The 143,209-nt window shown below is 51.9% G+C and overlaps 3 protein-coding genes across 5 annotated transcripts in view; 2 read left to right on the top strand and 1 right to left on the bottom strand.

The window, feature by feature from the left end:
- Window positions 1-474: 474 nt before the first annotated feature.
- LOC144137779 (neprilysin-2-like) lies at window positions 475-72,156 on the top strand. The gene is made up of 8 exons (XM_077669755.1): window positions 475-1,948; window positions 3,418-3,733; window positions 4,720-4,913; window positions 5,189-5,393; window positions 56,572-56,805; window positions 64,974-65,104; window positions 66,614-66,978; window positions 69,866-72,156. Exons 2-8 carry the CDS (start codon window positions 3,427-3,429, stop codon window positions 71,679-71,681), a joined length of 3,252 nt encoding a protein of 1,083 aa, XP_077525881.1. The 5' UTR covers window positions 475-1,948; window positions 3,418-3,426; the 3' UTR covers window positions 71,682-72,156.
- A 15,187-nt stretch (window positions 72,157-87,343) lies between these two features.
- Window positions 87,344-89,890, top strand: LOC144137780 (uncharacterized). The gene is made up of 5 exons (XM_077669756.1): window positions 87,344-87,559; window positions 87,660-87,791; window positions 88,555-88,578; window positions 88,639-88,771; window positions 88,832-89,890. The coding sequence occupies exons 1-5, from the start codon at window positions 87,552-87,554 to the stop codon at window positions 88,943-88,945; spliced, it is 411 nt and encodes a 136-aa protein (XP_077525882.1). The 5' UTR covers window positions 87,344-87,551; the 3' UTR covers window positions 88,946-89,890.
- A 1,670-nt stretch (window positions 89,891-91,560) lies between these two features.
- The window catches only part of Gga (ADP-ribosylation factor-binding protein Gga), a 62,712-nt gene continuing 11,063 nt past the window's right edge, over window positions 91,561-143,209 (bottom strand). The window contains exons 5-17 of one of the 3 annotated variants that reach the window (XM_077669758.1): window positions 142,274-142,354; window positions 140,842-140,979; window positions 134,484-134,565; window positions 129,280-129,405; window positions 128,740-128,916; window positions 127,242-127,595; window positions 126,053-126,173; window positions 125,642-125,913; window positions 120,552-120,715; window positions 119,250-119,360; window positions 93,634-93,752; window positions 93,276-93,429; window positions 91,561-91,769 (exon numbers count right to left, since the gene is read on the bottom strand). In XM_077669758.1, coding sequence (XP_077525884.1) covers window positions 93,276-93,429; window positions 93,634-93,752; window positions 119,250-119,360; window positions 120,552-120,715; window positions 125,642-125,913; window positions 126,053-126,173; window positions 127,242-127,595; window positions 128,740-128,916; window positions 129,280-129,405; window positions 134,484-134,565; window positions 140,842-140,979; window positions 142,274-142,354 — 1,899 coding nt within the window. In that variant the 3' untranslated portion in view covers window positions 91,561-91,769. Of the gene's footprint in view, window positions 91,770-93,275; window positions 93,430-93,633; window positions 93,753-115,862; window positions 116,105-119,249; window positions 119,361-120,551; window positions 120,716-125,641; window positions 125,914-126,052; window positions 126,174-127,241; window positions 127,596-128,739; window positions 128,920-129,279; window positions 129,406-134,483; window positions 134,566-140,841; window positions 140,980-142,273; window positions 142,355-143,209 lie in introns of those variants that run through there. The other 2 variants (XM_077669757.1, XM_077669759.1) reach the window with 2 other exon arrangements.

Here is a 143,209-nt window from a genome sequence, read left to right on the forward strand (position 1 = left end):
GAGGGCTCCACGGTCCACCCAGGACCTTTCGAAACAATAAAAATTGTACTCCTCCTCCCTCTCCTCCTCCTCCTCCTCACAGCTTCGTTTTCCAAGCACCTTCACAGGGTGGATTGGCGCGCATTTTTAATACATCTTTTAAGAAAAGAAAGGGAGAAAGGTATGTACGTTTCTGCAAGCATTTTTCTGCCTTTTGCTAGAACAGTTAATGAAATCTTCAACAACGGTCCTCCTTAGAATCTCAGTCTCCACGCTCAGCAGCGACAAATCGCTGAGGCGGCTGTAAGTCATCGTTGACCGAATTAAGCCGTTCTTGATCAGTTCCAGCTTGCTGAATGATCTTTCGCCAGTGCAATTTGGGACCATCAAGCACAAGAGAAAACCTAACAGCAACACGAGCATCTCTGAATGAACGCTTTTCTCTGAATGAAAGCTTTTCACGAATTCGATGTTTCAGCATGTCTGCCACAGAAGAACAGCCTTCGTTGCTCGCAAATGAAATAAACGGTTCAAGCTCATTGGGAAATGTGCCAGCCAGATCAGAAGAAAACTTTTCACGAGGTCCACTGCCTGCAGACGCCTCTGCGCTTAGAAAAGCTCTTCCAATCTTTAATAACAGTAAACTCCGGGCAGACTTCGGGTGTCAGCGCACAAGCGAGCTGTGAGAACGTGCAGGAGATTGTCAGCCATGACGAAGAATTTTTCACAGCGGAACTTTGCTGAAGAGACTCGTGGCTCTGGCGTGTTCTTTCCTTCAGTGCTGTCCTATCGTGTCGACTATTTTCGCTTTCTCTGGGTGCTGGCATTGTACGAAGCATTGTACGAAGCATTGTTCGACGCTTCCTTCACAAGCTTTTCAATTTCATCGGACTTCTCTCTTAAGCCGGATACATAATCGCACAACGATTTCATCAAGCTTACGGCAGCACTGAATGACAGTGTTGCGCTCTGAAGTTCCTTGCTGGTGGCGTTGAAGCACTGTAAAACTATATTCCAAAACTCGGCCATCAGCGCGGTTTCCAACATCAGCAAAGAATTTGCCTCGTGTTTCGTTTGTGCTAGTTCGTCATGGTCTTCGGATCGTATCATCAAGGCGGCTTTGATTTCTTTAGAACCTGCCGCGGCAGCCCTCGCTGTATCCGCTCGCGCTAACCACCGCGTGTCCGAGACTTGGGATTCGAGCTGTGCTGTTCTGTTTCAAGTGAGCCTAGAGTACATCCCAGCGATGAGAAGACGCAGCTAAGAAGACGCATTTATGCTGTAGAAGCCTGAAAAAGGAACGGCTTGCCCGCAAGAATCTACAGCATGCTCAGACTCAAGAACTGTGCGCTGACTTCAGGATTATGCACGTTACGCAATGAACAGCCTCTTCGAAGCATTCGTTATTGAAATGGATATTCTATGTTTCAATCAGGGGAAATCGGCAAGAGGCTTAAGCTCTTTCGAATCAAACCACGAAGTCTGGCGTTTTTTTCCGGCCCTTGGGAAGCCCCTAAGCCCGGAGGGTCCGGTTCATTTGAATCCTTTGAACCATGGATAATCCGCCCCTGTAGAAAGGCTGCGTTTGCGCTTGCGCGATAAGACAAGCATCTGCCCGGGGTAACAAGTACGAAGTCTCCCTCTGTAGGTATGAGCCACTCCGGTAAAGAAAAAGAAGTTATAGGAAGGTAGTGAGGAAATCCGAAGAGGAAAAAGAAGCAGAAACGATTGGTCTACCAGTGACCAGCATCACCCAATAAGCCGTTTTCGTTCCAGCTTGTTCGACAAAAGCAGACAGAGCAGCACCAGGTCGTCCGCCAACAAGGACCGGGTCTTCTTTAGCCTCGCCGACGTGCTGTGTCTTCATCCGACAGGATACCAGGACGCTGAGCTCCCGACACTGGCGACAACATCCGAACGTCGCATCGACGGGGCAAAGGCTTCACAAGCACGGCCCTGAAACACCGTGGTGCGTACCATGCCCTTTTTTGCCGGAGCACTGCTTGCATTCGCACAACAGCTGTATTTGATCGTTAGAAGGGAAAGCTGCAGTGGAACCCTGACAATGTCGCAAAAGATTACACTGCACGATGCTTGCTTGTTAAGATTCTCATGATTAGGCACATGGGCGGTATGGAAATGAGATGATCCGGAGACAGCCTAGTACAGACAAGGATACCAGCGAAGCGAAATGAAATCGGCGCTTGTGTAGCGGTTGCGCAGAAGCGAGGACTACGTATAGCGTTATACGTAAAGACAAAATGAAGGTTTGGTTCATTCTAAAGATTGCTTCGTTAGAATAACACGGACACCAATTTCAACGCAAACTTCACTCAAATAAGCTATATAATTAGGAAAGTAGAGAATGGACATGCGACCCACATAGCCCATTTTCCTGCACTAGAAACTATGACGTATATATGGGCAGCTGTGCGATTGGCTGCGGCCGGCATTGCATATCCAGTGCAATTTAAACAGGGGTTATAAGATTGCAGAACGAGCTATTTGCGCTTAAATTTAATGCATATTATGTTTATCACGGTACGAATGGTGAGATAAACAATTTAACTTGCAAACGCACACTTAGCATATAAGCACCATTGCGTACTGCGCGCACAGTCGTCCGGCGCGTTGAGCTTTGGCCAACTGGCATGAGCGACATTGCCTTCTGTGACTCTGTTTTTGAGCATACCCAATGTTTTACGAAATGAGTACTATCAACCGTCACAAACATTATCCAGGCACAAATCCGGTCAAAAACAAAGCGAGGGTGGGCAGCGGTCCTGAGCGGAGGACTGACAGCAAACAAGGCCTTCGGCCGTTCGTTTCACTACTGTCCCTCGATACGTCATCGCTGACGTAACGAAAAGCATGATTTAGCGGGGTAATTATAATTCTGCCTCAAATTGTTACATTTCTCAATGAATAAAGCATCGTTTGCTGGCGGACAAGCGTGGGGGGGGGGGGGTGCTGTAAAACACCAACTCTTTAGAATGAAACAAACTTGTATGTATGACCTCTAAGCACGTTGAGGGAGTCGGGTCGTTCCCCCAACGTGCTTAGAGAGGTCATATTGTAGGTTAAATGGCTGCCATGTCGCAAGCGGACAGACGACGTCACCGAGGGGGAGAAGCACTGTGGAGACGCCGACTAAACGCACCGCCCGCTTGGAAGGTGTTCGTGTAGCGGTCTCTGCAAAACAGCAAGGGCGTAGACGGCGCTCTCCGTTGTGTTAACAATAATTTTATGAGGGTCTTGTATCAGCATGACGCCAAGCCAAAAGCTACAAGCGCGAGAATGAGCTGCGTCGCGAGAGCAGACAAGCAGTTTTGTATGACTTCGGGCCCTCTCGATCACTGTGGGTGAAGCTACACAACATGCTTTCCTCCTGCTGCCTTTTTCAGCCAACCCAACTTTTCTGTGTTCCCCTCTGAGTAGGGTGACGCCATGGACGAACAACCAAGCAAGCCAAGCGACAGCGCAGTACGTCCGGAGGACCCGCCGTCCTTCTCGAGTGACGCCGCGCTGTCGCAGGAGGCCTCCTCACCAGAGCAGTGGGCCAGCGCAACCGGCACCGCTAAGCGCTCCCGCCGCAAGAGAAAGATTCCCCGCAAGGTTCCCTCCCCAGCCAGGGATGTCGGCAAGCACCAAGTTGCCGAGACCGCACAGCCCACCTCCTCTGCCGACGGCACACTGCTCGGCGTGGACAAGTCCGGACACGAAGAGCTTCCATTGAATACAAACCCAGGCTCTGGTAACTGGCCAGAAATTCAGCCAATTACTGTTTATGACATATCTGTTGACTTTTCAAAAATACTTAGCGCGAGATGTCTACAAAGTGTTTCCTCTGCATGCTTGTATTACTTTAAGAAAACCCGAGAAAGCGCGTTTAAATTTAGTTCGTGACCTCAGCTAGGAATCGCGCACAGAAGTTTACGCAAGAAAGCAAACATTTGCCTCTGCTGTCTCAATTTGGCGTGTAACTTTTTACCGCTTTTGAACTTGCGAACTGGTCCTTTGGGGATCTTATGGCTACGGCTTACCTATTTATTGTGCGTTTGCACTTCTCGGTGGCCATTTTTCTCTAAGCGCTTAGTGAGTGAAGGGAAGCTATCCGCAGAGTTTTCGGGACGGGGCCGAGCACCCCTGGTCTGCACGAGACGGGGTCAACGAAGCTGGGCAGGCTGTCGCTTGCCTCGATCAGGACGGCAACGTACACGGATCAGATGCTTAATGTGAACTCTAAGATTTTAGTGGAATATTTGATTTCAGTCCTCCATTTTATTAAGGTACGCGTGGGAATGGGACCATGACCTTTGCAACACGGCAACACCTAAAGCATACGAGCGGTCTGAGTTTCCCGCCCTCCACTCGCCTCAAGGATTCGCCACTCTCTGTCATACTATGCAAAGTGAAGTACCGAGACGGATTTATATATACGGACAACTAGAGTCGCCCGAACAGTGCTCGACAGTGTGAGTAGAGAACTTATCAGCCACGTCGCTGAGATCCGCTCTTAAGGACAATCGTTGACGAACACATTTTCACGCGAGAACGGTCGCCCGTGCAAGTTCTAATTAATCTACAACCCTCGCGATTTAGGCACACCTTACCGCAGAAGGGAACAGCTAATCAAAGACAATACAAATCTGAGTGGGCAAGCCAGACCTGTCATCTCTAATACGTATTCATAGGAGACGACCGAGACGTAGATGACGCCCTCCCATGACGTTGACGCAGCACCCCAGCAGCCGAGATCAGAAGTGTCTGGGAGCTCTTTGGGTGAGACGCCACCTCCGTCCCCGGGTCCTCTGCCGGCCATTCCTCCCGTGCTGGAGGTCTCCAAGGGCTCGCAGACCCGAGACCCGCTTTCGCCCGACCACGGCGGCTCGGAGTCACCTACGGACGCAGAATGTAGCCCAGCCGAGAAACGGGTAAGCGACGCCGCGACACGTGAGAAATATTTTTGTATGTTTCAAGAAACACTCCTATTTTACAGCTGCACTGTCCTTGTTTATACATAAGAGCCCAGAAGTTTCGGGGAGGGAAATGTATACGTCTCTACAAACACCTACCTGATTGATGAGTTTTTCTTCACAACCCAGCAGTGTGTATTGTGGAAATATACATCGTGGTTTCGCCGCCGTGCCTTTTTATCGAATTCTCTCGAACGCACGTCCCGCATTATAATTCACATTTCCGACGGCAGCTGGCGCAGACTGTGCTGAAGGGTCTCCAGTTGCCGCTGAGCCCTGGCGAGCTTCCGCTGAGCCCCCTAATCGAGAGGGAGCCGCCCATCAAGGGAAGGCGCGTGTCGCTCCACCTGGTGCCAACCATCGACATCATCTCGCTGGGCACCGGCCCTTCTACTCCCGATAGCCAGGACACCCCAGCGAGCGACCAGCAACCAGCGGGTGAGGAAACGACAAGCAGTTATATGGGAAGCCATGAGAACTCCTGGATACTCCTGTAGGAAGAGAGAGACAGATCTTCTTTATTAAGCCAGCTGTGGGCGGGGTAGTTCCTCATTTCAGGTAACGATGTGGGATCGCGGCTCGACCGGCCCTTTCGGCCAGCAGAAGTTCGTCTTGTGGTAGGGAGCTGGATAGCAGTATGTCCCCCTGCTCAGGTGTAAGGGAAGGGTAAAGGAGTTGCAGGTCTGCATTTGTGTCGCACTCCCATATTGTGTGCCGCGGAGTGACTCGTTGCTTACGATATTTACATTGTGCGTCGAAGGTGTGGGGAATATAACAATCCTGCATCCTGAGTGGATGGGGAAATGTGTTAGTCTGGCTGGTTTTTTGGTTTTTTGTGAGCGTTGCGTGTGGAACCGGGAAGGAGCTTCTACTTAGCCTGCAGTGTTGTGTAACTTCTTGGAAGGTTGTAGTGATTCTGGAAGTCATGCGTTCGGCGAAGAGTTCTAACAACGTACCTCGCGCAGAAATGAGCACCAACAAGAACGAGTGCAAACGTGAGCGGAATAACAGGAGTGCCTTTTGCTGGTCTCGCTGGTTATTTTGAACTGACCCTATTTACTAGATTTTACAAAATGCGTTAAAGAATTCGTGGGCGCTATTTTTGTTTTTACGGTCCAGCTTTTGCGGACTTTTTTCGACGTTAGGCATGTTTCCCGCGGTACGACACAGTAAAACAGCGTGGGAGGTAGACCTACACTGTAGTCCGAGAGAACACTGATGAATGTTCATCTGACAAAGGAAAAGGCTGACCTGTGGTTTGCAGGATTCTACATTTCACACACTAGTTATTTCCCACCCCACAGCCATCGCGCTCAGCACACATGCCTTGAGAGCGCCGGCTGCGGACGGGTACGTTGTTTGCGGAGACAAAGGCAGGGGCGACAAGAGCATAACACCAATGGCAGCATTTATTGCAAAGTGCAAATCAAATACACTGCATACAGACTAATCGTAGGCCATAACGATAACATTGGGAGCGAGGCATTAAACAACGCTAGAGATCGAGATGGTTCGACTCACCGATTGAATACCGGAGCAGCGGGGCGCCGTGCGTGCGAGCGTGGGTGCAGTCTCCGAGCTCGCCCGGAAGCGTCCGTTTGTGGCGTGTTCCCCAGGTGCGGAACAGCGCGCCGAAACGTCCGCGCGCTACCGCATCCCCAAGAGAAGAGACCGTCCTCTCGTCACGCGGCGACCCACCAGACCTCGCCATTTGGTGGCCCTAGTGCTGAGGAAGAACTGGTTCTCGGGTAAAGCAGAGGGGAAAAGGGTCAATGCCTCCACCCTGGCGACAACGAACCCTCCGGTCGCTGGCGCCCTCCCGTATATGGCTCCCGTTGCGCGAGCGAGGCGCATTGTGCAACGCCGGCCGCGATGAAAAGGTAGCCAGAAAGGGGTTCGCGTGAAAGTCGCGATCCCCACAGGTTTTATCAATATCAGTGGTCGACCATCGCCGGCATATTCGATAATTTCTTCGTGGCCTACGTTGTTGTGCCCTTTGCACAAACACAGACGCGAGAGAAAAAATGCGCAGCTTCCTTCCTCTCATCTTCAGCGAGCTCAACTTCGAAGCATACCATGTTGTCTCCTCGCGGCTTAATCATACCGTAGTATCGACGAAACTTGAGAAGCCTTTTTCGAAATAAATCAAATCCACGTAACAGAATTTGAGAAAAAAGCGAAACTTTGTTACGGGACCTAATGCAATGCTGTCAAAGCAATAGACCCTATGCGAAATTGCTTGGTGATCTAGCAACACTGATGTAAACGAGACCGTCGGCCATATTGGTACGGGCGCCGATCGGGAAGTCTCGTTACTGTGGAAGAGCAGGTGATGGTAACGCGGTATGGCTCAAACTGGACGGCGTTTTCCGGCTCCAGACCGCGGATTGTGGACGAAGGACTTGTCTGCGCTGCCGACTGTGTCCGAAGACTCATACTACTCGGGGTGCCGCGCCAAAGACCCATCCGAGCGGCAGCGGAGCAGGGCATGCCGCCTAGCCACCGAGGCGCATTGCTCGCCTTCATCGGTGCGGACAAACACGTGCGACTCGCAGTAAGTAAATCCTTCTTTGTTTTTTACTTGACGCGAGTTAACCGGTATGAGCATTTGTATGGCACTTTGTTCACCGTTGTTTACCATGCAAATGCGCAGCGGCGTCCCTGTTGCAGTAACTCTGAAAGAGGAAAGCGACAATCGCCAGACCATACCGCTAGTGGGTGGATTAGGTATTTTCAAATGCTGTACATCGAATTTACGGGATGATTTTTGACGAAGATGTTTACGGAAAGGTTGCGGCCGTTTTCCGTGACGGTCGTCCGCCGTCGCGTTTGCCGCAAAGCAATTGTGCTTTGCGGCGAAGTCAACTACAAAAGCGCACATACGCCTTGAATTTTCTTTTTTTGTGTGTTTTCATTATTTATTGCGCATGTTCTACGCAAAAATCTGTTTGTGTGTCTTTCTTCTCCTTTTTTGGCGGTGGGGTGGTTGTGTTTGTTTCTAAAGCGCATGTTTTTGGTGTACACGAATAGATAATACAGTAAAACTCGTTAGCTCGAACTCACTGAACTAGAAGATTTTTTTTAATTCGATGGGTCATCGGTATAGCCCGAATGTTTACCTGTTTATCTCGAAAGATTCTGGAAGTGAGTTCCAGATAATCATATTATTGCTTGCTTAAGTTATGACGAACACGATTAAGCGGGCACTGGTATCATTACCCACGCTGAGGTTTTTAAATGTTAAACTTCCTTCTCTTGAAAAATGCATTAACAAAGCATGCAGAGATACTTGCACGCTCGAACTTGACAAACAATTTTGACATCATTGCTGTTTGAGGGGTAGATTATTGCCCTTGCAACAGTGTTAAGGAAGGCACAAAATCTGGTCATTTTGAGTCTGTTCCTTGCGGCCACTTCTTTCTGCTCTGTCCCTTTACCATAAACTGTAGCGGACTAGTCCTGTTCTTCACTGAGTGTTATTTACTTATACTCTCTCTGTTCTTGCAGGTTGGGCGTCATCCATGTGCTCAGCAGCTGCTTTCGCTCCCAGAAGAAAAGTGGCCGGCCCTAAGTTGTGTGCCTCACCTTTGAGACGGACAGTGGGGCGATTGTGGAGGCAGCGTGCGAGTGCCCGGTGGGTTGCAGTGGAGCATGGAGTAACATCCTGGCTGCTGTGCACCTACTCGCCCTCTTGCAAGCCGAAGGTTTTAAGAGGCGCCACCAAAGCTTGCGTGCACTGAGCTGCCACAACAGTGGGGACGTCCGAGACAGCAGGGCATCAAGCCAGCGAGTGTCCAAAACATTGACTGGAGAAGCCCGCGATAAAATGGCCCCTCCCTTCCCTCGCCAATGCGTCTGTTCGATGCACGTCGAGTACAGGAGCAATTCGAGCAGCAACAAAGTGCCGTGCAGGCGCTTGGGAGAAAACTTGGTAGCCTTGGGAATGAGTGTTTTGCCCCAGTTGTGCTGGCCTCCCGCTCCTCCCCCCCCCCCCCCCCCCCCCCCCGCCAGTGGCAGAAACAAGGACTGGCATGGCACCTGAAGGGTCACCTGAGCTACCAGCAAGCATTCAGGAGCACGCAGAGCACTCAGAGGCTGGGCAACGTCGTGTTTACTAGACTGCGACATGCAGGGGTGCGCGAATGCTTCTTTTTGTTCCATTTATATCCACAGTTTGCTATACTGCACGCGCTATAAATCAGCGAAGTAGTTTAATTTACTGGGATTTTCACTGTGGATACAAAAAACGCAAAAGCTCTCAAGCTGATGCGCGGCAGCCTGATGCAACTGCGGCCGTTTTCTTTTTGAATAAAACTTTAAAATTGTCTCAGCTGCCTACATCAATGGCCACTATCATTACGTCGGAGGCATGCGTGCAGCGTGTGACAAACTAGAGGAGTGAGTGTGTATTTTAGTCGCAAAATATTCGACAGTAAATACATCGTTGCTGGAATGACAATGGGCACCAAGTTAACTTGACGTAACAACAAACCTTTCAGCCCGGAAAATCGGGAACCAAGTGCAAAAGCTCGAATTTTCCACCGTTAGATCATCATAAAACAGCGTTCGCCACTTCTGCAACGACACGCGGCTAAATGCAACGTAAAGAAACCAACAACACACTCCCATACCGTGCGCGCCCGCCACAGAGGAAATTTTCGACGGCGTAGTGCGGCAAGAAAAGTTTGTTTACAGCCCTAGGTAAGATAAAGGCTCGTGTAGGGGCTAAGCGGTACTATTTAACAATGAAATGAAGCGGGCGCAGAGCCACAGGGACGAGTAAAGAAACAGCCTAATTTTGGCAACGTGTGGTACTGTTTTCCCGGTCGAGCGCCGCTGTCAGTCGCGTGAATAGGCGGCGCACGCTCAGGCTTCATTTAGAATACAAAGGCTGGACAAGAAAACTCCAACGCAGCTGTATTTTTCATACGGACAGCGACTACGGAACCCCGCGTTTAGCGAACCAACGACAAATATTCGCTCCAAGCGCACCGCGCCCAGCGTGTCACAAAGGTTCTCGCGCCGGCACAGTTCGAGTCACAAAGTTCGTTCAACAGCGTGGAACTTCATGTACCTTTTCTCCATTTGAACCGGTAATTCTGCATTGCGTGCTCTGCGGCACGAAGCAATGCTCCGGCATTGTAGTCCATCACCAAGAGCGGTCAATGCCCGCCTTCTACGTTTTGCTAATTGGTTTCGGTTTCAAACGACCGTACCAAAATGGCGGACCTAGTTACCGGAGTCGACGTGAGATGGCGGGGCGCATTTTGCATAGGGTCTATTATGTGTTATGTTTACATGTCAGTTATGGGAAGTCTTCCGCCACAAGTAATTAAGAATTAAAGTAATCAATCAGTTACTTATTATTGTTTATTTAATTGTTTATTGTTTGTCCCGTCTGACCGTCCGAGCTGTGAGGTGGTAATTGACAAGGTGGCTTCAATGTTGGTTACATGACGTCACACCAAAAGCACACTCCCATTGGAAAAATGGATTTGACTCGTTTTGATCGGCGCCACAACATGATCTGGCTCGTTTCAGATACGAAATACGGTCTGCGTACACGTTCGTCGGGCTTTATCTGGCCTATTTCGTCCCAACCTCCTATGTAGGGGACAGTTGCCGAGTTTTTTTTTTTTTAACGATAGTTTTGTCTGATTTAGTTCCGGTTTCTGGATGTGACTCATTTCGAAAAAAAACTTCTCACATAATAGTCGTACAGCTTCCCTGAGAACGTGCTTCGAGCACTGCGTGCGAATGCCAAAAAGCTAAACTGTAGCCTCGTTCCGCAAAGTCTGTGGGTGTGACTATATATTGGTATAACTGGCTTCTATCATCCTCTGTCAAAGTTAACCGGGAGTTTTCCACCACAACGCGCCTCATTGAGTATTTGAGTATTTGATTTTTATTTCTTGGCAAAACCAAGGGAGGCTGAGACTAAAGGCGAACGCGGCCTGACAGAGGCCTCAGCCACCCGATTTCCAGCGTACATAATAACACGTCTGTTCACGAATTTAAGCATAATAGCACAATCGTAATAGAGAATTAGCACAAAGCAAAGTCATTACTACATTTCCTATGTATTATACAAATCATAGGTCTGAAATTCACAGAAGGATCACAGTGTATTCATAAACGCAGCAATTCGTACGCATGAACTTTCATCGGTTACACTACTCTGTCACAATTACGTATTAATGTATTTTGTTTGCAATTGTTTTTAATTTCTAACTTTAGGGAAACATGTAGACATATACTTCAAACTCTTAATTATATATCAGTATTGCAAGCGTTTTGCTTAAGTAACACTTCTTTGACCTGTTTTTTAAACGTAAGTTCACTGGCGTCGAAGTTTAATTTTTCTCCCAATTTATTTGATATTTCAGTTGACTGGTACAGGAAAGATTGCTCACCATAGTTCGTTCTTACTTTTGCAGTGGGCCGTATTGTATGCCTGAGAGGGTAGCCAGAAGATTTATTAACTTGATTGTGGGTCTTTTGCTTATAAATGGTGTGCAGAACCTTCATGTAATAGATTTGGTCAGCTCTAACCATTGAATATTCAGTAAATAAAGGACTTGTCCTTAAATCTGCGTAACAGCCATGACTGCCTGTGTAGCATCGGCGCGTTATACCCCCAATCAATCAATCAATCAATCAATCAATCAATCAATCAATCAATCAATCAGTCAATTAGTCAGTCAACCAATCAATCCGTCCGTCCGTCGGTCCGTCCGTGACGAAAAGCAGCGCTTAAACGAGAACCAAGGAAGGAATACACACACTGAATGTTTTTACACCTTTTTGGACAAAAAGGGTATTGGGAGACTACTACACCCTTTTTCTTGAATCTCAACACCCTTTTCCTAGCTCTACACCCTTTTTGTGTGAAAAAATGGTGTTGATAAACTTCAACACTCTTGGTTTTTCTTGTAGGGTGTTGAAAGGGTGTGGAAAAGGTGTTCAGCTGTTCATTGAATAAGGGCATGCATGTATGTATAATTGCACTGTAAACAACAAGACATCCCCTCATACCCTCCTCAACTCATAAATGTTCATAAGCAAAAAAAAATTGTTCGTCTGCAATGATGGCACGTTTCCATATACGGTGCGCCTCATGCCCCAAGTTTGGCTTTAGCACGTGAAGCATTAATTTGAACCTTTAAAATTGAAAACATTATAGCTGTGTGGCGAAAAGGGTGTCGACCGACTTCAATACGCTTGGCTTTCTGTGGGGTGTTGAAGCGGTGTGAAATGGGTGTTCAGTTGCAAAAAAAAAAAAAATTCCCGCGCCTTCCCGCGAGGGAACACGAGTAAATGCAGAGCATTGGGGGTCGTTAACGCCGCGTAAAGTCGCGTTAGGGTGGGTAGTTGGGTCGTAGTTGCGTTGGTGTTGGTTTGGGTAGAGAGAGGAGAGTAAAGTCGCGTTAGGGTGGAGCGAGCGTCAACCAAGGAAGGAAGGAGCAACGAAGTGACTGAAGCACGAGCGACCGCTAGCGGCTTTATATTTGCAGCGCGCGCAGTAGAGGGAGAGCAGTACGGGAGGGAGAGCGCGCATGCGCAAGCAGCGCGCTCCCTTCCACGCCCCACCGCGCTGCTATCACGCACCTGTTACGCCGAGACACGGCCGGACTGGAGGAGCGGCGAACGAGCGCGCCCGCCGCTCCTCCAGCCCGGCCGTGCAGGCCGTGGCCGAGACCGCGACGGAGCGAACGGGCTGACTACGACGCATGCGCGCGCCAGCTGCTGTTGAGAGACAGGAGGGAAGGAGGAGAGGCGCACCTGCTGCGGACGCGGAGCTGTGGACGCCGTCCGACGCAGGAAGAGGCGAGGCTAAGAAATGCTCTGCATTTAAAAATAACAGCGGAGCCCGGGGGTCGACCTAGTTTTTCCGGTGCTGCGAAGTTTTACTACGTTTGCTAGGCTTTGAGATATTCTTGCTAAGTTCGGATAAGCGCTCGGGGGTGAGGCCAAGTTTAACCGAATTTTACAAGGCTGTTCCAGTGTGCCCCCCCCCCCCACCCACTGCCAGGGGATCCAAGGGGGAAACAAGCTAGGTCGACCCCCAGCTGGGCTGGTTCTCTAGCCTTGCACCCCCATTGCAAGCTGCGCCATTTTTTTGCGTTTTTAGAATCCCAAAAACACTAGTACCTTTGAAATGGTACAGTAAGAAGTGCGCATATGCTTGCGCCTTCTGTGATCGCACTCGAACAGGCTCCTAAGCCGGCTTAACTGTTATAATACCCTATCTGCGGTGGTGCACCCTTTACAGGAGGCACAGTTCTATTTCTGTCCTTTTTGCCAACGCCCCCGAACCTAGTTGAAGCCTAAACATCTTCACTTGTAATAAATTATGCCAATTTATATTGTCTGACACATCGTGAAGTACCAAACATACCCCGCTTGTAGAAAATGTTCTGTCCACCCGAGTAAACGGGTGTAAAATACCTCCAAATTTGGAGGTATCTTACACCCTTTTTCTCAGTTAACGGTCTTTTTCTTTCTCTTAGACCCTTTTCCTTAACCCTTTTTCAAAGTTTCCAACACCCTAATTTGTAGCTTTGCACCCTTTTGGGAAAAAGGGTGTTGAAATAATGTGGAATAGGTCTTTGGTATTTAATTGAATTCTATGACTTATTGAACATAACTTCCTCGCGATTAAAACGCTTTTGCAAATACACATGCTGATTAGTATACGTTCCCCTTAAAATGTATAATTCTAAAATTAGCGGTAAAATATCTTATTTTTCGGCAAGCCCACCGACTCTATCGGAGGACTTTCCTTTGTTGGCTGTAAAAGCAAGAAGAACAGTTAATGTGTCTGTATGTCATGCTTCGCTCTCGGCCCATCCACGCCGTGCACGCGTAGCTCCGGTGCTCACACCCTTATTTTAGGGTGTTAAGCAGCCTTACACCGATTTTTAGGGTGTTAACACGAACACCCTTTTTCGTTTCATCTTACACCCTTTTAAATGCGAATGCATTTATTAGTCGGGGTTGTCTTGCGTCCATCGAGCGGCGTGCGCCTGCATTCCTCCAGCGCGAGCGCACGTGAGCGCGCGCCTCGTAGTTCTGCCTTCGTCGTCGTCGTCGTCGTAAATGCGAATGCATTTCTTAGTCGGGGGTTGTCGTGCTCCGTCGGCGTGCGCCCGCAGGTGTTATCTCTCCGCGCTCAATGCCGAACGCATGCGCTTGAAGCGAGCTGTACTAGTTTGCTCGAAGCGGCAAAGACGGCGAGTACTGCGGTGTTAGTCTCGTGTCTAACGTGTATACGGGAACTTGATATCGCACGCCGTTGCCACGTCTCCCGTTCGAGACATGTCTCCGTACAAGGACTTGTACAACCTTGCCTACACCGGAGACGGAGTCTTTGTGGTGACCGTGTACCTCGCGCCCAACCTCGCTCGAGACGCCGTTGCCGCGCAGCTAGACGCGGCTATGGAAAGTGTGCGCGTGCGCTCCAAACCCTCTGACCCGGGCCCATTGTCTTGGTTGGCGACTTCAACGTTGACGTGCGCAAGCAGAGTGGCGAGTGGCTGGTCGAGTACATGCAGACCAGGCACTCTATGCATTGTCTGTCTGCCGGCTTCGACACGTGCCCCACTACCATTCACGGGAGTTGCATTGATCTGGTCTTTACGCGAAAGTGTGACGCGCGTATGCTTTTCAAAGACCCTTTGACCGTGCACTTTAGCGATCACAAGGCAGTGATTGTGGCCGTCACACTCTAAGAAATCGAGGAGTGCTGGGCACTCTGTCTAGGAGTAAAAACTTTTGTCCCATATTTCACTCCCTTTGGAAGCATTGGGCGACTCTTCCGAGGAGTAGCGCGTGGCGGTTGAACGAGAGGCGAAACACTCCCCGTGGGATTTACTTGCTGCTTTCGAAGCGGAGTACTTGAACCCTGTGTGGGAATTGCAATGCCATCTCCAAGGCAGCGTTCCGTCACTCCCTTTAGGCGTAAATAAGCTCTATTGGCGGCGTTCCCGGATACTGCAGACGGGTACTACTACTCTCTCTTGGAAAGCATCTCGTTACGCCTCAAGAGCGTTCTGCTATTCCCCGCGAGGCAGCGTGCTTTCGCTCCGCCTGCTAGTAGACCCCCCCCCCCCCCCCCCACCCTCTTCCACGATGGTACTATAGGCAGTTACAAGCAAACAAAACAGGACAAGCTATTTTGAAACATGGAAAAGAAGAAAAAACAAGCTCAGACTTTATTTTTCAAAATACCACAACAACCGGTTCATTCTGCAATTTAACACAAAATGCAATTTATTGGGAATTAAAATATCACGGCATAAAAACGGTTCCTACTCCACATGGACACAGGAGACGTAGCGCCTATTTAGGATACATCCAAGAAAAATTCACAAATAAAAATGCAGCAAAGCAATTGAAAACACTGAAATACAAACATTAAATTATGACGATAAAAATGACATTAACATCCACAAATAAAAAGGTACTGGCATTAGCACGAAAAGCGTCAGTAGAAATACAGCAGTGGGAGAATAGTTAACAGTATTAACATAAAACAAAATGGCCTTAGTACATCAGTGAGTGCTTCACATGGACTGGAAAAGCCAGCTCTTGTTTAGCACGCACAAAAAATATTTACAAATAAATTTTGCGAAAGAAAAATCTGGGACTAAAACAATTCAGCGTGGATTACTATTAACGCATTACAAGGTGCAATCAACACAAAGATACAAAGCCATTGACACGGCAACTTTGCAACAGATATATTTTGGTGGTACAATAGGAAACCGCAGGAAACATTCCCACTGGGTTTTTTAGGCGGGTGGTTCTCAAATGAGGATGCGCTAGTAAGATTTAAAAAGGCATAACTTGGTATTAAAAACAAACACGTTCGAGCTGACTGCTTCATAATGTTGGTGGCGGCCTCCAGAACAGTACCGACCAGGGCACCGTGCTTGAGCCAAAGTAACGTCTACAGAAGCAAGAAGGTGCGCTTCGCCTTTGAAGCGTATTACACAATGAACGGCCAAAACACAGACAGCAGCAATGGGAACCCATCCACGATGTCCAAGGGTGTGAGGAGAAGTGTCTTGAATGCGATGGCCACTGCTGCTGACGCCTCGGGGATCTCTCCCTCTCTCTCAAAAAAAAAAATCTTCGGGCAAGTAGCGTCTTCCCGTGGTTCCTACATAGACAGAAAGAGGGGGACAGCAAAGATAAGTTCTACAACGAAAAAAATATTAACGAGTTTGACAACGTTAAATGAAGTTTATTGGGTGATAGATTAGTTTTTGCGCCGAGAGCACGCACTTAACCCGTATTGGAATGCCATACTGCTTGGCGCAGTAACCAGTCTAGATGCGGATGTGGTGACCTTGGATGCCACCACGCTCATTGTACCACTTGGCCAATGTCATGTCAGACAGCGCGCCCTACAGCTGTCTACCTACGCACTGCGCCCCAAACCCATTAGTGCTTACGTGTCCGTAGCTTCAACTGTTTACCCCGCTATCGTTCCCGGTATAAAAACATTGCACAAAATTTAAGGAAACATAACTCTTTTTGTAAGGTTATAATCGCTGAATAATTTGCATTGGATTTTGTCCTCAGCCGACTGCAACGTAGGGCCCATTATACGTTCACAAGACTAGCGTGGAAAAGTTGCTAATGGGTCATATAGCCTCCATTCTCGAGTACGCTTCGTTGCATGCACGCTGCAGATCGCAACATTTGATGAGAACCAATAGGCTCGTTATTGAACGATCAGAATGCTCGAACGCTCGAGCGACGGCGACAACCGACGCGAAAAAAGTAATGTAATGGGTACAACAAACAGTGTGGGCGACAGCGACAAACGAAAAAAAGTAATGCATTGCTGCCAATGCCCTTAGTCGTCGTTGCTGCCCCTCGCTTGTGGGCTGCTTCTGTCCGGGAATAAACCCGCGACGGCGACGGCCCGTCGCATGCCGCTGTCGGCGCCGTCAGCGGCCTGTGTAAAAAATTTTCGCTTGTCTGTGTCGCACACAATACCTGTTTGCCGTACACACTGAGTGAAGTTTCTCGCGTCGCTCATCGCCTTAGACGCATGTAATTAACCCTTAACAGTGCGGTGAGTACGCCCCGAAAAGTCCCATTTCCGTCCATCCTGCTCTCAAGCAAAACGTAAAAAAACTTGTCTGAACAGCATTTCAGTCTGCTGCTGTACGCGCGGCGGTCACTAAAATTATTGTAATTTAGTGACTACCACGCGCTAGACGCGCTCCTATCACTCAGCCTATTGTACGCAATTCTTTGGAGCCGCGCAGGTAGCCACAGCTACTGCACGGCCGCCACTCTAACCCTAGCCGCCGAGCCAAGAGTACAGCGTAGCGCTGCGACTACTCGCGCGACCATGCTTCCTACCTGCGAAAACATTCTGCAAGGATACCAACACTTCACGAAGCAAAGGGATTGAAACGGTGCAAGAATCGACGCTGTTTGCACACGGGTACAAAAGCCGCCCTTCAAAACCAAGCAACGGTCAAAATCAGTCACGAAAACGTTAGGACTAACCGCTTCCGCGGACCGAAGTACCGAGAGTAACTCTGCTTCGCTAAATACACAAGACAAGAATACGAGTAACTAATGGCTTACCTCTACTTCCCGCCAGCGGTTCTTCGTCCGGTAGATAAATCCAAGGTCCTAATAGCTGCGACAGATCCCAAGCTCAAGGCGCGAAGCCTGCGACGGCCGCGGATACAGTCCGGCCATAGCGCGCGCATCGCTACACAGTGCGCATAGTTCCGAAATCGGCCTCAGCGCTGTCGCCGCTGTGATGTTCGTCCGAAAGAAAAACTAGTACCACGCACGCACGCACGCACGAATGAACGAATATACGATATACGACTTGCTCGCGTGTGCATGATGTCGCGCTGACGCACAAGCGGCCAGCAGTAAGCCAACACGCGTCGTATACTGTGTCGAAGCAAGTATGACGATAAGGGCAGGTCCAACTTCCCATGTTGCACGAAGCGTCTGCTTGAAAGCCCACTTCGTTCGTAGCACATTGACATCACGGTCTGGCACGGCCTGTAAGTCGCCCGTCCGGCCTTGGCGGGTTCACCGCCTGTGTAGGTTTTTGCAGAACACGCGCACTTCGTGGCTCGCTGAAGGTGCCTTTCAAAACACGCTTGCTCGGGCGGTTCGCGTTACCTGATCCCCCGGATGTACGACGCGTTACGTATCGTGATCCACGCCTGCGCCGCCGCGGGCGGGCGAGGGGGGGGGGGTCATCATTTCTCTTTGCTTAACAAAGGCGCTTGAGTTCCAGCAACCGATCGGTGTGTACGCTTTTATCGTCGCTCGTCAGCCGACGAGATAGTTTTCACCGTAGAGGGTGTTTTTGAGATGCCCTCGCAGTGGTATCGCCTGTTCCTCACACTCCGATCTTGCAGATAGGCCCCATATTGCTGTTAATACCAGTTATGTATACGGATTTTCTTTATTTAACCTAATAAAAGCTGTCGTATGTACTACATGCCTATCTCGGCGACACTAGCCACGGTTGTTGGGTCGGGTTCGTGTTGCGCTTGCAGCTTGAGCTATCAGACGAGCGCGGACTTCACTTCTTGCAACATCATTTTTCTCAATCGATCTCAGATTTACAATCCGTTTTTTTTAGCTCGACTAGGCGCGGGACAAGCGTACGTCTATCAAACTCTTTCAAAGCGACCGTCTGCAGCGGTCCGTAGATTAGTTCCTTCGGTTTGCCGCCTGCCGCCACTGAACGCTGCGAGCAATCGTTACACGAATTCATATTCTTGCACGTTTAGAATGCGCGGCAGAAGTAATCGGGCGCTTTTTACACAACCGCTTTATATAATATATTCGTATGCAAATAAAACATCGCTGATGAGTTGGTGTGCGCAGATGGCAGGAGTGCATCTCCATGCTTACTCCCGCACTGGACAAGAATGAAATTGCAATTCTACTCTTCGTACTGGAGATGGGAGACGATGCGCAGGTTTACTCTTCACTGGTGCGGGAGCAGAACTGGGGCTGCACTCCGCCGCGCACGAGAAGAGTACGCGGTCAGTTTTGCTCTCCTCCTCATGGGGAGCGAGCATTGCATCCAACTCCCCGCAGCTTTCGAGGGGAGTCCACCAACGCTTGCAAGAGTACAATGACGGTTGGACTCTTCAACTGCTCCCCCGATTTCTTAGAGTGCAGGTACAACGATAACACAAACAGGTGCTGATGAATAAATTATTACGTTCACACTCTCGTCATTAATTACGCCATTACTCGCAACACACTCATCGGTGCACCCAATGCATTCGCATTTCTGCACGATTCCCTTCGGGGAGGTGCGGGGGAATTTTTTTTAGCCAAAACACCTTTTAAAGTTGTTCGCGTTGGGAGAAGATTTTTACACTCTTTTCGGCAAAAAGGGTTGTGAGAAAGTTTAGTGTGCACCAGCACGAACGCTGACTAAAAATAAGCCCGTCTTTATTGCACCAGGCAATATAGTTCAAACGAGAGCTCTATTCCATTTTCTTGTGCTGCTGAGCACATGGACGCGGGTTAGATTTCCGACCGCAGCGGCCGCTTTTTTTAATGGAGACAAAAAGCAAAAACGCCCGTGTGTACGAGATTTCGGCGCACGTTAAAGATCCCCAGGTGGTCAGAATTACTCCGGAGCCCTACACTATACGGCGCGCCTCATCGCCTGCGTTTCGTCGGCGCGTTAAGGTTGGCCACTAGGGGCTGAGGCGATCGGTTGCTCTCTGAATGGGCTGTGCAATTGACTCTTTCTGGTGGCTGAATTTCTCAACGCCCGGATCAGCGAGCTACACCGTTGGTTCCACGAAGTCTTCGCGGACGTGTGGACACCTCTCTCAAGAAAATCGGACCATTTGTCGAGTTTCTACGGCCTTCTTCCACTTCGAAGCCACGCCGGTCCAGCTAGGCCTAACGTGGACATCGGCCTCCCCGACCGCGGGCGGCAAACTCGGAGCGAAGCGGCAACGCCTCAATGGTGAAGCAGTGACAAGTAAATGAAGTAACGGCCGCAATCTAACATGGAGGTCGCCGTAGAAGGTGAGGATATTTCACCAGAAGAATTCTGCGCACAACCGGGGTGGCTCGACAGCCACAGGCAGAAGAACCAGAAAGCACTGAAAGCGCTAAGCCTAACAGCAGAGAGAAGCCGAAAAGAGGATGGCGCCCGGGCCGGTGTCGGCCTACGTGAGAAGCTAAGGCAACGAAAGCCAGCAAGAAAGCCACGACAACCCGATTTGCCGAAGGAAGACATAAAGATAATATTACGACCAAGGCATGGGTTAGATGTAGCCAGAACAAGCCAAGTTCTCCTGAGAGACTGCATAATGGCCGCTGCAAACATCGACCCAACAGAAGCCGAAGAAGACACGGTGCGCACCAATAATGACAAGAATATAATAGTTATAAGTTCACCGAGCATCGAACGGGCAAAAGCCTACAACATCACCACTCTGAAGATAAAGGAGCACGAACACCAGATTGTGGCATATGCAACTCCTCCAGAGGAGTGCACAAAAGGAGTCATCCACAACATACCAAGCGAAGAAAGCGAAGAAATGATCTCTCGCAGCTTAGTTAACAAGCGGAACCCCACCATTCTGCAAGCACGGCGAATGGGAAAGACAAACTCCGTGGTAATCGTCTTCGAGGGAGAAAAAGTTCCTTACTTTGTGTACTATAGAGGTACCGAGTACAGGTGCTACATCCACAGGAAAAGACACGAAATTTGCAATACATGCGGAAGACGGGGACACAGGGCCGACGTCTGCCCGGCCCCAGAAAACAAGATATGCACTGGCTGCGGAACGAAGAATCCCCCATCGGATCACACTTGCCGGCCGAAATGCGCACTCTGCGGCGGTGATCACCAAACAGGGGACAAGAAATGCAGCAGACGCTACCAGACACCCTTCGTACTCAAGAAGAGAAGCTGGGAGAAGAAGAAAAGAGTCCTAGAAAGGCAAGATCCCGACAAGGACCAAAGAACGCCTGGAGAAGGTGCCGGCGGAATCCTGAAACCCGGAAAGACACAGACGCCCCTCTTACCTGCACTCCCGCCGGCGGGCAGTGGCGGAAATCAGCACCAGAAGAGGGGTAGGACGAGCAGAGACTCCACTCCCTCCCACATGAGGAACTCCAGGTCGGCTTCGAGAAAAAGGGGCGACTCCAAGGCGAGGTCCAGGTCCAGGTCCAGGTCCAGGTCCAGGTCCAGGTCCAGGTCCAAGTCCCAATCAAGGAGCGGGACCAACGCGGCGTCGAGGGACGGCCGACTGGAGACGCACTCGACCAACACGGTGAGCTGGGCAACCGCCGTCTCCCAGGGGGGCACACAGGTACAGAAACTACACCCCACACACGGAAAACAAGCGCTAAAAAGCACGGGACGAGGAGTAGACGGGACAAGCGCTACTTTCAAACGTTCGCCTGCAAGAACACAAGAACAAGGTCAGGAGCGTAGCCACCGACGGCCAGCTGGCTGCCCACTGTAAAAAATGTTTCTCGGGTAACCAGTGTCATCCCCTGTACGACCAGACTACCATCTTGTATTTTCACCGCTCGGCCCTCACAAGGGAAATTGTGGAAGCGGCCGAGATAGCGAGGTCGGGGGATCAATGCGTAAGCAGGCCGTCTGTGGCTTTATCGAAACACGAATTGGATTTCTTATCGTAGGCGGCACGTCACTGTTCTTCTTTTTTAGCCTCCGTTTTTGATGTTTCCCTTTCTTTTTCCCCTCTCTTCGTGCTCCTAGACTTGTTTATAAGCGCTGGAGCGGCAATTAACTTTTTGTTGAAAGTAGCGCTTGTCCCGTCTACTCCTCGTCCCGTGTTTTTTAGCGCTTGTTTTCCGTGTGACGATGAACCAACACGCCCAAACCTTTTCCATTCTGAAGTACACCCCACAGCCGAAGAAAATAGCCAGTCAGAGATAGCCACAATCCGAAACATGCTACAAATTGTATAGTTGAAGAAAACAGACAACTTAAAGAAGAAATTGCCAAACTGAAGGCAAAAGACTCGCGTAGTAACGAAGAAACGAAAATGGATGTATCCCAAAATGACAAGAAACAGCAACCCCAAGTGGCACTGATAATAAATCTCCCCCAGCAAAAAGAAGGGCCGTACCGCACGAAGACGAGATGAAAAATAGTCAGCCACAGTCACTGCACGACACCGAAATATACTTGGCCGAGAAGTTCAAACAATGCAGCCAAGAACTAGATAGCAAAATAGAAGCGCAATGTGCACAGCTCTACGATAGACTCGACGCGTCAATAGCTAAACACGTTAACAATCCCCACGTACGTCTAAGTGCACTAGAAAACGCTAGAACCCAAGAAGGTATGGGAGGTCTAATAGGGCCCGTAAAGACTACGAAACCGTACGCTAGACTGTCAATTATAGAATCGATGAGAAACCAGAAAGAGAACTAACGCCATGGTTGGTAAAAACAAGTACATCATCTGGCAATGGAACTGCAGGGGGTACAAAAAAAATTCACAGCATATCCACGGGGTGAATGATGATGAGTGGGCGAAGCTCCTGAGGGGAAATCATCGGTAAAACCGTGACTCTTCAGTGAAAGTTCGCCCACTACATCTGTGTCCGAACGTAACGTCTAGAAAGTCTCGCTTAAACCGCGCGTCGGCACCTTGGGGCTGAGCTCGCCTGATGCGTTTTGCAGACGCCTCACGAGCTCTCACTGCATCGGGGTCTGCCTGCCGATACGCGCGCTTTCTCGCCGCTTCCCGTTCTCTGACGTTTTGGAGATCCTCTTCGCGCCGCAGCCGTGCCGCTTCGCGTACGGCAGGGTCCTCGCGCCGTTGCCGTGACGCTTGGGCCTCTCGTTCTCGAACGCTGGGATCTTGGCGGCGTCGTCGCGCAGCCAGACGACACGCTTCGGCCTCCCGCTCTCGTACGGCAGGATCTTGGCGGCGGCGTCGCGCAGCTTCACGGAGCGCTTCTGCCTCGCGGGCTCGCACATCTGCAGCCTTATCCATCGGGCGACTCCGAGCGCGCGCCAACAGCGAACGGATTTTATTACAACGCTCCCCGCCATCTAGTAAACAATCCAAGAACTAAACTAGAGGTAGCCACGCCATCTAGTAAACAATCCAAGCGCATCTTTTCATCATATACAAGTACCGCCATCTAGTAAACAATCCAAGAACTGAACTAGAGGTAGCCACGCCATCTAGTAAACAATCCAAGAACTAAACTAGAGGTGGCTACATACATACGTCGAGGATGGACAGACCCACGCCCTAAGGAGCTTCGCCCCTAAAACAAGAGAGGCAACGTGGAGCTCTTCCTAAACAACAAAGAAGTGGAAAATAGACCAGAAATAATATGCCTACAGGAAACCGGAGGGATAGCCCCTAAAACAAGAGAGGCAACGTGGAGCTCTTCCTAAACAACAAAGAAGTGGAAAATAGACCAGAAATAATATGCCTACAGGAAACCGGAGGGATAGCGAAGATGACCTTTTACAAAGCTTTTGAGCCACTGAACGGGATCAAGAAGCACGGGAAGGAAACGGTCACGACGCTGGTTAGAAGAAATATCCCAACCCTCCAACACGACACCGGAATAGAAACTATATATAGAGCATGCATTCATCGAAGTTATACCTGGAAGAAAGGGAAAACAAAGCAGCCTCTTCGTTCTGAACCTCTACAGTAGTCCGAAAGAAAAGAATGGGTTCACTAACCTACTGAAGAGGGTCACAAAGATTGCGGACAAATATCCTTTGGTAATAGTAGGCGATTTCAATGCTCACCACGCGGAATGGGGATACGACAGAGAGACCAAAAGAGGCCGTACCTTATGGATGGACGCCCAAAACCTCGGCCTCACTCTCCAAACCGACTCGAGTTTTCCGACAAGAACGGGCAACAGCGTCAGCAAAGACACGACACCCGACCTAACGTTCACCAAAAACTTGAGAGACAAATTCGTCTGGGCTCACCTACACGAAAATCTCGGAAGCGACCACTACAAAGTACAAAGTACATTGGAAACAGGACCTCCTCAAAAGCGTAAGGGCAAAGAAACCCGCATAACGGAATGGGATAAGTTCAGAGAGATTAGATATGCAAGAAAAGAGGCAGAAGGAGAACACTGCGCTGAAATAAAGGATATTCATGAATGGATCAAGCAACTACAAGAGGATGCTGGGACAGCCACGAAAACAATACCACAAGAAGCCGACCTGCAGCAAGCAGACTCCCGACTCTTACATATGTGGGAGGCTGGGCTCTGGGACACAAAAGACTGGGCTCTCAAAAACACAACAGAACCCTCAGAAAGAAAATAGCAACGATAAACAAGCAAATAGAAGAACATGCAAACAAACTGTCGAGACAAAACTGGCATGACATGTGCAACAGAATGGACTCGCAGATAAGCTTAGCGAAAACCTGGAACATCTTCAGGCACCTAATTAATCCAGAAGGCAGCAAAACGGCCCAAGTAGTAAACCAAAAGAAGATTATTCACCTGTACGAAGGCACAGAAGAGGACCTAATCAAAGACATCCGAGAGAAATATTTTGGAGGAACGCATCAACTCAAGAGCCACAACGGAAAATACCAAGGTGCGCCGAACCCCACACTCGACGGACCGATTTCGGAGAGTGAGGTCAGGGCGGCTAGCCAGGAACTCAAGCCGAAGTCGGCGCCGGGCCCAGACGGCATCACAAATAAGATCATAAGAAACATGGATGACGCCTCCATAGAAGCACTCACCAAATTATTCAATCAAGTTTGGAACAAGGGCCAACTCCCTGAAACATGGAAGACAGCCAACATAGTAATGATTCCCAAACCTGGAAAAAAGTTGCATCTTAACAATCTCAGGCCAGTCTCCCTGGCATCATGTCTGGGAAAGCTCCTCGAGCATATAATCCTAAACAGACTCAACAAACACATGGAGTCAAACGGCCTCTACCCAGACACCATGATTGGCTTTAGAGCAAACCTATCGACGCAGGACATACTCCTACAATTAAAACGAGCAATCATAGACGGAGAAGGAGCATCTATCTTGGACACGAGAGCCCTTTTAGGACTAAATATCACCAAAGCATTCGACAGGGTCAGCCACGATGCGATACTAAATTCCATCGACAAACTCGGACTCGGAGAAAAGGCCTTCAACTACGTAGAAAATTTTCTCAAGAACAGAACTGCCAAGATAAAGATTGGAGAAATCGAATCGAAGGAATTTGACATGATTAATGGAGGAACACCGCAAGGCTCGGTGTTATCACCTTTTCTTTTCAACATGGCGATGATAGGCCTCCCTTAGGAACTTAATAACATTGAGAACCTCAACCACACCATATATGCAGATGACCTCACATTATGGGTGGCAGGAGGCAGCGATGGCAACATACAGAGCACATTACAAGAAGCTATAAACAAGGTTGTGGAGTTCTTATCTTCGAGAGGCCTGGAATGCTCCCCCGAGAAATCGGAACTACTGGTTAAGAAGTACCGAAAATCGACCAAAGAAACGCCAAGGGAACATGAGATGATCACGCTCACCCTACAAAACAGACCCATTCCGACGGTGAACGCTATCAAAATATTAGGCCTCAGAATACAAGAAAACGGCTCAAACACCGAAGCGGTCAACGTCCTGGAGAAAAACGTAAACCAGACCATCAGGCTCATATCCAGGGTAACCAAGCGACACCACGACCTCAAAGAAAGCAATATAAAAAGACTCATACAAGCATACCCAATATCAAGAATTGCGTACACGACTCCCTTCCTGAAATTGAAAACAGAAGAAAAGACCAAGCTAAACAGCCTGATTAAAAGAGTGTACAAAAAGGCCATAGGAATACCGATCAGCACCTCAAATGAGAAGCTGGAGGCCCTTGGACTACACAACACGCTGGATGAGATAATCGAAGCCCAACAACTAGCACAGCACGAGAGACTCTAAAGGAGCAAAACAGGCAGATACATCCTAGACAAACTAAACATCAGAACCAGAACACAGCAGGAGGGACCCAAACAAGAAATGGACGCAAGAATCAGAGAAACGTTCATCATAGCCAGCATCCCAAGGAACATGCACCCAAATTACAACCAAGAAAGAAGACAGGAGAGAGCGAAGGCTCTCCACAAGAAATATGGTGAACTAGAAGGTACCCTATACACAGATACGGCCTTACAAGGACCTAAAAGAAAATCTATGCTATGGGTAGTCGTGGACAATACGGGATCTATTGTGACAGCCTGCACGGTTATGACCAAATACCCGCAGATCGGACAGGAGGTGGCAATAGCCCTGGCTATGGCTACCGGAAAGGCAAAAAGAATAATTAGCGATTCGAAGACAGCAATCCTAAACTTCTCACGAGGCTACATCTCGACAACAGCATACAGTATTATTATAGACATAAAACGAGACCCCGAAGCCAAAACCGCACTAATATGGACTCCAGCGCAATCCGGAATGCCTGGCAATGAAGTCGCACATGAGCTGTTCGAGATCTAGTCTACCGAGCCCCCCAACCCCTTGCGGACACACTGCCAGATGAAACAGCGGATGACAGAGATCCACTCACAACATATAGAGAAATCTTGTACCACTATAGATGCAGCAGGAAAAAGTACCCAGAGGTACACGGCAATCTGAATAGATCCGAGGCCATCGCTTGGCGACAAATACAGACAGGAACTTTCCCTAACCCACTTCTGTATAGCTACTACTACCCCGGGACAGTCAGCGACCATTGCAAAGCATGCGGCCAAAGGGCAGACCTCAAACACATAATATGGGCATGCAGAGAAAATCAAAAACACACACAAAGAATAAACATCTTTAATGAGGAGCAATGGGAGACGGCGCTGCTCAGCTCCGAAGAACTACAGCAACTACTGATCCAAGAAGCTGAAGAAGCCGCCAGGGGTCAAGGACTCCCGGCCGACGACTGAAAAGAAGGGCATGGAAATCCCACTCCTCCCCCTTCTGGCTTTCTGAAAAAAAAAATAGTTGTTTCTCTCTCTCTCTCGGCGCGTTAAACCCTGAAATCAATGAATGAATGAATGAATGAATGAATGAATGAATGAATGAATGAATGAATGAATGAATTTATTGAGAAAGGAAAGGAAAGAAATGTCCACCACCTAGGGGCGGACACCTAGGGGTAAACACCGGAAGACCTAGTGGTGGACACCGAACTCCTGCTGGTGTGGGAGTTGGGGCGAGGATGACAGATTCATAGAGAGGAGAGACAGAGGATATATGTGATATATTTACAGAAGACGGGGGAGAGAGGGGCATATTGACAACTTACCACACGCACACACACGCAAAGTCTTGTCCAGGGAAAAAAAAAGAAGTCCACACAGTTACTGGGCCAGGACGTGTAGTGCCAGGCGGAGCCCTGAGGCATCCAGCTAGCCGCCCAGCGCCTCGTGGACGCTGTCCCGCTCCCTGGTGTTGTCCGGCGGTCATAGCAGCTCATCGAGCGGCCGAGCCCTTCCTCCCAGGGCGGCCAGCAGTTCCGGCCTCCCTGCCGCATACTCGGGGCACTCGAAGAACAGGTGCGGCAGGGACTGGACAGGTGCGCGGCAGTACTGGCAGGCAGGGCTGGCGGCCAGCCCCAGGCGGTGCTTCCGTTCAGCCGTCCACACAGCCCCCACGCGTAGGCGCAGGATTGCCGAACGCTGCTGTCGGGGCAGCCGTGTGGCTAGCACAGGTGGTGGGGCCTCTCCAGCGGCCAGCCGTGCACGTCCGGGTGCTGTGCCCGCACGTGCCGCTGTATAAGCTGGCGGGCGTCGTCCGCCGCTGCCTGGGCATGCGTGGCCGAGGGGGTCAGCTCGTGTACCTCGACGGCTAGCTAGCTCGTCCGCCCGCTCGTTGCCCTGGAGCCCGATGTGGCCAGGCACCCACTGCAGCCGCAGCCGGATGCCCCTGTATGCCAGCAGCTCCGCCTTCTCGCGCACGCCCCGAACCAGAAGGAAGTGCGGGTTGCCCTCCCGGATGCGCAGCAGATGCACCCGGGAGTCGCACAGCAGGGCGCAGCGCTCGGGTGCGGGCTCCAACTCCAGCAGCAGGTCCAGGCCCAGCTCTACCCCCACAAGCTCTGCCATGGCCGAGGATGCGGCGTAGTGCAGCCAGGCCTGCCGGGTGGCCTTCCCCAGCACGGCGGCCGCTGCAGCCGAGCCCTGCCGCTGCCGCACACAGCCATCTGAGTAGGCCAGGGTGTGGTCCTCCAGGTCTTTCCAGACGACGGCCCGGGCCAGCTGGAGCAGCCCGGAGTGGGGCGTGTGCCGCTTGCTGCGCAGGCCTGGAATCTCCAGGTGCAGCTCGGCCGCCAGGTCCGGAGGGTGGCTGGAGGGCCCCATGTCTATGGTGCCCACCCCCTGCCCGTACAGGGCCAGCATGCGCCCCATGCGCGAGTGCCGGTGGTTGCGTAGCCACTGCAGCAGGGGGCCTCCACCCGCGGCTCGGCGCAGCCAGTCGATGTGGCCCAAGGCCCGCTGCTCGGCTGTCATCTCGAACGTCCACACCCCTGCCTCAGCCAGCGTCCTGTCGCACTGCAAGTTTCGGGGCAGGCCCAGGCAGGCGCGGACGCCCTTTCGATGGTCGCCCTCCAGCTGCGCCAGTTGGGTCTCCGCAGGGTGACCAGCGGCAGCGCGTACATCAGTAGCCCCACGGCCGAGGCGCTGTACAGCCGCAGGGCTGTCTGCTGGGAGCAGCCTTTGTCTCGGGCGACCATATTCCGCCCGGCCGAGGTGGCCAGCTGTGCCCTGGCACGGAGCTCCTCGGCGGCCTGGCGGAAGTCCTCCCTGTGGTCCAGGGTGAGCCCCAGGTAGCGCACCCTGGTCTTCCACTCGAACTCCTCGCCATCTATGTGGAGTCTCCTCGTCCATCCGCGGGCGGCTGCGCTCGGGTGCACCAGCATGGCCTCTGTCTCATGCAGCCGACAGCTGCAGGCCGACACTTTCGAGCTTGTACCGCACCGCGTCCATGGCTGCCTGCAGCTGCTGCACGACCGCCCAGCCGTCTCCTTTCGGTCCCAGCACCCACAGGGCAATGCTGTCAGGCTGCCTGCCCTCCCTCCGGGCAGGCAGCCTGGCAGGGTTGCCATCACCGGGTTGAAGAGGAGGGGGCTGATGATAGAACCCTGTGGGGTGCCGACATCCACCGGCCGAGGTGCAGACAAGACGTTCCCCACCTGCACCTCGCCGTTCGGCCCGTCAGGAACGCCTCGAGGAAGCCCCGCAGCTTCCCCGCAATGCCAGCCTCCTCCATGGCAAAGGAGATGGCGGGGCGCTGCAGGTTGTCGAAAGCACCCTTCACGTCGAGCAGCACCAGGGCAACCACCTGCCTGGTGGAACGGGCGTGCTCCAGGGCCGCCACCACGTCAGTGATGGAGTCGGTCGCTGCTCGGGGCTTCCGAAACCCCGTGAGCTGCTCCGGGATCGCCTCCTCCTCCACCACGATGCCATCCATCCTGCGCAGCGCCACCCGCTCCAGCAGCTTGCACCCGCAGGAGGGGAGAGCCACGGGACGATATGCCGTGACCGCCCCGAGGGCCCTCCCCGGTTTGAGGATGGCCTCAGGATGGCGAGCAGCCACTCGGGCGGCAGCTTCCCCGTCTCCAGATGCGGTTGTAGGTCACCAGGAGCTTGCCGAACCCCACCTCGTCCAGGTTGCATATCATCTGGTAGGTGAGGCCGTCTTCCCCAGGCGCCGACTTGCGCTTTCAGCTGCGGAGGGCACCGCGGTGTTGTCCCTCCGTAATGGGGGCGTCTTTGAGCGGGTGCTGTCCCTCGGGCTCCTCCAGCGCAGCCGCGGGCCTTGGTTCCACCTGGTGCTGTGGCAGGAAGTGCTCCGCAAAGAGTTCGGCCAGCTCCCCAAAGCTGGCCTGCTTGCCAGCTTTGGGGAGCTGGCCAGGGCGGCCAGGGGGTTGCAATTTATCCGGGGCTTCAAGATGGAGCAGAAGATACCCCAGAGGCGACGGCAGCGCAGGTCTTCCTCCGAGCTGACGCACAACCCGGCCCACCGTTGCCGGTTGAGGCGGTGGGCATGTCTACGCGACGGTACTCCGTCCAGTCTGCCCTGAGGCAGCATCTACGCGACGGTACTCCGTCCAGTCTGCCCTGTCCCCCGAGCGCTGTGCCCTCAGCTACGCCCGGTTCCGTACCGCCCGCAGCTGTAGCAGCTTCAGGTCCGGTGTGGTGGTGGTCCCGTCGGCGACGGTGCAGCTCCGCGTGGCTCGCCTGGCGCAGCGAACCAAGCCCCGGAACATCTCTGCTTCCTCCCCCAGCTCCTCCTCAGCAAGGCAGGGCCGGAACTGGTCCCAGTGGGTGACGTGTTGCAGTGCGGGTCGTCTGGCCGACTTCCCCGGAGGTGCAATGTGCAGCGGGTAGTGGTCGGAGCCCCACGTGCTGGGCTCCCGCCTCCAGGTGACCTCAACCGCGGCTGACACCAGGCTGAAATCGATGGTAGGGTGCAGTGCGACTGCCACGCCTAAGGTGCACTCACCGGTGTTCAGCGCAGTGAGGTTGAGGCGCAGCATGGTGTCCCACATCTGCTCTGCACGCGTGTCGATCCAGCCATCTCCCCAAGTACTAGTGTGGTGGGCGTTGAAATCACCACAGAGGAGATGACGGTCTGCGCATAGAGACACGAGATGATCCAGGAGGCCCGAGTCCCAGCTCTGGCACGGACGCACATAGACACTGCACACAATCATGTCACCACCCGTGCCTAGCCGTAATGTCACTGCCACGCGTTCTTGTTGTCACCCCACTGGTGTCCAGCACCGCGTGCTGCACGCAGTCGCGCACGAACACGGACGCGCGCGAGGGTATTGGGGGATGGGCGGGCTCGCTGCACGCCATCAACGAGCACTGTGCGTTGTCGCAAGCCGTGGGACTGCGGTAGCCCGTATATCCAGGTAGCCTGAGCCCCGAGCCTTCTCCCGCACGCATGTAGCTCTCCTGTAGTGCTACCACGTCAGGCCCGTGCTGCAGCAGATATGCGCTCAGTTCTGCGTGACGAGGGCGAAGCGCGTTCACGTTCCACTGCAGCACAGTGGGCACTTGAGGCTGCATGCGGCGGCTCCTAGCCATGGCAGTGCTCGGGGTGTTGCTGTCCCTGCGCAGCCTGGGCGCACAGGGGACGTAGGTGTGAGTCAGCAGGCAGCAGCTCCCCCACGGTGCAAAGCACGAGCGTCAGGCCCTCCTGCTGCGGCCGTCGACTCCACCGCCCTCGTTTCGGCCGCGCAGATGCTATTTGGAGCTGCCTGGACGTTGCTCTTCTGCTGGGCCACCACGTCGGCTGGGAGTCCACGTCGGCTGTTGCCGTCGCTGCTGTCCGGGTGTTGCTGCGTCGTAGCCGTTGTGGTAGGGGCCGGCCCGGGGTGTGCCGCCGCTCGCAGTGCTGCCCGATCTGCGACGCGACAGGCAGGCGCCTGCGCCCGCGCTAGCGCTGCACACACGCGGCGCTCTTCCTGCCAATGCGGGCACGAATGGTCAAGCACCGCGTGAGGACCCTCGCAGTTTGTGCTGGAGGACTTCTCGGCCCTGCAGGCTGCCCTCACATGGAGGCCCCCACATCGCCGGCACCTCCTCTCGCGATTGCAGCTCGCGGTGGCGTGATCGAGCAACACCAAGTAATTTAGGTGGTGTTGGATCGAGCCGCCCACATTTGCCGCACGGCAGCGGCCTTGGTTTGCATGGCCTCGCCGGTCGTCGCCGCTTGTACAGCGCGACATCCGCAGGGGGTATCGGCGCCGCGAAGCGCAGATACACCGCAGTCCCCCTGCGAACAGCCGACTGCACAGCCACACGCGTCTCGAGGCAGGCGACGATGTCCTCAGTCGTGATCGTCTCGTCGTCGACAACTATGACGCCCGTACTGTTCGACGCTGGCTCTCGGGGGCTCACCTCCATGCCGCAGATGTTGGGGGTGGACAGGAGAGCCTCCAGAGCGTCCGATGTGGCCGCGTCCCCTGCTACGACGTTGCGGAGAGCGTTTACGCGAACTTCGATGACCCCAGGCAAGTGCGTGAGCTGCTTGGCGATGGCGTCGCTCTTCTGCTCCCCGAACGCCGTAGAGGAGACCTTCGTGTGAAAGAGGACCGTGCCGAGGGCTGTGGGACGGGCTGGGAGCTTGGGCCTGTCGTTGCTCATCTTGCGGGCGGCCTTCCTGCGCTGCGAGCGCGACAAACACAGCTTCCAGGACCCTTCTGCGGTTTGTTTGGTTTCGAGGCTTCCGCCACTGGCCGCCAGATGTGGAATCAATCAATATATTCCATTCTCACTGCTTATTTGGGCACTGTGTCGATATTCGTATCCCTATTCTGTATCTTGCACAGTCAAGTGACACACTGCGCCATTAGGGGCTTGAAGAGTAAAACTGCGGCTGCTAAACACTGCTTATCCCAGACGCTACATCAGTACCTATTATCATTCATTATCAACTAACTACCTGTGGCACTTGGAGCGTCTGCATTGTGCCAATAGGGATCATGACCACAATAAATCGAGGACACCATTTAGGATAATTGTCATGAAAGAGGGCCATGGCAGTAAGAAATGAGCCGGTGTCTCCAAAAACACCTGAACTCTCAGCACATTGATGACCCTTTTGCTACTAGAAACAGTGTTGATGTCTTGCAAGTGTTGAAAGATAACCGTTCAGTTGGGTTTGGCTTTTTTGTTGACGTGACAGATCTGTACTACTCCATTCCGCACGAACATTTGCTCGCCTCTGCACAGTCCTGCATTGATGAGACTGGAGTGGTGCAGTTCCAGAATTCCACTGGAATGTCGGTTGCCAATTTCATGGTACTGCTCGAGTTTTATCTGAATTCCACTTTTATTTCTTTTAACGGAAATCATTACCTACAACGTCATGGCATTTGTATCGGGTCAGCGCCGGTTCTGTGTAACATCTTTCTAGCAGTCTAGACCAAACCATTAATGATGCTCTTGACTCTAATCTTGTTCTTACCGTTTTTAGATATGTTGATGATATTTTAGTGATTTTAAAGAAACTAACCCCGGAAACGCACCTTGGCACGGTAGGGAAGATTTTAGAGCTTTTTAATCGACACGGGAAAGGCCTAGCTTTTACCCACGAAGTACCTGTTGACAATGAATTACAGTTTTTAGACATTACCATGAGGTTTTCTGAAGACCATGTTTGTTGGTGGTACAATCCACGCGCTCAGAAAGAACTGCTGCCCTATGAATCGGCACATTCAAAAACAGTGAAAAGGACAATCGCTTCACTGACTCTGGAATCTGCATTACAAAAATCGTGTGCTCACCACCCACCACCCCCAGACCCTCCTACCCTCCAGCCTTTACCCCCACCTACGCCGATATACTCTCCCACTACCGTCAGTCCCGCCGCTACTACCCTCCACCTCACCCCTCGGACGCTCGGATCTGGCGGCGCCTACAGACCAACACTTTCTATAACCACCAACATCTACACCACATATCCCCAACCACCTACTCCCTAAACTGCACACACTGCAACTCACCATTGACAACACTCCACTTGGTGTGGCAGTGCCCTACTATCCCTTCACCCCCCACCCACCCAACCTACGAGCACTGGGAGTGCGTGCTACGCAGCGGCCAGCTCAAGGACCAGGCTGCACTGGTCGAACGGGCTAGGTCAGCGGCCGTGGCACGTGGCCTACCGGACTAGGATGGCCGCCCTTGCCCGTCTTCTTTTAACACCCTTTTTACCCTCACCCAATTTTCCGAAATAAATGTTTATTCACTCACTCACACAAGCTGCAGGACAGTTTTCTCAATCAGGTTGGCAGGCTTCACTCGGCCGGTTTCCCTGGCACTGTCGTTGTCGCTGTGGCAAAAACGTTGCTCAAAAAAGTGAAAGGAGTGAAGAAGGCCGAAGATACCTCCCGTCCGCAGAAAACGGAGGTCATGCCGTACATACGCAGAGTGTCCCACAACATGAAGAAGGTCGCCGAAAGATACGGGATCAACCTTGCGTTCTCTGCCCCGTGTAAACTTGCGCGCCTGTGCTCGCCCATATCGGGTGAACGCAGGAAGAAGAAATGTGGGAAAAAACACGGAAATCGCTATGTCGACTGTGAAGTCGGTGTTGTATCTTGCGGAAGGTCTTACGTTGGCCAAACTGGCCGGTGCGTCAATGAGAGAACCAGGGAACATGAATTGTCCCTTGGAAAAGATAATGGAGCACATTTGCCCACCGATTTTCGTGCCTGCGGTTGTGAGCCGCGGTTTGAAGATATAAGAATACTGAACAAAAGCAAGAACAGGGCTGCGAGGGAATTAGCCGAAGCGTTTTATATCAGGGAGAGGGTGAATGACTGTAAAGTGATACCTCTATTGCTCTGTATAGTAGCGAAATGGTTTTTCTGGAAAAAGTGCTGTAGACATATCTGGTTTTGTTATCATCTGTGTATGTGCACGCTCCTTCTTTCTCGTGGTCTTTTTTCCTAGGGATATAAGCACATGCGTAGCCGAATAAAAGTAGTTGGAAGTTAGCGCCTGTCTCGTCTACACTGTTCGTCCGTGTGTTTTTGTTGCGCTTCAAATCATGGCTCCCTTTCTTGCTTCGTTGTTTATGCGTGGGCACATTTGATAAGCCTCGTTGGGGGCACTGCACACAACAGACACAACTTGCCTGCAATTCTCTGGAGGGCGTGTGCGAAGCCATGTACATAAGGAACTACCACCGTATTCCCTCTAGTGCGTTGCCCGTCTTATCCTCTCTTGTTCCTTCCTTTCACTCGCTGTAGGAGGCTTTCGCTCACTGCTTTTCGCGTAGCCGGCGTTACGCAGCCTAGTTATCTGCCGGTTGAAGCTCGTTTTCATCTAATGCGCGCAGGACATCTCAATGGCGCAGCGCAAAACCATAGTTCCAATCGCTCTTTTGACGTTCTTGGAGTCTACTGAGTCGTGGGGTTGGAAGCCCTTACTGCTCCGTGTCTCGTACCGCCAGCAGATATGCCCCTTGTCGAACCGCAGGCTGAGGTCCAAAACCTCTCAGGTGGCCATTCTCCGGTAGCTCGTGTGTGAAGGATAGGCCCTGGGCGCTGTCTACAAAACACCTTATAATTTTACCTTTCAGGCGTTGGTCACTATCCAGGTCATTCGCGCGCAGAACCATCCACGTAGCGAAAAATGGCCACAATCGGCTTTCCTTCCAGGCTCCCCTGAATGCGCCAGTCCACTTCCGCCAGTTATAGGTTGGACAGGTAGGGGGCGACGCAAGATCCTATGCGTATCCCGGCTCGTTGCACATAGTTACGGCCTCCGTGTGAAATGACGGTAGATCGCAAGTACGTGTTGAGAAGCTCTACAAAGGCGTTATAGGACATTCCAACTACATTTTGAAAGAAATGAGGCCTTGTTCCTCAATAGTTGCTCGGAGTGCAGCAAAGCGACCTGAGGGGCTAGCTAGTGGGTGTATTGACATGTAATAAAAATGCGCAGTAAGGACGGGACAAGCGAAGGGAGACAACACACAGCGCAGGCATCAGTTTGGCGTGGGGTATAGAGTAATATAGATCCTGGACGTCCACCGAAAATCCTGAAGCAGCCCGCCCCTGGTCTCCTTCTAGGTACGACAACACGCCTCTCGAGTTGGCAATCATGTAGGGATCTCTCACCTCAATTCGTGCAAGTTGCTTGGCCAGGAAATTCGAAACTTGGGCCTGCCAGGTGCCAGACTCCGATATTAACCATGGCGCGGAACGGAATTCCGGGCTTGTGGTCTTTGGCCGCAAAGAAGACTTGAAGGCATCCGTTTTTCGTTCCTTTTACCTTGCCGAAGAGGCCGTCGAGGTTTTCCTTTGCCAGCAACGATGCCTGTCTGGCTTTCTTGAGCTTGACGGGGTGAATGGGTACGAAGTTCTTTCCAATAGCCTCTTCGGCCCTTTCGCCGTAGGACTCTGCATCCAGTGCAAGAAATCCTCCCTGCTTGTCCGAAACGCATAGTTTGAGGTTCTTCTCTTTTAGCTTCCGCACGCTAGCACCGAAGCCCCGCTTCCTTGTCGTCTCGTCTCTGGCGCGCGCCTTCTGGTCTTCCTGGGTTATCAGCGACGAGTCGGACCAGGGCGACCTTGTCAGCATTGTCGAGCGTCGGTTCCACAGCAAACTTTTGTCCTCTTTCCAAAAGTCGGGTTGTCTTGTCGGACACTTGCACGTCCCCGACTACTCGAACTGGAACCCTGTTTACTACAGACGTGTCTTCATGGGCCCACTTCTGTTTCATCAATAGAATATACCAATTTGTCCAGATAACTTCCGTGGAGTGCTGGCCCATGGCGGCCAAGTGCCTTTGAAAGGCGGGGTGGCTAGTTGAGTTCACCCGGAGAAAATCAGTCAGGAGTCTCACTTGCCGCCTAATTCAGAACGAACAATGCCTGTCACCCTTTTCCCGTGGCCATGTGACGGTCTCAACGTCCCGTAGAGGAGTTTCACGTCGGCTGACCATTCTTTTTTTTTATGCTGCGTGACAGAAGCTGATACGGTCCAGCAAGGCCAAAAGGCGTGCCTCGTAAGCTAAGGGTGGACTACCTTACCCGACACAGAGACGAGACGACAAGGAAGCGGGGCTTCGGTGCTAGCGTGCTGGAGCTAAAAGAGAAGAACCTCAAACTATATATGCATTTCAAACAAGCAGGAAGGATTTCTTGCACTGGATGCAGTGTCCTACGGCGAAAGGGCCGAAGAGGCTATTGGAAAAAACTTCGTACCCATTCACCCCGTCAAGCTCAAGGAGGACAGACAGGCATCGTTGCTGGCAAAGGAAAACCCCGACGGCCTCTTCGGCAAGGTAAAAGGAACGAAAAACGGATGCCTTCAAGTCTTCTTTGCGGCCAAAGACCACAAGCCCGGAATTCCGTTCCGCGCCATGGTTAATATCGGAGTCTGGCACCTGGCAGGCCCAAGTTTCGAATTTTCTGGCCAAGCAACTTGCACGAATTGAGGTGAGAGATCCCTACATGATTGCCAACTCGAGAGGCGTGTTGTCGTACCTAGAAGGAGACCAGGGGCGGGCTGCTTCAGGATTTTCGGTGGACGTCCAGGATCTTCATTGCTTTGCCATGAATATCCAAAACGCTTCACAAGAGGGTTCTTCATATTTTATTCTTCACCTTGATGAAGTGGTTCGTGCTTTCACAGCGGGGGGAGCGGGGGCGGGGGGGGGCAGCCAGGGCTTGTAACCGGCGGCTATTTAGTTAACTACTGATATGGTAAATATGGGAGTAAAAAAATAAATGTAACCTGAGGTATTTCGTAGGAACGGGGGAGACGAAATGAAATCACTGTTTGGCATATCTGTTTCATTTCGTTCCTTTCGTCCGTTCAGTTCGTCGTTGACATCTGGGGACAGACCTTGCACCGATCTCCTTATTGCCGTCTGAATTCATAATAAGCCAGCTCTGAAAGGCAAAAAAAAGAAACTTTCGAAAACGTCCACGGAACAGTGTGGACACTGAAGCCAAAAGCAAACTCTCATTGGGCAAAGGCATTTGGCTCATTTCGATCCGTCAAACGGCAGGATCTGGCTCATTTTCGATACTAACTACGATCTGCGTACACGCTTTCAGGCCGTTATCTCAACTATTTTCTAGCCGCCCCTTTTTTTAGCGGAAAGTTGCCGAGTTTTTCTTGTCACTGCTGCTTTATCCGACTCAGTTTGAGTTTCTGGATCTGGCTCATTTCGAAAAAAAACGCCTCATATATTCCCTTTTTTGTTATTAAACTCAGTTGATAGTCAACATTGTGTCCGTGTTTCCTTCCTACGTCCTGTGTTTCTTCGTTCAAGCTGAATTTTCAAGTCGATATGAACCAACTCGCCCGAACCCAAGCAATTCTCCTGTTTGGGAGGAACACCTGTAGACGATGCGTGTCAGGCAGAAATTTGGAGTGCAACCCATGCACCTACGGCAATGATCAGCCATGGGTGGCCAGGCCCCATATGCGCATTCACAGCCGCATGGTGCTCTCTAAGCCTGACATTAAGGCACCTGCCTGTTTGGCCAACGTAGCAACTTTTAGATGCGACTGCATCTCATTCACTCGCCTTGTCCCTCCATACGGCGTTGTTGTTGTCCGTCCGCACCCCTCCCCCATTCTCCTCGCCGCGCGAGCTGCGCTCTCCGCCGCTCACCCCCTCTCTTCTCCGATAGCGAACACTCTCTCGCAAGGGTCATTGGATTGGATTCGATTGGATTGGCTTGGCTTGGATTGGATTTGAATTGGATTAAAGTGGATTGTGTTGGATTGTGTTGCGTCATAGCCGCGTCACGTTGCGTCATAGCCGCGGCAGGGGGTTCACGGCACGTTTCACGCGATGGGAGAATCAACCTAACGGAAACAACAACGGAACCCCCTATGCGTCGCATCTACACAGGGGTTCCCGCGAGGGGAAGTGGGAGACATTTTTTTCACGACAGGCGGATCCCGTAGACCAGCCCCGCCGCATAATCCACAAACCTACTTGAGTGCTTTACGACACAGCTGGGCTTGGTGCAAGGGTTATTCACCCTACGCACCACCTTTAAGACCTTTGAGATCCTCTCAGGTGCCGAGAACAGCACCTGCACACCACACTTCCCACCAACCTTTTTCAGGCGGTGGGACACTTGGTGCGCGTAAGGCACAGCCACCACAAGAAGGGCACGTGGTCTGTTTTGAGATCCTTCACAAGGCTCTCCGCCACAGAGGCCACCATTTTAGGCGGAAAACCTGCCGCTTTCAGTCTTTCCGCCTGCTCAAGCAAACTAGCATGCATTTTATGCTGGCAATACCTGGAAAGCCTTATAATGTTCTTCTCTATGACTCGCTTCACAAGCTTTAAATGGACTGAATGTATTGTGACGTGGCAGCGAAGGTGTTGTGACTTCCTCTTCATCACCATTGTAGCAGACGAGCTGCGCACGCAAGATGGCGGCGCCCTGGTTGGAATGGTCTATACCTGGCTTAAGTCTGAGTCTGACGGAGTCTAGCGAGTCCTATAGGACTCACCAGACCAACTAGATGCGAAATTCACTGCTCTAAAATTTCGCGAGACATGGGGGGAGGGAGGGGACGCTAAGCTATTGTTGTGTAGGAATGCGGAGCGAAATCAAGGAATTAACGTTTTAGTAATCACAGACACAAGCCGCACGTTCACTTCCCTTCTGTTTTTCGTCTTCAATGAACAGCTGGTCACTCGGCGGATGCATTTTTTGAAGTTACAGGGTAGGCAGTTCACAAGCGTTAAAAGGTGTCGTTGGAAGAGCGTATCTGATAAGGCCCTCTGATTTCAGTTTGTGCTATATTCTGTAGACTCCCTCTGTCATATTGAAATGTTTCGAAGAAGCGTTTAGTCGAGGCACATTTCCGCGCTGCACACGGAGGATATATGTAACAGATAAATTCACCTCATGAGAAGACGATCCAGCATTAACTTTTTTTTTTTGTCGTGTGCAGATCCCCGAGTGTAACTTTGCATTATCCATCGTACTTCGGTGGAATGTTCGTGAAATTTATGCCACACTGGCTTGTCAAGGGTAGGGATCAGTATCTGAGGTAATCGGCAAGCGTGACTGGCGTGCTGCCCTGAATAAGTCCTCCTATAGATTATGTAAGAGTACAAAACCGATTGTCATCGTAGTATATAGATCATTTATTTATTTAAAATTCCTTACAGGCCCCTTTCCAGGGCCTTGAGTAAGGGAGGTAAATGGTGAAGTGTTACAGATCATACAAAATTAATTCACGCGTTACAAAGCAAAGCTATTGCATGACTATCTGAGGAAACGCTGCTTACGGAGACACTGTTAGCAAATTTCAGGGCAGTGGAACTGCCATCAGCTCCATGCATATGCCGGTTTTGCGACGCCGGCCTGTGACACACACCTGGCGCTAATACAGACCATATGTACCACTCTAAGATCGCGTCAGAAACATTTATACTTTCGTTAACACACCACATTTGCGAACAGGGTGACACCAGCGCCCATCTGGACGTCCAGCAACTCCTGGCATCCGGAGAGAAGGCTTTCTGCTCACATCATGTATTGCCGGATTAGGAGAACTAGGGAACCACTCCCGCTTCAACAGGTCAAATTAACGTTTCTCACTCTCTGCCCCGCATAAATATGTATTACCAATGCCAACAAACGATAAAACTCGGTCGTGAACGTGCCGCAAAAGCAGCGGCGACAGTGGGGAGCGGGCCGGAATATCGCGCGGCTGCTTTCAAAACGGGCCGCTAGGGGGATTTCAGTGGCGCCCCTACAGGCAACACTCGAGGCGTATTGGCGGTGAGCGCGACCACAGGCGGCGCTGCGAAGCTCGTCTCCGTGACGTCGGCTCCGGGATTCTCGCATTTGTCGTCTTTTGGTTGGTAAAAACTTCTTTGAATGCCTGAAGCGCTTTCGCTGACCGGGCCTAAGTCACCCGCTTGGGGGCGTCACCACTGGTCCTCTTCGCCCGTTTGGGGGCGTCGAAGTCCTGCAGCTTCACCGCCTCACAGGCCTGCTGGACGGCCCAGAGTTGGTCGTCGAGGCTGGAGCTTGTTGCGACCGAGTGGGAGCACCCGATCCGAGCTCCGTGGCCTCCTACATACGAGTGGTAGCGTGTATGATGCGAGCGGCCAGTCGCTGTTGCAGCCGTGAAGAAGTCCAGAAGCCGTAGGCTAACGTAACTGTTTACTTCATAGCGAGAGGTGAGCCGAAGCCAAAGAACAATGCCCCGACGGGCGAGGTTACAATACAGGACTCGAGCAGAGTGGCAGCATGGATTCGCTGCTCAAACAGGAATGAATTACAGCGCTTGCGGGGGTCTATTTATACGCAAAAGCGGTAACGGTCAAAACGCCAACAAGCTGGAACTGCTGGAACACGCCACGAACGTCACCGACACACACAACGCTTTTTCCAGAGTTCGTAGCCTCGGCGCACGTTGAGTCCGAGAGAGGAGAGAGAGGAGGACTCCGCTCAGTTCGCGGGGCCTCCGTGTCCTTGAAGAGCGTTGAGACGAGCCTCGCCGGCAGCCGCCGAAGTTTTGAAATGCGCCGAAAGCGAAGCGTCTGACTCGGCTTGTCGAAACTTGTCACCGATATGGTGGCGCCTGATGGCAGAAGGGCGCACGAAGTGGCTTCGCCGCACAGCCGAGGAGTGATGCGGGAAAGTACGGCGGCGCTGGCCGATTCGTAACAGGCTGCACAAGGCAGCGGACAGCCGCGGCGGGAGGGTTCCGGAGTTAGCACCGTGCGGATCTTTGGTACAATACCAGAGCATGTCGTTACCTCTTTGCGGCAGACTTTACATGTGTTGGTCGTGTAGATTTCCGGATACATTCGGTGATAGTGTGCCGGGCTGGGGTACGTGCGCGTCTGCAGTTGCCTGAGTGCGACCGCCTGTGATCTGTCCAGCTTATCGCTGGGCGGAGGGAAAGTCTGTCGGGCCAAGCGAAAGGCCTTGGAGATTTCGTTGTAGCTGGTCATTCGATATTTGGTGCTGTACCACGGACGGTCGTCGCCGGCGCGGTTTGTTAGGGCGCGCGCCCTGACGTGTGCTGTCTCGTTGCCATTACGATGGTTCTCGGAGACTTCCCCCATGTGTGCGGAGAACCACAGGAGTCGGGTTTGTGGTTCTAGCACTCGGTGGACTTGGCGTCGGCTTAGGATTCGGGCCGCTCTATGTGATATCCGTCCTTTGGCGAAGTTCCTGATCGCTTGTTTGGAGTCGCACAGGACCGTTTTGCACGCCGAGTCCGTGAGGGCGAGGGCCACTGCTATTTCCTCCGCTTCTGCGTGTTCGCATGCCACGCTTGCTGTTATCTTTGTCACCCCGTCACAATCGACGACCGTCACGGCAAATCGGGAACCTCTCTCGTACTCGGCGGCGTCCACAAATCGCGTACCGAGATCGTTGCCGTGGGCGTTCAGGAGAGCCTTGGCTCGGGCCTCTCTTCTGCCTTGGTTGTACTCCGGATGAACGTTTCTAGGGATCGGATCGACTCTAAGTGTCTGCCGGATGGTGTCTGGGACGGTGGCTTTGTGTCCCTGCTGTGTGTGGTATCCGATGCCAAGGTTCTCGAGGATGTGGCGGCCAGCGTTCGTGCCGGACAACCTCTCCAGTTGCGAGGTATGCTGTTCCTCTGCGATTTCCTTCAGTGTGTTGTGGATGCCCAGCTAGAGTAGGCAGTCCGTGCAGGTGGATTCCGGCAGGCCCAAGGCGATCTTGTAGACCCTGCGTATGAGGACGTTGATCTTGTCTTCTTCTTGCCTGTACCAGTTATGAAAGGCCGTGACATAAGCGATGTGGCAGACGACGAACGAGTGGATGATCCGCGTGAGATTTTCCTCCCTCATTCCGCTCCTTCTGTTGGTGATTCTCTTGAGTCTCGTGGCGTTGGAGGTCTTATGCATTAGTCTGGTGATGGCTTTTCCGTTGTGGCCCGTGGCTTCGATTATCATGCCGAGGACTCTGATTTTCGGGACTGTAGGAATGACCGTGCCGTCGCTCGTGCGTAGACTGATATCCTCATATTTTCTTTGGGCTTTAAGTTTGCCGCGTTGTGTCGGGCGGTAGAGCAGGAGTTCTGATTTCTTGGGAGAGCACCGCAGGCCTGTGCCTTGTAGATGGGTTTCTATTGCGTCAATTGCAGACTGCAGTGTCGACTCGATGTGACCGTCGCTGCCTCTGCACACCCAGAGAGTAATGTCGTCGGCGTCTATAGTGTACCAGACGTCTTCGATGTCTTGCAGCTTCTCTGCCTCCCCGATCATGACCAGGTTGAAGAGTGTGGGCGAGATGACCGAGCTTTGCGGGGTTCCGGCGCTACCCAACGTTTGCTCTTCCAGTTGGAGATCTCCTGCCACTAGACCGGCGCGTCTGTCCGTCAGGAAGTCTTTCACGTAGTTGTAAGTGCGCCGGCCGAGGTTCCGTTGCGAAATTTGTCGCAGGATCACCGAGTGCGCGGCCTTGTTGAAGGCGCTTTCTAGGTCGAGTCCGAGGGTTGGCCTGGTTCCCTTGGTTTTGTTGTCAAGCACTTGGTGCTTCAATTGAATCATGGCGTCTTGTGTGCCGAGGTGTTGGCGGAAGCCAATGAGGAATGCTGGGTAGATCCCTTTCTGCTCCAGGTACACTTGCCATCGATTGAGCAGCGCGTGCTGCATGAATTTGCCGACGCACGACGTCAGCGATATGGGGTGGAGGTTGTCGAGGCTCAGCGGTTTGCCGGGTTTCGGGATTAAGATCGTCTTCGCGGTCTTCCACTGGTGCGGTACGCTGCATCGCCGCCAGCAGGCGTTGATGTAGTCGGTCAGTTGTTCCACCGAGCGGTCGTCGTGATTCTTCAGGGCGCGGTTCGACACCCGGTCGGGGACCGGTGCCGACCTGCTGTTGAGTTCGTGCAGCGCTGTTCTGATCTCTTCCACACTGAAGTCTCTGTCTAATTCTTCGTTGGGCTCGCCCGTGTACGGGCCGTGATGCACGGTTGGAATCTGCGGCAGGTATTTCGCGCGCTGGCGGGTGGCCACCGCATCTTTACCCTGTTCCCAGAGCTCCTTCTGTAGCAGGCGTGCGAGGCGGTCCCTCTGGTGAGACTTGGTGTTTGTTTCATCCAGCAGACACTTTAGGAGGCTCCACGCTTTGCCGTTGTTCAGTTGGCCGTCCACCGCATTGCACAGCTTATCCCATTGCTGGTGGTTGAGCGTGCGGCAGTGCTCCTCGAATTCATGCTGAATTTTTGCGCAGCTGACAAGGACAGATACAACAAGGGACACGAAGACCAGCGCAGGTCTTCGTGTCCCTTGTTGTATCTGTCCTTGTCGTACGCTGCGCAAAAATTCAGCATGCATTCTGAGCACCAACTAGCCCGCCTAACGGTGTTATTACAGTTTAGTTCTCCTCGATGCTGCGGTTTAGCTCCGCAGCCTTTTTTTTCTGAGCCTCCGGTTGAGTCTGTGTTTTCCATCTGGCCAGGCAGGATCGAATTCTTCGCCTCTATGAGGTGCGCCAGGCGGCTGTCCATCTTGTCGGTGTCGACATCGGTTTCGATCGTCTTGGTCGACGCTTTGGCGTCCTCTACCAAGGCGCGGGACCACGCTTCGATATCCGTGATTTCTTCTGCTTCGCGAGGTTGTCGATCGCGCTGCTTTCTAAAATCATCCCAATCCGAGTTTCGCCGGGTCTGTGATGAGCGCGAGGTGTAGCTCCTGCGCATCTTGTGCGAGGTTCCTCCCATTGGCCGTGCTGTAACCATAACCCCATGCTGCCTCTGGCGCATTAAAGTTGCCCCCCACGATCAGCGTCTGTTACCCGGCGGTCTTGACTGCCTTCTGGAGCAGCGCCCGGAACCTCTGGCGGCGTTTGGATGGGCTCCTGTACAACTTTAGTACGAATGTGCCCTGCTTCGTGTGTTTGGTCGGTATGAGTTCCACGAACGAGTGATCTACTTGAACGCCGCCGAGTTTGTGGTCGACGAATGCAAGGCCCTTCCTGACGAGCGTGCATAGTCCCCTGCCCTCTATCGTGCAGACTTGTTCCCTGTAGCCCGGTAGGGTGGGAGCGGCCATGAGTGTTTCTTGGAGTAAGATCACGTCCGGTTTGCGTGCTGCGTGCCTGATGTGTTGGTGCAGGACTGCCTTCTTGTTGGCGAATCCGCGGCAGTTCCACTGCCATATGATTATCACTGAATTACCGCTGGCCATGTTGATTCAGGTGAGAAGTCCGGATGCCCTTGGAGGCCGCTCGATCCCTAGTTGTTCAGAGGTGCTTGGGCGTTTTGCGCGAAGACAGGGTGGCTCATGATCATCTGCACGTTTCTCTCTAGTAGGCTGTCCTGCTTGCCAGCTCGGTGACCGTTGCATGTGCGGTTTCGAAGGAGCTCTGCATGTTGCATAGCATGCTCTTGATGTCCCTAATATCCGCTGGTACCTGGCCTTCCGGGCCTCCCTCCTGTTGTGGCTCTATGGCCCGCTTCTTCGAGGCTGCTGCGTCCACGATCGGGACGTTGGCCGGCACCGGGGGCTGTTCATTGTGCTTGGGTTGTTCCGCCGTGGTGCGCTCGCGTCGGAGCTCGCGCACAACCGCATTCTCTTTCCTCAGCGCCTCTACCACGCCGTTCTGGTACTTTAGGTGCCCTTCTGGATCCCGCGCGCCGCCACAGACGGTGGCCGCCCAGCTCACCTTGTCTGCGGGAGACGGTGTCTTGGGACCCTACCGCGAGGCAGTGCTGCTGTGCCTCCTCCTCCCGCTTTTGGAATGGAACCGGTCGCGTGAGGGTGACCGGGACTTGGAGGGGCGGGAAGTCTTGCGGCGACATCTGGGTGTTGGCCTTCTGGCGTTCCCACTGCCTCTTGCGCACCACGTACGGGGTCTTGTATCTCGCTCGGCAGGCCTTGTCGGCGCTCAGGTGAGCTCCGCCACACATGCTACACTTGGGTGTATACACGGGTGGTCCAGGTCCGGGTTGGTGAGGCCGCAGCCCCGGCAGATGCGGTTGGTGGGGTTAGGACAGACGTCTTTTCGGTGTCCGACGCGACCGCACTGGTAGCTAACGTCGATTTGCTTGCGATACAGCGAGCAGGGTACAAGCGTTGCGCCGTACCTAACGCACCTTGAGTCCGTCGAACGTTACGATCACCGTGGTCGTGTTGCCGATGCGCTTGGCCGCCACAGCTAGTGGATTTCTTGAATTGACGATATTCTCGTCCAGCTCTCGGGGTCCCTCCTCGACGGGGATGCTGCGGATCACTCCCTTGTCGTGTTGTGAGGTGCCGTCTCGCAAGTGTTGACTTTGTGCAGCTTCCCTTGGATGTGTATTTGCTTTATCTTAGTGTACCGGTCCGCGTTCGCTCGCTTCGATGTACTGATGACAGCGATGTTTTGCGGGGGATTCGGGCAAATCGAGTCTTCCATACTGTCTTGGCTTGTTATTCCGGCGGCCGCGAGTATGGCTGCGGTGACCGTCGGGGCGCTGGCTCTGGTGAGGACGAGCTAGGCCGCCCTGTGGCCGCACCACGATCTTGGTTTCCTCTTTCGGTAACATGGGCATGCGTCCCGCCTTGATGACTTGGCCCTTCACATTCTTGTGTTTCGTGGCTTGCCGGTCGTGGCCGGGCTTGTTCGATCTTGCGTCGACTACGGGTGCTGAGTCTGTCCCGCGGTGGCGGGGTCTCGACCGGCGTTCTCCGGCGATCTTCCATCCGGATTCCGCTGTTTTTTCTTCGGGGGAAATATCTTCCCCCATCTCTTGCACATTCATTCGTGGATCTAAATCGTCGGCCCGTGCCTCGTCGTTGGAGAGTCTGCATGCGTGGCGCCTGCCCGTCGGCGGAATGCAGCTGCTGCGCCGACGAGGCCTGGCGATCGACGAACACACCTAGGCTTAGCTCGTTGGTGGCGTGGTCGGAGCACAAATGTTCAAGAAAATCGCAAGAAAACGTGGCCCACCTCGAAAACAGGTATCCGTTGATTCCTCTCGTAATCAGCGATCCATTGGTGATAACAGTTCGGTGACACAAGGTAGAAACCGCCGCGAAATCATTCGAAGAAGACGGAGCCGATGTAAACGCGTTCGCTCCCTTCGGAAGTTGGTGAAAAGAGCCATTTGTTGTCTGCTTCACTCGGGCTCACTATCGCTGCTGTTTCTTTGCTCTCGATTTTAAATGCAGAGCATTTCTTTAACTCACGATGTCACCCGGCGTTGTCGGCGTGCCTCGGCGTCCGCAGCAGCCGTTCCAGGTGCGCCCTCTCCCCCACTCCTCCTCTCCCGCATCAGGCTACCATCCTCGCTCTCAACAACAGGTCCGCACCCCTCCCCCTACACTATATAAAAAAATAATACTTAACCGGCGCCTGGTTTCGATCCCACGACCCTGCGGGCGGAACGCAAGGTACATGGTGCTATACCCACTGCACCACAAAACCGACACAGAATGAAAGGCTACGAACGCGCCTGATATCTTTGACTCATTCAAACTACGTCAAGAAGCTGCTGATACAACGCATTCACTACCACCAACTCCCCAAACACTAAACGTTAACGCAATACACCCATCCCCTATGCGACGCATTTACTCGAGTCCCCCTCGCGGGGAGATGGGCCCTTTTTGATGCTTGTCCGTGCAAGATTTTGTTTGCGTGTGCGTTTTCATCATAACAAAAAACTTAAAATCGCATAGACTGGCTCAGGGCGGGTGTCACCATTTGGACCGCAATCATGAACGTGGGAGGGTCGAGGTACCCTCCAGCCGAGTGACGACCTACAGCGTGCTGGTGGTGACGGTGACTGACCGCGAGCTGCTGTCGCTGCTGTGCTCGGCGGTGTTTATTCGCCAGCCACACACAATGTTGCCCACCGAGCCTGGTGGGGCCACTGAACTTAGCGGCCAACAAAGATTGGGGTCGGGGGCGCCACACACTCGTCAAACCCTTCATCCCCAAGTTTGTTTGTCCCACACAAACACAAAACAACGCCCGTCACCCCGGCGAGTAACGGTTCGGCGGTCTCCGCAGTCTTTCACTCCGCCTGAGCACAGGTGTCGATGCAGGTGTGGCAGCATCGGTTGCCGCCAATGTCATTCTCACACCGGCCGTCGGCCTTGCAAGTGGCACCGGACTTCCGAGTGGTGCCGCAGTGGCACAAGTAGCACCAGCCCCTGGTGCTGTGGTGGCAGTGGCCGGTGGAGCTGTTTGCTCCCCTGCGGGTTGGCTTCCTGAAGGGGTGGCTGAGGTTGCCAGGCGAGGCCTCACATGGTCCGCGTGCCGGTGCTACATGGTCCCGTCCGACATGTGGACAAGCAGTGACGACGCACTGGCAGGAGGGACCACATGCCCGGCAGTCCAGCGTGGACCAGGCCGGAAGTTCCTGGCGAAGACCGGAGCCCCAGTCTCCAGCAAAGGCCCAAAACAGCAACCTCGGTCAGCCACCAGCTTCTGCTTCAGCTGCTTCAGGAGCGCTGTGGACCGGAGGTCTGGATGCAACACGTCCGATGGTGTCTTCCCCATCCGGCCCAACAGGAGCTCGCAGGGGGCACGACCTCTGACGTCGTGGGGTGTGGTCCGGTACTGAAGCAGGACTCGGGCAACCTGCGTCCGGAAATCCCCAGCCTTGCTCTTCTTGAGTTTGTCTTTCACAGTTTGCACCACCCGCTCGGCAGCATCATTTGACGCAGGGTAGTGTGGCGGAACCACCATCCGACGGATTCCGTTCTTCGTCAGCCAGGCCAGGTACTCCTCGCTGGCGATAGCGGGTCCATTGTCGGACACGATGACTTCCGGCAACCCCTGGGCTGCGAAGACTTCCCGCAGCACCGCAATGGTTGCTCCTGCCGAGGGAGTGGTGACTGGCAGTACCTCCACCCACTTGGAGAAGGCGTCCACCACCCCCAGGAAGTAGTGGCCCTTGAAGGGGCCCCCGAAATCCACCTGCAGGCGGTATCAGAATCTCTCCGGGAACGGCCAGGGGGTGATCTCCACATCACGCGACGCTCGCTGGTTCTCCTGGCATATTTGGCAGCTCTGCACCATGCGAGCAATGCTGGTCCAGGCCAAGCCACCAAACGTGGGACCGGGCCACCATCTTGGTCTTCTCTACGCCTGGATGACCCGCGTGAAGCAACTACAGGACCCTGGACCGAAGGCTTTGTGGAATCACCACCCTCGAACCCCACAGCAGCCAGCCCTGCTGCAGGCTCAGCTCGGTGGCCTTGTGGCTGCACGTCCGCTGAGCCAACTCCTCCTCTCTTGACGCCGCCTTGACTACCTGTGACAGGACTGGGTCCCGGCTGGTCGCCTGCGACACTGCCGATCTGGATAGCACCTCCGGGTAAGCGTGCTCCAGCATAAACACTTCGGTAGTTTCAGGAACAGCAGCAGGCACCTCCGGCAGGGGCAGTCGGCTCAGGGCGTCAGCAGGTGCCGGGTACTTTCCAGGACGGTAGACCAGCCGGTAGCTGTAGGCCGCGAGTGTCAAGGCCCAGCGCACCACTCGCGGTGATGCCTGCACTGGAACCGCCTTGTCCGGCCCCAGCAGTCCCAGCAGCGGCTTGTGGTTCGTGACCGCCTCGAACTTCCGGCCCCCAGGTACTGATGGAAGCGCTCGACCCCGAACATAAGGGCCAGGCCTTCCTTGTCCAGCTGGCTGTACCGCTGTTCTGCAGCATGAAGCCTGTTCTGCAGCGCAAACGACACAGCCGGCGTTCCTGGCCATTCTTCTCCCGGTGGGCCAGGACGGCTCCCACGCCGTACTGCGACGCAGCTACGGTCAGGATGACAGGCTTGGCCGGATCGAAGTGCACCATCCCCAGAGCCTTGGTGATGAGCTCCTTGCTGCGCTGGAAGGCCAAGTCCTGTTCCTTCTTCCAGGCCCACTGCTGTCCATCTCGAAGCAGAAGATGGAGTGGCCATAGATGCGACGACAGGTTCTGCAGGAAGCTCCTGTAGAAGTTGATGAGGCCGAGGTAGCTCTGCAGCTCCTTCTTGTTGTGGGGCTTGGGCGCCTTGAGTACAGCCTCAACTTTGCGGGGTGCCGGGGCCATGCCTGCCTGGTAAATGTGCCGTGTGCTTGCGGTGAACACGTGCTTGCCCCCGGCTGCTGCTTCCGTCCGTCCGCCGTCGTCCCCCCTCGGCGCGCCCGAGCAATTGTGCCCAGTTCTTACGCACGCAAAGCACTCCCCTTGCGCGAACTGGCACTGTGAGGGGGGGGGTCACCACCGCAACAACTGCACCTTCCATGCCGTGTCGCCACCTTGTTTGCTGCAGCCTCCGTCGACGGTGAGCCGGCCGCACGCGCTATCTCGCCCGCGTTCTTAGCCGCAGCATCCATCGCCAGCGCTGCCTTCACGGCGTCGTCCAGCAAGGGGTCGGAAAGCTCCAGGAGTCGCGTCTGCATGGCGGGGTCGTTGATTCCGCAGACGAAACGGTCCCGGAGCAGCGAGTCGAGCTGCTCCCCGAAGGCGCAGCAGCTCGCTAACCCCCGCAGCGCTGGGACGAACTGCCCGAGAGTCTCCTTCTCGGCGGCTCCGGTTGTTAAAGCAGAAGCGCTCCATTAACGCGGACGGGGCCGGGCTGAAATGCGAGCGTAGCGTCGCGAGCAGCTCACCCAGCGACTTGTCATGCGGCGTGGTCGGCTTGAGGAGGTCGAGCAGGAGAGCGAAGACGCGGGTCCCGCAGCTGGCCAGGAAAATGTCGCGCTGTTTTGCCTCGCGGGCGTCGTTCGCCCGGAAAAACACGCCGACTTGTTCCTCGTAGACCGGCCAGGCGGACCCTTCACCCTCGAACGGCTCGAGCCTCCCGTACCAACGTTTATTCCCGTACAGCGGCATGGCGTAATGGAGGCCGGCGTGTGGGCGTGGTTTCTCGCCGCTCTCGGTGGCTTCGTCGCCAGTGTCATGATTTGGCCCGCAATCGTGAATGTGGGAGGGTCGAGGTACCCTCCAGCCGAGTGACGACCTACAGCGTGCTGGTGGTGACGGTGACTGACCGCGAGCTGCTGTGCCCGGTGGTGTTTGTGTTGCCCACCGAGCCTGCGGTGGGGCCACTGAACTTAGCGGCCAACAAATTCTGATTCTGATTGTGGGGTTTAACGCGCCGACGCAACGCAGGCGATGAGGTGCGCCGTAGTGCATGGAGGGCTACGGATTAATTTTGAACACCTGGGAATCTTTAACGTGCGCCGAAATCTCGTACACACGGGCGTTTTTGCTTTTCGCCTCCATCAGAAAGCGGCCTCCGCTGGCAGCGGCCAACAAATATTCGGGTCGGGGGCGCCACACACTTGTCACCGCGGGATCTAGAGTATGTTTTAAATACCGCTCCGGTAGAAACATTTCCGGCGTCGCCCATTCCCATGGCGAGGCCGGTCCTGTGCGGAGCGCGAAGAGTCGGAGCTCAGCTCCTGTATCCAGCAATCTTTGGAACAAATGGAACAGCGAGCTGCCAATAACCGACAACTGCGAAAATGCAGTACCAAAACAAATTCCCAAGCCTTCGGGACTGTCGGCTTCGGCAGAAGCCATTACAATTCTCGATAATCGTATGTAAGGTAAAAGAGTTTTTGCAACTTTGCCGAATGTTCAAAAGTATTGCATCACATCACTTTTCGTTGCCATTGCACGAAAGTGAGCCGACATGCACTATAAGCAGCAAAAAATGTAGGCTGAGTTCCAAATAACCTACTGTGTATATTGGCGTGTGCTGGTTTTATATCAGGGTTTTAACCAGTACGGAGCCTTACTGACCAAAACGAGTCACGTGTACGGTAAAAATACAGTACACTATGCTCATTCAGACCTGGAGGCATATTTCGGTACATTTCCCACAGCAGTGTCTTCACAATATTCAGATATCGTTACAGTAAACTGCACATAAGCGGGGGAGTAGGATAAAACTTTATTTATCTGTGAAACCCAGCTGGTTAGTGGGCGGGGTCCTCAGTCCAGGACAAGAGAGTACGAGTTCTTGTCTTCAACTTATAGAACGCCATCCCGAGTAGGCCAGGATTTGTTCTTTATGCTCGAAAGGCTTTGAATACAATAAAGACTGCTTGCGCATATATTCATCAGTTTCGATTCTTGTTGTACTGGAAACCTGCACGTATACTATTCATCCCATTCGTTAGCGAGAATTGATTGGTTGTGGGGTTTAACGCGCCGACGCAATGCAGGCGATGAGGTGCCCCGTAGTGGAGGGCTCCAGATTAATTTTAACTTGACCACCTGGACCAGCTGGAGATCTTTAACGTGCGCCGAAATCTCGTACACACGGGCGTTTTTGCTTTTTGCCTCCATCAGAAAAGCGGCCGCCGCGGCCGGGAATCGAACCCGCGACCTCGTGCTCAGCAGCGCAACGCCTTAGCCACTGGCCACCGCGGCGGGTCGTTAGCGAGAATATCATGCCTTCAGCACCGTAATATATCATGTCCTAACTGTGCGGGTTAAGAGTCAGTTCGTTACGATAATGATGGTTTCGATAGAAATTCGGGGCACAAAAGCCGCCTTCGAGCACTCTGGGCAATGTTGTCTTCGCCGTTTCGCAGTGGCGTAGCAAAAGCCTTTTCATTGCATTCTACATGTGAATAAACAACTCACGCTGCGTATATGTACCTTCTTCCACGCAGCCATTACGAAAGCCACTTTGTGGAGGAGACACTGTATGCCTTACAGCCTTAAGAAAATGTCCACACCAACGTTGTGAGCCTACCAAACACCCCTAACCTTCCTTATACGACGTTTGTGACGGTGCAGAAAACTTAGTGCGTTGGGCGCAGAAAAAGCAATCATCTGATACAGGTCAACAAGAAGAAAACAAAGAGAAGACAACCGTTTTATTTCCCGCTGTGTCATGCGCGTGTAGGGGCCCGCTGCTTGGTGCGTAGCATTAGACTGTTTAATCTTTATAAGAGCATCTCAAAAATACTTTATGGAAGCCTACTACGCATTTGGATACTTATCCAGGAGCTCTGAGCACTGAACCTCGCAAATAAGCTAGAAAGGACGATTTACACGTGATCATTTGACCGATGCTCTGAAGAAAATTGTTCTCTTTCTCCTCGTGTGTTGCATGCTTGTGCGGGATACATGTAGCTTGAAATTATTCAGAGGTGTCAGATGCTGGCAAAGTGACTTCATTACTGGAAATACGCTTTTTAATGCGTCACAGCATCAAAGCGGGCTATTTCTATCGCAGGCACTGTGGCCCCTCACAAGCGTAGTGTAGCAGACGACAGCGGTGCGAGTCCCTAAGCCGACGTCAGAGCCAGGGGGCGCCACTCAAACATCTCACCGCCAATAGCTAACGCGTTGTATAATCGGTGGCGTCAGCAATCCACAAAGTTTCCCGACTGGGACAAGGAGAAAGGCCCGAGAAGGTACAATCCTACATGGAAGAATTGTTCCGGGGGGACGTCGATTGGCTGAAGGGTGCCTACGGGAAGCAAACGAGGCGTTTTTCGGTTTTGGCAAAGGTCACAAGCCGTGACGTATCGGCGCACGGGCCGGTAAAGTCCCGGCCAGTTTTTAAAAAGCGCAGTAAAAGCGCCGACGCACGCAGTCGTAACTCCGAGCCACGCGGAGGTGACCAGTAGGTGCGTCGTGAAGCTCGCGAAGGACGCATCGCGAGATGCTGAAGCACAGCGAGAGGCTCATAAGGTCAGTCTTCGCGAAAGTTTCGGCGGAACAGAACACCATCACGGAGCATAAATGCACGCATAGAGGGGTCGGCTGGCTCGGAGACGGTCGATGACGGTCGATGATTTGGCAAAGCGACGGACCATGTGCACGGCGGTGATAAGCAATGTTGAGCAAGTCCGACACAGCGAATACGCAAGGGTCGTAGTCATTGCCTGTAGGGTCAGGTGGGTCCACAGGATGACGAGACAGACAGTCCGCGTCACTGTGCATTCAACCAGACCTGTAGACGACCGAATAGTCATATTCCTGGAGTCGTAATGCCCAACGACAGTCGTCCGGTGGGGTCCTTTAGAGAGAAAAGCCAGCATAGGGCATGGTGATCCGTAACTACAGCAAATGATTTGCCGTACAGGTGAGGGCGGAACTTGCTTATAGCGCAACAAGTGCGAGGCATTCGCGCTCAGTGATTGAGTAATTGCGTTCGGCAGGGCTCAAAAGGCGCTGTCACTCCATATAGTGCGACCGGCCTATTGCTGGACCATATACCGCTCCTATATACCATGGCCACTTGCGTCAGTGCGAACTTCGGGGGGAGCTCCCGAATCATCGAATTGGGCCAATATAGGACAGTGGGTCGGGCTGTCAATGAGAGTGGCAAAGGCGGTGTCTTACGCTGGGCCACACGAGAACGAGGTATCGGTCTTCGGAAGATCCGTGACCGGTCGGGCTATCGCCGCAAAATTCTCGATGAAACGGCGGAAGTACGAACATAGGCCGACAGAGCTGCGAACGTCCTTCGCAGATCGCAGGACACTCAGCTAATCTTGGCTCCGTCGTTGAGTTCCATTCCGTGACAAGGGCCCGTGACAGTATAGGGACCGGGCAGCTGGACGGGTGGCGCCACCACTCGGCGCTCCCCTCGTCAGTGGAATGAGCCGGTGCATTGGACTACACAGCCTCCCGTTGTTTTTGTCGTGTTTGCTTCGGTGCTTTGTATGTTTTGGTGGCGTTGTGAGCAGACACGTGAGATAAAACGAAGTCTAAACAGATGTGTTGGGTTCTTAGATGCAGTAATGACTACGTAAGCTTGTCAGACGCATCTAAAGTTGGGTATCGGCTGCAATGGCATGAGCACTTTTTGCAGCGATCTGCGCTTGGCTACACGTACCCGTTCTGAGTACGAATAAAACTACTATTAGTAGTATTATTTTCTTCTTAAATGCACTAACGGCTACGCAAACTTATTGGATGCTTGTAAGGTTCGGAATGGGCTACATTAACACGAGCGCTTTTTGCAGCGCTCTGCGCCTGGCTCCGCGCGATCTGTGTAGGAATAAAGCTTTTAGCAATATTATTATTCATTTCTGCCACTTTAAATTATCTTCACTGGTTTCAATGACTACGGTTTCAGCGCCAGCCTTAGCGCTGGGATACCTCGATACGTGTGCTTTAAATAGAAAGGCACCTTCATACGAGATTGATTACCTTGTAGCCGTAGAAATGTTGCGGTAGTTTACACTTTCTGTAACCGTGAGCTTTGTGCCTTCGGTTTTGGTGGGCGACACTGTGACAGCATGGGAGCCTGAAAGCCGAAGTGGAAATCCCACGTTTGTGGTGGTCATTTTATCAAGAGCCAAAGTTGTTCACCAACTCAACAGCCCAAGCTACAAACCACCCCTCCTCCCCTTCCCGTTTTACCCCCTGCGTAGAATAAAGGCTGGCACCGATAGTTAAAAAATGTGGCAGTGTTAACGTCAGCCGGTGTTTTTTCATGCTGAAGTATTCTTTACAGAGTACCTAAAAAAATCGTGTAATGCCTGGTGAAGACACCAAAAACGCGCGATTAGTTGCCTCAAATATGGGTGCATGAGCCCGAGTCCTCCACCCCAGACACATTTCCGACACGCTAGAAAAAGTTTAGATTTGGAGAGGGGGCATGGAAGTTCAAAATTAAACAGAAAAATCACCTAGCCCTCCGTCTAATGATTATGATGGTTGAACACAAAGCTTTCTTCGTGCGAAATCGAATGGGAAATGGTCAGTCAAAGACGCTGCGATCAAAAGACCAAACTGCGTGCTGGTCAAATTCGACGCTTAACTAGTCAAAGTTTAAATCCAGAAGGCAACCAAGGAAACCCATACGATAGAGCTTTGCGATAAACCATCATCGTCGTTAGACGGAGGTGTGCATGATTTTTCAAGCGTAGGCGGCAGCTTGTAAACCGACCGCAGCATTCAGTTGTGAAGCTGAGTACAGGTTTCGGGCACCCTCCTGACTTGCGTCCTTCAGTCACGCAGGAATTGGTTTTTGGAAGAACCATTTACCAACTAGCCAGCAACCATTGCAATTCTTGTAAAGCAATGCTTCTCTACGACAAGCAATAACATTCTACTATCATGCGGTATTTATTCTATCAACGATTCCCGATGACTGCAAGAGCACTTCTGTGAAATTAAACACGTTTCAGCCGTAGGTAATGAAGATACGGAAGCGTCGTCCGTCACAATTTCTGTTTTGAGGTAAATCTTCGAAGACACCCTCCAACTTTGTCTTTCGCTTGTGCACGACGTCGGCGCCGTTTCGTCATCAACTGCCAAAGGCCAGCGCCGTAGCATTCCTAGATCGGTTGCACACACCGGCTTTGAGGGAGCATTCAGCGGCAATATACTCCTCGATTCGCGAAACTGCATGCAGGCATGAAAAAATTGCATGAAGCAACGAACTTTCACTTCCAGCTTGACTTCCAGCTTGGCGCATTGAGCGTCGTCTGCTATTTGTAAATACTGAGTATGGGCGTAAGTAACACACATGGCATGCCTCGTAAACGTCACATCCACACTCAAGATTTACCGATCTGAAAAATGCACGTGGGGTTACGTTCGCTTTGCAAGCCGCACCGCAGAAAAACGACAGAAAGCCATGCACAACTACGCTGCGCTGTCCGCCACCGGCATTCCACTGACGAGCGGTTCGCCACGGGCGGCGCTGTTCGCTGAAACGACGGTGGTGCCATACAACGGCCGCCCGGTCCCTATAGGGCAGGATGCTCTTTATACAACGAGGAACATACTGCATACTGGAGCATGGCGGCCTCTGCGGCGGAGAGTCTTGTGAAGCATCTCAAAACGGGCCACGTGCCCTGTTCGGAATGGCGAAGCCAGAAAGTTTAATTTTAAGGAAACCATTTTAAAGGAAACTCGGCGGGCTTGTGAAGCCGAATTCAAATCCCATTAGCTCCTGTTTACGCGCATTCCCAGCGAAGCACGTTGGCACGTTCCTCGTGCAGCGACACTCGCAACCTCATGGCGCAGCAGTTCCGTCTCAGCTTGTTGCTGCTGGCAGTGCTGGCTTCCCAGACACGCGGGTTAGGCTTAGTTCCACGGCTTCCGACGCCGCCTTTTTGGCTCAACGAACCATTCAGTGCTTCTGCAAGTTTCACGCCGCCGCCGCCGCTGCTGCTCTCTCGCTGCACGCGCAGCCCCGCCGACGAGCGAAGCTGGCGAGTCTCCACCGGCAGCGGCCGACCTGCAGCCCGGAAGCGGAAGCAGATCGGGCCGCACTTCCGCGGACGCTGTGAGGCACGCGGTCGTGTACCCGCCCGTCCTGAAGGTCCGCAGCTCGGGCTCCCCAGAGCTGCAGCTCGCCATGATGGAGCACTTGGCTGCCGTCCACGGTGGGGACAGCTGCAGCCCCCAGAGCGACGACGAGACCGGTGAGATATATACACGGGCGCTATCGTGACGGTGACGGTGACGGTGACGGTGACGGTGGTGAGGATGGTGACGGTGAGGGAGATGGCGAGCGGGGAACTAAAGTTCCGTATCTGTGCTTCACGGGCAGGGTGTCGGAAAAAAACAAGAAGCGGAACCGAAAAACTAAAAAAAAAAAAAGATATTTTTGGCCGTAACGAAAACGTATGGTTTTAAGAGCGAATGCTCTTTATAAGCGACCCCAAACCATCCACCGCCGGCGGCGGCGTCCGCAGTGCTCCTCTATAAAGAAACAGCATCCGGCGGCAGGTTTCGATCCGCGGACTTTGCGGCCGCAGCGCGACGCTCTACCGATCAAGCCACGGACGCGACGGTGATATCAGTGTTGACGCGCCTTATATCTTTAACGCATTCAAACTACGTCGCCAGCGGCGTGCGTTGGCGACTCAGCGGCGTTATAGCGGCTTGATAACTGCGTGGTGTACACGTGATACTACAAACCCGATGGAAGAGATGGAAGAGAAGGCGGCGAGGCGGTGGGCTGCGGGGGCCGAGCGCAAGCGCCGCAAGCGGGCCGACAACCGTGCATTCGCACTTTCACATTCTCCCCCTCGGGGAAATGCGGGGGAATTTTTTTTTATTATTTTTTGTTCAGGCCTAGCGAAACTGAAAAAAAAATTGTTTCGGTTTTCGCTTTGAGTGGTAAGTTCAGGTATCCCAGGATTCACTGTACGTTCTATGAAGCGAGGGGATATTGCTGGCATAAAATTGTCTTTCGCCTCGCCTTCACATTCTCTCCTTCGGTTTCCATAGCCTCCGTCTGCGTCGATAGGTGTAGTGCTGAGCTCCCCGCGCGGTCTTCGCGCATCTGGCTGCAATGCACACGTAGCGGCCTTAAATAAATGGTACAGGTATTTATTTATTTATTTATTTATTTATTTATTTATTTATTTATTTATTTATTTATTTAACCATATTAGCCCTACGCCATGGTTTTAGAGGGGGGTTATACGTGAACAAATACGAATATTTTGAAACACGACATAATAATAAAGAAGAAAAAACACAATGTTTGTCATGAACAGCAGCATCCGCAATTAGCAGCGAATACAGCAGACTGCAGTGGTGCACACAATGAAAACGGCTACGGGTCATGTTGCACTTATACGCAAGTGGTGCCAGAGCGCAGCGGAAAACATTTCATAAGAGGCGAAAAGAACAGTGTCGGGCAAGGAATTCATATCTATAATAGTTTTTTTTTTTTGAAAAAGGTGCTTCGAAAGTGGTGTTCGCCATGAATACTCACAAATTTTTTGCTGTTACTGGATGTATACATGGGGTGCTGGAGGTATACGTTAACCCGTTGCTATCTTCTCTCTACAATTTGTTTCATGCACAGCCGGATTTTGAATTGCCTCAAATTTATTCATAAGAATTTCAGTGTTCAGGCCCCTGACCAAGGCTGCATTATGACGAATGAACCGCGTATGCGCGCAGCACGCTGGTTTTCTGCAGCTCGGAGTGTTCAAATAGCGCTCCAGGATTTTTCGTCTACAACGTGGTCTCAAATTCAAACCTGGGGGTCGGGTTGAGGACTGAAGGCATGTAGTTTCCGGGGACCAAGGTCAAAACGTGGAGCGTCATTCACAGCTGCGGCATCAAAAGGTCCTAGAATTTTTAATGCGTAGCATTCTTTGCCGAGCACCCCCACAGCCAAGACCGTGTAACGCCCTGCATTTCCACAAAAATGCAGATATCGCGACAGTTCCACCTGTAATCACTATAAAGGCGCAAATGGAGATAACTGGTCGCGCGAAATTTTGAATAACTAAAAAATAAGAAAATATAAAAAATGGCGGAAAATGGCAAAACGTACAACGCATGGCATTTCCACAATAATGCATATTTCGCGATAGTTCCACCTGTAATCGTTATAATAGCGTAAATGGAGATAATTTGTCGAACGAAATTTCGAAAACAAAAAAAATAAGAGAAATATTTCAAAATGACGAAAACTGGCGAACCGTACGTGTAACGCCCTGCATTTTCACAATAAGGCAGATTTCTGAAAAGTTCCACGCGTAGTTTTTATAATAGCGTAAATGGAGATAATTGGTCTAACAAAATTTGGAAAAAGTAATAAATAACAGAAATATAAAAAAAATATTGAAAATGGCAAATCGTATAACGACCCGCATTTCCACAATAATGCAGATTTCGCGGAAGTTCCACATAAAATCGTTACATTAGCGTAAATAAGAAAATTGATAGAAAGAAATTTTCATACTCCAAAAAACAAGAGAAATATAAAAAAAATATTGGAAATGGCGAACAATGTAACGCCCTGCATTTCTACAATAATGCAGATTTCACGAAAGTTCCACTTCTAATCGTTATAATAGCGTAAATGGAAATAATTGGTAGGACAGAATTTAGACAAACCATAACACTTGGCTGAAAAAAAAACACACTCAAGACAAGTGGCATAAGAATTCTACGCATTATTGGACGATGCTCTGAATTTCTGCGGAATTTTTTGTGTGTGTGCAGTTGAGCTATTTAACGAACATTTGTGCAAAAAAGAATACGCACCACTTAATCCTTCTTAACATCATTTCATATTCTAAATGTTTTTTTACCATAATTTCATTAATCTCAATTTTTTTATTGCGCGCTAACACGGACCGTCTATGAACCGTTACGGACCATTGTTTTTTTTTTGTTTTTTTTTGTTCCGGAGCTGAACCTGAACGAAAAACATTTTGTTCCGACAACTTGTTCACGGGGCTCGTTCGCCATAGCTGGTTTGCCATAGAATGAAATGGTTGTGCATTAACTGTCATCCCGTGCTTGAACGATGACGCAGACTTCGTTGAGCCGGCATAAACGCCCGAAATTATTTAACCTAAGTTACACTTCGCGTACAACATTGAGACAAAACTGCCATGAATTACTCCTAAAGTGTCACTGTAGTCCTACACGTCCTCGAGCGTTTCTGTCTGCACTGAAACAAGCATGAAGTGCCTTGCAGATTAAAAATCTTACAGATCTATTTTGCGTCGATACTGTTAGCGGCTTTAGAGGTAGGTAGGTAGGCACGTAGGTTTAGAGGCCAATTGATTGATTGATTGATTGATGGATTGATTGATTGATTGATTGATTGATTGATTGATTGATTGATTGATTGATTGATTGATTGATTGATTGATTGATTGATTGATTGATTGATTGATTGATTGTGACACCCCGTTTGTGTAAGGGTATACGTCTCATCTTACCAAATAAGATAATGTATTTTTGCAACGCTACCCTGGTTTTTAGTGCGGATTTTAGCGCCGCGCTCATATTAAATTGAGTCATAGCAGATGGTAGCTGTTCTATGCCGTACCCCTCCTCCCTCTGTGCCTTTTTTCAGCCGGCAGTGGACTCTTCTTTCAGTCGCCTCTCGATCGTTGCAGTGCACTTTCTCTGCGCTGCTTTTAGCCTTCGGAAAGGTGAATTTTTTCGTCACATGGATTTTGGATGAATAAAGTCGAATTTCAACACGGCATGCCAAGTCCGGAGACCACGCGTGCCCCGTCACTTTGGGTGTTTTTTTTTCCCACAAACCCCTTCGTCCTCATGCAAGCTGCCCTATACAGCCTCAGAAAACAAAACAGTGTGCCCTTCCACTTATCGTAGAGATTTTGATTTCTGATATCAATTTCTTTGCTCTGCACGTACACTTCAAACAATGTTTGGGATTCCATTTTTCTCGATTTATTCAACTGTGCCTCCTTCACCTTTTTATTATCTTGATTGTGCTTGCGGCTTGACTGTTCTTCACATGTTTCATCATCAGCCACTGCGTGTCTACGCCTTTGATGTAGAGATAATTAAACACTTCAGCTGTCGACATGCGTAGATCCACAGTTCTTAACCTCCCCTCAAAACAAATTTTCCTCGGGGCTTCTCGAAATTCAAACAGCACCAATATCCTGCATACCCTTTCACTGCTTCCTTTGTTGTTTCATTGTACATATATATGCGCACGCTTAAAGCAAATTAAATGACTTACCATTTTTCGGTTTACTTCTAGTCCTGAGAGTGCGTCGTATATTCAGCAAGTACTTCGTTCGGAAATGTGGGGCCCGGAAATATTACACTTTCCAAGTTCCTTGCACCATTTCGCATTCGTTATTCCCCTTCAGTGCTCCATATTCCAATATATCCACGTTTCGCGAATTAGTTAAGTGGCTTCTACATAGTACAGGCACGCCGCCTACGCAGAGCAACGATGTACGGAGGGTCAGTGTCGCCTGAAGCGGCTGGGCAAGATACGAACCGCAGCAGCAAAAGACTGCAATGCGAGCGAGTCGAAGTACTGGGAGGAACCTCGATTCCTAGGGATGCCTTCGGGATAAGGTGCACAGCCGCAGTGCCGTGGTATAATTCGCATCAGAAATCCCACCCCGCAATCATGTGCGCTACTTGCGGGCGCTGGGCGCGACGTCTCTTGTTCACGGAGACATACAAAGAAACCGGGTGACGACAGGGGTAAACATCACGAGAAGCGTTCATTGCAACGTGCGAACACTATGCTGCGCACAAAATACTTGTAGGCCATGACAATGACGTAAGAGCGAGGCCTTACAAAAAAAAACGTCACAAACTACTCGTCTGACGACGACGATGGATGAAACGCGAAGCTTTAATTCTTGCGTGCGAAAATGACATGGCGAAGTGGCAATGTCGAAGCCCCTACAATCAAAGCCGAAGTGCCAACGATCAAAGTGCAAACCGCCTTATAGAGTCTAAGTCCAACTGTCAACGATCAAAGTGCAAACTGCCTGCGAGTCAGTTTAACTCGAACGGTAGCAAACGAAACCCTCACGAAAAAACTGAACGTCCCGCCCCAACCCATAGTCGTCGTTAGACCATCGCCGTCGTCCAAAATCCAAACTGCCAAAGTCCACTTCAACTCACCTAAAGTCCAAAGCCAAAGAAAACACTGCGCTTTGAGTGGCGCCCCCTGGCTCTGACGTCGGCTTAGGGACTCGCGCCGCTGCACTTTTTTTTATATATACACTCGCGCCGCTGTCGTCCGCTTGTGAGGGGCCGCAGTGCCTGTGCTAGAACCCGCCCACTTTTATGCTTTGGTGCATTAAAACGTGTATTTCCAGTAATTCAGGTATTTTGCCAGCTTCTGGCACCTCTAAATAATTTGAAGCTCTATCCCGCAGAAGCTTGCAACGCACGAGGAGCGAGAGACCAAATTTCTTCAGAGCATCGGTCAGATGTTCGTGTGTAACTCGTCCTTTCTAGCTTGTTTGCAAGGTTCGCTGCTCAGAGCTCCTCGATAAGTGTTCGAAAGGCGGAGGCTTCCCTACAGTATTTTTGAGGTGCTCTTATGAAGACTCAACTGTTTACTGCTACGCACCAAGCAGCGGGCCCCATCACGGGCATCCCACAGCAGGAAATAAAACGGCTGTCTTCTGTTTCTTTCAGTGTAGTTGACTTGTTTCGGATGAATGTTTCTTGTGCGCCCAACGCATTAATTCTTCTTCAGCGTCACGACCGCCTTATTAGGAGGTTTGGGGATGTTTGGGACGCTCACAAAGTTTGTGTGGATATTTTCTTCACGCTGTAAGACATACACTACTGTCTTCACAAATTGGCTTTCGTTATGGCTGCGTGCTAAAGCGTGCATATCCCCAGTGTGTGTTGTTTATTCGAATGCAAATGCAATGGGGAGATTTGTGCTACACCCCGCGAAACGACAATGTTGTTCACAGTACTCGAGGGCGGCTTAATTTTGTGACCCAAAATTCTACCGTATAACCACCGTACGGTGTTGAAGGCTTGATATACTCGCTAACGAACGTAATAAATATACGTGCCGGTTTTCAGTATAACAAGAATGGAAACAGATTTCCCCTTCAGGCGTAAAGAACAAATCCTGGCCTACTAGGGATGACGTTCGATGAATTGAAGAAAATTATTCTTACTCTCTTGTCCTGGACTGAGGAGCCCGCCCACTAACCAGCTCGATTTTACTGTAAAATAAAGTTTTTTGCTCCTCCCGACCTCCTCCTCGTCAGTGCAGTTTTACAATAACGCATATCTGAATATGGGGAAAATATCGGTTTAAGACATGCACAGAAATATCCCTCCAAGTCTCAGCAAACATAGTGCTACTGTATTTTTACCGTACATATTACTCGTTTTGCTCAATAAGCCCCCATACTGGTTAATACCAGCACGCGCTAGTAGGTTATTCGGAACTCAACCTACATATTTGCGCCGCATGTCGGCATACTTGCATGCGATGACAATGTGAAGTGATGCGATACAATACTTTCGAGCGTTCGGCAAGGTTGCAATAACATTTATACGGTTACTGGGAATCGTAATGCCTACAGCGAAAGCCGACAGCCCATAACGCATGGAATTTCTTTTGGTCTTGCACTTTCGCTGTTGTCGGTTATTAGACTGTTTCCTTTGTTCGAAAGATTGCTGAATACATAAGCCGACGCCTAGCTCCGACTCTTCGCGCTCCGCACAGGACCGGCTTCGCCATGGGAACGGGCGACGCCGGCAATGTTTCTTCCTTAGCGGTATCCAAAACTATATATACTTTAAATCCTTCCCTGAGCTACTGTATGCGAATTTAAGTCTTTTATTGCGATAAAAAGTTGTGCATACGCAAATCTGGTGCGGACAAGCATCAAAGGTCAAACGAGCGCAAAGAAACAGCTAAGAGAGCAAGCCCGATAGAAGCAGACGACAAATGCTAGAATCCCTAAGCCGACTTCACGAAGGCGCGCTTCGCAGCGCCGCCCGTGGTCGCGCTCACCGCCAATAGAAGAGGTCTTCGTAACGTGAGGGACCCGGGTTTGATTACGACCACGGGAAACGTTTTTTTTTTTTTTTTCTTGTTTCATCATCATCGTCAATAGCATTATGTTCCCTCCCATTGTGTAATGTTAAATTTGCTGCAGTGCGTTTAGATTGCGACACCGCAACAGTGAGACCAACTTATGGCACTGCAAGGATCAAGATGGTTCCACGCACCACTGGGATACCTGGCAGCGGTATTGCAGCTCGACCACCGACAGGAAGCGTGTAGACAAGACGGCTAAACGTTGCGCGAGAAGAACGCGATGCAAGTGAGGAACAAGTCTGAACAAAGATCGCAAACCTCCTTGGACTGCAGTTCCTTCATAACTCGGTGCTGGCGTTTCTTTTTAAGTGCAGAGCACTTTAGGCGCTCGTCTTGTCGTCCTGGCTCGCTCGCTGGAACCAAGCATATCGCCACGGCGTTACGGTGTAGCATGTCACGGTCCCTTCGCCGCGGCGTAACCGAGGGGCTTCGGGAGCCAAGCGGCTATGCCAGGATATACGTAGCGTGACCTAAGGTTTAGCTGGTTATTCTTAGCTTTCCTGGTTGTCTATGATTAGCTGATTATCGTGCTTACTGCTGCTTATCATCCAATCCAAATCCAATTCAATCCAAAACCAACCCAATTCAATCCAAGCCATGCCAATCCAATTCAATGCAATCCATAACTCCCGCTGGCGCAGTTTCAGGCAGGGGGCGCCCGAGCACTGCGAAGGCGGGAAATTTGAACTGCATGGGGTGGTAGCTGTAAGCGGACAATGGTGTTGCAGCCCATTATGGCGAATCACTGCTCTGCATTTCCGACAGCTTTCACATTGAGTTGAACGGCTTTAATTTGTTCGCCATTAGTGACAAAATAGTCGCAACGAGCCAGCGGCCCTACTAACTGACGAAATTCGCCGGGAACCTGTCTTTCAGTTCACTTCGACATACAGTGCTTCGCAGAGGTAGGGAGGTAAAGAGTCACGTCGGTCTGCAATTATGGTTCGCATGCCGCTCCATGGAGGTCTGAGTGGATCGTTTCGCCTACAGTCGTGGTTGTCGATCCCTTCGAATTAAGGAACAGGCACGTCCTTCAAACACACAGGTCATTTAGTTCCCGCTTCCTCTGGAAGAGTCCACAAAATTATCATTCGGTTGCAGTCTGCACCAGGTTTACAAAACGAGCCCGGAGGCGCCTCAGACGTTTTAAACATGGGTCTTCAATCGTGTCCATGCTGCCTCTCCTCTTGCCTCCCTTCAGGAGCGGCTAAAATAAAGGAGCGCGCCTGCTTTTTTTTCCACACCCAGAAAAGGAAAGCAGTGCAGTCAACATACAGAGGGCGTCCAGCAGGAGGAGTTCCCCCGACCTATGGCCTCCCTCCAGCGGCAGCAACAGTGTGGCCCGCACTCGTCGGAGATCCCGCGAACGCCTGAGCGACGTAAGTCAGACACTTTCTAAACTTTACGCTCAGCCCCATAGGAATCCATATGTTGATATGCTGAACTAATCAGCTCTAGTCTCTGATATCATCACTACACTGCTAGCCCTTTATCGTTGTTCTTTGTTGTCTACACCACAACCAAATTCGAAAAGTGGCGTGAATAACACCACAATTTTGGCGACCGCATAAAGTGTTCCAACGCAGGGTTTACGCAGGTAAACTAGAAGCAACTTGGCGACACCAAACGCACATGTGGAATGATCACTGGCGAGCAAAGGACATCGGTGCCAGGAGCAGCCTTTCGTACTTTTATCAAACGATAGGTCAGTGCAATCAGCTTAGGTCACAAGGCAACACAATTTGCCATTCAGAATTCCTCGTTGATCAAACACATTAGCGTGTATTCTCCGCTTAAGGTGAATCAACGTGAAACTGACAGACCATACTGAACTTCTCCAAAAAACAAACTGGAGTGGAGGCCTTCCCGTAGCACGCGCAGCGCATTCCGTGGAGCGCTCCAAGGAAGGCAAGCGCTCTGTACCATGCCAGGGTTTCATCCACAGGAGTACAAATTAAACCAGCTTGATCATTATCTGTGCAATACCGAGAACTACACAATGCGTTGGTCAGTGTTAACCAATGAGGGCAGCTGTGCCCATGCGTCCACCTGCGGCAAGGTGGCGCTTTCATCCACCTCCTGAAGGTTTATGTGGCCTCTAGCATTTTTCGGCTCATTGAACTCCATGGACGCACATAGATGAGCGCAGTAGTCTTGCCCAAAGGATGAAAACTTAAGCAGTTCTAGCAAGCTAGCCAGCTAAGAAAAAATGTGTACACTGCAGGTCAAGGAAACGTGTCAAAGCACACGTCACTATTCGTTTAGGATACTGTATCAAAAGATATCCAACGATGCTTCTACTAGCGACACAATCCATGGTTTGTGATCGTAATTGTGATCATAATTGTGATCGTACCGTTACAATCGTCGATATAGACAAAAGCTTGCTGAACTGCCGGAATATTGGCTCAGTACCCGGCTTAAAACATTTTCCCGCACGGGCAGATTTTGAAATGACATCAGCCTGCGTCCCTCGTGCCTCATTTAACGGCGCCTCGTCCTTTTCTCGAGAGCCGTCATCGCATGCCTTTTCCTAGTGTAATCTAGTCATGGCGTGCGGTGCCATGCATTCTACGTTTCATAGTGTGCGTTACAGACACATGCGCCGATAAGTATTGTAGCATCTCCACGGGCCGCCCAGAGGCTCCCCGAAGAACAGTTACTACGCCGTTCGCTAGGAGAGCAGAAAGTCCACTTGTCTTCAAAACCAGGATCACTTTTCTGTCATGCCTAACAACGTAAGACCGGGGAGGTCATGGCGGAGAGGAACTGCAATCGCTGCTGCCACGACGTAGCGAATGATGCCCGCGCAACGCAGTGACGACTAACAGAATGTGCTTAACCATGTGCCCCTAACTCCACCGTGTCTTTATCTCTGTCGGCGGCAGAACCGGAACCTGCGGAAGACCTTCGGTGCAAGTGACCCGCCAAACGCGGGAGCCGACGAGCACGTCATTTCACGAAGGATGCTGGGATCCGCGGTGTTCGCGTCCGTGCTCCTGGTGGCCTCGCTCTTCCTGTGGGCGGTGGTGCATCTGCAGGGGACGCGGCACGCCGAACAGCGGCTGGTGTGCTCCACCGACGACTGCCTGGAGCACGCGCGCAATATCCTCCGCTGGCTCAACTCGTCGTCAGACCCCTGCTACAACTTCCACGACTACGTCTGTGGAGGAGTCGGTGCCCAGGCGACGACATCTGCGAGCGGTCGGGAAAGCCTCTTGCGAAGTGTGTGGCGGGAGGCTCGTGCGAACAGGTAGACAACGAGTATTCACAGTTCAAGTCGTGGAATTGTTTCTGGATAGGATAGGATAGGATAGGATAGGATAGGAATAACTTTATTAAATATGCCGGCAACTGACGGTTTAAAGCGTCGTAACGTTGGCCAAGCGTCGACCCGGGGTTATGCCCTTCTTTGCAATGCCCCAGTTCGGCCCGTTTGTGGCGGGTCGTGAGGCTCGTGCTTTTCGAGCGCACCCCGGGCCCGGCCTGCTGGACGGCCCATATAGTTGAGTGTCCTTGTCTGTACACTACGCTGTATACTTTGAAGTTCGAGCGGGTATGTCCTGGAGATAGCTTTGTTCGGGAACCTGGCACAGTCCCACATGATGTGCCATTGGTCCAGCGGACCCACTGCGCAAACACTGCACACACCACTCGATAGTGTTTTGGGCGTAGCACGTGCAGAAGTGCCGGGGCGGGGAGTGACCCTGTCTGTAGCTGCCTTAGGATGACGGCCTTCTCCCGACTTCCGTCGAGCTAGGCGATAACACTTAGTCACTTCACCATAACTGGCCATTCGGTCCTTGGTTTAGGATCACCACACGGAACGTTCACTATCAGGGAAGCGGAGGGAAAGCGCTCGCGCCGCCGAATGGGCCATCTCGTTGTGATTCGGTGAGGATGCAAACTCGCCCGCGTGAGCCGGGAACCACTTGATATGGATGGTGCTGCCGCGGTCTTGGAGCTTGAGCTTGCCGATGATGGCGGCCGCCGGCGCGCACACTCGCCCCTTTGCAGTTTCGGATGGCGTTCCTCGAGTCGCTGAGCACGGTGCGACACTCGGTCTCTCGGAGATCGCCAGACTGATGGCAGCCTCCTGGGCGTCTGTGGCGTCTGTGCACCGCACGCTCGCTGCCGTTGTCTTGGTACCGGTAGTCGCCGCAACGGCGCAAAGCCTTCTCGCTGGTATTCCGATGCGTCTACGTACCAGGCGTGCGGGTCTTACGCGTGTTGCTCGGTGATGGCCTTGGCCCACGCCTGCCACCGTTCTTGGTTGTACTCATGGTGCACGTTCTTCGGGATGGGGTCCACGCGGATGTGGGCGCTCGCGGATGGGGCCCACGCGGACCTTGCACGGTTGCCGGCTGGGAGCTCGCGGGGTTGTTAACCTAGGGACACCAGGATACTGCGGCTCGTCTTTGCGGTGTAGAGGGGCTCCATTTGCGCGGTGAGCTGCGCCTCGGCTATTTCCTCAAGGGTGTTATGAACACTGAGCTGCAGGAACCGAGTCGTACTCGTGGTCTCCGTTAAGCCCAGCGCCGTCTTGTAAGCCCGTCTGATCAGCGTGTTGATCTTCATCCTGTCGGTTACGTGCCAAAGTAAGATGGCAAGTTGGGCTAGTTGGTGCAGATTAAGATTCATGGTAAAAAATAGCGCAAGGAACACAGGGCCAAAAGGAAGAGTGGACGACGCATGCGTCGTCCACTCTTTCTTTTTGCCCCTGTGTTCCTTGCGCTGTTTTTCACCATGAATCTTGGTTACGTGCCAGTTGAGGTAGGCCGCAACGTATGCGATTTGACTGATCACGAAGGACTGGACGAGGCTCACGAGGCTGTCTTCACGCATGCCCGCCTGTCGCGACGAGACTCGGTGTATGAGCCGGATGGCGTCCATTGCCTTGGTGGTAAGCTTGTTGATGGTCTCGTCGTTGCGGCCGCTCTTGTTTAGCAGGAGGCCCAGGACCCTGATCTTGGAAACTTCGGGAATGCGTTGCCCCGATGCAGTCACGATCTTGATGTGATCGCACTCTCGAAGGGGAGCGCGTTTCCGTACCGGTCGTAGCGGTGTGAGGACGAACAGCTCGGATGTGGCGAGCGAGCACACTAGGCCGGTGCCTTCAAGGTGATGCTCGAGGGCAGTAACCGCCGCTTGCAGCTGCTGCTCGATGCTGGCGTCGGTGCCGCCGGCCGCCCACAGGGTAATGTCGGCGTGGATCGTGTGCCGTACGCCGGTCCCCGCCACTGCCCTCGCTACCCTGATCATGACGAGGTTGAAGAGCAACGGCGAGATGACCGAACCCTGTGGTGTACACATGCTGCCGAGCCTGCGTTCGGGGAGCTTGAGGTCTCCGGAGTGTGGTTAACATGCAGTTGGTGGTCAGGAAGTCTTGAATGCAATTGTAGCTCTTTATCCCCATGCATGTGGAGTCTTGATACTTGAGCTAATATGGCTGAGGGTTTGATTTTGTCGAATGCGCTTGTTCAAAAGCAGTTGTCGCCAAAGTGGTATCCATGCGGCCTTGTGAGAGCGTAGATGTGGGCTGTTTGCTTATGGTACGGAACAGGAGGTAACGAGAGAACAGGATCTTGCGCTTGTCGTATGCTTTTCTTCCGTCCTGTTCTCTCGTGCGCTAACTAATAGCATTTCAAGTGTCATCGGCCGCTGTCGCTGGTCGCTCTCCGACATGGCAGCCGTGGTAAAGAAAAGTTTTCATGCTGAAGAGATGGAACTCATGCAAAGAGAAATGCAGAGGAGAGGCCTCCAGTAATTCCAAGCACTCGTCATGCAATAAATACTCGCTTTATTTGGAACGAGGCATTGTTCACTCTACTATCGGCAAATACCCTTTCCGCGATTCAGCCATTACACGTTCCCGATCCATTGGGAGGTTTTGTACGCTACCATACACAAGCGTGGCTGGTGGCGTGCAAATCCATACATTAACGAACGTCAAATTCATTAGGTTTAGAATCAAATGCGCACAGTTTACAAAGCTGTTCACTTGTAAGAACGTTCCGATATCGGTTGGTTATGCTTTCATGACGGGATTTGCCAAGCGAACAACTTCAGACATGCGTGCTTTTAGTGTACGCCGCAGTAGCAGTTTTTTGCTAACGAATGCCTTCTTACTTCACGCGCAGACTGGCCCGCGATTACACCCGCCACATCAGGGCCATGGGCATCGCGCAAGATATGCTCTCCGCGAACATGACTTCGAAAGCAGCCAGGAAGGCTTCCGAGGCCCTCGGGATTTGCCTGGGAAGGAGCAATGAGAACGACTCCCGCCAGCTCGTGGAATTCATGAAGGAGCGAAAGCTCAAATGGCCCACTTTGGCGGACCCATCGAGCGGCGTCAACATTAGTGGCGTACTGGACATCCTCCTCGACCTGAGCATCAACTGGAAGGTGTCGCTCTGGTTCGACGCCTCTGTCTGGCACGTCGACAGCCGTGGAGGAGGGAGCGAGAGGCGCGTGGTTGTCCTCGGTGAACCAGGTCACGTTCCTTTGCTGCGAATGGAGCAAGTGTCGCGGCTGCAAGATTCTACCTACGCGAGCGCTATACGGGAAGTCGCGCATTTCTTGGCGTCGGGCGACAGTAGTGCAGATGACGGGACGCTGAAAACGTTAAACGATACCGCAGCCGTAGAACAGTTGCGGCGGGACGAATCGGCTCTTCGAGAAGGGTTGTTGTCGGCGCTTAGCAGTGAAGATGTCTACGACGTTCTTGTACCACCACATCAAGCTGGCTCTCTGCTCCAAGGCCTCTCATCTGATGACTGGGCGAACCTCCTCCGCAAGCACACGGTGTTGCCAAATGGATCAAGCATTTTTTCCGATGGTTTCTTGGTCCTCAACAGGGCACAGTTTACTGAGCTTTCCGACCTGCTTAACGAAATTCCGCCCTACAGGCTGCTCAATGCCCTGGGCTGGATGTTCGCCTACTGCTACGTCTGGATAGCCGGTTCGAACTTGGATGATTTCCCGGGCTCGACTGTGCCGACCGACGTTGTCAGCCGAGGTGCAGAGGAACACCGGTCAACTTATCTTCTCTGTTTCTTAGCCATAGAGGAGTCGTTTGGAATCGCTTACATGGGAGAGCGCTTCGCCAAAGACTTCACCGGTGAAGAGCGCGTTAAAGTAGCCTCTGTACTCAACGCTACCGCCACCCAACTTATCCAGGCAGTAGAGGCGTCGCAAGCCATCTCAAACGCAACAAAAGTCGCAGCCGTCGACAAGATCGTCGATCTCGCGGACAAGGGCCTTTGGCCTCCAGAAGAATTCCGGAGTTTACCGCTCTTGGATGCCCTGTACGCCGGGTTTCCTTCTCGGGCGACGGTCGAGAACTTCTGCAACTATTGGCTCAAATCCCGGCAAGCCCTGAGGGCGGCTTTTTCGGAGCGCCACTACGGGACGCTGATGACTGCCAAGCTGAGGTGGTACGCGGAGGAAATCCTCTACGCCTACTCTCTCAACCTCATGTCCATCGGTCTGGCCGCCATATTCCCCTCAGAATACTTGCGGCACGGCGCCCTCACCATGACCTACGCCGGCTTGGGGTTCCAGCTTTCCCGGAGGCTGATAAAGACCATCGATGACCATGGGAGAGCAGTAGACCGTTACACGGGAAAGGCGATGAACTGGTGGGAAGAGCGCCTCCAATGTAGGATCGCAAAGCTGCACACGCCGAAGGAAAAGAAGCTCCTCGGAGATCTATTCGCTCTTGACCTTGCTGTAGCCGCGATGGCGAACGTCTCGGCGGTCAACTCTGGGCCACTTCGGCTCACGTACCTGGAAAAGTGGACGCCCCTGCGCACCTTCTACGTGAGCTACTGCAGCCACTTCTGCGAGCAGCTCGGAGCCCGGGACATGTGCCAACTCGCGATGAAAGGTTCGGAATTTGGGAACGCTTTTGATTGCCAGTGGCGCCAAAGTGATCGCGGATGCATCTATGTTTAGACATCAGCCGGAGGCGTTAGAATTTCTTTCATTTTCTGGCGGTGCAGGTGTACCGTTTTGCGCAGCCCAGCACAGCTTCGCATAGTTGTGGTTTGGACATTGTGACTGCATAGTTAAGTGTTGTCAGTTTCCGTGAAAACGGGATACGTGTCGCTGACGTTTTATAAAATGCATCAGCTTAATGTTTATTTTGTACGCACCTAGTTCTGCGCATGCAATTATTATGATCTTTTGACGCTCACACTATTTTTATTCCTGTCTCGTATTAAATTTCTTTGAAATCGCGCGTGAGCTTTCGCTTGGATTATTTATCCCTATGCCCTCCCAGCTGCGCCGTTGAACTGCCCAGTTGTTCATGATTGTCACGAGAGCATAATTATATCAGTGCAAAAATTATACGTTTTTCCGAACTTTACAAGCAAAACATAGTAAATGTGCAGCAGTTGTGAGCGAGGTGTTTCTTTCGTTGCTCTTATGGTACCACTGAACTACGTTTTCTTTTCGTGAAGAATTTATTGACTGTTTTATTTGGTATAAATTTCATTCAGAAGTCTCCCTATAATTTTTTGTTACCTTCTCTAAATGAGCGCGTGCGTAGTTAGTCTTTGGCTAGAGACGTCTCGATTAAGAAAAACAATTGACTTGCTTTTAAAACATTTCACTTCCTTTGCATACCTGTAGTGTTTTTTCGTTGGTATGCATGCCGCTCTCTTTTCCCATCTTTAGTGTTTTCTTGTTACTACGTTTGTTATTTCGGTTTGACGGCGCTCGTCATCCTTTTCGCGTGTGTTTGTTTCCTTTATGCCAAACAAACAGGGCTTAACATCTCTCAGCCAAAATGTCGAATCCAGTATGCCATCGACTTTTTTAACACAGCCCCTTGCATGGACAGAAGACGGTTTGAGGAAGATCAGGGTCTTCCGGTTTACCCACGTTCCTGTGCAAGTTTCCTCACGCGGTGGAATTGTCTCCGTCACATTTTCCGGGGGTATACTTGCTTCCCACCGTATAACGTGGACAGCGCTATTGCTGCCTGTACGAATCACTTGACGTGACGCGCAACCGTAAATGTACTTCGGAGTAACTGTGATGCTGATATTTACTTCTACACTAACCGGAATTACTCGGTTTTGTACCAAGTCGCGAAAAAGTCGCGAACTAACTGTTCGCACGAGATGTGTTGAGTGGCTTCCCGAGGAGAGCTTACGACCCGCCCGCCCACCGTCTGTCCGTCCCGTTCTGGGGGAAGGGAGGGGGGTTAAGCTGATTTAAAGTTGCCAATTTTACACTGGCCTTTTTCCTTCTATGCAATTCACCTAGTACCGCACGATCTCCGTTGAGTCGGGGATTCGGTTTATTTCCAGTTTTAGTGCGCAGCCGCTACTGCAGTTTGACGGCGGCGATGACGAGGGCCACGGCACGGGCATGGCGGCGGCGTTGTCCCCGAGCGAGCGACGACAGGAAGAAAACTGCGGAGGAAAATGTGGGAAAGGGGGAAGGCAGCGTGCTGTGTCAGAGCCCCCTCTGGCTGTGTCCGCACGAGACGCTTGGAGAAAGGGGGAGGGGGAGGCGGGCGCGCGACGATGATGTGCGTTCACTTCCTGTGACGCAGTTCGCGGTCTCTTCCTGTTTCGCACTTCGCGCCGCCGACGCAGAGGCTCACTATCGCTGCCTCCGAGAGAGCCCACGAGTGAGTGATGCTTCAGCGATGATGGGCGTTCGCTCCCTAAGACTCAGTTTAGCTGCGCACAAATCATCGCATCAGGGAGTATCGTAATCGCCGGCCACATTTTTTAAGAGCGAATGCTCTTTATAAGCGACCCCAAACCATCCACCGCCGGCGGCGGCGTCGGCGGGCGTCCGCAGTGCTCCTCTATATTTAAGAAAGAAACAGCATCCGGCGCCAGGTTTCGATCCGAGGACTTTGCGGGCCGCAGCCCGACGCTCTACCGAATAAGCCACGGACGCGACGCTGATATCGGTGTCAGAACGCGCCTTATATCTTTAACGCATTCAAACTACGTCGTCAGCGGCGTGCGTTGGCGACTCAGCGTCGTTATAGCGGCTTGATAACTGCGTGGTGTACACGTGATACTACAAACCCGATGGAAGAGATGGAAGAGAAGGCGGCGAGGCGGTGGGCTGCGGGGGCCGAGCGCAAGCGCCGCAAGCGGGCCGACAACCGTGCATTCGCACTTTCACATTCTCCCCCTCGGGGAAATGCGGGGGAATTTTTTTCTTTTACGTGAGAAAGCAAAAGTTGGGAAGGTACGCTAAACTTACTAGCTTTTTTTTAGATGGATTTTCAATTTTGTAACGAATGCATAGAGACGATCAGAAGTATTTTGAAAACTACCCCAAAGACAACTTCGTAGGGGTGTAGAGAAATGATGCTCAGAGCTAGAAAATTGTCATTGGCGGTGAGATGTTTGAGTGGCACCTCCTGGCTCTGAAGTCGGCTTAGAGACTCTCACGGCTGTCGTCTGCTACACTCCGCTCGAGAAGCAGCAGTGCCTGTGCCAGAGATCGCCCGCTGCGATGCTTTAGTGCATTAAAAAGCGCATTTCTAGTAATTCGGTTATTTTCGCCAGCTTCTGACACATCTGAGTAATCTCAAACTGTATCCCCCACAAGTTTGCAACACCCGAGGAGAGAGAGAACTTTCTACAGAGCATCGTTCAGAAGATCGTGAGTAACTCGTCCTTTCTAGCTTATCCGCGAGGTTCGGTGCTCAGAGCTCCTTGATAAGTATTCAAAATGCGTAGGCTTCCATACAGTATTCTTTAGATGCTCTTATGAAGACTCAACAGTCTAATGCTATGTACCAAGCAGCGGGCCCCTACACGCGCATTGCAAAGCAGGAAATAGAGCGGCCGTCTTTTATTCCTTTCGTTGTTGATTTGTATCAGCTGCATGTTTTTTTTTTCTCTGTGCCTAGCGCATTAATTTTTCTGGGAGGCTCACAAAGATCGTGTGGATATTTTCTTCAGACTGTATGATATACATTCACTTCTTCACAAATTGGCTTTCGCCTGCAAGAAGGTGCATATCCGCAGCGTGCGTTGTTTATTCACATGCAATGAGAATGTTTGTGCTACACCACCGTGATCGCGCCCCAGACAACGTTGTACAGAACATATACTTGAAGGCAGCTTTTGTGGCCCGAATTTCTATCGTAACCATCAAGCCGAACAATTATGACATGATTACGGTGTCGAAGGCTTGATATACTCGCTAAAGAACGCAGTAAATAGTATATGTGCATATATTACAAGAATTGAAACCGATGAATATTTCCAAGCAGCTCTTTATTGTTTTCCACACTTTCCATGCGTGAAGAACAAATCGGCTACTCAGGAGGGCGTTCTATGAATTGAAGAAAATTACTCTTACTCTCTTGTCCTGGCCTGAGGACCCGGCCCTCTAATCAGCTCGATTTTACTGTTAAATAGTCTCCTCCTGATCCTCCGCCTCCTCCTCCTTTAGAGTGCAGTTTTTCTAACGCATATCTGAATATTGGGAAGATATGGCTGTGGGAAATGTAGCGAAATATCCCTCCAGGCCTGAACAAGCGAAGTGTTACTGTATCTTTACCGTAGACGTGACTCGTTTTGCTCAATAAACCTCCATACTGGTTAGAAGCCTGGTATAAAACCAACACACAGTGGGTTATTTGGAACTCAACCTACAGTTTTTGCAGCCCATAGTGCATGTTGGCATAATTTCATGCTATGACAACGTAAAGTGGTGTTACATAATACTTTCAAGCGTTCGCCAAGGTAGCAAAAACTGTTTTTCCTTACATATGATTACGGGAAATCCTAATCCCTTCTGCCAAGGCCGCCAGCCCCGAAGGCCTGGAATTTGTTTTGCTGTTGTATTTTTGCTGTTGGTTACTATAGCAGCTGGCTGTTTTCTTTGTTCGAAAGATTGCTTAATACAGAAGCTGACGCCTAGCTCGACTCTTCGCGCTCCGCATAAAACCGGCTTCGCAAGGAATGGGTCTACGCTGGCGATGTTTCTTTCGTGGCGGTATCCGAAACTATACTTTAACTCACTCCTTCAGTATGCCATTTTAAGTCTATTATGATGATAAAGAGTTACGCACATGCAAAATCTGGTGCGGACAAGCATCAGACGTCAATCGAGCGCAAAGAAACAACAGGGAGAGCGAGTCCGAGTGAAGCAGACGACAAAAGGCGCGCTTCGCAGTGGTGGTGCCAGCTGGCAGTGCCCAACGTTAGATTAGTTAATCTAAAAACGTTGGCAGTGCCTGCTGGCAGTCGACGTGGTGATGACGATGATAGCTACTGCAAACTCCGGTTTTTGTTTCACGCGAGGGTTGAAGCACTGCTACTTTTAGCCGAATTCGCAATACTGATGTTCCTCGATTATAATGGGGAAAATAACTTAACTTGCGTTATTATGATACAAGCATCTCTTACTCGGGGGGATGTCCCGCGTCCGTGCCCCGTCCGCAGCGCCTCTGATGATGGTTGTGGCAGGATGCCCCTGGGGATTGGCCAACCAAAGAATCCATCACGAGATAGCTTCGCGTTCAACCACCGTCGTCATCTTCCCGTAGAGGAACCGCTGAGGAAGAAGAAGGAGAAGATAAAGCTGCGAAGAGGAGGGCGTGTGCGTTGCTGTCAGCCGGTGCACCAACGTCAACAATCTTTACCTCACCAACGCTGACAGAGACTACCGATTCTACCACAGAGACGACAACATCGACAAGAACATGATGGACGAGTTTCGGCGCCTCGAGAACCATGATGTCGAACGCGCGGCGACGAACGCGACCGGAAGCGGCAAACTGAATTTTGATGCCGCAGCCAATTTTGATGCCGCAGCCTTGTACTTCCTTGTACTTCCTTTCCTGTCTTCCATCGGCGGCGTTCGCCGCATCACCTGGCATCACGTTGCATGGAGGTTGGGGTGGGCGAAAACTGAGCGGCGCGTCAAACCGCGGCGTCCGCCGCGCCAAGTTCGCCAAGACACTTCGCTGCATGGAGGTCGGCCTTAAGGCCGTTGCCAGCTCCGCGATGGTTTCGTGCAATTCAGCTCGTACCGACTCTATCGTGGCCTGCATGGTGGCCTGGTTCGTCAGAAGTGTCTGATGAAGGTGAATATAGTTGGCCTGTTGCTCGGCTAGAGCGCTTTGACATTCTCTTTCAACCAGTCTGTCCTCTGTGGGCACTGGTCCCTCGTCCGACGGCACTGCTGCCTGAATGGCCCTACGTTTGGGACGAGGGGAGGATGACTCTGGGCAGCGAGATTAGGGGAGGGTTCCGATGATTGATGCGTGGCTTGCTTAAAACAGGAGCACTGACACCAATTTTCGGCGTTAATATTATTGCACAGTTCGCTTCCTTCACTCAACAGTACCCTGGGTGAAACATGAGCGGCCTGCGACGCAAAGAACATAGTTTAATTGGATCTCATTTATCGCGCCGACGGAGCAGCGCGCAGACGAGAATGGGTGCCTTGTGGTCCGTAAAGTGCAGTTAGGGGCTCGACGATTGCAACGAGCAATCGTCGAGTACTGCATCGAGCAATCGTCGAGTTTATTGCAGACGAGAATGAGTGCCTTGTGGTCCGTAAAGTGCAGTTAGGGGCTCGACGATTGCATCGAGCAATCGTCGAGTACTGCGAGAGAGTGCAAGCGTAACGCGGACGACCGTCGACTGAGACCGTCGGAGCGCGGCATGCCGCTTTATCCTCGGTATTCAATGGCGTGGAATGCATGCAGGCAACCAAGTGCGCCGCCATGTGCGCCGCCATATCTGTGGCCAAGCGTCTGTCGGAGTCAGTAGTATTAGAGTGAACTAGAATAGGGAGTAGTATTAACTCTATGGTCTGTCGCTAGGCGACGTTGTGCGCACGGCCCGCCGATCAGGCACCCCTCTTCTCCTCCATGCAACCGTGTGAGTGCGCCCGTTGCCTCCGCGATCGGCTACCGGCGGCGCGCCGCAGCAAATCACGGAGGCCACGGTGCGCCGTCACTCGTTACTTCGGGCTCCGCGGGATGGCGGCACTTGTCCGTGCTAAGCACGACTATCAAACACATAACTGTGTTTCACGTTACGAACTCTTCGCCGAACACAAAGTATTGCGTTGATTTCACTGTGAGTGCGATTAATTACATCTCTGTTGACGCCACAGTTTAGAATCGGATTGGAACGGAGCAGATGACGCACGCCGGTCTTTTTTTTTTTTTTTTTTTTTTTTGCTTCGGCGTGCGGCCGCAGTGGCCCAGGCTGCGCCGTGTCCGTGGCGCATCGGCCATGTCTGTGGCCGTTTCCAGTGTTGCGAAGCGAAGAAATTGACCGCTAAACTTTTCAACGAATACCGTCTATATTCACAGCGCCCGAAGGAGAGGAGAGCGCGGAGAGAGAGAGAGAGTACTGCACATGCGCAGCGCGCGCAGCGCCGCCCACCGGCGCCTAGCAACGGAGTGAGAGCGCGCTGCGCCAACCCGCAGCTGTTTGGGAGAGAGCGTTCGCTATCGGAGAGAGGAGAGGAGGAGAGGTGCAGCCGCGGACAACGCCGGACAGACGCAGGAAGGACAGAGGGGCGAGCATGAGATGCGTTCCATCTAATAAAAGTGTAACATAAAATTTTCGTGTCAGTGCTACTTTAAGAGCCTTGTTCTCCTGTCTAGGTTTTTCGTTTTCTTGGCGGAGCTGTGACAACTCTTTGCCGCTCTCGCAAGAAGGAGTCTGGGACTACTGGGATTGGGGAAGAAGTGGGTGTTTGCAGCGAGCAGTTTGAGGAGAAGCATGGGGAGCTCACCTTGGCTGTTTGGTTAACAGGTCGCTGTGACTGGTCTTGCTTTGTCTTTTGGGCGCTGTGCTTGCCTAGCCCTCCTAAGTTGCGAAAGGGTGGCGTCGAATTTTGCCGTTTTCCTATGAGGCTGCCAGCCGAGGAGAGTGCAGCATTGGTGGTTGCTTGAGCATATGAGGGGCTTCCGTGGCGGCTGGAAGCGGCGCGGGCATTCCGCTAACCGGTGTTGTGGGCACCCTCGCATACTATATGATTTAGGGACATGTGTGATTGTCCGTTGGATTCAGTAGTCCACACAGCGTGCATCGTGGAGGCGCTTGCGTTGTTGGGCAGACGTCCTGGCGGTGGCCGGGGCGCCAGCATGTGGTGCAATCTTCTGTTTTTGAGCGGTTTGCTGTGGTACTTTGCCGCTCGGTAGCGAACCCAAAACGGCACTCTTGTTCCGTCAAACAGAATCTCTACGATATTAGATGTGTTGAGCTTCCTCGCGTCTAGGTCGGGGTTGTAATGCGTTAGGTTGTACACAATCTGTTCGGCTGTGTCACTACTGGGGACATTGAAGACCACGCCGAGTGCGGTATTCGCCGCGGCGGAAACATGCGTTGCCACTGCGTATTGTTGCCCGTTGAGCTCCAGGTGGGAAATACTGGTGTATTTCTTGGCTCGATCTTCATCGGGAGTGCCGACGACGATGAAGTTCGCTCTCGGGTGGACGCGTACTTGATCCTTATCGTTGGCGTTCAGGCCTGCAAACTTCGTAATCAGGTTTTCAACCGTGGCGATTGAAATCGATACAAGGGCTGGCCCTCATCGGGCCCTAAGCACGATCTTAATGTCTGAGTCCGGCAGCGGAGTAATAGGGGGCTTACATGATCCTTGCTTGCAGCGCTTGCGCTGTGGCCTGCCTTCCGTGCAAGTGGCCGACGCGTAACTGCCGTTGGTGGTTCCACCTGGACTGGCTCGGGCTTGTTGCTTGCGTCGTACATTAGCCCATCCTTGTTGCTGTAGCTCCGCTGGGTCTATGTCGACACCTTCAACGATGCTTTCCATGTGAGATGTTGCTGGCTGGCTGGGCGCGCGACGGGCGCTTACTTCGGGATACTAGGCCTGAGTTCGTGGTCGCAGAATTTGTCATCACAGGTAATGTCCAGACGAGGTTTTCGGGGAACTTGCCCGTTCTGCTGGAGCCAGGCTGAAGGCGGAGGAACCAGCTAGTCCGACTTTGAAGGCGAAAAATCTGGGAGCCGATGTAAAGCGCGTTCGAACTCGATAGCCTCCTAGCGACCTTTCTCAATACATCGAAGTTCGTTACATCGAGGTTCTAGTTGTTGTGGATTCTTAAAATATTCGTAAATTCGAGAAATTCGTTATTGTGGGGTTCGTAGTTACGAGACTTGACTCTAGTTCAATTCCTATGACAATCTCTCCACGTGCTCTGCAAGAAAGTGGACGCCCAGGCCATCTTCATACACACTCAGGATATCCTTCGAGTAAATACGGCATGTGTTCTTTGTACGAATTCTAAAAAAACGTAAGGTCTCCAGAACGACCAGAGGGCAAGGTGAAAGGGAGGCCGGAGGCGCCCCCCCCCCCCCCCTTGTTGTTTTATTTTAACCGGGCCCACAGCAGCACTGTTAATCCGTCCCTGTCCCTACCCAACACGTCCAACGTCAAAGGCCATCGCAGCCCCGCACGGGTCTCCCAGTGTTCCGGCTTTCCCAAAACGCCGCATGTTCTTGAAGGCTGCTCTGGTTCGCAACCCTCACTTTTGCCTCAACTCAAACCCCTTTTTTCCCCCTCCAAGACCGGCTTGCACCGCCGGAGGGAACGTGCGTACCGGTATACGCCTGGCGGGAAGCTTTGGCGGCTCACGTTCGTCTAGTTCTCCCGTCTGCACAGATAACCTTTCTTTTTTCTCCACAGTCACAAGAAGGTTCAATGGCAAGGCGAGTGAGCCCGAAGACGAGGGACCGAAAGGAAGGCAGTCGCGGGTGGACCTGCAGCCAGCAGCTTCGACTCGTGCCGCACGCAGGGATTGTCCGCTGGGTCAACAGCACTGCACGGCCAATGCATTTCAACCGCAAGGGGGGGAAACTGGCCATGGTTTGAAAAAACAGTATTGAGTAAAAAGTTCTTTGCCAAGAATAGAGGGAAAGCAAAAGATAAAGAGAAGCGAATGCCAGTGGCGTTGCTGGGCAAACCTGCAACCGGTGCCCAGAAAATTTCTCATCCCCTCTCATATACAAAACAATTATTAATTATAGTATTGTTCATATTATTAATATTAATGTTTTTCATTGGTACCAAATTGAAAAAGCGATTTCTGTCGCTCTCACCACTTGGTATAGCTCTTGTCGCGCGACAAGAGCGATTGCATGCTCTCGACCAATTTTGTGTCTTCAATTAGATACCAATGTAAAAAAAAAGGTTTTCAAAGATACTGAATGCATGGGCTTCAAAATGTCAATGCAAGCATGCATAACATACAATATGCAATGCGAAATGAAGTAACAGGATAATTGATGATGTGTAGTTATTTATAAACAATGGGTAATTATCCGTAAAGTAAGCAGCAAAATAAGAAGCCGCGTGTTATTTATGCAAACTAGACCATAATAGCTACACCAGCTCGGTTTATAAAACCCCAGACTCCGACGGGGGTGCAAATCACGAATACACGAACACTGACTTTTTCAGTGTTTCGCATCGGTAAATATCCCAACAGTAAAGAGCACCGTGGTGTGTCACTCGTGAGCACGAAAACACTGTTAACGGCCGAAAAAGAAGTGGCAAAGAGCTACTCGCGGCCGCACAGGGGTAATGCGCTAAACCAGGGCGGGGTATACAGAAAAAGTGGAGGCTGGCACGCGGCATCGAGAGTGTTTCATGCCGTATAGTCGATACCAAGCGAATGGATGCTTACAAGAGCACTAAAGGTGAGAGAGAGTCTCAGGCCTCGGGTAACGACGCTAAGGTGGTCGCCAGAGGCATTCGGAAAGCTTTGGAGCCCGCTGTGCTGACTAAATACAAGAAACAAGAGATGTTTGCGCACTCTTAACCTATGTCCACACATCTGCAGCCTCACGTAAGCAGGCCTATAATTGTGCCGACAAATTTTATTGCGCAAGCACTAGGTGGATCAAATACAAGAAATATGGGCGCAACCTCCTAAACCTATGTCCACACTGCAGCCTCACGTAAGCAGGCTTAAGTGCGCCGAGGAATTTTATTGCGGAAGCGCTAAGTGGATAAAATACGTCACACGGCTTGGGGATCCTATGTCCACACTGCAGCCTCACGTAAGCAGGCTTAAGTGCGCCGAGGAATTTTATTGCGGAAGCACTAAGTGGATAAAATACATCACACGGCTTGGGGATCCTATGTCCACACTGCAGCCTCACCTAAGCAGGCTTAAGTGCGCCGAGGAATTTTATTGCGGAAGCACTAAGTGGATAAAATACGTCACACGGCTTGGGGATCCTATGTCCACACTGCAGCCTCACGTAAGCAGGCTTAAGTGCGCCGAGGAATTTTATTGCGGAAGCACTAAGTGGATAAAATACATCACACGGCTTGGGGATCCTATGTCCACACTGCAGCCTCACCTAAGCAGGCTTAAGTGCGCCGAGGAATTTTATTGCGGAAGCACAAAGTGGATAAAATACATCACACGGCTTGGTGATTCTATGTCCACACTGCAGCCTCACCTAAGCAGGCTTAAGTGCGCCGAGGAATTTTATTGCGGAATCACTAAGTGGATAAAATACGTCGCACAGCTTGGGGCTCCATAATACGAGGAAAGGGCAGGACCTTTGGGATCAAGCACAAATACATCACCTTACACTCGAGAACGAACCGAACACCCCCACCAGGATAGGAAACAGCATACAACGCGACTTTACACCAGACCTTACATTCACTATGCACATAAAGAAATCACAATGGACTGTAATAGACGTCAATCTCGGCAGTGACCACTTTATTGTTCAACCCGATCTTGAACTCAAGCACCCAATTAAAAGGCTACCTAGGCAAACACGGCTCATAGACTGGGATGAATTCAGGAAACAACGCCTCGCCAAGCAGAACTCGCAAAACAGTGCAGACCTTATAGATCTACAAAGCTGGACCACTCAACTTATACAAGACACAGAATTGGTCACAAAAACATTAGACCCGGAAATCCCCGCTGACAATACAGATTCACATCTACTACACTTATGGGAGGCACAGAAAAGCATTCGTATGCGGTGGAGAGGCAACAAACACAATCGTAAACTTAAGCGCAAACTCGCTGAATTGGAAAAACAAATACAAGAACATGCAACATACCTTGCACAAGCTCAATGGGGCGAAATTTGCAACCAGATGTAGGGAAACCTGAGTATGAAGCGCACCTGGCATTTACTGAAGCATCTAATAAATCCCAACCACTCCAAAGCGGAGCAGAATCAGGCTTACTCACACAATTCAAAATTATCAAGGCTCTGATGCAACACTCCTGAACGATATCATAGACACATACCTTCCCAAAGGCACCCATGATACACTTCCAACCTACGCTGCCCAGACAACCCTGAACTAGATAAAGAGATTTCCGAGGCAGAGGTTAGGGGAGCTATCAAACTTAGACCTAACTCTGCACCAGGTATAGACCAGATTACCAACAGGATGCTAAGGAATCTAGATGATAACTCTATTACAGCCATCACGGACTTCTTTAATCACCATTGGACTCAAGGTACTTTACCTCAATCCTGGAAACACGCAAAAATCACGTTTATCCCCAAACCAGGAAAACCACTCACACTTAAACATCTCCGACCGATCTCTCTCACCTCCTGCCTCGGAAAGCTCACGGAGCACATTATACACAACAGACTCGTCAAGCATTTACAGCACAAACAACTCCTTCCTCACACAATGATTGGTTTCCGACCTAAACTATCCACACAGGACATGCTTCTTCAACTGTCCCACGACATAATTACGCTACAGCATAAACGTGACAACGCCGCTATACTAGCATTAGATTTAACTAAAGCATTTGATAATGTTTCACACACAGCGATACTCAAAGGCTTGCACTCCATAGGCCCAGGACCACGCACATACAATTATATCCGAAGTTTTCTCACGAACAGGACAGCTATTTTACAAATCGCCGATATCACTTCCACCACCCTGACTCTCCCTTCAAAAGGCACGCCACAAGGCGCCGTCCTTTCCCCTTTATTATTTAATCTCGCCATCTTAACCGTCCCCCAACAACTCCAACAAATCCCTAATCTTAATTTTGTTTTGTACGCCGACGACATTACACTTTGGATCAACAAAGGCAGCGACGCTGAAATAGAGAGCACTCTACAAAGAGGAGTAGAAATAGTGATAGAGGAGGCTGGTAGAGCAGGTCTCACCTGTTCGCCAGCCAAATCACAGCTGCTCATACTCCCACCAAGAACACAAAACTCACCCCCCCCCCCCCCCCGAATATCCACATAAACATGCGAGGCGACCCCATCCCGAAGGTTGAAATAATCAAAATCTTGGGCTTAACCATTCAACATAACAGATCAAATATTCACTTCATACGCCAGCTCGAACAACACGCCACGCAAACGATAGGTTTAATTCGACGAGTTACCAATAGATACAGAGGCCTCAGGGAAGCTGAACGCCTGCGTCTCCTTCAAGCCTTTGTCCTTAGCAGGCTGACCTACTCCCTTCCCTATTTAAACCCATCTAAAACAGAGCTTAATATCGTGAACATCATACTCAGAAAAGCTTATAAAGCAGCGCTGCAACTGCCCCTCAGCACTTCCACTGCCAAATTCGAAGCTCTAGGTGTGCATAACACCGCGGAAGAGCTCATTGAGGCTCACCTCGTCAATCAAATCACCAGACTCTCAAAAACTACCACTGGCGCTCATATTCTCCAGATGTTACGAATATCCCCTTTAGACCCCCAAGAAGACAAAACCACACTCCCTCACGACATCCATTCTAATTTAATGATCAGGCCTATACCCAGAAACACGCACCCACAATTCAACACCAAAAGGCGTTCGCAACGCGCACAAGCATTACATAAAAAATACCGCGACAAACATGACGTTCATTACGTCGACGCAGCCGAATATCGGTGGCATGGTGCCTTCTCAATCGTCTCCCATTGCCCTTCCAATCAGGTACAGCGGAACTACCTGACGATCCGCACCAACAACCCAGCCACAGCGGAAGAGGCAGCGGTAGCATTATCGCTAACGGAAAAGCCGACCCCTTCCACAATCATCACCGATTCTAAAACGGCAGTTCAAAATTTCGCCTCCGGCTATATTTCGCGGCAATCAAAATTCTCCAACAAGCACCCCCAACGTCCCCCGTAGAAATCATCTGGGCTCCGGCGCATGCTGGCCTGGAGGGGAATGAAGTTGCCCACAGTATGGCTCGAGAACTCACCATCCGAGCCGGGCCCAGCTCGTTCCCCTACCATGGCGCCACATCCGCTAGAGACAGGATGATCACCTACAATGAAATTACCACCCACTACCGCCTCTCTCGCCGCGTATACCCCCCGGCACACACACAACTCACCATCCAGCAAGAACATACATGGCGTATTTTACAAACACATTTCCCAATCCCGCTAAATGACAACTAATTCAGCCATAGCTATACCTTTCATCTGACTGTACTGCCTGCCAGTCCCTCGACACACTTCAGCACCTTATGTGGGGATGCCCGAGAGATCCCTATCCAAAAATAACCTCATGTGAGCAGTGGGAGGAGGCGTTGCGCTGCCCAGACCAGGAGCTTCACTGGTCGCCTGGGCGGCTGCGGTCGCCGCCAAAACGGCGGCCACCATCAACTAACTCTACTCCCAAATAAATGTGTTTCCTTTTCTTCTTCTTCCATGGTCGGGTGGTCCGGCGGCGGCGGCGGTCTCCGACTCCGGGGCATCTCTCGTGTTTGGTTGGCGGTAACTTTTCCCCGTCCTTCCTGCATTTGTCTGCTCGGCGATCCCATGCCCGCGTGCGGGCAGGAGTGCCGCGTACGTGCAAAAGACAAAAGCCGTGGGAAAAAAACCAACATATACAGCGGCCTTCGCGACAACGGGCCGCAGAGCAGTTTCGAGCATACGAAATTGAAGAGTGCGCGGCGGCCCATACTGCGGCGGCGCGGTGGGGTCACGTAGGGCAGTGACGCCTGGGCTATAGGCTTCATGTTTCTCCGGTGGCGCCGTCTCCTAACGTTTTTCTTCCTCCATGCGAGTGGCGTTGCCGAAGGCGCCGTACGAGATTTTTCGCCAGCGTTGCGCTACCACCCTCGTATTGTGGAAGTACTGTCGCTGTTCAAAGCGTCACGAGACGTAGATCCCATGCTCAGGAAGCACCTACACGAGCTGCGAGCCGAATTTGACGCTTACCGCTGGAACCACGGCCGGCTTTGCTCGAACGCGCCGCTGTAAACATTCACAAGCACGGAGCGGCCTACGGGTGCGTAGTGTTTGCCAGGTGTGCTTTGACGATTGCGTTTGGAATTCTGCTGGGAGTTATCGCGCCACCGTCCCATCAGCTGATAGGTGGTGCGAAAAGCTTTGGTTTCGCTCGCATGCGCATTTGCATACATTCGCCTTATCAGTGCTCCTGCATGGTAGTTGGAGGCGATCGATGGCAACGTTGCGCAAAAACAAACGAGGGCAAATAAGAAACGAAAGGACAAGCGCACTTTCTTGTCGTTTCTTCTTTGACCTTGTTTGTTTTGCGCAACTTCGCCATGTATAGAAAGCCGCTACCGCCGCACTGCGCCCTCTAGTTTCAGCTCGTCGAGTAGCTGCAAATACCTCCCGGATGAAGGGCAACTTGCCCGCTCAAAACGCCGACGTGGGGCAGTATTACCTGTTCAGGTTTCTTTCACTTCTAAGCCCGCGCACATAACCGCACATAACATAACGGCTTGGGGGGAGGGGTGCGTGCACGCGGTCCTTACTGATGGCGCCTCCGTTGTGCTGGCGGAAGGTTTAAACGCGGACGTCAAACGGCCCAGTGCGACTTGTCCGGTGTCCTCTCAGTGATCGAGCGGATTGGGTTGGTGTGTTACACGAACAGTGAGATGCCTACGAAGCGGGAGGCAGCTCCTAGCTTGTCCGCGAGACTGAACCTTGGGTCCTTCCATGTTTCATTCAGCTAATTGGCTAGGAAGTATGCTCAATCGCTATTTACGAACAAACGTGTTTCCTTATGCACTCCGTGGACTGCGACCAGCTTCGCAGGTCATTTTTCTTCACGGAGTGGAAAGGGCACTAATTTCTTACAGCCACGACTCGTACGCACCCGCCGCGATGGCTCAGTGGCTAAGGTGTTGTGCTGCTGAGAACGGGAACGCGGGTTCAAGCCCCGGCCGCGGCGGCCACTTTTCTAGTTGATACGAAGAGCCAAACCGCCCGTGTATATACGAGATTTCGTAAATTCGGCGCATGTTAAAGATCCCCAGGCGGTCAAAATCAATCCGGAGCCCTCCACTATACGGCGCGCCTCATCGCCTTCATTTTGTCGGCGCGTTGAACTTTACAATCAATCAATCAATCAATCAATCAATCAATCAATCAATCAATCAATCAATCAATGACTCGTACGCAGTAGCATTTGTGTTCCCGTGCAGTCGACTGTTTCTTCAAGACGTGGCGTTTTATATTCGGTTTCAAAAGCCGCGGAAGACGGCCGGTAACGGCCGCATGATCGATAGAACCGTGCAATCACGCCAGCCGAAGCCCCTAGCCGACATGAAGAACCACCAAGCAAGAAGGTTATCTTGCTCCGTGACGCAGCATAAAATGCCTTGTCATGCATGCTCCGGTGGCCGGCCGGCTACGACTTGATGCGATAACTTTTCGTTTTGTTTTACAACTGGCAGAATGTTCTGGAAGACGATATCGATGTGAAAGAGTGGAAGGGTAGGCGGTAGCCGACCAATAGCAGCGCTCTGTAATGCCAGGATAAGCGCGTTTTAGAACAAGGGGTACGCCATCTTGCCTGCCTGTTGCGCATCGGGCGCAGAGTAGCTGGCGGCGCGGTGACGGCGGCGATGGACAGGTGAGTTTTTTTCCACGCGGTATAGTGTCTATTGGGGAAGTTTGGTTCGCGCTAAGAGGTGTTTTAATGCCATAAGTGTTGTCGTTTTCGTTTCCTTCAGTCGTTTTTCGTTGTGCCTGTGCCATCCCCGCTCCCAACCGGCTCGCTCCGACAAGCGAATACCCACGAGAGCCTCACGGACTTCCTTCACGGTATGCTGCTTCACAGTCTTCACCGACGACTCTTCCAAGTGGTGAGTTCCGTGGCTGAAGGCCCGGTGCGACGTGCGGCGTGCCCACGAAACCGGCTTTCGTATCATTTTTTTCGCGACGCTGAACGTTTGCGTATTTGAATTTTCCTAACCGAGCGCACATTAGCCTCGGAGCCGGACGTTTCCTGGGCCGCCGCGACGCAGGGATTCCGACTGTCGCCAAAGCTTTGCGGTGCGCGTTAGGCTGTAGCTTTCGGGACAGCGGCGCAGTGGCGGTGTTGGAGCCCTTCGCCACTGCCTCTAGCGTCGGACTCAGCTCGGAAGCCCCGTTAGGTTGTGGTGATAGTCGGTCTTCTTTTCCGAACGCCGCGGTAGCCGAGGTATATGCACTTCGATAATGCCTTCCGCTCGCACGTCCTCGGTTCGCGCGGCGTTCGGAATACAGTCGCCACCTTCAACGAGCATCACTGAAGCACGGAACGCAGCGCTGCGGTCCGCGGCTTCAAATTGGGGTCGTGGCAAAGGCGAGTGATGGAATTGGTGTCCTTGGTTCCTTTTCAGGTTCGCGTCCGCCACCGCCTCCGCCCTCCCCTTTCCCTGACCCTTGCGTCGTGTCTTATTGCACTTGCTCCTTCCCGCAAACATGCACTACTCTTCTGGCTAGGCAGGTACACGTCTCCATCTGTCCTATCTACTAAGCTGGACGACGCGTGTTTTGTACAGAGGTGTTTTCTGGTAATAAAAGTGGTTCTGTCGCGGTTAGTCTGTTACTTTGCTTTTCAGCGTCCCTTCCCGTTCCTGCCAGGCGTAATCATGGTCCCCGAATTCGGTAAGCCGTGATTACCTTCGAAACTACAACATTTCTAACGTGCTTTGCCTTTTGTTCCAGACCGCCTCCTGCCTATGCGTACCGGCCACCGCCGAGCAGGACGGGGCCGTCATCGAGACGTCCAGAATGCCGTTCGAGTCGAGCTGTACATGGCTGCGCCTGTCCTGAAATCATTAAACCCTGTTTGCAATCGGTAAGGAATGGTGATCTCCCTAAACGTAACATTTTTAACTTGATTTGCCTCTTGGTGCAGACTGCCTCCTATCTATGCGTCCTGGTTACCACCTTGGAGGACGGTGCCGTCATCGAGCCTTCACGGATGCCGTTCGAGTCGAACTGTCCGTCGCTGCGCCTGTCTTGGAATTAAACCCTGTTCGAAACCGGAGTACTGCCTTCGTCGTTTGTACACAGTCGATGCGGCTCGTTGGCTCTGTCGGCTCGAGCGACATCAAGTATTGTGTCGGTCTCTTGTATCTCGTTTCGAACAGTATTTTAGCAAATCCTAGTTGTCATAATGGCGCTCATTAAATTTGGGAGAGAAAAAAAAGAGCGAACAAGTTCGCACTCCTAGTGAGCATAATTCCAAAAATGATTCGCTAGGAGTGCGGTTAGGGACAGCCCTTGACCCCGTGTGAACGTCGCACCGTTCATGAAGCGAAGTTCTTACTCGGGTACTTTGTCCTCTGGCTGGTGTGAAAGTGTTCATTCTAGGCAACGTGTCCTCCCAGGATTTGGCCCCAGACGGCGAAGAAGGTAAACGGACTGTTGTGTGTAACTTGTACACGGGAGTTCGGCGTAGCCGCCGCAAAGTAGCATGCGGACAGAAGTCTGACCGTTCTTGTCGTCACTCGTAGAGTTGAGTGTAATACTCGGCGTACTGTTAGTTTTCTCAGTGCCTCTAACTGCACCAATTTGTGTCCAGATAAACCATGGCGTGCCAGATACCAGAGTGTTATCAGATGTAGCTGCTCAAAGATTAGCGATTCAGTATCGACAAGTGTTGTACGTAAATGTGTATTGAAGGGCTCGATTATGTGGCAATGCGAAAAACTGTCGCAAAGCGCCTCAGTGACGCTAAGCCCCAAGCAGATCGTCACAAAGGAGCCTATCAGCCCTGCCAGAGTGGTGCATTACCTGTGCGAAGGATGTGAGCCTGTGGGGAACCCCGACTCAGTTTTCACCCCCAGAGGGACGTTTGCTTCAAACTCACCGGAAATAAACAGTGTGCGCGCCTCTGTTGACGCTGCCAAAAGTCAAAAGACGTTTGGTTATGTCTCCCGCCTACTTGCTTGGCCAGCGGGCTCCTTCATCTCGAAAGCAAGTGTACCCTGGCAGATAACATATTTCCTTCGTGGTCAATAAAAATGCATAAAATGATTCACGATTGTTGTCCTCCCTTGCTCCACTCACCAAAGCGTTCAGCACTAATCAGAGGCACCGAAAGCACAGCGGCAAACAAATAATGTTCACATACGGCCATATTTTCGCTTCAAACCAGAGGAGTCCTATTCGACGATAGACATACATGTACTGAATTAAGTAAAGAAACAGTAATGCGATAACAGACCAAGTAAAAGAAATGAAAGAGAAAGGAACAAAAGTGAAAAAAATTGCTGAAAAGGTTCTGAATCAGGCTTACGGCTTATGTGCGGGGCTCAATCTCTGACAAGACGACGAAATCTGCCGGGCACTGTATACCGCCATCTAACCTCCACACGTCATTGGCGCAGAGATCTCGCCCTCTCACGGACAGACTCCGCCATTAAATGGCCCTAATAATGTTCCCTAATGCGTGTGGAACTAAACACATGAGTAATTTGCCTGGTCAAGCTAAGGCTGAAAGCTTCAGAACTAGCGCTACTATAGCCACGGGTGTACTAATGGGGACGAAATACGTACGTCTAAACTCAGCCCGCATGCAGTCTTTGCCTCAACGGGCGCTTTCTAACCATTCCGACGGCGCCGAAAAGGGCAAGGAAGGCGCCAAGAGGCACGATTTGCGTCGCCGTTATCAGGAAAATCTTTTGCTGATAAGGGGGGTATTTTCAAGCATTCTTTAGCAAAACTTTTCACTCGAAGGTGTAACCATGGTGTAACATTAGGCTGCGCGAAAAGGTGTAAACTTTGACTCCCTTGAGGGTGTACGTGCGGACTCTCTTTTGCAGGGCTATACCTACACCCTTTGAGGGAAAAGTTTCGCTACAGAACGCTTGAAAAGACCCTCCTTATCAGCAAAAGATTTTCTTGATAACGGCGACGCAAATCGTGCCTCTTAGCGCCTTTCTTGCGCCTTTTGGTGCCTTCAGAATGGTTAGACAACGCCCGTTCACGCCAAAGATTTTCGGGACGCTCAAAATATACGCCCCTTCACATCCACAAGACTGCGAAGCTGTAATTAGCCACGCATTACCGAGTTTCGCGTAATTAATTAACGGAGACAGAAATTTAGAAATCCGCGGACCTTTCAGCAAACTTGCCGTGTTTTGACCATAGTGCAGAATACTTCGGCTCGAAGGGTGAGAACTTTCATGTTATCGGGCAAATCTTTTGCTGATAAAGGGGGTCTTTTCAAGCGTTCTTTAGTTAAACTTTCCCTGGAACTGTGGAAGTATAAGCCCCGCAGAAGGGTGTCAGTCCTTGCACCCGAGAGAGAAAGAGAGAGAGAAATATGTTTATTGGAGAGGTTGGCCTAGGAAAGTCAGAATTTGCTCCCTTGCGTGCAGCGTAATGTTAGACCTTTTGAGGGAAACGTTCACATCACGTGTGTAAGTTTTCCCTTCGACGTGAGTTTTCATGTGATCTTATTTATTCGTATTCAGAGATCTTAGTGAGTGAGGGTTTGTTCTAAAACGTAGTTTCCCATCCAAATTCCCTTTTATATTCATATCTTTAATTTTTTTTCTTTTCAATTCTGTACATGCACGCCACTGTGCTCAAGCTGGCGTAGCCAGTGAGCTCAGGAGCCTTGATAGAGGCAGCAAATATTTAGAAAACTCTTTTATTTTCGCAATTGAAGCAAGGAGTATGAGCGACATGGCGAGATGCTACGACGTCATGTTTTGGCGGCGTGAAGGATTGCAAGCTGGTGCAGAACACGGGCAGGCTTGGACGCGCTTCGGGTTTGGAACTTCAAAGAGGTGTCCTGACTAGTCGAACAAGGCCAGCGCGCTGAAGCTAAGTGAATGCGACATCTGAAAAAACAAAAGAAGAACAAGAAGAAAAAGCCAAAGTTACACATATGCAGCAGTCAGGAACGGAAGCAGCTGCGGGCTGACGACCCGGTTTATTACAGCTCCATAGTAGGGAAGGGAGCAGGCCGATAAGCATCCTTAGGCACCACAGATTACATGAAATTAGCTTTATATACTTTCAGCCATGCTTCTACAAGGTCGCGGCTTCGATCCCTGGCCGCGACGGCCGCTTTTCTGATGGAGGCGAAAAGCAAAAACACCCGTGTGTACGAGATTTCGGCGCACGTTAGGCGCACGTTAAAAAAAATGGCAGCTTCTCAACTCCGTGGATAATGGCGAGGGTGCGGAGTACGGGGACCGTGACATCCAAGTTGCACCCCGAGTGAAATCCGATTAGCGCCCCGACCGTCGTTCGATTTTAGTCACTTTGCCTCCGCTTGCCGCGGTTTCGTATTCTGGAAGCTCGTTGTCTTCGTAGACGTTAGCAGCAGCGTGACGCGTCTTACGTTCGTTTCCGTCCATGGCGGGTAGAGGGTATGGGATTTTCAGAACCCGCTTACATACGCGGTGCAGCGTGGCACCATCTCGTGTTTCCGCGTAGCGCCATTTAGCGTAGTTCGATGCAGTCGCTGTGTATTACAACTTGATCACAACCTGACTACACCGGTGCTTTTGCGCGTTTTCTCGTTGCTAGGTTATGTTAGCGCCTGTTTTCGAGTGTTTTGGAGTGCTCTTGTACCCTTTTAGATAGTTTCCGCACAGATTTTCGCTTAATGGTGGTGTGCGCACGGATTGACGCGGACGGACATTGGGAGGTCCTAAGGTACTCCGCACCCTTACAGGCGAGGGAGTAAGCCGTTTGGCTCTCGGGTACTAACTCACGGTCGTAGCCCAATCAATAAAGAAAAAAAAAACGGTCGTAGCCCAATGGGTAAGACGACTGACACTAACTCTGCGTGGTCTACCTGACACAGGCTCGAATCCTGCCGGTGCCTGTGTGATTTTTTGCGATTTTAAATGTTATGCGCACGGACGCGGGCAGACGTTGTGAGGTCCTAAGGTGCTCCGCACCTAAAAAACGCGCCCCGTCGCCTGCGTTGCGTCGGCGCGTTAAGCGATAAAATCAATCAAGCTTACAGCGCAGGGTATACCGAGCAACACTTCGCCTTCCAGCCAACCCCTCTACAAAACGCTTACTCTCATCTGGCACTGTTAACACGATCCCCCAGCCCCTCGAAGACCACCGCCTTAGCCAACTTGCTTGTCTATCCCCAACCCCCTAAGGTTCGTTCCTCCTGCATTGACTGAACCTCACTGCTCCACTTCGACAAGGCCACTGAATTCTCATATGGATGACTTTTGAAATGCACGCTGGCTTTCTCTCATGCTACCTTTTACGGCCCTTACGAAAGAATTCCTTATGTCATTCGGTAAGTTGGCTTTCCGAATGCGGGGTTGGTGAGCCTCACTACATTTGAACTGGAGCGCACCAAAGGAGCATCGTGCCTATGCGCCTCCTGGACAACGTCGAGAAGGCAGAGAGGGGGCCAGCTGGCAGGCGCCTCTGCAGCATCCCAGGAGGCTGTTGATGCGGCGACCCAGCCTCGCGTGCAAGGCCTTCGCATATCGCAGTCCAAGTCTGACGCCCACGATGGAGAGCCTGTGTGTGCATGGTAACCACAGAGAGGTGTTTTACGCAAGCTTTGCCATTGCCGCAACAGTGCCGCAAATGGCTATGAACCAGCCCATCTGGTCCGCATCGCGTGCATCTCACAGGGAGTGAACCAGCTGCTGGCAAGGGCAGGGGTTACTCAGACCAATGAGCCTTCTCCATTACCAGGCATGTACGGGCTACCAGCACTACCTTCTGGGCCGAGCGGTGAAAAGCCCTCGCCTAGCATCCGCACACGGGGCTCCCCAGGCGCAGAACCTTTGCCCGAAACAGGCAGCAGGCACGCCCAGCTCCAAGCCCTCCAGGCGGCCCTGCGACATGTATATATAGAGCGACTTCAGGTGAACCACGGCGTACCCGATTGTGACCAGCCCACGTCCCCGGGACCATCGCCATACCTCGACTCTGAAGGTAACCCAAGAGAAAATGTAACTGGTCCCAGGTGGTGTATGGTTAAATTCCCATTTGGGCCCAGCTGGTCCTTGCTGGTTCCAACTGGTGCCAGCTAGTTCCAGCTGGGAATTTAACCATAAAACAGTGGTGCCAACTACTATTTTCTCTTGGGAAGGTCACAGTTCTGCAGCAAGAATGAGATTTTTTCATTTAGTTGTTCTTGTCCCAAATGCAAAAGAAAATTTTTGGTATATAAGCATTCTACGCCCGTACAGCAGCTTCCAGTGTAAGGCTAATGGAGTTCATTCTGTGCAGTCTGCATCGAATTTATGCACTTACGTTATAACATAATTTACGTTACTTTAGCCTCTCGTTTTCTTTTTAAGATAAGACCTATACACTACAAATATGTGTAGCGCAGGTGCTTTGTTAAAAAAAACGACAGGCTATGAATCATGCATACAAGAAGCGTTATATCGCTAGCAATAATTTCAGCAAATACCAACCCTAAACACACAGATATAAGCACAAGAACAGCACTGTTAATGGCGAAAATTACATGAACATGGCAGGATTACCCCTCACGCAAAGCGTAATAATTCAGCCATCGGTATTTGTCAAGCCATGCCAGTTGTGAGTTCTGTTTCTGTTTTGAGTCTCTAACGCAGCCCATCTCGTAGCTTCTATCAGAGCTCTGAGCGAACATGAGAAGCTGGTCCACATTTCAGTACCGCCCAAATGTCGAGTCTGCTGTACTGAGCTCCCTCTTGGGGTTCTGAAATAGTTGCATTATTCTCTGCCAAGTATTCAATGCTTCGTGCATAAATGCCATCCAGAAATCCAGGAATGCCATCCACAATGCCAGAATTACATCAGCAAACGTGTGGGTGATGTGCTGCACACACATTTGGGGGGGGGGGAGAGGGGGGAGGGCAAAGGTGTGCTGGTGCTCTTGAGAAAACCGGTGGTCTAGACCACCAGCAAGATTGGAGCGTCCGCCAATCTTGCTAGCGGACGCTCCAGCAAGATTGTGTTTTGTGTGTGACCGCCTGCGTGTATCCGGCTCGGCGGAATATCATGCCGGGAATTGTGTGGGAGCGGCTCGTCTCAGTGACAATGTCGCGCCCATTCATCGACCTCGTATACGGAAAGAATTGGCACGGCGACAGCTGGACACTGCCGGTTTCAAAGAAGAGCTCATTCGGTGACTGGAAGCCGACATTCGGCAGCAGCATGAAGCTAGCCCCCCGGTTGAAGCGAACGCTAGCTTCTGCCTTGTCCTCCGCGGTGCCTTTGACGCTAGACCCAGCCACGGTACTTAGACTTGCCAGACACAGTGCCAAAGACTGCCTGCAACATGATCCGTTGCCTTTGCCAGAGCAGCCGCCATAGCAAGTGTTAGTAGCCCAAACATTGCCCTCAAGAAGTGCCCCTGTCGCATGACACCGTCGCATCAGACGCGGTGTTCACGCGCCATCACCCCAATATTCCATCGTCCCGCTTCGCAGCCAGCCCACTCCCAGCCAGCACGCAGTTATAAAAGGTACATTGGCCGAACACAGAGTTGTTTTTGCTTGCCACAGCGATGATCTTGACCATATCACTGATGTGAAGCTCCGTGTTTACCTGCTAGCGCGTTGCCCTACAGTTGGAGCTCATACCGGTACGATGCAGAAGAAAAGCAGTTCCTGAAAACTCAGGGGCCCTATAGTGAACCATGGCTTTCAAAGGGGAATATAATGAGCTACAATCCATCATTCGTGCCTTGCTCATCGCAGCCAAGCAACCGAGAACTCTACAGCTTCTGTGCGAATTCAAAACGAGTAAAGGCCAGGAGCTTCCATTCAAACAGTATGGCTTCTGTGGCCCCCTCCGCTTCCTTCTGAGCCTTCCGGATGCCGTACGCTTGACGCGGGTGGGTGGCGAAACCAAGTTCGGTCAGGCCACTTCTCACAAAGGAAGTCAAGCACATACAGAATTCCTTCAACAGCCAGAAAGAGTTCATACTGTCGGTGAACCCTTTCAGCCCAGCCAACAGCAAGCCCAGCATGCCGAAAACTTTGTCCATGGACAGAAAAAGTGAAAAACGCTCGTGAGCCAGCCACCTACAGGTTCCAAGCCCGTCAACAGCGCCAACCAGCCGCGACCTGTGCAGCAGCCAACGCCCAACTCGAGCCATCTGTGGTGCCATAAGAGACCAAGGACAACTTGTGCCGCACCTGGCTGACCACTTCGTGAGTGGCATCGATGTACTTCAGCTGGAGAAAGCCCATGCCCGAAAGTTTGGCAGCAGCATCGACCATTCAGCATTTGGCTACAAAACGAGCAAGGACTTCCTGCGTAGCATACTGTGTGCCACATGCAGCTCCATTTGAGGGGGTGTCGGCAACCTCCTGTCCAAGGATAACTGGCACGCCTTTCACGAACCTCGAAGCCAAGGCTAAGGCCCTTACCACGTTTCAGTGTGCATGAAACTGCCAGTGCAAGGAAGCAGCTACACCCGCCGCGGTGGCTCAGTGGCTAAGGCGTTGCGCTGCTGAGCACGAGGTCGCGGGTTCGATTCCCGGCCGCGGCGGCCGCTTTTCTGATGGAGGCGAAAAGCAAAAACGCCCGTGTGTACGAGATTTCGGCGCACGTTAAAGATCCCCAGGTGGTCAAAATTAATCCGGAGCCCTCCACTACGGCGCGCCTCATCGCCTGCGTTGCATCGGCGCGTTAAACCCTACAATCAATCAATCAAGGAAGCAGCTACAGTGTAGACTCACCTCTGCAGTCAGTGCAGCCACAGCTTAAACGGTACTATGCGCTTATTGGCTGTCTAGCCACCTAGATGACTTCCCAGTAAACGCAAAACGTCCTGAGGACGTCCTCAAATGGTCTAAACGTCCTGGATCCTTTGCTGGGCGTCCAGGGGACATCCACAGGGTTAGATATTGTAAATGATCCCTCAATGGTCCATCCTAGAGCTTATTTTGGACCACATTGGATTGCGAATGATCCCTAAATGATCCGTTGTATTACTTCTTTCGGATCACAATCCGTATGGACGTCTGACGCTGCCGTACCATGGATGAAAGGCTATTACACTCGTATCCCTAGCAAAAATTCTGATAGAAACTTGTATTAGTCTTATACAATTTTGTATTGGGTGTATATATAAGACGCTTATTAGTCTTATACAAACTTTTAACAGTTTAAATCTCCGTAAATCTCTAACCAAATTATTATGCAAAATAGGTCAACATTTTTTTTTTTTTTTTCACTTTCGCTCCTAAAAAATGCGCTGCTATCAGGCATGAACAGAGCTGATGGGAGCTAAGAGCGCTAAAAGCAGCTAAAAGTGCTGCGCCTGTGAGGCCTCAAGAAGAGCAAGAATCTAACCCGAAAAGACTGTAACGAAGTCAAGCCAAGCCATGCCATGGTCTTCGTTGGGTAGCCAATATGGCGACAAACATCAAAATGCGGTTGGCGTGTGTGAACGTTCAGGAAGAAGACGGCTAGAAGCAAACAGCTTGTAGCATTATTTCACATCGGACGCGTGTGCATCGCGTCATCGAGAAGTGTTGGAGATGTGTCTAACGCTCGCATAACTTTGGCAAGTATGAACCAGGCCGCCGCGCAACCCATCTTGGACCCGTCACCTCGCCGCTTCGAACATCTTTGCTCCTTCTGCTATGCTGTGTAACGAACGCCTGACATCGAAGAAAGCGTGCGCATCACGTCATCGAGAGGTGTTGGAGATGTGTAGCGCCCGCCTAACATTTACAAATACAATCCGGGCCGCCGCCCGACCCATCTTTCACCCATCACCTCGCCGCTGCGGACATTTTTGTTGATTCTCAAGGGAATGCCTCACGCCGAAGAGATTCCATTCTAATCGCGTGTTGCGGAAGAGTGAATGCCGTTTTGAAGTTGCATCACAACGGGAATGGTGTTCAATGGGCCATTAATGCGCTCGATGTGTGCCTATGACTGGACCGTGCAGGTTTGACTTCAGCTTTTTTGATTGCATGCTGCAGCTATTTTGTGGATTCGCATTGCAATTTATTCGTTTGTTCTTAATCAGATACGAAAGTATGCATCGTTAAATTATTCAGCCAGATTTCTGTCAGCCAGAGGAATTTGCCTGTGTACAGGGGGGATTAAAAGAAATACGAACGGAGCACACAGCCTCCGACGCATGCCGCACCGTCTGGCTGCGCTGTCAGTAAACGGCGCGCATGCGTAATTCTTTCAGAGTGTTTGAGAGTGTGGCCTACTGTTAGTGGAAATGCTTGATAAAGAAGGGACGCCGGCCATTTATTTCGGGGCGTCTTCGTATGCTCTGTCGCCACTGAACATATTGTTATGTACTACATCCGGGAGCCAAGCTCGCAGCAGGCTGATTGCAGCTAGCATGATGCCCTTGAACGATCACCCTACTCAGTGGCGACGCAGCGTGAAAAGACGCCTCTCAATAAACGATCGGGGTCGCGTCTTGATCAAGCATTTCCCATAAATATAGGCCACACTCTCAAACGCTCTCAAAGAAATGCGCATGCGCGCAGTTTACTGCCTTTGCAGCCAGACGGTTGATTGATTGATTGTTGGGTTTAACGCGCCGACGCAACGCAGGCGATGAGGCGCGCCGTAGTGGAGGGCTCCGGATTAATTTTGACCACCTGGGGATCTTTAACGTGCGCCGAAATCTCGTACACACGGGCGTTTTTGCTTTTCGCCTGCAGCCAGACGGTGCAGCATGCGTCGGAAGCTGTATGCTCCGCTGTTCGCATTTCTTTTAATCGCCCCTGTACCCTGATAATAAAACGTGTTGCCATGTTTCATTGCTTTGTTTGAACTTGCCACTGGTTCTGATAGAACTAGTACACTCTGGTAGACCTACCAGACTGATAGATCTAATAGACGAATACAGACTGATGGACCTAATAGACTAATACAGACTGATAGGTCTATTAGCGGCAATAAGTATGTACGTGTATTAGAATTTGTATCAGAATTTCGCCAATAAAAAAAAAAACAGTTAAGTTTATCAGAAGTTCTTTTTTTTTTTTTTTCAAAATTAGCTAAGTCCACTTTGGGTGGAATCGAGCAAAACGTCGTTTTTTGCTCCCAAAATAACGGTGGCAACTGCTGAAATAATTTTTTGCTATGGTGTAGAAGCAAGGAAAGGATGAAGTTGAACAGTGCAGGGACGGGACTAAGGGCAGAGGCGACAAACACGGGCGCCTCTGCTCTTAGTCCCGTCCCTGCGCTGTTCAACTTCATGCAATGAACCAACTAGCCCAGTTACAAACTCTCCTAAAGGAAAGGATCTTATTTGAGCACTGAAATAGAAATGTGGCTGCATTACTTCCCTAAATGGTAAGTACTTGTAAAGTTCGGATCTGGCACACATTGATGTGACATGCAGGATTTGACCCATTTTGGATGAAAAGTTGTTAATTGCACAGGTCTTTGCGAGGGAATAACGGCTGGAAACATATCACTTAAGGGCTTTTTAAAGTAACCTGCACAAAAGTAGTAATATGACTCATTTTTCAGCGGCAATGCCTTGCTGCTCTGGAACTGAGGTCACTGGGTGTCGAGAGCACGATTGATGCGGACAGAAGTGTCTTCTTGGCAACATCCGCACTCTTCCTGTTCAACAGCTGCCTTTTCTTTATCTTGGAATATCCTCAAAAAGTCGGAAAAGTACTTCAACTCTTCATGCAGCTGCCATGATTCTCCTAAGCTAGAGAAGTCCCGTGATACCTTTCACCTTCAGGGGGGCTTACGTTGTGCTCGTACAAGCCACGCCTCTCTGGGGCACCTGAAAGATTCTTCCCTTTGCCTGAAACTGAAACAAAATTTGACACCAAGAACTGGTAATGTGGTTCTGCTCGAACTGCCAGGGTTTGTCTTTACGGATGCAGTGTTTTTGCCTTCCCGCCAGGCACGGCTTCCCCAGGTTCTACTGTAATCATTTAGGACGTGCCCGATTTCTGTAGTGAGGCCTGTTGCATTAGCTTGTGAAAAAAAGACCGAGAAAAAAGAACATTAGTTTGTATCCTGGAAGTGTACGAAAATTGTCCAGCGGCATCATTTTGACGACGTTCTGAGGATGTACGCTGGACGGACAAACGGACCCCGATTGGACTGGCTGAGGATAAGATATGGACAACCTGAGGATGCTGAAATGTCCAGAGCCGGACATCCTGAGGATTTACCCAGGTTTGTTTTGCGTTATCTGGGTTGGTGCTCGAGTGAAGCGTGCGGCAGTGTTTCCCCCGCGTGTATGAGTGTTGTGCCAGTTGTGGACAATGTGCGGATATTACTGTCCGCGAGACGTGGTCAACCAAAGTGAGGCTAGGGGTGCGAGCAGCCAGCCACATGTGCTGTAGTCATTGGGTGATCACTAGCGTCACCTTCAGTGCCATTACGCCACGCAGCTTGTGGGATATATGTGGGGTTCCTCGGGGCGACTTAGCCAGTCCTGGCGTAAGCCACCACGCTAGCTCCCGGCGTGTCAACCACGCGGGCTCCCATGGCTACGGCAGCCCAGCGAGGTTCGCCGATACGAGAACACAGTAGACAGTAGTGCCGAAGCACAGCCGTTTATTTGGGGAATCCCAAAGCATGCGAGCACAGGGCTCGACGGCGTTCACGAATCACGCCGTCCGGGTCGTGACCGCGAACGGGAGGCAGGCACTCACGGCGCGCGACAAACAAAGCTCCCACCTGAGACACAAGTATCCATCACCGCCGCGTTCCGCCGATCTCGCCCCGACCGGGTCTCCGACGAGACTTCCCTTCTCCCGTGCGCGCACGCTCGCGCCGCCCGCGCCAGCGCGCCTATCCCCGCACACATCGGTGGCGCCATCTCTCGGGGGACGCCGATGAACCAGCGGAGCGCCGGACCGGTTCCAGCGCACAAGCGTCTCTCCCGAAGCGCGCGCTGGCTCGGGATCGCAGGTCGCGGTTCTCCACGATTCCCACACTCCTCCCCCCTAAAACTGGACGCCACTTGAGCTCGAGTGACGCCACGGTGCAGCACACTCGTCACGTCTCAAGTCAGCAAAACAGCCACCGAACGCCACTCCACACCAAGGTTCGCCACACGATGCCGCCGTCGCGATGCTCGCCTCACAAACCCGCAAACACATTGCAATGGTTCCAAGTCTCTCGCGGTTGGGCAGCACAGCAGGTTGGCAGGCCCGGGGGTAGCTGCAGCCGCAGCCGACGAACGCCGGGGTCGCGCCATGATGCGACCCCCACTCCCAGCTCGAGGCGGCAACAGGAACGGCCGCGCCCACTGCGGCTGCCCGAAGGCTCGCGCCGCTCGCGTAGGCGCCAGATACCGCCGCCTCCTGGGTTCCGTGGCCGCTTCGGCCGCAGGTCCTCCCGAACGGTTGGCTGCCGCCCGGCAGGCCGGAGCAGCAACTGGAGTAGCAGCTCCACGAACCGCGCTCGGCCCCGCCGGTGGTTCAGCAGGCCATCCTCGCTGTCCGTGGCAGTGGTGACTGGCGTGGCTCCCGGTGGTATCCGTATGCTGCAGGTCTCGCTCTCACCGTCCAGTTTAAACGATTCCCGAACTTGAAGTGGGGAGCAGCGGGACTCCGCAATCTCCTGTGACTGGCCGGAAACCTTATCGACGATCTCGCCAAATAGGGTAACAAAGATGCCCGAGGGGACTCCCCCTTGCACGTTCGCTTGCTCGCGGAATCACGAGTCCGGCAACTGTGCTCCAGCCGCCACCCCCGCCTGGAGGCAGCTCGCCTGACTATTACGGGTTGTCGGCATCGAAACGCCCGTCCGAGCTATTTCGGCCTGGTGCGTTGGTCGGCAAAGCAGCGTCAGCATCAAGCAGGCGGGCTCCTGCAACTCACTCGCAGCAATACAAGCTGCCGTAGAGCCAGCGCCAACCGCAATACCAGCGGCTTACGGGCGCACATCACCGGTATAGGTCGCCTGAGAGTCCGTCTCTTACTAAGACTGGCGATCTCTCGCGACCAACGAGCCCGCTGCCGAGCCGCGCGAAGCTCTTACTGCCTAACGCAATCTCAAGCGTTCACGGCATCGAGACGCACGCACTCCGGAAGCGCGGAGACAACGGTCCCATTGCTCCCGCTTCCCCCCGCAGCGAGAGGAGACTGATTCTTCAGCGATCCCCCTCGCTCTTTGTCAGGCGTCAAATCGGCAAACACTCCGCCTCGGACTCGAAGCGCAGTAGCGGCGGGCTCATCGTGCGGCTTGCGAACTCCCAAACACCGCACCCTCGCTCGGTAGTGTCCGCCGCGCCTGGGGGAAACTTCAACCGGCGCCGCCGGCGCGACTGCGCGGGGACGGCGCTACGAGGAAGGCGACCCGCCGCCATGTTGGAACAAGGCCTACGCACCTCCCGTCTCGCAAGCGGGCCGCGACTGCGGTGCTCGGAGGTATCCTACTGACTCACCGCCTGGTGCGTGTAGGAAGGTTTACGCATTTGCCGTCACGGCTGTATCGGGCATCCTAACTGTCTGCCTGCAACCGACTGGCGCGAGGCGTTTCGTCCGAAGTCTTCCGGACAAAGGGTAGCGGGCTACGACTGCAGCAACGCATTTCTCGGAGAGCTAGCAACCTCGAATTCGTCCGAATACGAGACCCACGTTCGGGCGCCATGTGGGATATATGTGGGGTTCCTCGGGGCGACTTAGCCAGTCCTGGCGTAAGCCACCACGCTAGCTCCCGGCGTGTCAACCACGCGGGCTCCCATGGCTACGGCAGCCCAGCGAGGTTCGCCGATACGAGAACACAGTAGACAGTAGTGCCGAAGCACAGCCGTTTATTTGGGGAATCCCAAAGCATGCGAGCACAGGGCTCGACGGCGTTCACGAATCACGCCGTCCGGGTCGTGACCGCGAACGGGAGGCAGGCACTCACGGCGCGCGACAAACAAAGCTCCCACCTGAGACACAAGTATCCATCACCGCCGCGTTCCGCCGATCTCGCCCCGACCGAGTCTCCGACGAGACTTCCCTTCTCCCGTGCGCGCACGCTCGCGCCGCCCGCGCCAGCGCGCCATCCCCGCACACATCGGTGGCGCCATCTCTCGGGGGACGCCGACGAACCAGCGGAGCGCCGGACCGGTTCCAGCGCACAAGCGTCTCTCCCGAAGCGCGCGCTGGCTCGGGTTCGCAGGTCGCGGTTCTCCACGATTCCCACAAGCTCCAGACCCATGCGAGGTCTGGGACACGCTTGCTTGTATCTGCTTCATTTGTGCCCGCCTCCGGTGTGGTCAATCGTGTTGTATAATGTTCAAATAACTGCTTTCCTTTAAATAACTCCCATTCGCCTCGCCATGCCACCTGAATGCCCCAGCCTCTACGCCCAGCCCTCACAGTACTGCATACGGTGCAATTCATGAATTGCGAGGAGGACGAGAGATAGCGCAAATTAAAAGTAATGTGGTTTTAGCAGCACAATTTACAACAATCAAGGCCTAAATCTGAAAAACAGCTGCAGTGATTTCATTGAATCGGTAGATTTGAAGATCCACGGTGGGTAAAATGGATCACAAAGAAAGAAACTGGCTTGGATGTTTTAAAAAAGCATAGTAGAGATATTTCTTGCTGAAGTTAGATGTCGGGATTTTAGAGCATTTGTGTTCTTAAATTTGTTTTGAGATAAGGCGTGTTCAGACATATATCTAAGCGCAAATGTCAAGGAAGGCATTTCTAGTAAATTTATCATGAGTGGTTTTCAAAGTGTCAAGACGCATAAAAAACAAATAGGCTCGTAGGCTCGGGTAACACTTCTTTACCATGTCTCCAGATCACTGGCGGATCCAGGGGGGGGGCTAGGGGCTTACCTCCCCCCCCCCCCGAGATGCCGTGGGTATCTCCCCCCTCCCCCCCCCCCCCCCCCCCCCCCATCACCGCTTTCACTTTTCCGCTCCCGAGGTGGCCTTGCGAAAAGCCGCGTATCTTTGTTCATTCTCCAGACACTGGATGGATACCATACCAACCACTGCAAAGATCAGTCTGGACGTGATTCCCGGGTTTCGTAGTTGCTGTATGTTCCTGACCGTTGCCTGCCGGCCGCGGCCAAGCTCCGTACCCTTAAAATACAAGAAACCTGTGAAACCTATGTCCTGCACATCTTCAGCCTCACATAAGCAGGCTATTTTGCCTACGAATTTTATTGCGGAAGCAAGCTAGGTGGGTCAAATACAATAAATATGTGCGTGCACTTTAAACCTATGTTCGCACTCCGCAGCCTCACGTGAGTAGGCTTAAGTGCGCCGAGGAATTTTATTGCGCAAACACTAGGTGGATCAAATACAACAAATCTGTGCGCATACTCTGAATCCTGTGCGCGCACTCTGAAACCTGTGTTCACACTGTGAAGATGTTGCCAACCTCGAGAAGACGTTTTTTAAATGCAGAGCATTTCAGTAACTCACGATGTCACCCGCGCGCCCCAATCCAAGAACAAGTGGATTGTCGTAGCGACAGACTACATGACGCGCTACGCAGAGGCGCCGCTCTTCCGAGGGGGACTGCACAAGAAGTCGCAAAGTTCTTCATAAGCCAAGTTGTGCTGCGACATGGAGCCCCGGAAGTCGTAATCACGGACCGCGGAACGGCCGTTACTGCGGAGCTGATGCAAGGGATATTACGCTACAGCAACACGGATCACCGAAGAACGACGGCGTACCACCCCCAAACTAACGGACTAACGAAACGCCTGAACAAGACAATCGCGAATATGCTGTCAATGTACGTCGATGTTGAACATAAGACTTGGGACGAAGTCCTTCCGTATGTCACGTTTGCGTACAACACGGCTATCCAGGAAACTACGCAGATGACACCGTTCGAGCTTGTCTACGGAAGACGGCCAACTACGATGCTCGACGCCATGCTTCCGCACGTAGAAGACGACGAACTCAACGCCGACGTACAAGAATACCTTCAGCGTGCGCAGGAGGCCCGCCAGCTCGCTAGAGTTCGCACAAACGACCAGCAGCTGGTGGATGCCGGACGCTACAATCTCCGGTGCGGAGACGCCGAGTACCACCCAGGAAATCGTGTGTGGGTTTGGACTCCCATCCGATGACGTGGACTCAGAAGCTTTGCGATGGTATTTCGGACCCTACCGGATTCTACAACGTGTTGGCCAACTTACCTACGAGGTGATCCCCGATGGTGATTCTGGAACATCACGATGACGCACGCGGCCCGAAATCGTCCACGTGGTTCGCATGAAACGTTACTACGTAAGATAACGAACTTTTTTTGGTTGTTTGTTCGGACTGTCCTTTTAAGCATCGGGTCGATGAACTCTTATAGGTGGGTATATGACGCGAACCATGCATTTGGTTTATTTGCCGACCGGCTGCGCCGGGCTGTGTTATCTCTGTTATCCGTGGGCCAAGTGAAGCGCGCGTTCCATTCTTTGTGCCGCACCTGTTATCTCCTTTGATAGGGAGAGTGTGTCGAACGTCACCAGCCTACAATAATCTTCTTTGATCTGCAATGTTCTGGATGTAAATCGCGACGGTTCGAGAAACACTCGTGCCGAAAGATAAAAAAAATTGGGCCCATCTCCCCGCGAAGGGGACTTGAGTAAATGCGTCGCATAGGGGGTGGGTGTATTGCGTTAACGTTTAGTGTTTGGGGAGTTGGTGGTAGTGAATGCGTTGTATCAGCAGCTTCTTGACGTAGTTTGAATGAGTCAACGATATAAGGCGCGTTCGTAGTGTCCCATTCTGTGTCGGCTTTGTGGCGCAGTGGGTAGAGCACCATGTACATTGCGTTCCGCCCGCAGGGTCGAGGCACGGCCGCTCGATGGAAACTAGTTTCCATCGAGCGGCCGTGGTCGAGGGATCGAAACCAGGCGCCGGATAGTATTTTTTTTATATGGAGGGGTGCGGACAGGGCCGTACCCAGAGGGGGGGTTTGGGGGTTCGAACCCCTCCCGAAATATTTTCCAGGCAGCACGTAAACAATACTTACTGTTGCTTTCAGCAAAACTACCCCCTTCCCAAAATTCATAACCCCCCCCCCGAAAAAAATTTCTGGGTACGGCCCTGGTGCGGACTACGGCTACGGACGTCAACGCGGGTGACATCGTGAGTTACTGAAATGCTCTGCATTTAAGAAGCCTGCAGGGCAGACGCCACGGTATTCGACTCTCCGACGCTCGTATGCGCACATCACTTTGTTGATTGCTGCTTCGCCGCCTGTGTATTCTTTGAGTTGTTAGGGGAGCACAAGTTCGCTCCAAAAGACAACTGCGTCGTCTTGGCTTCGTGACAATATGCATCTGTTAAATTACTATTTGATCATCCCACGACCGGCTTTGTAAAGCCGGTCGTGGATCATTTACATGCATTGCAAAATTTTATGAAATATCACTGCCATCACACAACACTGCTCAAAATAGACGCATTTGCGTGCGACTGTTATTCCTACCTCGCACTTCTTTTCTCTTCGATGCAAAACAATGGGGCTAAATCGTTTTTCCTTCCGTAACCAACGTTGTGGGGGCCCGTGTTCCCCTACGCCTCGCCTGCACATGTTTCCGCGAGCTGGGAGCCGCCATTTTGGGTAGCCGGCGCGTCACGTAGGTCGTGTCCTCTTCATGACCCCGCGCGACGCGCCGAACCGGCTTGCCGCGAACGTGTGCGCGAGGGCGCGAGGGAAGGAGGACCAGTTTGTCACCTTCCTTAGCGCCACCCTCTCCCCGACCTGGGGAAGATCTCCTCTCCCCTCCGAGCTGACCTGCGGGACGAACGAGCGCTCCGGCGGGGAGTCGACTGGGCGATTTGGTCGGAGTCGGTTGGCTCGGCTGTGCCTACGCCGAATGCCCCGATGACGGTGAACCCAGTTGGCTCCACGGACTCTGCCGAGAGATTCTGCCCTGATCGGTCGCCTCGGGATGCCTCCCCTGCTCCCGCAGCCGTGATGACGGATATCGAGGTCTGAGCCCAGCGGCTTGAGCGAGCGACAGGAGCCACTGTCTCCCCGCGAGCGATAGTCGTGTTGTCTGGTGTATGCACTGTATCTGCCAGGCAATAAAGCCTCACTTTGGATTGCCGGAGCCTGTCTACCGCATGTGAGTACTCGAACCCGTGCGTGAGTCTTCGGATTCCGCGGGGCTAGTGTACGGCGCGTAGCGTTCTCTAGCAAAGCTAGCCGGGGTCCTCTGCTATCCCGTACGTTAGCCCACAACGTAGACAGAAATAAATTGTGCTTACTACCGGACGTCCCGAGCATTGTATTTTTTAAACACCTCGTATGCCTAAGCACCGTGAATGCAGACACTACAGAGTGAACGCTGTGACTGGTGGCGGGGTGCGACAGAGTTACATTGTGACGGAAAACGCTTGGCAACTGCCAGTTCCGAAGAGGAACACAGCGCGAACAGCACCTTGCTATCCGTAAACACTTCGCTGCACCTTGACGGCCGATAAAGGCAGGCTTCCACTTCATTGCACAAAATACGCAGAGTGCTCTTGCTGAGCCGGAAGGCACGATTGAGCTCGCAGTCACTCGGAGCAAACTGCGTCTAAAACTCTGCTGGCAACGCTAAAAGCGCACAAAGAGGCGGCATAAGCTTAGCCGTCTTGGTTTCCGGAGTGCTTCCAACCACGTGCCGGACTTGACCCTTCCTTCCCGCAAGCCGTCTGGCTACGTTACGTCACCAAAATATAGCCGTGTGACATAAGTCAGCTAACGTTTTATTCCCATAGAATGAGGGATGTTTTATTCCGTTCATTACTCTCATCTTTGCGGCATTTAAAACTAGCCGATCTCGTGAGTGATAAAAAATTGGGCCCATCTCCCCGCGAGGGGGACTCGAGTAAATGCGTCGCATAGGGGGTGGGTGTATTGCGTTAACGTTTAGTGTTTGGGGAGTTGGTAATAGTGAATGTGTTGTATCAGCAGCTTCTTGACGTAGTTTGAATGAGTCAAGGATATAAGGCGCGTTCGTAGCCTTTGATTCTGTGTCGGTTTTGTGGCGCAGTGGGAAGAGCACCATGTACCTCGCGTTCCGCCCACAGGTAGTGAATACGTTGCATCAGCAGCTTCTTGACGTAGTTTGAATGAGTCAAGGATATAAGGCGCGTTCGTAGCCTTTGATTCTGTGTCGGTTTTGTGGCGCAGTGGGAAGAGCACCATGTACCTCGCGTTCCGCCCACAGGTAGTGAATACGTTGTATCAGCAGCTTCTTGACGTAGTTTGAATGAGTCAAGGATATAAGGCGCGTTCGTAGCCTTCCATTCTGTGTCGGCTTTGTGGCGTAGTGGGTAGAGCACCATGTATTGCGTTCCGCCCACAGGGTCGTGGGATTGAAACCAGGCGCCAGTAAGTATTATTTTTTTATATAGTGTAGGGGGAGGGGTGCGAACCTGTTGTTGAGAGCGAGGAGGGTAGCGTGATGCGGGAGAGGAGGAGTGGGGGAGAGGGCGCACCTGCGCGCTGAGCTGTTGCGGACGGACGGCGGACGCTACATGTGAGTTAAAGAAATGCTCTGCATTTAAAAACTTAAAGCCGTTCCACTCAACGTGAAAGGTGTCGTAAGTGCAGAGCAGTGATTCATCATAATGGACTGTGGCACTGTTATCCGCTCACTGTTGCCACCCAATTCAATTCAAATTTCCCACCTCCGCAGTGCTCTAGCGCCCCCTGCCAGCGGTCTTTTTGTGCTTGCTTTTCCTTCCGCATGTGCCGAGTTGCACTGCCACTTTTTTTTGCTTACTATTGTAAAAACCATCCCAATGAGTGTTCCAAACTAAATGAACGCAGGTGCTGCGGGTTAAGTATAGCCGGTATTCAATGGCGTGGAATGCATGCAGGCAACCAAGTGCGCGCCACCATATCTGTGGCCAAGCGTCTGTTGCTAGGCGACGTTATGCGCACGGCCCACAGATCAGATCAGGCACCCCTCTTCTCCTCCATGCAACCGTGCGAGTGCGCCGTCACTCGTTACGCTGGGCTCCACGGGATGGCGGTACTTGTCCATGCTAAGCACGACTGTGAAACACATGACTGTTTCACGTTACAAACTCTACCTCAGCGAGCACAAAGTATTGACTCGAGTTCAATGTGAGTGCGATTATTAACATCTTTGCTGATGCCACGGTTTAGAATCGGATTGGAACGGAGCAGATGACGCAAGCCGGTGTTTTTTTTTTAATTCGGCGTGCGGCCGCAGTGGCCAACGCCGTGCCATGTCTGTGGATTAACTCTATGGTCTGTGGTGCATCGGCCATGTCTGTGGCCGTTAACCAGCGTTGCCAAGCAAAGAAATTGACCGCTAAACTTTTCAACAAATGCCGTCTATATTCTGCCTCAAATGTACCTGCACTTTTCTTTGCACTAAACAATGGGGAGATGTGACAAGCACCAGCGGTTCACGAGTCTTGAGCGGTTACTATATAAACCACTTCGCTTTCAGAGCCTCTGTGGGACGTCCTTAAACGGGTACGCCGGGCTCTACTTGAGTCCGTTATCTCCCTGCATCGCCTGATTCCGGCAGTTGCCTGACATCGACCGTTCCAGCGAGCTACAGTAGAATCTCGATGATACGAATCTCGCGGGACCGCGAAAAATATTCGTATCATCCGAAATTCGTATGAACCAATACAGACCAAAAAATTGAGCGCTGAAAAGAGTTTTCGTTTATTTCTTTTCTTACTTTCGCGTGAGCAAATCCGCGATTTTTTCTGCTTTTTTTTAAACCCCCACGTCGCAAAGCAGTCTTTTCTGGAGCGCGTAACGCTTCGCCTAGCTTCGCGCTTGTCTCCTCACTGCCGGTGTCCAAGCTCGCTACACGCCGCAACAGTCAAGCGTGAACCGCATGGTGCGTTTTTGCACGCGATTCGCACGCCTCGTCTTTGCGCGCGCTGTATTTTCACGGCCGCATTGACGATTTAGCGACCGCGGTATCTCCTACCTCGGTCAGAAAAAGACGCTGACGACTTACGAAACTCTCGAGACAGCCCGCTGGCTCCGCCCGAGATGTTTAGGCTTAGCACTCGGGCAGATATTTTATAGGCGCTTTCACTAGCGGCGCGGAATGGTGTGTTATAGTACCGTTTTCGCCAACATTATGAGCTCCTTTACTGCACAAGAAACTTCGTGTCTGCCTTGAGCGGCATTTTAAAGAGCGGCTAGAAGCAGTCGCTCAAGCGGCCGTGCCACTTTACGGCCGAAGCTGCCGCCATGTTGCCGCCGCCGGCCGCGGCACGCGCAGCGTGCGAGAGGTTTCGCGGCGCGCATGGGGCGTGCGGGGCGCGTTTTCGCGAGCAGAAAACAACAGCCCGGCCGTTTCTGGAGAAAGAAGAGTGACAAATGGGGAGAGAGAGCCGTCACTTGCTTGTTCGGCAGTCGGGCGCCTCGCCGGCTCCTTCGTATCATCCGCCGGGCCGCCCAGGTCCGTTCGTAACAGCCGAAATTTTTCCCATTGCAAACAATGCAATTTTGCCGGGACTTTTCAGAAATTCGTATCATCCCGAAATTCGTATCACCCAGAATCGTATAATCGAGATTCTACTGTATAACGACGAGGCTCTGCACTGAAGTGCTCTGCACTTAAAAACTTGGCCATTGCAAGTTAGCCTCTGCAGTTTGTGCAAGCACCTGCAGGTGTCCAGATTTCTCAGTGCCCTCCGAGCCTGTCGATACTGCATCTCCTGCAAGCCAGTTCTAGTTGAAGAGAGCAAACTGCAAACACGTGTGAAGAAGATCAACAAAAAAAAATGCACACTCCACAGTGCGTGTCGTTTAACCACTGTCACCAAATTACTTCATGTACTACTTCTTCACAATTCCTATTCTAACCTTGAGGCTCGTAGTTTAGTAATAGGCCAATCTTGTGGTTCTTGAAAGCACATGCACTAATTGATTGATTGTAGGATTTAACACACCAATGCGACACAGGCGATGAGGCGCGCTGCAGAGTAGGGCTCCAGATTAATTTTGACCAACTGGGGATCTTTAACGAAGCACATGCACTAACTACAAAACCCGGAGGCATCGACGTTGCCTGCGGGTTGCGTAGAAAGGAGTTGCATCAATATCGACAGAGTAACGTGTATTTTACCAGAGCAAATGGCAAAAGAAATTTTACAGACAAGCTGACATTCATAAACACTGCAAACACTGCCGGCTTTGTTTTTTACAGCGAAGCTCTCTATGGCCACAGGATCCAGCAGATCGTTTCTGGACAACAGACCAGGAATTTCCAGCATATGGAAAAAACACACGTGCAAAAGAGAGTTTGCATATATAAACCGTTTATTCTCCAACAAATGGCCGAGGCAGCGGGGAGACGTATATTACAAGGGGAGGAAGAGAGCGACACACAAAACTGGCACGGGGAAACGAAAAGAGCAGACACACACGGAGAACGTGTGTGAACGGGAGACCAGCAGGTCCCTTCAATTGCAATATCCTATGGGTGGTGTTCCTTCCTCAACAGGGGAACACATGACTAGCACAACACACAACGGCCCCTTCCCCGAAAAAAGTTGGAATGTCTCCGCCCTCTGGCCCTCTGGACTAAGCTCGCTGCGCCCACTTGGACGGAGCGAGACGAGTGCACACTCTCCGGGAACCCCCCCAAAAACCATGCATCTCTCTCTCTCCCTCTCTCTCTCTCTCTCTCTCTCTCTCTCTCTCTCTCTCTCTCTCTCTCTCTCTCTCTCTCTCTCTCTCTCAGGGGCATGAAGTTAATCTGAACTTTTTTTTTATAATGCCACTGTTTATCTCATTTGCTATTTCAAATAAGTGTGCAAGAGATGTCCCAATGCACTACATTCCCAAATATTATTTGGTATGCATATGAGTAAGCTACTGTTTTTCTTTTGTTTTCTGTCTCGAGAAACAGCCTGGTGCATTTTAAATTCGCATTTCTACTGTCTCACTACAGCCTAGGAATAAATGCTAAAAATGGCGCAAAAGGCTGCGTCATAAAAGCAAACCAAAAGGCTTTTCACCCCAGAGGCTCGTACCCTTCCACTTCACATTCCCAACAAGTGAGGTTTCACCTTTCCATTCCTCTCGTAACTCAAAGCTGCCTTGCTCACCGTTTACTACTGACCAGGTCATGCAGGGTGCAGCGTAAGGGCACCACGATTCGGGCCCATGACTCATTAAAGGCCCCTGAAACTTGTGCCAGTGGTCGAACTGAACACGATTTCGGACCCTTTTGAAGCACACCTCGACCAGGTGTGTTTTGTCCCAGGCACTTCAAGCACTGCAAGCTGCACTGTGTTCTCTACCTGCAGCTGTTAGCTCACATTTCCACGGGGTATACACAACACTACAGCGACCTTACTCAGTCAATCAGCTCCATAAGTTGGGGGCAGAACTGAGTGGTCAAGCAAGTTGGCCCAAGTTCACAGTGCGAGTACACAGAGTAAAATGAAAAAAAAAAAAAAAAATGGAGCGAAGCAAAACACTCGACCTGCTTCCTCTCTATCTTTGCCTTTTCATGCTGCGTAATCAGATTTTAAGTTGGAAGCATCCTGCATAGAAGCAAAAAGAAAGAACTCATCATTTCTTAAAATTTGGAGTATCCTATGACAGTGTAAAAAAAAAAAATTAACTAGCTGGAGAATTACACATAGCAAGAACGATTGAGGAGGGCTTGGCAACACCAGATATCATCACATTCGTGCACCACCCCACATCTTTGCATCTCCCAACACGTGCATGTGCCGAGAAATGTGTGGGCTCGAGGGAACTGGATTTCCGCAAGCTAGCTAGCTGCCTACGCAAGCTCTTCCCAAGACCTTTCACTCCCACACATCAATTAAATCACACGCAACGGCTGATAAAAGCCACAGTATCGGAGTGTGCTTATGTGCAAGTAAGTACCTGCTGGCATACCACATATTTCGCTGACACTGACAATAGTTAAAAACCAGTTGCTGTTTCAAACCACCCACGTGTCTGCACTGAAACTTCACACGCGAGTGACGCTTTGTAACCCCTTCTCCATTAACATCAACTTTAGCAGTGCCCACGGCATGGCTATTTTGCAAAGAAAAAAGAAAGGACAAGAAAGTTTCATTCACCAGACGGGTGAGGCAGCAATTAAAACCCAGTTTTGTGCTTTTCCCACAATGACTGATTGAATTTCTGTTTCCGAAAATGAATTGCAGTACCACAGCTCCTTATGGTCACAAAGCACACCTTTCACAGGCAAGAAAGTGAGCTGCCAAAGATCATGAGCGAAGAACACATCTCACTCCTGTTATGTGTGCAGAAGAGCAGCGCCCACAAATATGGGTGGACAGACATTGGGAGCCTAAAACAGCAATCGATTACTACAGATTTCGTGTCTGCACAAGACTCACAAGCAGTCTGATATTTTTAGAACATGGGAGGTGCAGCGGATGCCTGAAACTAATCTTATACCATTCAAAATGTCCACTGCCAGTGCTACAGTCAAAGCGAGCTTTTTATGGGCTGAAATTTCTTTTCTAATGGTGACCGGAGGGAGGGGGAGAAAGAGTGCATTTTAAGCAGACGCAGATGCAATCCCGCTGTGGGTAAGGGAGGTGATGAACTAGGACCGGAAAGGCTTGCAGGTGCACAGTCAATGCGTGATGCTGAGGTGCGAGATAACACTGGAGATGTGCTCCCATGCTGCCACCCCTGCGGCCAGAGTCGATAGAAGCCGGCACAGTTGGGTGCTTGCTGCAGGCAGCCCCAGTGTCAACATGCATTCAGTGGTCATTTAGACTGCATGCACACTCGCTTTAAGGAAAAAGAAGGTTGCACCTGAGAGCTGCAACAAGCCGGTGTTAGCCCTGCCCGCATAAGTGATTGCTGCCCCATTTCCTTTAACACGCTTTCCCTAGAACAGTGCAACCTTACCAAGAAGGCCGTACGGCAGCAGCAAACTGTCTCCCACTGCCTCACCGCCCCTGGCCCAGTTTCACAGCCACCCGCTTCGAGGGCTCGGCACTTGGAGGCACGCCAACCATGCGGCAGCTGCTGATCACGGCCAACACCGCAGTCTTGCATGCTACCCAGCTTTCAGGGTCTTCAGCAGCAGCAGGGTGCCTAGCTAGGTGAGAGCGGGGCTCTGTCAACGTGCAAGGCCAGCCACTATTGCGGCACACCGTGGGGTCAAAGAACCCCCCGCGGTAACAATCACAGCATGCAGTCGCACCTCCTTACCCCATCGTATTGTTACCGAGGGTAGCAATAACACTGCTAGTAACTTGGCAGCCCATCGCAAGGACCAGCACTGCCATCTAAATACCCCTTGCGCTTACTTCAGATATGTGGGACCGCTCAGATATGTGGGTGCACAAGCTGCCCAGGCACACGGATCGCCAGCGCTCCAGCCCTCAGCTAAGCCCATGATCCAACACACTTAGTGCAAGTGCAAAAAGACTGCACCATCCTCCCCACAATCGCCTACGATGCCTGCTACAGGGTCCCTGCAACCACAGAGCGAGATGTACACAGCACGGCCTTCACACACCAGCATGCCCACATCATCCTGATCAGAGCCGGAGGCAGCAACTGCCTCAAGATTTTGTGGCTGTGTCAAACTGAGCACGTTAGCCCGCAAAACCCGCACATTACACTATCAGTAGAATTGCATGCATACATGGTATAAGGCAGCCCATAATTTCAAGCACGCCGTTTTCTCTTCAACAACTTTGTCGACAAACAATTACAGGCAGGTTTGTTTTGAGGAACACCCCTGCTTGATAGTTTAGTGCTACAAAGAAAAAAAAGGACAGAGTATGCAGCTTAGTGAAAGCAGCACACTTTCTTTCCAGGTTGCGCCGCAGAATTGATGCCAAGACGCTCGACAGATCTTTTTGCCCCTTAACGCTGTTGCTCTACAAGAATACAAGACGCACACACAGTCCAGATGCTGCTCCTGACAGGTGAAAGCCCAAGCTACTCCTGTCTGAATTGCTACTATACCTACCCCAGGAACCTCATACAAAATTCACCTTGGTTGAACATCTCTAGAATAAACACGCGATCAGATTCGAGGCATCAGGGAAATTAATCAATGCACTCAAGGATAATCCTCTTTTGTGCACAGAATACACTTTCGGAAACAGATGGACTCACAAATGTGTACCCAAAAGCCAAAGAAAGGCAGTGTGTTGAGAATGAGTGAACTCAAATTGCAACTGCTCGAGATTGGCTTAGCCTTTTGACATGGTTTGTTAGGTCGAAAAAAGACCATATTTTAAGCAAAACTTGGCAGCACAAGCACTCGTTAAGTGTTCGTATGTCGTGTTAGTAGAGACTCACTCGATTTACCGGGCCAACTGGGTTTGCTCTTGCACGCTCGACAACATCACTGCTTGGTACCAGCTTATTGGCCACACAATGCTATCAGAAAATCAGAACACAGCGACAAAGTTCCAGCAGGCACGTATTACATCATGTTTCATGACAGACACCTGTGCACCAAGAGAACACTCCAAGGGGGGGGGGAAAAAAAAGAAAAATATGGGGAAAGGAGATAAAATGGGAGGACACGGCACGGACACCCGTACTACTCTGCAGTGCTTGTGCGCACTGCTGCGTCGAGAGGTCAGCGTTGGCTCTGAGTGGGCCTTGCAAGCGCGGCGGCCACTCCCCTGCCTGTCGTGCAGTGCTCTCGAGCATTGTGCCAACCACCCACCCTGAGGGCTTGGTTCCCCCTGGTGCACCCCACATGACCCAAAGCTTAGTTTTCCGTGTGCATTGCCCACAATGGGACTCGACCAAAAGCGGCAACAAGGCCACAGTCTAGATGATCCTGGCACTGGTGCACAGCATCAACAACGACGGCGCTGATGAGCTGTTGTGCCAGGGGCTCACGTTACTGGCACACAGCCCCTCGCTACCCGCACAGAAGGCTGCCGGAGACAAGTTTTGCACCAAGAAGCCCAGCAGGTACCCCGCCCAGTTGCCGCGTGTGGGACCACAGGGAACACACGCTGCTCGTGTTACACCCCAATTTTAAGCCTTCAATCATGCACTGCCAATGTAGACGAGCCGGGGAAGCTTGTGGCACGGGCGAGCAACCAGGAACAGCGGAGGCGCACGACGGGTGAGCGGCAAGCACTGCACGACAGGGTTCAGGCAGGGGCTGCTCGGCAAAGAGCAGCGCTGGGGGGTGAGGGTCACGTCCTGCGGCCCGCCTGGTGCGCTGGTGACGGCGGTCATCATCATGAGGCCGACGCCTCGGTTGGGCAGTCCACCTCTCCGGCATCCATGTGGCTCTCCTCGTCGATGGTGTAGCTCAGCTTGTACTTGAGGCACACCTTGTCCTGGGCAGGGCAGGGCCTCCACTTCACGCACTGCCGCCAAATTTACGGCTAAACCACGAGGCATCCTTTGCCTGAGCACACATTCGCCATTTCTCCACGCCGCCCATTTTGCTGCTATCCAAGCACAAGCACTTTACAAAGATGCGCCACAACCATGAGCAATCATTCTTTGCCATGACCGCATTTCCGTGGGGGCATACTAAACCTAAGAGCTCATGCAGAATGTCTAAGAGCTTGGAAGCACGTCTGTTGACACTTTCTTGATTAGACATCATTCCACCTCAATCACAACTCACCCTGAATCTGACTCAAGCTTTAAATGCCCACACTTGCCCGCACCTAGACTTCACAAACGAGCATCTGTCATTAATCATAGCTGCGCAGAAGGGATGGGCGAATAGTGATTTTGAGGTTCGAAGCGAATAGCGATTATTTGGACGAATAATTTCGAATCGAGTAGTTCGAATAGCACACATCATAAATTACAAAGGAAAATGAGCAAATTGTGATTCGACTAAGAATTACAACTCACATAGGCACAGCATTTTGCAAAGTATTTATCCAGCTGAGTATTTATCGAAAAATCACATTCACACCTTTCCTTTACTGTATCCACAGGTTTTTGTGAAGGAATACTAGTTGCTTCACATGCTTCGGGAGAAGCAGCTCCCGCTGGCTACTGACCACGTTTCCTGCTGCTGCTGAGATCGGCCTCTCACTCCTCGCCTGTGTGGCAGGAATTGAAAGGCGCCACCGTGGCGGGCCCGACTGGGCAAGCGCAAATTCGTTCCGGTAGGGGGGATTAGTTCCGTGAGCCATTCTTCGCCATGCCCGCGCATTCCTCCACATCCTCCTCAACCTCAATCGGGGGTGCAGCGACCGCCGAAGAGCACCTTCCAGCTCGCGCGGCGTTCGATATACGCAATGTCGGGAAAAATACGGTTCGATATAAACGTACGAATTCCTATACTTTTACACAGAATTTTCAAGGGGATAATTTATGTGTTCGATATAGACAATAATTCGATACAGCCGTGTTCAATATATCCGTGTTCGACTGTACAGTCAAACCTCGATGTAACGAACCACATCATTTTTTTTAGCTTCAAGTGTGAGCACACCATGCATTTTCACTCTCTGTGTAACGAAGCCCCATTTGCCGGAATTTCCATGTAAGGAAGTTTCATGGACAATTAGGCACAAAATTTTGGTTGCAGAAGTATATTTTGGGAGACGCAAGCGCCAAAACGGGGTCTACACAAGACGCGAGCGACGACTCAGGCCGCCCACTGCCACGGATGCAGCGAGCCACGGGGTCTGTGAATGAGCTCCTTGCCTACAAGCTGCGTATGGCACCACCGCTGCAGCATGCGGCCGCTTTGCCCTTCGTTTCGAGTTGTCTCAAGCTTGTTGGGTTCCATTGTTCCAGAAAGTGCGCAGCAAAGCTAATGTGGGCTTTTATGAGCCTTGTACGTGCGTTTTTTTCATGCCTGCGTCCGTGATTGCGTGCCAGCGGAGCTTCTGCCTCGGCCAGAGAACAACTCCCGTCACGTGTGCAGTGGGAGGAACTTCCGCCAATGGGGAGGTGTGCACCCTATGGCGGGGGCTTCGAAGCACTCGGGGATGCCAGCTGCTGACCCCGCCAAAGACTGTTAGGTTTACCACCACAAATGATATCTGATAAGCGCTTTTTTAAGCAGCATGTTTGACGCTTTACAGTGCAAATTTCGCCCACATTATCAGCTTCTTTCCTGCATGAACAACTTCGTCTACCCCTCGTGTTGTGTCTCAGGAGTGGTTAGAAGTGGTCGCTGGAGCTACCTGCACCGTGTGGGTGGTCTCCGCGGCTGCGTCAGTGCGTTTGTGGCTGGTGAAGTGCGTTTTTGATTGCAGAAAGCACCCCATGCGGTTCACGCTGATGCCCGCGTAGACGATTAAGGGGGGACGTGGCAAGTAAAACGACTTTTTTATTTATGGACCAAACTGAATCAAATTAGCAGCATTTATGTAGTTGACCATTCTAACAACAAAACTGAAATCAGTTTCAAGATACCATCTATACTTTTTGAGTTAGGAGACTAATTACCTGAAACTTGCAATCAGCATAATTAACTAATTAGGCAAGAAGTCAACTACATTTTTACAGCAGTGTGATCAGAAATGCCTATCCTGTGCAAGGAAGCTATTAGATTATTGCATTATATTCATTAAGCATAAAGAAAGAACAAGAAAAGTTTCACCTTCCTTTCGAAATCAGAAATAGTCTCATGCCAAAAGGAAAGTGAAACTTTTGTCTTTCTTTTTGGATACCTAAAGGAGATAAAGCAATAATCAAATAGCTTCTTTGCACAGAATGGACCTTCCTGGTGATGCTGACATAAAAATCTTGGTGAGTTCTTGCCTAATTAGTTGATTAATCTTGCGACAGCTCTGTGAAGGTAATTAGTCTGGTAACTCAAAAAGTATAGAAGATATTTTTAAACTGATTTAAGTTTTGTTATTAGGTCAGTGAACTACATAAAATCGCCTAATTTGACTTAATTTGGTCCATAATTAACAAAAATAGTTTTACTTGCCACGTCCCCCCTTAAGCTCCAACAGAAACAGTGCACCAGTCGTGTATGTGCACCACGTTTCCGCTTGCGGGAACCGCTTCACACAGTTAACGCTTCACTTTAACTGCGAATTTCAATGTAGTGAAATTTGAATATTTGAATGTACCAAAGTATATTTTGAATTTTACCGACTTCGTTACATTGAGGTATGACAGTAGTACAGCGCAAGCGATGATGGAACAAACGTGTACAAATGCATGGGGATGTTGTGCCCTTCAGTGCTCACGTGTAAAGAAATCCTGCAGCTCTGCTATGGTTCCAGCCTCGCATGACCTAGTGCCGTGCCATGCCAGTTCTTTATGTCCCACCTGCACGCACTACTGTCCCTGCAGCGTGAAATGCGGAAGTTCCTTAGCATTTCTTGCATTCTTGCAGGCAAAAAACCATATTCTGCGGCTGGGTGGGAGCTGGGCGAGTGAGCAAAGGCTAGACCTTTTACCCTGAGCAAAGTGCCCCATTGGCCTTCGTGGATACGTCCAGTGCTCCCTGCCCCCTGCCAGAGCTGCAGGGCCGAGCAGGGCCCCACTCACCTTGGCTGGGTTGGCCAGCAGCATGATCTGGGTGACGGCTGCGGCCGGCAGGATGGGGTTGTGCGGGGGCAGCTCCGTACCCGAGGGGGGCTGCAGCCGGATGCGCATGGTCTGCACGGGAGCAGGGGGGGAGGGAGGGCGCTTATCCTTGCGGCCACAGGGAAGTCAGCGCAGTAGTTGGGGAAAGAGAAGGATGATGGCCAGTGGACATGTGCCATCTGTGGTGTTATCTAAATACCGTTCCTTCCCTTGAATGAAGACGCTGTAGTCGTGAGGTGATACTAGTCAGCTGTACAGACAGCAGCCCCTCGCCTCCTGTGCTGGGGTCGCAGTGGCCTCGGGTCGCCCTTCCGCCCTGCTCTTTAGCCAGCAAAACCACAGTGAGAAGCTGCCTGGTGTTCTTTTGGAACCGCAGTGCTTGGGCACGCTGTGGTTACGCACTGGTTGTGAAGCAGAACCGTGCCTGTCTGTACAATGCCAGGCCCTTCTATTCTGAAGCAGAACAGCGACGCAAGGTGCTGCCCGTGCGCACAATACTGTGACTTCTAGTATTCACACCTATCAGGCCCCAGTGTCCTAGTGACGGACAAAAACAAATACGTGCGAGGCTCCAGGACTGAACGGAGCGTAACAGAGTGAACTTGCGCTGACAAGAGCAGGGGGCCAAGAAGCAGTCTCGCAACTCAAATGGTCAGCTCTGCCGTGTTTCTGATTGATTGATTGTAGGGTTTAACGCGCCGACGCAACGCAGGCGATGAGGTGCGCCGTAGTGGAGGGCTCCGGATTAATTTTGACCACCTGGGGATCTTTAACGTGCGCCGAAATCTCGTACACACGGGCGTTTTTGCTTTTCGCCTCCATCAGAAAAGCGGCCGCCGCGGCCGGGAATCGAACCCGCGACCTCGTGCTCAGCAGCGCAACGCCTTAGCCACTGAGCCACCGCGGCGGGTTGCCGTGTTTCTGCAGTCCACTGCAAACACTGCCAGAGCAGACACTCCGCACTCAGGCGGGCTGAGACGGCAGTGCTCACCAAGATGCCCATAACAAACGAAGCAACACGATTCGCAGCAATGCGCATACATTTTCCTCTATGCCTTTAATAAAAAAGAGCGAGAGATAAGGAAAGTAAGCAGTGCCACGCTGTGCAAACGTCCCCCCCCACCCTAGTAAAGCTTCCTCTCCCGATGACCACGCCCGGCACAGTAGAATCCTGGCAACACAAAGCTCCATCTGCCCCAGCGTAACACACACCCTGGTTGGACAAGGGTGCGGCTGCTGTGCGTACGTGCAAGCCCCCCTCACCTTGGGCACGGAGGCCTCGAAGGAGAGCGCCCGCACGGGCAGCGGCCCCTGGCTGGTGATGGAGGCCACCAGGACTGAGACGTGCTCGTGGGGACGGTTGAGCGCAAAGTGCACCACCGCTCGCACCCCGTTCCGCTCGTGCAGGCTCAGCGGGGACTGCGACCCTGCAGGGAAAGGGGGGGAGGGGGAGAAAAGCGTCAGACGCCCCCACTGCCCCCTCCCTCAGCCTTGCACCCTACACAACCCCCGCTGCCACCCGGTCTTCTTTCACACTTGCTGGCCAAGGTTCTCAAGAAGGGACACGGTAAAGGAGGCAAGCGGAAGCAGCGAGAACTTCCTGGGGAGGGCCTGCAGCAATCATTCCTCCTCCTTCCCACGTCCCCGCTCCTTTCCTGCCTTTCTCGCCCAAAGGCCTCGAGTGCAGGCACCAGAAGAGCCCGCGTGCCACACGCTGGGCTGTTAGGTGCAGTGCATTGACAAAGGCCAGCTCCTATTGCTAAACACTAAAGGCCAACTGCAACAAAATTTTCAGCCCCTTAAATGCACTGTTTTTCAGTAGTGTTACTTTAAAAGGTGCTACGTGCAAAATTTGGAGGCCCAAATATGTGTCGCTGCATCCTAACATAGATCAAAAATGCTCTTTTTCAAACTGAAACAGAAAAAAAAAGGGGGGGGGGGGGGGGAGAGGGGGGCGGCCATTACGGCCGGCCAGAAGTGACATTGCAGTCAGGAATCAAGTTGGCGCAACCAGCAGAATCTTCTGCGGCTGCACGCAAGAAGACGGCGTGCATTCGATGTGTTTTGGGCTGTCCGTTTCTTCAAAAACTTAGAGCATGCACAAAAAGGGGCTGGGAAGTTGGGGCAACCACTACTGCTCCACTGTGAGTGGCTGAGACGCGCCTACAGTCGTTGGGCATCGCGAGGCATCATGGCCAAGTTGGGAGCTAGGAGGTGGGCACACAAAACACAGCGTTGAGCATTAGATGGGTGCAAACACAGAGCATGGTGGCTCTGCTGATTGAACCACCCTGCATTTGTGAGAGAGAGAGAGAGAAAAAAGCTACCGTGAGAGGAAAGCACCGCAACGCGCCAGCTCGGGTGTATAAGAATTCGGTTTCAGCGCATGCCGCATTCACTCGCATAATCCTCGCACTTCTTTTTCGGAAAAGTCAATGCGAAGTTAGGGGTGCGAGAATTATGCGGGGAAAAAAAATCCGGTGCACAGTGTTGCCAATTTGCCTTCTGCCAGTCCCGCTAAATGTAGCGGTCGTTTTTTGTATATGTAAGCTCAGTGTTGCCAACAGCAGCTATTTCTTTTTATTTTATTATTTACAACGTAAACTGTCTCCCGTCGATCAGCGATCATGAAATTGCCGCCTTTGCTTTCTGGCGCGCGCCCTATCTCGTCGTCGTCGTGTGTGTGCCCTACCCCAGTAACGCACGTTGAATTCGGTGACGCCGAAGTGCCTGCCTGCGGCGCGGTTGCCGTATGCCATGCTCGATTGCGTACTCTATCGCTTTCAATTTGAAAGCAGCAGTGTAGCTGGCGTTCTTCGCCATGGCGAAGAGGCACCAAGCACAAAACAAAGAGATCAAAAAGTTCTCAAAATGGCAGCGAGCTATCCACCATTGACGCTAGTGACTCACTGACTGCTGCCGCTCAACGACGGGACCACGACAACGACATGACAGCGGTCTGCGCGAACGCCGTCTAGTTGCGCGCACGCGAAACCGGCTCAAGGACAGTGTGAGTCGCGTGTTAGGGCGCCTGTTAGGGAGTAGCCATGCAGGTTGTTAGGGCGCCTAAAGGCCTTGGATACACAGCGCTCTCCGCCGAACGGAGAGGCGGCGGGGGAGGGCGCGCGTTGGAGAGCGCGTGCACCATGCGGGTTTCGCGAGCAGGCAACTTTCGCCGCTGCAAAGTTGAGGGTGCGAGGATTATGCGAGGAACCAAAAAATCCAAGTTTTGGTGGCTCACATTAGGGGTACGAGGATTATGCGAGTGCGAGGATTACGCGAGTAAATACGGTATTATCAAAGTTAAAATCCAGAATTTTATTATTTTTGTTTACACAGGTAGTTTTGTTCTTGTTAGCTGAGGGCCCACGCCAAATCATTAGATGATGATGCCTGCCTACATGAAAGGACATGCAGCGACAAAAGCACTGCTGTGTCTTTGCTGGCGTCATGAAACGGTAACCAGGAGCCATGAAGACAAAATACAAGTTTGTTTTATTCGAAAGATTTCGTGTTTCATAGCGCCCCCAGCGCTTGTCCGGATACAAACGATGCTTTATTCACTGAAAAATTATTCAATTTAAGTTAAAATTTCCCGCTAAATCGTGTGTTTTCGTGGTCTGCACTGACATCACAGGAACCGATCGCTCTGCAGCCTAGGGTGCCTTTATTCACGCATCCGTCATACAGGGTGGAGACACATATACGCTGGCGCTGCCATTTTGTGTCGCTCACGCGCTGCCGAAGCAAGTCATTGCATCAAAACCGCACTAAAATTATCGCTGCAACACAGTTTACTGGAGAAGTTTGAATCATCTTTTGTGTTTCGCGTTGCTGGTTCTAGTGGGAAATGAAAAGAACAACGCGTTGAGCACGTTGACCCAATTGCAGCGGCACGGGACCGTTCAAAGGGTGTCTCTACCCTGTATGGCGGTACTGCGTCAAGGTATTCTACTGCAACCTAGATGGCGCCACCAGACCGTGGCAAGCCATTTTCTGCCTTTGGTTTGTTTTTGACCGTATTTAAACCTGGCTTGTTCTTGTTCTGGGAGAAAATAATCGTTTCGTGAAACAGTGCTCGCTCGGCAAATATGTTCACGTAAGACACCGTTGCTTGCGTCTATCGGCCAGTGCCGTCTGAGACAACCCCAAAGCCCCTCAGTGCTGTGCAGCTAAACCAAGCATAGGGCATGCAGTACCAACAGCAGTACGCATCATATGTTTACATGTGCTTTCATAACTTCCACTGTTTGCCCCTCCATTCTTATTGCTTTAAAAAGAATGTGCCCTAAATTTAAGCACTAAATGTGCCCTAAATCTGCAAGCTTATAAGCTCAGCCTAATTTGCGTTTGCTTTTTCCAGCCTCCGCCAATCGCAGAGCAGGCTCGAATGACATCAGAGGTTCAGTTGCGGAAAATGAGCGAGTGGGTCGCATGGCCGTTCCCTTTTTTCCTAATTATATAGCTTATTTGAGCGAAGTTTACGTTAAAACTGGTGTCAGCATGATTCTAACGAGGCCGTCTTGAATGAATCAAACTTGTGTTTTGTCTTCATGGCTCCTTTAACTACAGTGCCTAGAATATACTGGCTAGTGTGCCGACCGGAACGCTTCGCTATGGGGAAAGGTGGCGCTGTTTGCAATGAAAGCCCACCGATGCCGCCAGATGTCGCCGCTTGACGGGAGGGTGCTACCTCAGCAGACGATACAGTTTTTTTTTTCGCTTCGGAAAGCGGTAAAGTGGCCTGGTGCGTCCGTGATTAAAGTGCTTGTGGACGTATTTTTTCTTCGCCAAGATTCGCCGTTTATTGTTCTGTGTGGGTGCTTGCACATTTGAGCCATTCCCCAGCAGTTTCGGGCTGGTATTGCATCGGTTCTGCAGGCGCGCGCGCATCCGTGCCACGCCAAATCGCGCACTGTGGTTCACTAAAAGTACTTTGTGTAATTTTAAAAGAAGCTAAAAAATGCAAAGTTATAGCACACATCAAAAATATGATAATTGCGCCGTTGTGTAAAAGCGGTTACCGGCCTAACAATATCTTCGCAGATGCATGCTACGCGGCTTGCGGAATAACAACGAAGCATTTGCACGCTCTATCCGCACGCATCGCGCGGATAACGCCTAGCACTCTTCGAGCTCGCTTGCAGCGCCGAGTGACCAAGTGGCCAGTTTCTATATTTTATTATCCTTTTTTCCTTGTGCTGTATGTTGCAATTATAGTGTCCAAAACTTTAACACACAGCGCAAGGCAAAAAAAATATAGAAACCAAGCACTTGGTCACTAGGCGTGCGGACAATTTTAAAAGTTATCCCTGCTAGCCGTGCAGATAAGGACAGCCCCGCCCGCACCCTCTCGCCCGGCAGCGCTCCATGCGGCGGCCGCCGGCATTCATCGCTCGCGGTGCCACCCGGGAGGCCACGGTCGGCACACTAGCCAGTATATTCTAGGCACTGTACTTTAACTGACAATGCTTCCAACCTTGCTATTATCCATTCTGCCAAATGTGGCCTCCTTTTTTATTTTGTAATCAGTTAGTGAAATGCTACTAACAGTGGCTAGTTTTTATTACTTTTTGTTGAAGTTGTTTGATCTGAATTTATTCTGTGCAGTGCACCAGGTGCTGTACTTGTTCGCGCCCCGACCGGACGTGACAACACTGACAACAGCGAATCGCCTTGCGTTGGCCGTACTCGCGCCACTCATGCTCTCGCAGAGTCAACCGGCCGCAAGCGTGCAGTGCACCACACAGCTAGCTGCCGCACTCATTTGCACCTCGACCGGCTGCAACAACAGCAAACCCTTTCGTGCCAGCCATTCTCGCTTATTGCACACTCGTAGAGCCGGCCAGCTGCAAGCTTGCAGTGCGCTGCAGTATGCAACAACGCGAGGGGGATGTGAGCCGTGTTAGTGCGACCGCAAGGGAAGCTCCTGCACTAATTAGCAGTCTGCCTCGTGAAAGACTTCTGTGTTTTCCCATTTTTCAGCCACGGAAATCAGGTGCGCATAAGAACTGACAGTGCGTTATATTTGGGTAAATGCGGTACGTACTGGGACACCAGACGAGCGAGAACAAGTGTCCCAGTGTAATAACTGACAGTGCGTTATATTTGAGTGAATGCGGTACGTACTGGGACACCAGACGAGCGAGAACAAGTGTCCCAGTGTAATGCAGTCTCCTTGCACCAACGCCCACCTTAGGCATGTGCAGCCAGGCTAAATGAGCTTTTCAAGAAGAATAGGCAGTGAAACACGACGAAGCACAAGAGAGAATGAACTGTGTCTGTTCTCTCTTACGTGTGCCCTGCTGTTTTGGCACAGCTTATTCCACTCTTACAGAAAGCGCCCCGCCCACCTGGCTGTATCTGGTCGAGGGGCACGAAGAGGCCCGTGAGCAGGTCGTCCAGCGCGGCCTTGACAGGGGAGCTGGCCGGGGGCTCCAGCACCGAGGGGGCCAGCATGGAGGGCCCCAGGGGCAGCGTCTTGGGCCCCACGCTCGGGGGGGGCTGGGCAGAGGCCCCTCCTCCCAGGAGGGCCGGGGGCACGCTGGCCGACGGGGGCACGGGCCGCGACATCTGGTTCAGCGACATCTTCTGCGGGGAGCTGCACCCGGCTCCCAGGAAGTTGCTGCACAACAGACCCCGTTACCCCGGGGCCAGCAGGCACTTCGTGCATGCAGCCAGTGCTGGCGCATCATTTCCCTGGGCAGCCACAATGCCTCCAGCCAAGCCAAGCCAAGCCAAGCCTGTTCCCCTCATCCTCTCACCTGGGGAAGTCCCCCTGGGATCCCGGATTGTGGGGCAGGGCCTGCTTGATGAGCGACTGGCCCAGGGCGTCCAGCTCCTCCAGGCCCCGGGACTTGCTGCTCGCACCCACCAGGGGCACACCTGCACACGCGCACAGCACACAGGGCATCAGGCTGCAGCAGGGGCCACGCCTCTGGGGCAGGCTGCAAGCGCTCGGCTGGCCAGCTCGTCAATGACACTCTCTCTCGGTCCTTGCCCACCTTCCCGCCATAATCTGCTCCCTGGCCAGGGACAGGCTCCTCCAACAGCTCAACCACTCTGGGGTTCGGGCGAGGCCCAGGAATCGGAAAGTGCCGGCGACACCTAGCCTACAGGGCCCTTCCTGCTTGACACAAAGGCTCCACACAGGAAGGTGCACAAGGCCCAACCAAACACCACTACTACCCACGTTCCAAGTGCCCCTGCACACCCCGGAATGTTTGAGGCAGCACAAATTATGGTCGGATGAGCATTTCCACACTACTGGGAGACCCCACGCACACTGACCCACCCAAAACAAAGTAGCAAAGGCACATGCATCGCTCAAAGAACAGAAACACCAAAGGAGCACACTTTGGAGTGGCACTGGGAAAAAACCTTCACGCTCACAAGCATACCATGTTCACTTGCATAATACAAGCACTAGCACGATAAAAGTGCCACGAATAACTGATAGCAGTTATGCAACAAAAAGTTGTCTTTCACCAAACACTAGCCATCAAGATGACTCGTGCAAGTTTGCAGCTAGCGAGAAGCTCGAGCCTGGCACACTCCACACTATCCCTGCCCAAGCGTCCTCCTCAAAGCCAGGCAAGGTGCCAGTTTTCCAAGAGCTGTTGACACTTGCACTTCACCAGTGCGTGGCACTCCAACGGTGGGGACAAGGTGAAATCAACAGCATGACCGAAGCTGGGCTGCTTGGGTAATGACATGACCATAATTAAAAGCTGACACCAACCATGAAAGTTTGTAAAAAACAGACGTTCAAGCCATACAAACAGACACATGAAATCTCGAGAAAACAAAGACGTCTAGGCTCCCAAAGTGTCTGTTTTTCCAAACTTTCATGGCAGGTGTCAGTTTCAGTTAGGGCTGCAGTGGAGCCAAGGGCCTGCGAGGTGGGAGCTGGCCCTCATCGAGGCTGTCGCTGCATTGGCAGTGGCTGCTCACCGTGTGCCAGGGAGTTGTGGTGGTTCATGGGCCCCGCAGCGCCAGCGCCAAAGCCGCCGCCGGCGCCCTGCAGCTGCCCTCCTCCGGCAAAGGAGGGCGTCGGGCGCAGCGGGGACGACAGGAGCACACTGGCCGAGGAGGGCGCCAGCGGTGTGGCCGACGTGAGCACCTGGTGCGAGGGTGAGTAGCCCTGCGTCCGGTGGCCGCCCACGGGCCCTCCAAAGGCCCCCGGGAAGGAGGGGGCTCCCTGCTGCTGGTGGAGGCCGGGCGCCGGCGAGAACAGAGAGCCCAGGTCGGCCATGCTGCTGCCGCCGCCGCCAGCCGCACTCGCGGGGGCACCGGGATCCCCGAGGCCTGCCGGGGAGGCCACCAGGGTCACGGCACCACTCCATCCCCTCCTCGGGGGCTCCCCACGCAGTTGAGCCCCCAAACAATGCAACAGCCCCGTAAGACGTCTGCCGCTAAGTAGGCTGCCATGTGGTGTGTGCACCACAATGCGTTGGCCTTGCCGTTCCCACCCCGTCAACAAGCCCTTGTTGCGTGGCCTTGCACGGCACCCAGGGTGCCCCTTTCCCCCAAAGCTCACAGTTGTTCTGCGATGAGCCTGCTCAGAATGGCAGCTGCGCCCCACTGCCCACACAGGGTCCCCAAAGGGCACCAACATTCCTGCCCCCGTGCCCCACTCCATTACTTGCACACAACAGTGGAGGGGGCTCAGGCAGCTGCCGCAGCCTCCTTACAACTGTGGCTTCACCGTAAACAACTTGGCAGGCCCAAGGAGAGGGGAAAAGGGGGCTCAGCTTCAGCCCTTGCACACCCTGCTGCCACAAGCGGCAGGCCTGTTTGGCTTGGTCTTGCAAAGGCCGTGCACGCCGTGCTTCATGCCAGTGGGGCTACTAGACAATCCGATTCAACGTGTGGGTACGAGCGAGTTGGTAATCCATTATAACTTTGTTGAGTGCAGCAAAGAGAACTCGGGACGAGGGGTACAAGGTTGAGCGCCACTTGCAAGCAGCGATGGCGATGAGTGTTATGAGAAAGGAAGGTTGAACAGAGGAACACGCAAAGGGGCTCGTTGACTTGGAAATATAGTTAATTAAGCAATGTGTGGGTACGAGTGAGTTGGTTAACTATACACATTGCTTAACTACATTTCTAAGTCAACGAGCCCCTTTGCGTGTTCCTCTGTTCAACCTTCCTTTCTCATAACGCTCATCGCCATCGCTGCTTGCAAGTGGCGCTCAACCTTGTACCCCTCGTCTTGTGTTCTCTCTGCTGCGCTCAACAAAGTTATGGTGATCCGACTCAACGAGACACTCGCACTGAAGTGCCCGCACAGGTGGCCCAGCCATGACGGCTCCACCCCAGCGGGTCATGTGGCCTGACCTGCCGCACTTGTGCCCTGGCGGCTCAGGGTCACTGCAACGTGACAAACCACCTGGCGAGACACGGCGTAGTGGAGCTGCAGAGACTGCAGTCTCCCCCTGCCACCGCTCACCCAGAGCCAGCAGCTGGTCGTCGAGCAGGCTGAGGTCGGTGGTGGTGGTGGCGGCCTTCTTGGGCTGGCCCTCCTCCCTGTGCGGGGCCGACACCGGCGAGCCCAGGTCCAGCAGGGACTGCTGCTGCTGCTTGGGGGGGCCCAGGGAAGCCACGGCCGCCGGCTCCCACACGTCCTCTGCTGCAGGGCACACACACCCCACACGCAGGTCACCATCGCTCACGGCCAGAGTAGTCAGGCCAGCTACTTGGTAGTGCTGCCATGTGGCCCATTCAGGCCAAATGCCTAAATTTGGGACCAGAGTTTTTTGCACATGCAGAACAAGAATGCACAGAACCCGGGCCATAAATGGCTTAGCTGCTGAAGAAAAGAAAAAAAGTGGCCTCAGCTCCCTGTCCTAACACTGAAGGTTGTACCCACTCCTACTGAGCAAGACCTTGACAGGTTCAGCTGGTGATGAACTCTCTTGCTTTGTGGAACAGACCCTCGCACAACGCATTCACCCCTCCCAATTTCACCAGGGGTGGGCGTCAAACTCACCGTGGCTGCTGTTGTAAGTGGGTGCAGCAGCAGCAGCAGCACCGTTCACCGCTGGCTCATAGCCCATGGCCCTCTTGTAGATGTTGATGACATTGGTCAGCTCATCGTTGGCGGTCAGGATCTCATCTGGAAATGTCCATTGGGCCGTGATTGGTTCCGTCTGCTGCCCCACGGTCCCTACAATCTCAGGTGGCAGCAACGCAAGTCAGCTGAGCACGTCCCTAAACCACCATGGATACCGTTTCTTTAGAAAAGAAAAAAATTCAAAACGATCAGATTACTCTTGCAAAAGCCCAGGCTGCACATGGCGAGTAAGGTGAACACCATTAATTTGGCGTGAAAGAAAGACAGCTACACTTTGCCAGCGGGCGAAGTCTTTGTAGACTTGGTATTGAAGTTGGCTGGCCTCTAGCAGGACAAGCAATGCTGCTGTCTCGCGTAGCATAGGCAGCCGTACAAAGCTAGGGCCCATCTGCTTGCAATGGCTCCTGCCATGCTCTGAGCCCACCAGCATTCCTTGACAGGCTCGTTTCACGCATTGAAAAAGCAGCAAGGATCAGGGGTTGTGGTGTGCACGGAAGCAAGCTTCACAGTTCTGGAGAGTGGGCCGTTAACATTTCCATATGAAACAACAGCACAAGGGGAGGTCAACATTGGAGACCTGCGCACATGCTTTTTCCATCCACAATCTAGTGCGGGTGCCACACTTGGGTTACTAAACGACGCTTCACTTCAGTGTGCGTACACGTGTGAAAGTGACAGGCACGTCCAAATATTTGACTCTGGAGTATTCCATTACCCCCTAGTACATTACTCAACATTCCCTTCTATCATAAATTCAGCACTCGAAATTTTTGAAGTGTTTGGACCTACTGAACAGCAGCGCTTTTTTAGCCCTAAAAAATGTCACATATTTGGGGGGAATTTTACCTCAAACATTGAGCCTTCTTTTTTGATACTAGAGTCTCTTTCATGCACTGGGGCTCACTAGCCAAACATGAGCTAAACAAAGCGAACCGTATGCCTGGACTACTGCTCGTGGATGGTCAGCTATCATACCAGATAATGTCAGTGACATTCCATACGAGCCACTGCCTCATGTGTGGGGTTCTTGGGGCGACCTAGATGGCCCTTTGGCGTAGGCCACCGTGCTAGCTCCCGGCACTAAAACCGCGTGGCCTGCCATATCCACGGCAGCCCAGCAAGGTTTGCTGGTACGAGAACGCAGCAGACAGCAGTGCTGAAGCACAGCCGTTTATTCGGGATTTCCCACAGAAGGAGCACAAAGCTTGGCGTTGTTAATGAATTGCGCCATCCAGTCATGATCGCAGCGGGAGGCATTGATGGCACGCAACAAAAGCAGCCCCCACACGAGATGCGTGTTCTGCCGCGGCAGCGGTGTTTGTTGTGTTGCACCAGTCCAGACCACACCTCTGGTCTCACAGCCCACATTCCGCGCACGCAGGTTCGTGGAGCAGGCACACAGTGTGGCGGCACTACCTCTCGGGCACTGCTGAACTAGCGGCCCCACCTGACTGCTTCTTGGCACACTGCATCTCTTCCTGACGAGCACACCGAATTGGGATTGCGGATCTCCACGATTCTTCCCTGTGCACAGTGCTCTCTTGTCTCCGTTGGCAGGCCAATCTCACGGTCCAAAGTCAGTCCAAAGGCCAGGATCAACAGTGAGCACATATGGCGGCCACCTAAGCTTTCTCATCGCATTCCCTTTCGCCGAGTTACGTGACTCAGCCCTTCACCGCCGAGTTTCGTGCTGCTGACTTCAGTGCTTCCCAGAGCATAATGTCACAAAATACACAAGAACTCAATTCTTCTTTATGAGCAGCCTTCACTGCAATGCACAATGTGCTGCAAGCCACCTATACAAGGACCACGCTTCGTGCTTTTAAGCTCTTTAAAGTCAGCCTCGTTACTTTACACAAATGCACCTCCAGCATCAACACACGCAGTCTGATATTGCCACGAACCATGCATTCTGTTTGAATACTTCTGTTTTGTTTTTACCATCTTGCGACGCCCGACTGTGTCACCAGTGTCTCAAGCAAAGTGCATGTATCCTTTCTTTTCGTTAGAATGGTGCACGGGCTATCTTATTTTGATAGGGAGAGTGTTTGGCCCTGACATCACTAGCCTAGAATAATCTTCTTTCATCTCCAGTGTTCTCGACGTAATTCGACATCTCGAGAAACAATCGTGCCGAAAGATAAATGCTCCCAGCGCAGCTGCCGCGGAATTTGACTTGCCGGCACCCACCTGCAGACGTCACTTTGCTGACCGCTTGCTGCTTCGCCGCCTGCGTATTCTTTGAGCTGCTAGGGGAGCACAAGTTCGCTCCAATAAACTTGTCTTTCTTTCGAGACAGCTACATCGTCTTTGGCAACGTGACAACACCAAAGCCATAGCACCTTCCATTTTCACGTGAAGGTCACTCTGTTTGCCAGCAGGCTCCAGCCATGCTGTCTGGTTGCGCCAATCTGGGGACGGCATGATTTTTTTAAACTGAGCTAAGCATCGCACATTATTAGCAGGTGCACTAAATGCCAGCTGCTAGAGTGCTTTTCACATCTCGACAGCCACTCAAAAGGCAGCCCAAGTGCCAGGCATACCGTAAACGATGCACTTTAGCCCACTTTCTTTTTCTATGCAAGGGTAAAGCGCCCACTGTAAATAAGAGGGAAAAATAAGAAATTTCGAACTGGTGCATTCATTACATGGATCCATTTGGACACTCACATGCAGGCAGATGGTACCATAACAGGTAACATTCGAAATTTTTGTGGCACAACAGCGCAGCTTGTCCAATACACAAGGAGGAGGAACCAAACCGGAATCAAGTACTGACTATCAACTAACACACACTTGTACAGAATTCATCAAATGTGTCGTTCAATTCATAAAAGTGTTTGTTTTTCTTAATAAGTAAATTTCAGTCGATAGCCAGCACCTAGTCCGTATTGGAAAAAGGGTTAACAGCGTGGGAGACGAGGACGACGAAGAGCATAGGACAAGCGCTCTCCTCGTCGACGTCGTCCTCGTCTCCCGTGCTGTTAACCCTTTTCCCAAAATGAACCACCAACACGCCCAAGCTTCCACTCTACTAGCCTATTCCGTATGTTTTCTCTTCCTTGAGTAAAACCTCGATGTAACGAAGTCGGTAAAATTCGTAATTTACTTCGTTACATAGAAATTTCGCTTCATTGAAATTCGCGGTTAAAATGAAGTGTTAACCGCATGAAGCAGTTGCTGCAAACGAAAATGTGGCACGAGTACACGGCTGGCGCACTGACATCACCACAGGTGCCACCAGCACGATGCAGCAGCCATGAAGCGAAACTGGTTGAGAGCTCAAACTACTTACAATTGCCAGAATGGAACTCCGCGCTTTCAAAAAAAAGGACAACGCGCCATCGGAGCTTAGTCGTCTACACGGTCATCAGCGTGAACCACATGGACCGTTTTCTGCACGGAAAAACGCGCCGCGCAAGCCACAGGCGCGCTGATGCACCCGCAGAAACTACCTGCGCGGTGCGGGTAGCTCCAGCGATCGCTTCTAACCGCTTGCTAAAACCAGTAAGAGGGGCAAATGGAGTTCATGCAGGAAAGAAGCTGATAATATGGGCAAGAACTGCACTGTAAAATGTCATACGCGCCGCTTAGGAAAGCACCCATCCCCGAGTCGCCCGTGACCGAGCACTTCCAAGCTAACACCATGCGGTGCGCGCCTGCCCGTTGGCGCAAGTTGTCAGGCTCCTCCCACTGCTTTGCGCGGTGCAAGTCGTTTTTTCATTTTTCAGCCAGGCAGAAGCCGCCACCGGCGCGCAATCGCGGTCACCATGGATGTAAAATAACGCGCGCACAAGGCTCATAGTGACTCACAAATGCTTCGCTGCACGCTTGCTGGAACGATGATGCCCAACAAGCGCGAGCGAACACGAACGAAAGACAAAGCAGTAGCATGAGGCGGCGACGCAGCTTGCAGGCACTACGCTCGCGCTTACGGACTCCGTGACTCGCGGCATTGGGCGGCCCCTGTCGCCGTTCACAGTTTATTGAGATCGCGTTTCGGCGCTTGCATCTCCCTAATATACTTCTACAACCAAAATTCCGTGCCTAGTTGTTCATGAAACTTCGTTACATTGAAATTTCGGCAAACGGGACTTCATTACACAGAGGGTAAAAATGCATGGTGTGCATACACTTGAACTAAGAAAAAATTACGTCATCCGTTACATTGGGGGTTTCGTTACATTGACATTCGTTGCATCGAGGTTCTACTGTTTCACCACAATGTCTGGCCAACAACTCGCCTGACTGCTTCTCCTTCTCCCAACAGCTGAGGCTTTAGGGCATACATCTTCTAAGCAGACTACACAGACACGCAAAAGACAAGAACGGGAAAGGGAGGACCCGGCAGGCAGCCAGACAGAGTGCCCATAACGTAGCTTCGGCTTCAGCGTACGTCTTTTGTGATGGCCACACAAGTATAATGCCAAAAGAGAAGTTGGGCTCGTGCACTGAGTAATGCAGGGCACCCCGAACCAAGTGTCCCTCCCTCTGTACTAGCACTGCTGGCACATTGGCGCCAGTGGCTCGTGATGCTAACCGACATGTGCATTGGTCAAGCATCCTGCCAAGGAATACTGCGTCAGGCACAAAGCAAACCTTGAGGCCCCCACGCACTGGGATCTTCAGAATGGCTCTGCGCTTGTCAGTGAACTCTGCTGACTTCTGAACCTGCTGCACGAAAAGTGGCCAGCTGAGTTCTCGCTCCAGTGCTGCTGCTGATTACTTTTGCTGCAACTGCTCACATAACTCCCTTCGAAATTACTGGGAGCAAGGAAAAGTCACCATTTGCACGTGCCTACGAAGGATGATTACAAGGGTGATGCAGAGAACCTCAGCCCTCTATCTCCACAACAGCACAGCCCTAGCTAGCAGTTGTGTGCCCACTACTGGGGGAGCCATGTTGGCTGACATAACAGGAGGTTGCCCCAGTTCTACGAGCAACTGCCGAGTTTAGAAAAAAAGAGGAAGATAAACATCTCTCGCTTTACAAAAGGTCAGTGCGAGCAAAGAGTCTTTGACTCCAACACGCAGCAAGGGCTCAGAAGGCGCTGCAACCTCGAACCAAAGTACTGGTGCAACCTCTTGACTCGAGTCAGAGAGAACCCCCCCGCACTCACTGAGCCCTTCGTCCTTCTCCTCCATCTCGCCAGCCAGTCGGAACAGCTTCGGCCGCAGCCGCTCACAGCTCTCAAACAGCTCCTGCACAAGAGGAGGGCAGGGCGTGCGTCAGGGATACAAAAAGGGCACAGGACACCATGTCGTGTAAGAAGATGCGAGAGAAGTCGGGGAAAAGATGTTCGCCACTCCAAAGCCCTGAACCTCAAAGGCTCAGAACTTCCCCCTGGGGCTGCTCTAACTTGGGTGCATGATGATGATGATATTTGGATTTTAATGGCGCAAGGCCAGCTAAGGGCAAAGAGCGCCAAACAAAAGTGATTTCATGACAGCGACGTGAAAGTAACAGTAGAAAATTTCAGTAAAAATAAACAATGTAAACACAAGCTAATGAAGATGACTGGTGTAAAGGGCCAGGCTGTCATGATGCATGATAAGAGATGAGACGTAAAAAATTGACATCGGTGAGAAACTTAAAAACATGCTTGGTGGAAAACATTGGCTCGTCTCCTAAAAAGAACAATGGGTGAAACGGGACGTGTTGTTTGCATAGCTGTGGGAAGTGTTTGCGTCCTGTTGTGTTAAGTACCTTGCATTGGATGAGTATGTGGATCACGGACAGACCCTCTCCACACCTGCCGCACATGGGTCTTGGAGATCCAGTGAGCAGGTGCGAGTGTGTTGCATGTGTGTGGCCTATCCGTAATCTTGCCAAGGTCACTTCGGTGTGCCTGTTGTGCGAGTCAGTTGTGTATCGTCCCAAGTGTGGCTTTATTACATGTAGCTTGTTGTCTGTCTGTTCACTCCAGTGTGTTTGCCATGTTTTACGTAGGTGTTGTCTGATGAGTGGCTTGAGGTCAGTGTAGGGTACTGTTGCTATGTCTAGAGTGTTTCTGAGTGCAGCAGCAGCCGCCATTTCATCAGCCAACTCATTGACAGCGATCCCAGCGTGGCCTGGAACCCAGCAGACGGTCACACTCAGACCTGACGCATACGCTGACATCACAGATTTAAAAACAAGATTTACAACATAATTTTTGCAAGACCTTTGTAACGACAGTGTGCGCACGACGCTAAGTGAATCTGTGAAAATGATGGACTTAGCAATGATAATGTGATAATGTCATAATGATAATGTGATTTAAAACAAGAAATATACCACATGCTTCCGCCGTAAAGATGCTGGAATTCACATTCATTGTTTTGCAAGCATTGAAGTTGGGTCCGTGTGCAGCCCAACACACTGCAGTGGATGTTTTTGATGCATCACTAAAAAATTCTTCCACCCCATATTTCGCCTGGAGATACATGAAATGCTGCAAAATGGCAGTTGTGGGCACCGTGTTTTTCTTAAATTGCGTAAACGACAAATCACACAATACAGGACGAAGATGCCATGGGGCTATAGAATCAATGAGAGATGTTTTAAAAGTGTCTAAAAACGAGACAGAAAGTTCAGAGACCTCTTGCCTCGCCCTGAGTGAGAAAGGCGCAGAAATAGATGGACGATTTAAAAACAGTTGGGATGTAGCTGTATCGTTCATTATAGACTTAATGGATGGTGAGACATTGATGAAACTTTAAACGCATATACGCATATAGTAAATCGACATACTCGCGCTGGTACCCAGGCACCATCTGTCACACTCGACGTACAGACTTTGCACAGGGCTAGTCCGGAAAGCACCAGACGCAAGTCGAAGGCCCAAGTGCTGCACTGGGTCGAGCATTCTCAAAGCAGTTTCCCTTCCTGAACCATACACAACACTCCCATAGCCTAACCGCGAGCCTACCAGGCTGGTAAACACTCGCAGCAGAAGTTGTTTGTCAGCACCGTACGAGTGATGCGACAAGACCTTGAGAATATTCACTGTTTTAAGACATTTTTGTTTTAGTTGTTTGATATGAGGGATAAAGGAAAGTTTTTCATCAAGGACTATGCCTAGGAACTTGTGTTCTTTTTTGACCGGAATCGAGACACCATTCAGTTTGGTGTCTGGATCTGGCCTGATCCCACACCTTTTGGAGAACACAACACAAGTGCTCTTAACTGGGTTTAGCTTAAAACCGTTCTGATCAGCCCAGCCAGCTAGCTTATTTTAACACCAAGCTGGACTTGGCGTTCGCAAATTGACATATTACACGACTTGAAAGATATTTGGACATCATCTACATACATAGTACAGGAAATGGTTCGTGGCAACGCCTTTCGAAGTGAGTTCATCTTGACTATGAACAACGTGCAGCTCAAAACGCCACCTTGAGGCACACAACTTTCCTGTACAAAAACATTTGAAACGGCAGTACCAATTCTTACACGAAAGGTTCGTTCTGCCAGGTAGCTATAAAGAGTGTTAAACGTATTGCCCGAAACACCGAATGATTTCAGGTCGCTAAGTATCCTGTATCGCCAAGCGGTGTCGTAGGCTTTCTCACGATCAAAAAAGACCGTAGCACAAAACTGTTTGTGGACAAAGGCATCCTTTATATACGACTCAAGGGCGACGAATTGGTCGTTTGTGGATCGCCCCACCCTGAAGCCAGCCTGGCAGCTCTCGAGAAGACCACTGTACTCTAAGAAGTACACGAGCCTCCTGTTAATCATCTTCTCGAGAAGCTTGCACAGGCAGCTTGTGAGGGCGATGGGTCGATAACTGGCGGGAGAAGAAGGGTCCTTACCCTCCTTCAGGAACGCTACTACAATAGCCTCCCTCCAGGATTTTGGAATGTGCGCCGAAAGCCATATGTTGTTGTATAGGTGTAGGAGTGTTTCAAGAGTATCTGGGTGTAGGTGTTGTATCATGGTGTATGTAACCTGATCTGCGCCTGCAGCTGAAGGTTTACATGTGCTCAGGGCAGCCCTCAGCTCATAGAGTGTAAATTCAGAATTGTAACAAGATTTTGACCTGTTATTATCATGTAAGGACTTCTTTTCACAAGCGGTTTTATGTCTCAGGAAAGTGTTTGTGTAGTGTGCAGAGCTGGAAACGTGTTGGAAGCGTTGTGCAAGTGTGTTAGCCTGGTCTTCGAGTGTGTCCCCTGCTGTACTGAGCAGGGGCAGGCTATGTGTATGTTGTCCATTAAGTTTACGTATTCTTGTCCATACCTTGTGAGTGTCTGTGTATGAGTTAATGGATGTAAGGAAAGCGCACCAACTCTCCCTTTTTGCCTCACGACGCACACGCTTTCCAAAGGCCTTTGCCCGTTTAAACGAGATCAGGTTATCCGACGTGGGGTACCAGCGAAGGACACCCCACGCCTTGTTCTGGGCCTCTCGCGCCCGCCTACAGTCCTCGTTCCACCAGGGCCTCCTTGGGTTGCAGGACGCACTGGAGGCCTGGGGCATGGACTTTTCGGCGGCGTCGAGTATGTGTGCCGTGACGAGTTGGGCTGCTTCCTCCATGTGTAGGTGTTTTATGGATGTGTGGTGTAGTTGAGATGTTTGTGTGAATGTGCTCCAGTTTGCTTTTGATTCATTAAACCTTTTATGGGAAGATGGACTGCTCAGGCCTATACCTATATACGTTAATGAAGTGGGGAAATGGTCATTACCATATGGGTCTGTGCTCACACCCCACTCAAGACATGGAAAGAGAACTGCGGAACCAATAGCCAAGTCAAGATGCGAGTATGTATTGTGTCCTAAGTTATGGTATGCAGGCTGTTTTTTGTTGAAAAGGCATGCTCCGGAGGATGTAAGGAATTTCTCTATCAGGCGACCTCGGGCATCCGTTTTGGAGGAGCCCCAAAAAGAGTTGTGCGCATTAAGGTCGCCTGTTAGGATGTATGGTTCGGGCAGCTGGTCGCCCAGCGCCTCGAAATCAGAGCTCAAAAGTGAATAATCAGGAGGAATGTAAATGGAGCATATCGTTATCAACCTATTAAATATTATCGTACGGATTGCTACAGCCTCAAGGACAGTGTTCAGAGTGACAGGGTGGCAGGCTAAGGATTTCCGGGCGACAATTGCAATACCTCCTGAAGAGTGTGTGCAGCCAACCCTGTCCTTTCTGAATACCATGTACCTATTTAAGAAATTTGTTTGTTTAGAATTGAGGTGGGTTTCCTGGAGACACATGATACTTGGCTGACTGGCATGCAGAATCTCATACACGTCGTCAAGATTTTTAAGGAGGCCTCTGCAGTTCCATTGAATGATGTTTTCTGTTCCCATTATTTAAATTTAAGAATAACTGGAGTGTGCGTGTGTGTGCGTGTTCATGTGTCGTCTTTCAAGGCTGTTATTCTAGGATTTTTAGGCTTTTCTGTCAGCTTGGACATCGGAGGCCGCTCCTTGCGCTGCGTTGCAGGCAGGAACGGCGTGACATCCATCTCCTCGTCGGATGCGAGAAGGGTGCCCGGCGGACCAGGCCCCCCGGACTTGGCCCCCTTTCGGGAGCCCTTCGTTTGAGCCGCCACCGCCGAGGGCGTCCGGGGCACCACAGGTGACACGGGAGGTGCGGTGGCGGTGGGAGCCGATGCGGGGCCCCCGGTGTCCATCCGGTCGGCACCCTTTAACGCACTGGAGGACGGGGAGGCAGAGGCGGGAGCGGCACCGGTCCCTACAGAAGAGGTTGTCACCACAACCGCTGCTGCCTCAGCAAGCGGCGTGGCAACGGATTGGGATGCCTGAGGCACCCCAAGGGGGGGGGGGGGGGGGGGGGGGGAGGGACCAGGTCAGACTCACTGAACTGGGTCCCTGTGGACACCAGACGCCGCTCCACCCCCCGGCGAGCCGCGTCGGCATACCTCCCCAGGGGGAAAGAGGCGAACCTCTTCCGCGCCTCTGGGAAGGTGATGTTCTCAGTTATCTTGATGTTGATTATCTTTTTCTCCAGTTGGAACTTTTCACACTTGCGGGAGTACGCTGCATGCGGCCCGCCGCAGTTCACACAAGACAGGGTATCGGATGGACAATTGTCGCTTGGATGATCATGCGCCGTGCATTTCGCACACGTCGTTCAGCCACGGCAAGAGTTTGTACCATGCCCGAACCGCTGGCACTTAAAACAGCGCCGCGGGTTCGGGATGTACGGACGGATGGTGCAACGGATAAAACCTGCATTTATGCGTTGTGGGAGTACTGCGCGGTCAAAAGTCAAGATAATGTGCTTGGTGGGAATCTCCCTGTCGTCTCTGCGGATAGTGATGCGTCTCACGGCAGTGACGCCCTGACCCTTCAAGCCGGCAAGGAGATCCGCATCCGTTTCGTTCAAGAGATCTGTCTCGGATATCACACCCTGCGAGCTGTTGAGGCTCCGATGGGGTGTGACCCTGATGTCGAGATCAGCCAGTCTAGTCTGAGCTAGAAGCTTTGCAGACTGCTGCTTGTCATTTATTTCGATTAGGAGTTCACCAGACCTTTGTTTTTTGCACTTATATGATTTTCCTATTATGGCTTCAAGATACTTGGCGATCAAGAAGACTGACTGAGATGGGTTGGATTGCGGGACTCCATGACAAAAATCGAGAGTAATGATCTGGTTCAGTAAATGTCAAAGATGGCAATGGGGGAAACGATACTTCGGTGCGGCCCCTTTTAGGGGGCCGATCACGGTTGGTGGGGGTTTTAGACAATACCATAAAGCATAGTATAAAAGCAGGGAGACGGGGGTACTTTCTCCTTTGACCTTACCCTGGTAGTCAAAGAGGTCCCGGAGCTCCCTGCCTGGTAGACAGGCAGGGAGCCCATCGGTCAGAGCTTGACCAAGGCTCCGACGGCCACCGTTTACGGCTTCTACCCTTCAGCTTTAAACACCTCGCCACGGTTGGACACGGCTTATGTTGGGAGCTCGGGGTCCGCGGTGTCGCTGCTCACCGTCACCATGAATACTCAAGGTGCCCCGTGCGGGGCTAACTTGGGTGCAACCTTGGGTGCTGCGACTATTTTTAACATGACAAGAGCCCTTTCCGTGGTTCTCCAGCTTAAACCTGCTTATAAACTACTGCAGCGATGACAAGAAAACTACGTGGGAACAAGCAGATGACGTAATGGGTCAAGCACAATCTCTTTTGAAACAGCATGCGTCGACATCTGGGTTCACCACTTAGGCAGAATGATCTCAACTTGTACCAGAGTGTAAAGCAGCAACATTACCTTCCCTGCACTCACTGGCATCCACATGATCCTCCACCAATACTAATATTTAGCTGCATTCGTACAGCCATTAGGTACCAAATTTTGAGCGGCAACACTTGTAAATACACATTTTACCCCCTCCTTCCACAGAAATGAGGCATTCTTATCTGGTGTGAAAAAAAGGGAATCACAGCAGCATAATCTTGCCCCCCAGCCTATCCTCCACCCAGGCAGAGTGTGGGGGGAAGCAGGAGGAAGAGTTCGTGCCCACCCCCCCTCACCCGCATGAGGTCCTTCTCCTCCTGGGAGGTCTCCCCCGGCCGGTAGTTGGCCAGCATGTCCTTGAGCACCTTGGCGTTGTTGTGCACCGTCTCAATCTCCGTCGTGCGCCGCGCCAGCAGCTCCATGCGCCGGTCCGCCTGCGCGCACGTGCGCCACCCCCATCAGGGCCACTGCATCGTTTCATCCTTACTTCAAGTCTGAAAAACTGCCCTAGCTCCACACCACACTTGGTCAGCAAAGCAAAGGCTGGACTGCAAGGGTGCACGTTTCGTCCAGGAGATTTTGCAAAGATCAAAACTTCTGCCAAATGGTTTTTTTCTTGCTAGAGCAGAGAGAGGAGCTGATCCTCCCTCCCTCAGTCCTTACGCCGCCTATGTGGACAAGGGAAGTGGGCTTCACTATTTATGCCATCAATGCATATGCATGCGCATGGTGTGCTGTCAAGTGCACTAAACTTACTGCAACAGGCTGAGCCTTTTTATTCACTGCAAATACTATATCAGTGTGGAAAGTGACACTGAAAAGGGAGTGGTTGGCTCTGCCGAAAGCTTTGCGCCAGTACGTACACAAACCTCGGGGCATACAGCGCCAGAGAGTGCAACATGCAGGCAGCATCTGCTTTTCTTGCACCCTGCAAGGTGGCACAACACGCGCGTGTTCCCCCACTTCCCTGCCCATCTCACGTCTTCTGCTGGTCTACCCGGACTACGACCGAGCGAGCGGTAAAGAACCCCACCAGTACTCGAAGGTGAGCTTCTGCAGTGCTTGTGCTGCAAAAGTGGCCCTTTCCACGGCCACTCTGTTACAAACAGCAGGCGAGGTGCCCCTTCCTTGCTGTCCACCCCTTGTGTTGACGCTGACCTTTCGCACCCGTCTGAAGTGACTGCCGTGCTGTCCTCCTGCCCCGCTCTTACTGCAGCCTGCTTATCAGGGTGGTCTGTGGCCTGCCCGCTGAACCGAGTCCCTGCTGCACACCCCTGGTGTGCCTCCAGGAGGAGGCCCTCTGTACGCTGCCCTTGCTACCAGAGAGGCTCATGACGAGGCCCCCCGCACTCGTGTGCTCCACGCAGCCCGACACGTCCCGCAGGCAGCTCAGTTCACAGTGTCGCAGGGTACCACCAACCACAGCAGCAGCAGGCACGGGCATGGGGAAAGCGCAATACCAACGGCCCAACAAAGCTCTCACCACCAGGCTGCCCTGAAATGCAACCACTGGAAACGCACCACCGTGTTCCCTGAACAGTGCAGCTAGTCAAGCGGGTAGAGGTTCTGAACTAGGCTGCACTTTCGAGCTCCTCTTGGGGAAAACTCAACTGCAGTGATGCCACAACTACTACTTCTCCCCATGCTGCCCGGCCGGGCCACCTGTTTGTGAAACCTGGCAGAGCAGCTGCAAGGTGGCAGGGGGCGACAGCAGGCAGGTCTGCGTACCTCCTTGACCATGTTTCGGATGAGCCGGTTGGCCGCCTGCAGGTCTTCCGGGTTCTTGCTCCTCAGCAGCTTCTGCAGCATCTGCACGGGGAGCAAGGGGACGGGCATCACCCACACGTGCTCCCCCGGACCTCCTCCTCCTCCTCCTCAAGAGGCGAGGCTCACACTTCCCGCCACAAGCGCCCAATGAACCACGCAACACGCAGCAGTTCAGACAAGCTAGGGATAAGTGTATTGCACTATGTCGCATAACACCACCCGATTCACCCCAGGACCGAAGGATGGCAGTTATGAGTGGTTTGTCATAGCTGTCAATGACAATGCTGACCATGTGGTGTCACACACCACAGAGAATGCTGACAATGAGGACAGGCCACAATGCTGCCTCGAGCCAGTGCACAACAGGTGCTATGGCAAAACAGGAAGACACGACAAACAAACGGGCACCAAGTGTGACCCAGGAAGAAGCGGTGCAAACATGCTGAGGCCTGTTTTCCCACTTTTCTCCATCCTCCAGGAGCTGGCATATGGCCCCGGCCAGGGGTTGGCCACATCATTTCACAAGCCCACTCTGCAACAAGCTGCCGCTCAACCGCAGAGGGCCGGGCTGCGATGGTCATTGCCTCGCATTTCCCAGACAGCCCACTTTGAGGCCACACTTCTGAATGATCCCTCAATGCTCATGTGGGGGACCTTCAAGGGCATCCAGTTGCAGCCTTCACATCTTGCCTTCTTGACCACGCCTTGTCAGCATTCCACCACACATGCCAAAGCATCGCTGAACCTCCTTACAAAGGACCAGGAGGCACCGGTAGGGAGTGTTGGGCAGTTTGCTGCAAAGGCCTCTTTAGGAATGCCCCCGTGCTGACACAGCCGTTCCATTTCAGGAGATTTCAGCGCGCACGCATAAAATAAACGCAATTCGCAGCACACTTG

This window comes from Haemaphysalis longicornis, unplaced genomic scaffold, assembly GCF_048455015.1.
Source record: "Haemaphysalis longicornis isolate Haplotype H1 unplaced genomic scaffold, Haemaphysalis longicornis Haplotype H1 scaffold_5, whole genome shotgun sequence".
Classification (NCBI taxonomy): domain Eukaryota; kingdom Metazoa; phylum Arthropoda; class Arachnida; order Ixodida; family Ixodidae; genus Haemaphysalis; species Haemaphysalis longicornis.

What these genes read in the sequence shown, in the direction of transcription:
- LOC144137779 (XM_077669755.1), top strand. Translation starts at nt 3,427, where the DNA reads ATGGACGAACAACCAAGCAAGCCAAGCGACAGCGCAGTACGTCCGGAG. An exon ending in GAATACAAACCCAGGCTCTG is followed by an intron (nt 3,734 to 4,719) that starts GTAACTGGCCAG and finishes ACGTTGACGCAG; the next exon opens with CACCCCAGCAGCCGAGATCA. An exon ending in CCCGCGAACGCCTGAGCGAC is followed by an intron (nt 65,105 to 66,613) that starts GTAAGTCAGACA and finishes TGTCGGCGGCAG; the next exon opens with AACCGGAACCTGCGGAAGAC.
- LOC144137780 (XM_077669756.1), top strand. An exon ending in ACCGACGACTCTTCCAAGTG is followed by an intron (nt 87,792 to 88,554) that starts GTGAGTTCCGTG and finishes CGTTCCTGCCAG; the next exon opens with GCGTAATCATGGTCCCCGAA. An exon ending in AATCATGGTCCCCGAATTCG is followed by an intron (nt 88,579 to 88,638) that starts GTAAGCCGTGAT and finishes CTTTTGTTCCAG; the next exon opens with ACCGCCTCCTGCCTATGCGT.